We start from the raw sequence: 143,661 nt of genomic DNA, 5'->3' as shown, positions 1-143,661 counted from the left end.
AAGTTTCTGAATATAAACGATATGAATCATAGACAAAAATGCAATGCTTACTTGTTACAAATAAATGTTTTTCTTTATTTACATTATTTCTTTATCGCTACTAACATAGCGCTTCAACTCTTTCTCAGTGACCCCACCGAGTCCACAGAAGAACGTCTCAGCCTCGCGACCTTCCTCATATCCCGAGCTCGCAACAACGCGGTGCTCGCCAACTACTTGTACTGGTACCTGCTGATCGAATGCGAAGACAGACAGACCGGCGCCCAGGACCTAGCTATACGGTCTATGTACCTCACTGTTATGAGAAACTTCAGTCATCAACTTGCTACAGGTCAGTGTGAGTTTGAGATTATACGCCCCAAGTTAACACGGTTGAAAGATACAACAGGACAATGAAGACAAGTCAACTTATTTTAAGATTCAATAACTTCAGCTTTCTAGTGTATAAACACGAGCGTATCAGCGAGCATTCAAGGAAAACGACTAAAAATTTGCTTCGAGCTTTTTGCCGAGCATCAACCCGACATCAACGTGAATTATAAATTGTTTACGAACATTTAGTATGAGTAGAGCATAAAAACGGCGTAAGTAACGAAAAGTTGGCAAACAAGACAGCAATGTTTATCATGATGATGGTGATGATGATTGGTTAGAACTTCACTAACCCATTACTATTAAATTTCCAGGCACCACAGAGCACCAACGCACGCGCTCCTTCCTGGCCCGTCAGCAAGTTTTCATCGACAAACTAGTCAAACTAGTAAAAACCGTCACCAGAGAGAGCGGCAACCGCAACAAGAAAGCCGAGCGCCTCCAACAGCTCCTAGCCGACCCAGACGCCTTCAAATTCAACTTCGCCAACTTCGAACCTATGCCTTTCCCCCTGGACCCAAACGTGACGATAAAGGGTATCGTGGCTAAAAAAGCCAGCCTGTTTAAATCAGCTCTGATGCCGTCGAAGTTGACCTTCCTGACGACAGAGGGCGTTGAATACGAGGCGATATTCAAGCATGGCGACGACTTGCGTCAGGATCAGCTGATACTCCAAATGATAACTCTGATGGACAAGCTGCTGCGACGGGAGAATCTGGATTTGAAGCTGACGCCGTATAAGGTGCTCGCTACGAGCTCTAAACACGGCTTTTTGCAGGTATTTTTGTTTATTTGAATTCGGTAATTGTTGTGCCGCGATAACTATGACATCATACAGGGTTACTATAGCTGCAAAAATCAATCATTGAGGAAACTAGTTGATAATACGTAAAATACGTATACGTTGTAAAATTTTACGTCGAATTGTTGTTTAATTGTGTCAACTAGGTACCCTATTTTTCAAAAACTAGTGTTTTACTCTACAGCCGCAATTTAAAACTTTTTGACTACGAAACACGTTTTTCTTTAAACTTTAAATGCCTTCTAGTTCATCGAGTCAGTGACTGTAGCCGAAGCATTGGCCACCGAGGGTAGTATACAGAACTTCTTCCGGAAGCACAATCCTTGCGAGGGCGCCCCCTACGGGATCAAACCTGAAACTATGGACACCTACATCCGAAGTTGTGCGGGGTACTGCGTCATCACTTACTTGCTTGGTAAGTTATTATCAGTGGGCGGATGACGGATGCAATCTACGTCAAAATCATGTCGAACGATATACGTTATATGGATATGGCTACAAGTGGTTTAAAAAAGAGAACATAATTGAAAAATAGTTATAGTAAGTAATCTTATTTCTTTCTCTATATTACATATTTTCAGTGCATTCCTTGTATAGTTCACTATCCACTTATGTAGGGAAAATGACCTCTTTGCATCTACAGATGTAAGAGGTGCGTATTCTTAAAGTGATATATCACCATTATTAGGGACATTATCACCATTACTCAAATTTCTATAAATTTTTATACAAAAGTATTAATCGAAGTTTAAAAGTCTTATCCATCTTATGCTTTCGTTACCATATTGCATCCATTATCAGCCCTTTAGTCATCATATATTTTTTACACAGAAATAGGCCAGCGTTTGACCACAATCACGCCTGATGGTAAGCAATGATGTGCTTGCCCAATCCCTTACCCGTTCACCCTAGATTTGAAGACGGCCTTGTAGCGATCAGGGAACACAGGCGCAGGCAGGGCATTCCACTCCTTATAGTTCGGTTATTATAGGAAGAGCTCAGACAGTTTTAAAGGAATCCATTACTGCAAAACACTTTTTCACTTCTCATGCTGGTAAAGTTTGTGTTTATGCTGGATCTAGGCGCCATAAAATGGATTTTTATGCTCTAGTGCATAAAGTAAAATCTTCGTTTAAGACCAAGGTAATCAGGTGTCAACAGCCACACACAAAAAAGTTTAGTATATTTTTTTAATAACTTTTAATTTATATAAAACTAAAAATCCATCAAGTAAATCAAATAACTACTAAGTTAATACCTACAACTCAAACCTGAAAAATAAAATACCGAACCATTTTTTGCTATTTAATATCAGGTCTGTTCTTCTGTAGTATTGTATACTGTTTTAAGGGCAATCTAAATCTGCTGTCAGGGCTCTATATATAGTAACCGAATAATACCTGGCTTAAAAGGCCGTGGTGGCCTAGTGGTTTGACGCATGGCCTCTTAAACAGAGGATCGTGGGTTCAATCCCCGGCTCGCACCTCTGAGTATTTCGAATTTCATGTGAAAAATTACATTTTAAATTGAACACGAGCTCTACGGCGAACGCGCTTAAACTTTGCTTTCGTCCCCAGGCGTGGGCGACCGTCATTTGGACAACTTGCTCCTCACATCCTCCGGTGCACTGTTCCACATCGACTTCGGCTACATCCTGGGCCGCGACCCGAAGCCCCTGCCGCCCCCCATGAAGCTGAGCAAGGAAATGGTGGAAGCCATGGGGGGAGTCACGTCCGAACATTACCACGAGTTCAGGAAACAGTGCTACACGGCGTTCCTGCATCTGAGAAGGTAAGAGGCGTTACTGATAAATGTGATGCCGTCTCCGTCTATTCGAACGAAACAAACAGAGACGGCATCACATTTATCCGTCAAATAAATTTAATCAATGCATGGCGAAACAGGGGGTAAGAAGGTAACAAACCTTGACATAAGGGTTTGACTCAACGAATGTTTGTGCAGACACGCGAACCTGATGCTGAACCTGTTCTCGCTGATGGTGGACGCGTCCGTGCCCGACATCGCGCTGGAGCCCGACAAGGCCGTCAAGAAAGTTCAGGACAAACTGCGGTCAGTACTAACTAACATGTCCGCCCAACTTGTTCCATCGGGACAAGTCGTATGTCACTCTGAATACGGCGGCACCCGAAGTGTCAATCAACTATTCTGCCCTCATAAGGCAATTGGCAGTATCTCTTAGTAGTAGTAGTTTTAAGACATTTCGAGGAAACAGGGAAAATGTGTTAATTGATTTCGCGTCGCCTTAAGGAGGTTTTATTGTTCTTAGGGGTTTTTGATCATGTTGTAGACAAGATACGGCCAATTTGCTTAGTTCATCTGATAGAGAATGTTTCAAGCTACGTGATGGTATAAATAACTCAAAAATGTTTTTCTTTTTTTTTTGAGATACTGCCAATTGCCTTATCAAGGCAGTATTGACAAATGTTAAAATGAAAAATGTACGGCTGTACGATGGGTTTTGAAGCTAATTGAGAGATCGCGGTAAATACGAACTTTTCCGATAAAATACAATGAAAACCATTATGCATCTATGTATCTATTTGTATCTGTACAAAAATCTTGCACCTGCAAGTGATACAAACCCACCTATCACCACCACCACACCATACTGACGCATTTCGAACTCGATCAGAGCAGAGTTCACTCGTTTACCACGACCCGACACGGTGTTTGACACGTGTCAAACGAATGTCAAAGACTCCAAACAAATCACGAACACTCCATGCTGCCAGACTAACGAACCAAAGCAAACGTTTCAAATTTTAATATTCAAAATTGTCAATGTTAATCCTCCAGACCTCCACATACTGTACAGTCAAGTGCAAACTTTCATGAAGTCGTGTAAGTATACATATTTTTGTAACTTTGGCCGTATCGATATCTTTACACTTGACTGTACATAGCCACTTTATTTATCACAAACACAATCCCACCTGCAAGAAAAAAAACTACACTTTTTAACTGTCACTTAAAACTGCCTTAAAAATTTATTTATTTACTGTTAAGGCCTGATTCCATAAATTATAAATGTTCGTTCCAGCTTGGACCTTGGAGACGAAGAAGCCGTCCACTACCTACAGAACCTTCTTGACATGTCGGTGACAGCTGTCATGGCGGTACTAGTGGAGCAGTTCCACAAGTTCGCGCAGTATTGGCGCAAATAGGTTTATAATAAAAGGTGCTAAGGATAAAAGAGGATTTATTATCATTGAGTACAAATGGAAAATCAACAGTTCGAAATTATACGTCCAAGCAGAAAAATACAAATTTCAAAATCATCGAAAAATTTATGGAGCCACTTTCTCTTGAATTGAAATACAACAAGGAAAACTGTCCATCTTGAATATTGTCAAAAATATAATCTTATCTATTTACGTAGAGTAAAAATTAAGCACAATAATATTTTGACAAAAATCATTTTTGACCATATTAATTTCAATCCGAATTCAAAGCAGTCAATTCATGTGGATGATTTTCCATTTGTAGTGAATGAGAGTAAATCGAAAAGAGTTCGATAATTTATGACAACGGATCACAGTTTTCTAGGTTAGATGAGTGTTTGACGATAATGGATAACAATTTAGTAGGAAGTTGAAAAAGTTCCGGTGGCGTCGATTTCGTTCGTTGTGGTACAGCGTTTTAAAGGCCACTTTAGACTGCAAGATAAAACGTGCAAGTTGCAGTACATTGCGACGCAAGACTGACTGCTTCAACTTGTTCTCTTTACTACCTCGTAATGCCAAACAATTTGCACGATTTTTTTTTGCAAGTCTAAACCGGACTTAAAACTTTTATCGACCGAAGAAACTTAAGGCGGAGACACATTACCAACACGCGCTGCCACTTGACGTGCCCGTGGCGTGTCAGTACAAATCAATCCCATATATTTACTATTGCCAGGTGTAGATATAGTACACGCCACATGACGACACGCGTTCACACGCGAAAAATTCCAATTGATCCAGACCGGCATGTTGTCGAGAGACGGCCACCCGACGCTTGTACGCATCGTCAGTTCCTGGTACCTATTATAAGATAATATTCTGTTTTTTTATTTAGAAAATGTCTGACGAGCAATTAATTGAGTTGGTAAAACGGTACTTAGTGTTGTGTATGACATGAGTTTCAAACAATACCGGGACAATGGACAATACCATTAGAAATAACGCTTGGGAAGAAATTGCAGAGAAATTGCATACTACGGGTGAAGTATTCAATGTTATTATTTTGCTACTTATTACAGTTTATAACTAGGTATCACAAAGATGGGTTACCATATTGATTACTGCTTGTTTTAATACAGACAGGATATTAATTAGAATCTTAATAGGACGAAGCTTGTTGTAGAATCGCGTGGCGTGTCAATATATGTGCACGGTACGTACGCGTGTTGGTATGTGTTCCCGCCTTTAATTGCTTTAATTTAATGTTTAATATTCGATTCACGGCGCTTGGCACAAACGCCAAGACACCTGACTGACCATTTGAAATTAACTAATAGTGACCCTGAATCATTATTTTAAAAATCTTAAATTTCATAATTTCGTAAATCGGCAAGCACAGCGTAGACGTCCACCAACTTGGACGGATGACCTGGTTAAAGCTGCAGGTTCACGGTGGACGCAGGCCGCTTCCAACCGTAGCAACTGAGGACATCCTAAGGCTGATATGATGATGATGTGGTAAAACTTCGTAAAATAAAACGTCAAAATGGATCTCACGAAATCGAAGTGACTGTGACTAGACTTAGGATTTAGGATGTCGCAATTTGTGTGTAACTTAGCTTTATATTATAAGGAGTTCCATTTTGTACTGTGATAATAGTGTACTATGAAATAAAATACCTAATTTGATATAAAAAAAAACTGTTTTATTTTCCTGTATCAAATAATTTAAAGGGTTCTTACAATATGAGTATCAGTTTATTTACTTATATTAAATATTATTTTTTTGCCATAATACAAAGAGCTTTATGTGACAAGCTTTTCTAGAGTTTAGACATTTCAAAGAACTATACACATATTACGAATGCGCGCTGGACACTGTCATTTTATACAGGCTAACGGATTATTCTAGAATTCTAGATGACAATCTGAGAACATTTTAAAACCTTCAATTTTACCAAGGATTAAAAAACGGGCTATTAGTATAAAACATATACTTAACAACTTATAATATAATACTCAGTCCACCCCGCTTTATATTATTTCATGTCATATAACTTTCACCATGTATAAATAAACAAAACGCACAAACGGAAAAAAACAGTTTGATTTGATATAATGTACTGTGGACATAAAATCAATTTACATAACTGACTAGTTTTATAACATCTGCATTATATAAATTATTAATCATATGAAAGAAATCCTAAAACCATTCACCGGTTGCTTCTGCGGCACACTGGCACAATCGCTTCTTAGCTATAGTTTCAATTGCTAGCAGCCATAAGATCACTACCACTTGCTATACAATCACTAGCTATATAAATCTTGCTACCTGTCGTTTTTTGAACAACATCACAAGCTGCTATTTCCGCATAATTTACACCACCTATAACATAAACCAATACACTTTTAGGCTTAAGAGGGAACACACTGTTCAACTTAGTATCATTCTTCAGTAGCTTACTCAAATTCTTTGCATCTCTGCAGCCAAATTCAAAGTCGTTTTGGGGTTTTAAATTTGAAAGCTTTTCGTTGAATGTTTCCATCCCCACTTTAAAAGTATCTAGGATTTTCCCTCCCACTTTTAAATCTGGTAAAGCCGATAGTTTTGTTAGTATTTCAAGTAAGGAATCCGATGTTAAGACTGCAGAGCATATTACTGATATCAAAGGTACATAACCTCCATTAAAAACATAGCTTGGTGTTGATTTTCCTACATTTTCCGGTTGAGATGGCAACTGCTTTAACTTGTTAGCTGTAGTCTGAAAACTATTCTGCCATTTAGGCAACCGATCACTCAAATTTCCTAAATTTGAAATATTTAAAGACAACTTCAAACTTGAAGGCTGAATGAGAAATCCGGCAGTGATCAAATTGCTGAAGATGTACAGAAATTTGTAACCAAAAGCAAGCAAATATTTGTTTACTAATGTATTATATTCATCATAAGATAATCCTTGAGTTAAACTGAGCAAACACATCAGACGCAAGCTATTGTAAATATGTATGTCTGTGCCAAAATTTTCATCTACAAATGTGAAGTTTGACTTCTTGTTTTTGTTATTCAACATTTCCGTTTCTGCCAGTTTGAGATTTTCGAATTTGTTGCTCATTTCGGATATTATAGTTTCGCAAGCCAGAACATGGTTCACTAAACTTTGCTTGAAAAGAGTAACCTGCTGCAATTTTGTTGCCACAAAATGCTTCATTTCCTGTATCCCTAAAGCCTTTATGTCCTCATTTTTGAGCAGTTTCGCTTTAGAACTTAAAACACTTAAAACTTCAGAGAAATGCCTATGTTTTATTTCACCATATAAACTATCTATAGAACTATCTAAAGTCATAATAGTACTTTTCGTTTGTGCATTTTGTTCTTCAAAATCAAAATTCAGCTTTCCTTTCTTGATCTTTGTATCTTCAACATTTAATTCTAAGTGACCGCAACTAATGTTAAAGATCTCACTTAACAGGCCACTGTAAGTGGCAGGGGTAAGCAGACTGGATGCATAATCTTGACTTCTGTCAATCACAATCAATGCACCAATTTCAGTGGAACTTTGTTCTGTTAAAAAATCTCTATTATAAGTCTCATTATAAACCTCCAGTATATCCAGAACGCTAGCTGATAGTTTTCCAGCTGAGAAAATGGCTTTCGGCCTTCCAATGACATGGAATAAGCTCCATAAAGCCATGGGAATGCTTGACAACAAGGAATGATTTTGCTCAACAAAAAATTGCTTGAATAAGAACGGTAATTCTAAGCTCAGGAGCTGTTCGTCTAGAGCCATTAATTCCCAGGTAAATGGATGCAGCATAACAATACCATGGAGACCTCTGTTTTCCAGTAAAGCATCAAAGGAGCACACAACTTTCGGAAGTATTATTATATGAAAGCAGTTCTTGTCGGATAAAGTGGTATTCTGGCTGAGTACTGAAGATATCTGGTCCAGAACACACTTGTATTTTTGAACACAGGCTGGGATGAAGTAGACTCTGTTTGTATTAGCAGTGGGTCCCAGTTGGGGGTCCATTTTATAGATTTTGTCAATTCCATGTTGTCTGAAATAAAATCATAATTTTTTTCAATATCAACATATACGTCAAATCACGTTTTACTCAAATGACAGAAAACTACTGCGAAGTTCTATAAAAATATTTACAATAAAAATCACTCTCACCAATACGTTCTTACCTAAGCCAGCTTACTCCACAAATCCTCTCTAATGGCTTGATAAGTGAAGGGTCAATTATAAGATCCTTTTTATCACCACAAAGTGACAATATACGTTCTAATTTGCATTGTGAAATTACACATAAAGAAGTTAGTTTTAAAGCCAGTGGCTGTTCCATATTTAAGATTTTCAAAGCTTATTTTACGCTTATTTGTTGGAGCTGATAAAAAAGAAGGGTCTAGTAAACCTAATTATAAATTAACTCTTATCGTTATTAAAAAAAAAAATTAAAAACCTAGACAAAGTTAAAAACTCATACACAACACAACAAACAAACTACCCTATATAAAAATGTACTCTGTGAAACAAACTATAAACTAATTCCAACCCATCAAAACCATTTGGATGGCAATTTGGAAGTTGACATTTTAAATGCTACCAGGGTAAGAAAAGAAGACTTGACGTTTAATCATATCATGTCTGTGGTTTAAATTTGGCACTGGTAACGCAATTTTACGAATTATGTTCCATTGCACGTGATTACTTTTATGATGAAAATGATTGTTAAAGTTTTTAAATTATCAAGTGAATTAAACAATTTTATCTTGATGTGGCATTATATTGAAAATTAATCACTCAGTTTTCCACTAAAAAATTTAATCAATATTATACATGGTTCACAGCAATTTCCGGTCATGCGCGTTATCATTTTTTCGCAGTCGTAACGTAATTTCCTCCCCCTCCGCCCCTTCACCGCGGAGCTGTCTCTCGTCCGTCGTCGTATAGCGAAAATTTGGAAATGGCTTCAAGAATTATCAGGAAAATTGTAAGTTTATAGCTGGGTGTTCCACTTCTAACATTCTTTGCGTGTAGTGCATGCAATTCCCATGTAATCAGTCCAAAGAGACCGTACGCTTCTATTCTTGCATTCCAAAAATAGACTAAGTATAGTTATGTCGAAGAATTACATAAAAGTGCTTTTGAAGCCTTTTCGTGAGAGTAAAGTGCTAGGAAGTTTGCTGAAGTGGTTCGAGGGTGGCGCAGGGGAGAGTACCGGAGGAGCTGGGGTTGGGATTAGAGAGGTCGAGTTTGGTTTTCAGTGTTTTTTCTATTGTTATGTGGTTTGGAGGTTATATGACGGATTTTGGTGGTTTCCTGTAGGTCCCGGTGACAAAAGCTGGTACAGCGCAGTACAGCTCGGGCGTGCGGCGGGTCACGCTCATCCCGGGACATGGCATCGGTCCCGAGATCACTGTGGCAGTGCAAAAAATATTCGAGGCCGCAAAAGTACCCATTGAATGGGACGAAGTGGACGTCACAGCTGTTAGGGTAAGCCCCTACGTGTTATAAATATATGACATACACTTGCGAATTATGAATTAACATGCTGCTCAATACTTAGGAGTTAAGTGCATAATAAATTACAACTGTCAGTTCAGTTATCATTTTATTTAAACCCAGTAACTTTTTTTGTTCTCTAAAAAACAAAGGAAATAAAGCTCATCCTACTGCAATATAAACTGAAAGTGTATTAATTTTAGGGACCAGATGGAAAGTTTGGCATTCCTCAAAAGGCCATAGACTCTGTCAATGAGAACAAGATTGGCCTGAAGGGGCCTCTCATGACCCCGGTCGGTAAGGGTTACCGTTCGCTCAACTTGGCTCTACGTAAGGAGTTTGACCTGTATGCCAACGTGAGGCCTTGCAAGAGCTTAGAAGGGTGAGTACCTTTTTTTTTTTTTTTTTTTTTGCTATCTATGTTGGACAAAAGCTTCTTGATTTGGTCAAATAAATGTTAAGGGGCTACCTGACAGTCACCAGCAGCAATATCTGACACAACAAAGTGTGCATAAATATCTGATACTGATAAAGCTCTATTTCTATGCAGGTGACTGTACCTGATCAAATTCACTGTTTTCACATAACTTTAGAATTAAAATTAAATTGAAAACAGTAAAATTATGAAGCCTCATGGAAACTAAATGATTCATTACGTTCATAAAAAATAGTTTAAAACTTAACTTAATCCTAATAAATACATAAAGTTGGTCTAGTTCATTGACCCAATTTATTTATTTCTCCTATCTTATCATCATGCTCTTTAACCCTAAACTTGGCAGTGTATCTTATAAGATACATAATTTTAGATCATCTTTTTGTATTTTTTTTTAAGTTAATTTTGTTAGATCTACAAGAATCCAACGAGGATTGAATTCAGTACACTTGACTCACCTTGCCAAGTTTAGGGCTAAACTTTTCATTGACATTAGAATCTTATACATCTAAAGTTATAAAAAAATAATTTATAAAGTAGGTAATAAAAATAAAATATTCTACATAGAATTTATCATCAGAGGCCAGAATTTTTATGGCACTTTTTGTCCTGTCTTAGTGATTTCTTCACTTATCCCACTGTTTCATACTTCAAGTGTCAATTTATCTTTTCATAAGTGGGTACTTTAACGTAAGGTAAGGTAAGGTACTATGTAGTGCTAAAATAGCATTTAACTATTCATGTAACTTACTTATAGTACTTGAAATTCATTTTCCTTGTGACTTTTAATATTTGTCATGTAATTTGCTATTCTATCTGTGGTTATGTTAAAATTTTAGAAGATTCAGCAGAATAGGCTCATTAGCTTTGGTCAATTAGTTTTAAAAACTTGTATGGATCTTCAGTGACATTGTGAAATCAACCTTGGAATTGTAAACCAAAGATATTGGTTGCCATAAACAAAAATATTACAGTTGATCCTTAGAATAGAAGTAAATTCCAACAGGGGAGATAAACAATATGTACATCTTAATGGGATCCTGTCTTTTCACCAAAAATTACCCAACTCATTTCCCAACTGCTTCATATAAGTGAACAATTTTCATTCTGAAACTGAAAATTATTCAGGATATATTTCAGGACTATCCTGTAGGTAGAAACTAAATGTACCCATGCTCCTGTAGAGGCTAAAGTTAGGTTAGTTTTATAACAATGCTGTGGTACTTACAGTTTAAAAAAAAGTTGTTTGTCCATATGAAGCTGTTAGAAATTAATCATTTGGTTGACATTTATTTTATTACCTCTTAATAAGACATTTATTCATAATTCACTTACAGAGAAAATTCTAATTTAATAGTGCATAGACTTATATAGTATTGTTCTAATGACCATGCAATAATGTTTTAATAAGTCTGGGCGAATGGCACTGCGTGGGTAGCAGCCCACGCGCTGGGCGTGGCGCAGATAAAAATACTTCCGTACCCATGAAATGAAAATGCCCAGTTTATCGAAAGGTGAAAGAAGACATTTATTTACTAACACAGAAGTTACAGCAAAATTAACACAAATAAAATAAAAATAAAAATGTAAGAAACTGGCAATTGCAAGCTATTCGTGTGTCATTTTTGCTACCTACAATCCAACAAAATTAATTATGGAGAAAACTTTAATATGTTCAAGTAGAATTATCAATGCCTAGTATATTCTTGAAATTTATTGTGCAGAACGCTAGGGTGGCAACAATTAAAACAGATTCTGATTTTTATTTATATTTTAGTTCAATAAAATTATGTATGATTATTTATTTAATATAATATAAGTTGTTAATCTGATTTGTAATTGATAGTCCCTGAGCAAGCCGCGGAATGAGCGTATGTTCCTGCCATACTAGTAAAAACCGCATTCAAGTCCATCCTTAGGCTATTAGTGGTATTACCCTCTTTTTGCGCATTAGAGCATTTTTTAGGCATCAAGCATTTATTATAGGCACTTGTATAATCAAACTTATGATAATGTATGTATGTAAAATAAAACACAAAAATAATACAAAAATAAAACAAAAAACAAAGAGTACAAAGGCGAACTTATCCCTAAAAGGGATCTTAAAGTAAGGGGTCTTATAGTGACATAAAGGTGTATAGATATTTTTAACGTCTTGGTAACGTACCTACATATAATTTATGCCCTTGTCTGTATTAACAAATGTTAAACAACCGAAGAATGTTTTAAACTAAATACGTTTTTAAAAATGTGAATTAATATTTAGTTCAAATTCATAAATTCGTTCGGATTTATATTTTGATAGAAGATTTAATTTGTAAATAGCAATTTGCATATTTTTTTAAATGTAATTTTCTATAAATAGACATATCACTATGGTTTACATTTTGTTGAGTAGGTACCTAGACAAATTTTAATAGACTAATAATAAAGTACTAATAGGTATAAGTTTACCTTACACATCAGCAGGAAGTTGAAAAATTACAATGTTGGTTTAATCAGCGTTGAATGTAGGCACCCGTAAACACTGCAGTATACACGTGCTCGTGACGCCGCCATTATTAAATAAAATATTATAGTATGTACCTAGTTACTTAGTACCGAGCGTTTATAGCCACGTTAGGGAATCGAAACGGGGGCGAATAGAGCGGGCAGCGCGGCGCAGGCGCAGCACTCACTCGACCAGCAGGGCTACTCCGAAACTCGAAGTTCGTGTCGTGCGGTCCCTCTGACACTTATACTATTTAATACGAGAGCGAGAGGGACCGCACGACACGAACTTCGAGTTTCGAGTTTCGGAGTAGCCCTGCAGCAACCGGACTGCGCAGCGCGCGGCCTGGCACTGCGTAGTGGTAGTTTTATCGGGTGAAGTTTGGTTAGCGGCCGTGTAAGACGCTTCGCTGTGTGCGTGCTTCGATTCGGGCGCTTTAGTATGAAGTCGAATTACTGCCTATATTACTTGTATTGTGACGATACGCTAAGTGATCAATTGATTCTGATAATGCTATCAGAAAATTGTAGCATTTGATATGAATATTGTTATTCTGATAAAGTGATAACAAAATGAGACACATATTTTTAGCAGAGGTATGTCTGACTAGTTTAGCTTTATTTGTTTTAAATGTACATTTGGCATTTTTTGCATCAAGCATTTTTTTATGGCTTGTTTCAAACATCAAGAATTATACAAACTCGAAAACACGCGTTTTCTCAGAGATAAGACGAAGCTAGATCGATTGTACGCCTACGCCCCCATAAACCCTCCATTGCAAGTTTCTTCGAAGTCGTTAGATCATTCGGAGATCCCCTAATAAATGCCTACTAATAATCATAAATGCGAAAGTGTGTGTGTTTGTATGTTTGTCCGTCTTCCACGTCGAAACAGAGCGACGGATCGACGTGATTTTTGGCTTTATGTGTCAGAGAGTGACATAGGCTACTTTTTATCCCGAAAAAATGGACAGTTCCCGAGGGAACAGCGCGCGATAACCGAATTCTACGTGGGCGAAGCCGCGGGCATAACCTAGTAAAATAATAAATACTTCTCAATGTTTGTCAATTATGTTTATTTCTTTATTTCAGTACAAAAATAGATGTAGGTGCAATAATTGCTTTTTTTAAATGTATTAGACGTAATAGTATACACTGTGTCTTAAGGGCGGTAAATAAGGAATTACGAACGAGAGTCTAGACTCGGTGCTTTAATGAGCCGATGTTCGTAATTCTAGTACCGCCCGTGCGACATACAATGTTTTACATCACATTTACGAGTAAAATTTTATATTTGTAAAAGAAAAAATATAATTGTTCCAAATATTGCCAATACCTAAGGCTGCGCTCTTGGCAGCGCCGCCCTAACCCTGCTGTTTATTTCTGCGAGAGTGTGTCTGGTCTGTGGCACCGTAGCTCTTAAACGGGTGGAATGCGGGTTTTTTATTTGAAATCAGGATTTCTAGCGATGGTTCTTAGACATGTTTCATCAGAATCGGTTTAGCCGTTTTTGAGATATTGAACTTTGAAGTGACAAAGTCGGGGGTTTTCCAACTTTTTGTTGGTTAGGTTAATTTCGCGCATAAACGGTCACCACTACAGGTTGCAAGCTCGTGGCACTTTAGGCTGTTATTGTCACAAAGTCCTCCAGATTTCGGACTTATTTGTTGACGACACTGACAGTGTGATGTAGATATCCTATCACATACGTGACTTAGTCTAGACATTAGACAAGATCAGATAACTCTCAAGATAAACTGCAATTCGTCATATTGGCATTTTGATATCAGCGTCCAGTCCACGCCTCCAAAAATCTAGTTTTAGCCATAATACTTAGTCATAGTTTGTAAAATAAGTTACAAGTCGAATGTCCAAATTTATAAATGTCAAAAAAATCAACCACTGGGTGGAAAAACCTCTGTTGAGAGGAATCGTTTTATTTTTAAAACGAATTTTCCTGCTTTTTCTAGCTTCAAATACCTATTTTTATTAATTGTGAATGTCAACCATGTGTACATAATATGTGTATGTAATTGATTATATTATAATGTTACCCATATACTGAGTCAAAAGTGGTACTTTAGTGATATGCAGATAAATTGATAATAGTTCAGGATGTCAGAAATGCTTCAAGTACAATTTATAGATCATGAAAATATGTCACAACCAGTCCACAGATGAGATATCTATCATGTATTACTTTTTACTTATGCTTAAGCCAAAACTGTAACAAGGGTTTGAATACCTGTATAAAATAAATATAAAACAATTTGCGCCAGAGACTTTATTACAGAATATTGTTACCAAATAGTGTGATGCAAAACTGAATCAATGAAAAGATGTATGGAGCGACCACTGATTCACTTTTGCACCTATCATAATATTTATTTCTGTAATTACTACTAGAGTATCCTTATGGTTTAAGAGAGTGGCTCTTCAGTATAGACTCGTCAATTGTTTGCTTTATAAATATAGAATTTTTGATGTTCCCATTTAATTTTTAAAAATTGTAGCCTAAAACAAAATGGCTAGTTCATGAAGTGTTTATATTTTCTTATATTACTTTTTATATTCATTAGTTCATTTGACGAGTGGTAAGTGCTGGTGAGTGGTGGGATGGGTTTCAAGGGATATGAAGGTCATAAGGGAGTTTTATGTTTTTAATGTAATTAGTTGAGAGTACCCGCCACTGATAAAAATCAGCACTATTGCAATATTGTATTTTGTCACCTTATAGACAAAATACAATATTTTGATCACCAATTACATAATGAAAGACTATCTCTGTAATGTGTACTGACAGTAAATACTTAAACGTCAACATAATTCTTTACCCTTTTTATATAAATTGAAGATACAATCAAAGTAGTAGACATTGGTTCAGTTATTCACCTAACTGTATTAGCAATAGTACCTATCACGTAACTACTGGAGCTGTAACACGAGACTGATAAGGCGTTATGATGACACATTGTTCCGACCTTCTACTAGATTACTACTACCTAGTACTGGTTACGTCTAGCTCGTACGGGTAAAGCTAGTTCATTCACAATGGCGCATGCAAATTGAATATTTATTCTTGATTTATTCAAACGAGCGGTCCACATAAAGAAATGGCAGGTGTTTTCTAACGCGTTAAAGTCATTGCGATAATAATAAAAAATAAAAATTATTTATTTCTTACTCAAAGTATCCATATTGTGTTAGTAAGTCAAAATAATAATAATAAAAACTTAAGAATATATTAGTGACAGTAATCAGTGCCCTTAGTGTAAGTTTTCGGTTACGAAATACGTCTACGATCGCGTTCGCGTTAAAATCTCAATTTGTATGGAAACACAAACATCGCAAACGTTCCGCTGGAGGCGCTGTTCGTGTTTCCATATAAATTGAGATTTTTACGCGAACGCGATCGAGATGTATTTTGTAACCGAAAACTTACACTAAGGGTACAGAAAGAGAAAGTAGCAGGAACCTATTATTGACAGTCGCTTGTTTACGTTTTTGACGTGGTATAATTTGAATAGCAATCAATGTATAGTCAAGTGCAAAAATAAGTATCTATTAGAACCACTCAAAAATGTGTTACTACGGCCTTATTGCGTCGGATAAGAGTCAGTGGTACTTATTTTTGAAACGTTGTATAAGTTCATGATTTCACACTTGAAATGAAAATTCAACAACAGGTTAAAAAGTCGTGTTTTTTTTACAGAGATGTTCAGTTAATCTAATCACCCAAACATCTGCTGAAAGATCAATTTGTATATAGAAAGAAAGAGAGAAATAAAGAAAAACATTTATTCGTGACATTTTATATACTCAGCGGCAAATAATTTGACCCACTCTACATACAAAATACCTAGTACTGCATACATTAGAGGGCCAGATTTTTTGGCACTCAGGATATGAATATTAAACTTAATATAAATACCATTTCTATTGCAAGAAAACAACTTTTTTTTATCTACTTAATTGACTTTACGAAAGAGCCAGCCAGCCCTCTCATTCTGAGAGGAGCCTTGTACAGTCAAGTGCAAATATATCATACCAAGTATGCAGTATGGTCGTGTATACATCTTTTTGTAACTTTGGCCGTGTTGATATCTTTCCACTTGACTATACCTAGCAGACTGTATATGGATTAGGATGATGATAATGATGATGATGAACAACAATACCAAACTCAATACTTCTCTCTTCCAGCATCAAGACACTGTACGACAACGTGGACGTGGTGACAATCCGCGAGAACACAGAAGGCGAGTACTCCGGCATCGAGCATGAAATAGTGGACGGAGTGGTTCAGAGTATCAAGCTGATCACGGAGGAGGCTAGTAAGAGGGTCGCCGAGTTCGCTTTCGAGTTCGCCCGCGACAATAAGAGGAAGAAGGTCACAGCTGTCCACAAGGCCAATATTATGTGAGTATTCAACAGCAACAGTCTATTGGTGGCTTGGTTGTGAAGCTTGATGTAAACGTGTAGTGCATAATTATGATTTTTCATCGTAATTTATCGGATAGTTCGTATTTAGGCTCCGTTTCCACCAGAGATGTGCGAGGAACCATTGCGAGGAGTGTGTTTTCATAAACCAATAAAAACACTTCATTTACCTATCCTCGCTTAGCATAGCTCTGGTGGAAACAGGTGAGCGTAGCGAGGTTTTTGTATATAAAAACAAGAGAAGGATGTGCGCTAGGAATGTGTTGCTAAATACTCAGTAGTAGCGGCCAGAGGCGCGCGCGCTCCACTCCCGCCTCACCGCACCTTGCTCGCTTACTTGAAAAGAGCCCAACTACATATCCACGCACCGCTCAGTTCTTACATCTCTGGTGGAAACAGTCACAATGTTCCACATCCTCGCACCGCTTAGCTACCTCGCACATCTCTGGTGGAAACACGGCCTAACATTGGAGCTATGCCCCCAGGCGCATGTCGGACGGCCTGTTCCTGCGCTGCTGCCGCGACCTGGCCACCAAGTACCCGGACATCAAGTTCGAGGAGCGCTACCTCGACACCGTCTGCCTCAACATGGTCCAGGACCCCTCCAAGTTTGATGTGCTGGTGAGTCACTGTTGAATCATCAGACACTAGTGGGATTTTGGAACGCTCTGGTCGTTTTCAAAACATCCATTCCCAAAACATCGTTCCTGTCACTACCTTTTCCTAAATAACCCGTTTCCTGATATAAATTGCTTTGAAAAAAGATGCTCTTAATTTCGCACTAATTCTTTTTAAACAACAAATCTACAATTTTTTTATCCTCCTGGGGTTCAAAGTGATAATACTAGTACATAATAGAACTTATATCTTTTGAAAAAGGAATAAAGTGTCATTTTCTCTGTATCATTCAAATTTACAAAAAAAAAACAACTTTATCTATGAGACATTAAGTTTTAAATTTCGATGTCATATTTTGTTGTATGGTGGGCCGCATGAGGTTATAAACCCCATTTCTTACGCCACACTTGATACTATAATAAGTGTAGTGGTCAGGTGCCAAAATCGGGGGACATTATTGCACTGGATTAAAGTTTGTATCTCAGTTGATTGGGGTATATTTATGAAGGTGGTACATTGTAATACGAACACTTAAAACCTTATTTTTAAATTGCATAGAATTCTGACGATTGTCATAATTTGACGTGTCAGGGTTAATAAATTATTTTTTTCTACTAAACAAATTGACATAGGAAAAGCAATTTAATTAACTACAACGTTAATTAGTTAGTTAAATTAATTGCAGGTATAGTTAGCAGCAGAAGTAGTAGTAAGTAGTGCTCAAAATGATCTAAATACTCTCATTTTGATTTCAAATTGTTCATAATAATAACTTTAATAGATATGTGTTTATGTTAGTGTAAATTCTGAAATCTTGGAAAATTTATTGGACAAAATTATATTGAGTCCTCTTTCGTACTATTCAAATACCTACGCCGTTTAGGTAAATAAACATTGGAATTTCCCTCCCCTATAACCTTCTTCTTGATCTTTTTTAATGTGTATGTTGCATTTTACAGGTCATGCCCAACTTGTACGGTGACATCATGTCGGACATGTGCTCGGGTCTGGTCGGAGGCCTGGGCCTCACCCCGTCCGGTAACATCGGCAAGAACGGAGCACTGTTTGAGTCCGTAAGTATTATTTTCCTGATGAGATGCAAAGTGGATTACTTTGGTAACTATAGTACATTGTGTCTTAAGGGCGGTAAATAAGGAATTACGAACGAGAGTCTATTAGAAGCTCGAAGTCGAAGACAGGGCTTTAATGAGTCGATGTTCGTAATTCTAGTACCGCCCGTGCGACATACAATGTTTTTCATCACATTGCGAGTAAATTTTTATTTGTAAAAGAAAAAATATAATTATGAATATTGGCCATACCTTAGGCTGCGCTCTTGTCAGCGCCGCCCTCCCCTCCCCCTCCCTCAGCATGTGCCTGAGCCGCGTGTGCATGTGGTCCTGCTGCTGCCATGCGCAGCACCATCAGTACGGGCACGGACTCATTTACCGACCTTGGGCTTCATGACAAGCACATTAAGGTTTTATTATGGGGTTGCAATCAAGGTAGCCTTCATGTTTTGACACTGTTTACGAGCAAGTGTGATGAAAAATTTGAAATGAAATGAAGTACATGTAAAATGGTTTTCATAAGTTTCATAATGCTTCATTTGGAGGAGGCAGTGAGTGGTTCAATGTTTATGTTACTGCGATAGCATACATACAAATATGATTGGACACCAATGGAGTTTCTGCAGGGCTACTGCGAAAACTTTTGAAGTTCGTGTCATTCGGTCCCTCTGACACTTATACTATTTAATATGAGAGCCCTAAGAGTAGGCCCTATGTGCCTCTGTATCGTGAAATCCGTTTGACAACTTTTTTTTTATTCTACTGGGTGGAAAACGAGCATGTGGGTCTCCTGATGGTAAGAGATCACCACCGCCCATAAACATCTGCAACACCAGGGGTATTGCATCTGCAACCATCTGCGTTGCCAACCTAGAGGCCTAAGATGGGATACCTCAAATGCCAGTAATTGCACCGGCTGTCTTACTCTCCACGCCGAAACACAACAATGCAAGCACTGCTGCTTCACGCCAGGATTAGCGAGCAAGATGGTGGTAGCAATCCGGGCGGACCTTGCACAAGGTCCTACCACCTGCAAAACTGCACACTTTAACACTTGTATCACATTTGTGATTGTTTAAATAACACAAATACTGATCAAAACGAACCCAAACACGATATATCTGCTATAGTTTTATTAAGAGAGTACCTACTAGTGTTCTGGATATCCTGGCTGCAGCATCAGGCCGAGAATTCCATAATCTTGCATAGCTATATAGCATACATGGGTGTTTCAAATTTTAGGTCCCAAATATGTTTGAAAGTAAAGTAAATATCCATTATGCGTCTAAGATTCCTACCGCAGCGAACAAAAGATCTGATGATCTTGAAACGGCTGAACCGATTTTGATAAATCATGTCTAAGATCCATCGCTAGAAAACCAGCTTTCAAATAAAAAAAACCGCATTCAAATCGGTCCACCCGTTTAAGAGCTACGGTGCCACAGACAGACACACAGACACACATAGCGGTCAAACTTATAACACCCCTCTTTTTCGTCGGGGGTTAAAAATGAGCCAATCGCAAACAAGAATGTCATGAATGTCGAACGGACTTCTCAATACTGACGCCATTTAGCGATATTTAGAGGCTGTTTCACCATCCATTGATTAGCGTTAACCGACGGTTAAATGTGATGCCGTCTCTATCTATTCGAACAAAACAAATAGAGACGGCATCACATTTAACCGTCACTTAACACTAATCAATGGATGGTGAAACAGCCCCTTAAATTAAGACAAAAAAATTACTAATTAAAAAGAAACAAATAGTGAGATTATAAATATTTCAATTATATATTTGTACACTTATATATTTCTATAATATCCAAATTATTAATCAACACTAGAACAATTACATGAATAGGCTCCTTAAAGTATTTTTTGGTTGACTAGGTTTTGAATACGTAGTGTTTCAAGAGAATATGAGTAAATAAAACATACAATGGATATTTGAAAAGTAAGTCTTTTCGAGACTATATACGTGTTTACTAACCGGTGTGGATCATGTCCGTCCATATTAACAAATGTGTGAAATCAATTATGCATGACACGAAACTAGTATATGTATACTAAACACACCCCGTTATCTGTGTTGCAGAATCATTGAAAACGCTAGGGATGGCACTGCAATTATTTTTTTTAACATGTGCCTAGGTATATACAATTAGATGCACGCACATTTTTGTTATTTATATATTTTAAGTTTTAAAACAAAATAAAACCTCTTTTCAGCCCGTAATTAAAAGAGGTTTTATTCTTTTTTTAAACTCCGTAATAGGTGGTTGCGTAATTTATTTGTCAATATTAATTAATGTCGTATATGATTCGCTCGCTTAGTATTCAATTAAAATCATACATTTCTTTAATGATCACGCTGAATTTTCGCAGTTTAAAAGGGAGCTGATGGCGAAATTAGAAGAAAACGCTTAATAATATTTATTAAGACAACTAATGAAAGTATACAAATCTGTTATTCTACCTGTAAAAACATTCTTTCAAAAAACTTTTTATATACCAATGTCACATATCACATTGACAATAAAATAAATATTGAGCGACAACCCTATGACTTAGTTTCAATGGATCTGCAACACTGATAACGGGGTATGATACTAAACTTAGGACTGTCCAGTGATACTAAATAATATGTGTGAACGAGTACTGCCTTTTCGCAACGTAACGTTTGGCAACCTGATTCATTTCGCAAACTCTAAAACTGTAAATATTTCAGGATTTATTTCAGGGCCATCGTGTCGAACCCTTTAGGTTTGGTTAGGTTAGTTTTATAAAAATCCTGAAATATTTACAGTTTCAGAAATATTAAACAGTTGGGAAATGAAAAGTTGCGAAATGAAACAGGTTGCCAAACGTTATTCGCCGAAACATTAGTAAACCATTTGTGAATAATCATATCAAAGATTCGTCCATGCCAAGAAGAATGCGCCGCAAGAAACTTCTCAAAAAGTCATTTTTAGAGTTCCGTAGGCAACTAGGAACCCTTATAGTTTCGCCATGTCTGTCCGTCTGTCTTGTCTGTCAGTCTGTCTGTCCGCGGCTATGCTCAGAGACCGTTAGTACTAGAAAGCTGTAATTTGGCATGAATATACATATCAGTCACGCCGACAAAGTGGTAAAATAAAAATAAAATATAATAATTTTTTTGGGGTAGGTACCTCCGACAGACGTAAAGTGAGGGTGATTTTTTTTAGTCCCTTCGTTAAGAACCTAACTGAACATTTTAACTAAGCATATATACATTCAGTGGAATTTTAAAATGCTTCATCCATTTAAAAAATTGGAGATGTATAAAGTCTCCCTAAACTTTCAAGAATTGAATTGAAAGTCTCTCGATGTCAAAATAATAATATAATTTTGAAATATATATTCATTTAAACAAATTTACTTTGGCATATCTTCTTAATATATAAAAATGAATCCCTATTTCCCTTGGTCACGGCATCACGCGTGAACGGCTGGACCGATTTCGCTAATTCTTTTTTTGTTGTGTTTGCTTTTGTCAGGAGAAGGTTCTTAAAAAAGAAGTTTTAGAAAAAAAAAAAAAAACTACACAGGGGAAAAAGCCGCGGACACCAGCTAGTTTAATATAAGATACATGTTCCTATGTGCCATCAACAATCATGGAAACTATAATTCAACCTCACATCTACTGTCCGACAATACAGAGTAGAAAGAAAGATTTCACGTCAAAATTGAAGTTACGGTCCTTAATTTGTGATCCATTTTGAAAAAAAAAACCTTTCAATTGCCATACAAGATGATCACTGGATCTTGAGTGGATCCCAAATTAATGATTGTGTAGCGTGCACCACAGAAAATGATTCTTTCTCACTCTTTAATGTCACCACATCGTAACAAAATCCCTTGTGACGCATGCCACTAACCTTCCAGGTGCATGGAACAGCTCCAGCCATCGCTGGGCAGGACAAAGCGAACCCCACAGCCTTACTCCTCTCCGGGGTGATGATGCTCCGTCACATGGGCATTAAAGAGCAGGCGGAGAGGATCCAGGCCGCCTGCTTCAAGGTGCTCAAGGAAGGCCAAGTGTTGACGGAAGACCTGGGTGGTAAGAGCACCTGCACTGCATACACAAACGAGATTATAAAGAATTTAGATTAGATTCTAGTTTCTGGTCACTGTTGAGGTCTGTTGTGTTGTTATAAATAATCCTGTATCTGTATACAAGGTGTCTTCAAATTGTTATGTAAAATTTGATAGTTGAATATCGAATTCGAATGGTGAAGTTTCCTATGATCTGATTACAAGTCCAGATGGGGCATTTTGGGAAGCTTCGTCCATGGTTTTTAGCCGTAATTTACTAGTAGTTTAACTGATGTTCTCAGGCCTGCTCTCGGAAGGGAAGGGCTTGTTATTGTTCTTACGCGGGCCCAGCGATGAGTAGGAATCCACACACACCGCTGCTTTGTTGGTGTGTTCGGGTGTCTTTATTTGCTTTTGAATTAAAGGTTGCTCAGTGTTGAACTCATTGAGAAACATTCATCTATCCACCATTCAAAATTAAAACAGTGACCATACAGTGAATCATACTGTTCAAATAATAGTTAAAATATTTGATCAAATTGTTGACTAACAAACCAATGTTTTTCTTAGTTAAAATGACACAGTAGTAGCGAATTTACCTTATTTTTAATGACGCAAGGATGAGACAAAAGATCTCTATGACATTACTGCCAAAGACACTTAAAAACGCACTCAGAGACATAAATTTAGAGCAAGCATATCCAACAACGGCTAAATAAAAACAATAACCCTCTTTCGGGCAGTCGGGTAAAACTGTTATTTTCTGACTCGACTTAGACGGAATCATTGAGTCTCGATGGCGCAAATTATCAAAAGTTGAATTGCTCATTTTGTATTCTACTTCTTGTTATGTTGGCTAACACACGTGTATGGGTTAGAAATAACCAAATCACTATATGCCTACAATATTTGAAGAGTTTTCTCGGTTTCCCTCATCATTTATCAGATATGACTTTTTGACATTGGGACCACCTCGAGACTGTACTTTTTCGAAGAAAAAAAAACTAAAATCGATCATCAAGTGATGTAGAAATCGACGAACATGTATAAAAAAAATACATACATTGGAACATAGAACTCCACCTTTTTTGAAATCCGTTTTAAAACTGAATTGAATTAATTGCAAATTAAGATTAAGTTGTTCATTGAGGACAAAATTCTATGTGAAATTTGGAATTTGGTTGAGTTTTAGGGTTTGTTACTCTTGATTGATGTTTCTGGGTGTGGCAGTGAGATTTAAAGTAAGAGTCTAGGTGCAATGTCTTGAACATTGGTGCATTTATTGTATTTAAATGGGGATGATAACATTGTGGTAATTATTTAACCAATAAGAGAGATGAATAGTTTACTCAGTAGTTTAAATGATCCATTAAAAAGTATCCAAATATAATAGGGTTTGTACTAAAATGTGAAATAATTGTTTTTTTACAATCGTACAATCTTCGTACTTTATAGAGTGTAATATATTTTCGACTTCATAAACGGTCGGATAGATGTAGTGAAAAAAGTTTTTACACAGGCAGAGTAAAAATCAATCTTATATCAATGTCAAGACTGACATGGAAAACTTTTCTCACTTTAACTAAACAGTTCTAAATAATCCGAACAAAATTTGAGTTCGTATTTCATTGTTTACTTCCCCATTTCGACATGAATCCTAAATTGTAATAATGGCCTTAACATCGTTGTTGTTATAGTTCAAATTAAATAAACTAAGATAAATACTGTTGTATTTTAAATTCCGAATCGATCATCTCGAATGTATGTCAATTATTTTACTTATTCGTTCGCCATCTAAAAAAATCTATAGCCAAAATGTCGACCTTATTAAGTTAGACAGAGCGTACTATGTATTGCGCTCTTGCTCTAGCTCAGTCTGAGATTGATATTGTTAATTTGAAATGGCCATGTTATTTAAATTTTATAAATAGTCTTGCCTTACAAGACTACAGTTACTTAAAGTAACCGACTTCAAGGAAGTTGTAAGCGGTATAAAACATCGTAGTTCCAAACTTCCAACACAGAACACCTTGGTTGGTTGGTTGACCCTTTGCCAATCTTTACAACGATTTTGAGTGACAAAGGTTGAATATACGGCATAAAACAGTAGAAAACTTATGAAAATGATAAACATTTTGTATGTTATATTATTGCCATGTTCATGCATTTTGCGTTAAAAATATGACAGTAATAATAAGTGCTCTCACATTCAATTTCTGCCCTTTTGTGTCGTACAAGTCGCCAGCAACCAAGGTGCTCTTTGTCGGATCCCCGAAATACCACGTGGCAGGTGAATGTTTGTTTTGAAATTTGGCGTCTGTCAAATTGAATTTGACGTTAAAAAAGACATGATGATGATGACGACAATACTCGCTCTTTGGGCGTTGGATTGCGTTAGTTTAAGATTGACATTCCTTCGCTTTCAGTATTTTTAAGTTAGTTTATTGATGCATGGTCGTTAACATAAGTTTAGTGATATAAATGGCTGTTTTCTATTTAAGTCGCGCAAACTTAAATCTTCAAAGTAAATAAAGAGGATCTTTTACTGATTATAACGTAAAACGGCAGTGAGGAGTCGACCAGCAGCGGACATGTGAAAGATATTGGTTCAGTCACGCTTTTCCCGACCGATTCTAACCGTCAGTTAACACTAATCAATGGATGGTGAAACAGCCCGTAAGGGTTATTTCACTACCCATTGATTAATTTTATTTGACTGATATATAAATGTGATGCCGTCGGCGTCTATTCGAACAAAACAAACACAGTCAAATAAATTTAATCAATAGATTGTGAAACAGGGAGTAAATGTCAGATTGACTTTTAATAAGGCAATTTTTTTAGTCGACTACCTTTCCAGTGTTTTTTAATCTGTGCGTCGCGACCCCCCGGGTGCTCGCGGATGACCCTTAAGGGTTTCGCAGCCGCATTGTTATTGTGTATGATTATGAAATGTTTATATTATTAACGTAAGATTAATACAAATAACTGTAAGTGGTGGTAAGCAGGGGGTCGTCAAAAATTTTCTGACCCATGGGAGTCGCGTCCTGAAAAAGTTTGAAAAACACTGACCTATACAAATTAGAAAAACCGTTTCACCTCCACCTTCGGTACTGTCATAAATGCTAAATAAAGAAACTTGGTCAAGTGTCTTGCCGGCTGTGTCTATGGGTATGACATTTTTTACTATTAAAAAAAATGAAGATTAAAGTTTGTGGTGCAATTAGAAATTTGTATTGTGTTTTTAAAAACACGCCGATTTGTTCCTCACTAAGTATTAATTTAATGGATATGTTACCATTCATGTCATAGACAATCAGTATTTTATTTTATCAATGTGTATACTTTTTTTTCAACAGGGTTGCCAAGTATTTTTATAATGTATTTTTATTTTGCTTAAAATGTGATTCAGATAAAATCTGACAATAAAACGTACTTTTTAAGAATCTAACTCCAATAGATATTTGATGCTTTTGCAGGTAGTTAAAAATGTCAATCATTTGTGTATCGTTTTATTTATTAATTTATTAAGAATAGACGCCAAAATAAAAAAGACGATTGAATTGTTGTTTTATTCATGTGTGTATTCAACCGAGGGAGTACTTGTGCTTTAGGTACTTTATATATAATTGAGTCTTGGTTGCACCAAAAAAGAAAGAAAAAAAAAGCCGTGGTGGCCTAGCGGTTTGACCTATGGCCTCTCAAGCAGAGGTTCGTGGGTTCAAACCCCGGCTCGCACCTCTGAGTTTTTCGAAATTTATGTGCGGAATTACATTTGAAATTTACCACGAGCTTTGCGGTGAAGGAAAACATCGTGAGGAAACCTGTACAAACCTGCAAAGCAATTCAATGGTGCGTGTGAAGTTCCCAATCCGCACTGGGCCCGCGTGGGAACCATTTCCCAAGCCCTCTTGTTCTGAGAGGAGGCCTGTGCCCAGCAGTGGAACGTATATAGGATGGGATGGTTGCACCATGTAGGAAGCTAGAAAACGAATGTTTGTTGCAGACAGAATTAACATATAGCGGGAATCTTTGAAAGAACTCGAACGCGAAATACCTTCGAGTATTCAACTAGAATACCTACTCAAAGCGAAATACGAAAGCAAAGAAGCGCAGCGCTGTTGGCTTCCCGATTAAAGTAACCGGGACAAAGAACTAAGTAGGCATTTTATGAATAACTAGTGTTTACCCGCGTCTTCGCACGCGTAAACTATTCGATCCGGTACTTACATTGAAATTTTCGGATTTCACAAAATTCCCGTAGGAATTCCCAAAAATTAAATCGTGGTTTTCATTGACGTTGCATTAAAAACAACATGCCAAATTTCATGACAGCCCAGCGGTTCTTATTTTGAGATTTTATCCCTATCCTGTGGGAATATCGGGATAAAAGTAGCCTATGTGTTATTCCAGATGTCCAGCTATCTACATACCAAATTTCATCCAAATCCGTCCAGCCGTTTAAGCGTGAATACTTACGAAATTACAGATTATTAGGGAAGCTGATTGCACGCTTAATAAGGCTGTATCAACCTGTACCTCCAAAAAACAAACAAAAGACCTCACGTTATTTTTGTCCACACAGGTCCACGGCACCGCCCCAGATCTCGCCGGAAAGGATATGGCTAATCCTACCGCTCTGCTTCTGTCGTCCATAATGATGTTGAGGCATCTGCAACTCAACGACCACGCCGACCGGATCCAAAACGCTTGCTACGAGGTGTTACGCGAAGGCAAACACCTTACCGGTGATTTGGGAGGCACTGGCAAATGCAGTGAATACACCAACGCTATTATTTCTAAGCTGAAGTAATTACATGAAGAGTATTATCTCGAATTTTAATTCCACCAAATATTCGTTAAGTTTAAGGCGCGATATTTGAAAAAGGACGCCTGTGCACTTTTTAAATTCTGTTGACAGATAAGATAGTTTAATGTAGTGACAGATGATTTGACTTCCGGTTAGCACGCGCGTATTTTTGTTGAATAGCTGTGAATCGGAACGTCACTGCGAACGGCGGAAAAGTTTGCTAAAACATTATTGTTATTGCTTTTTAGAGTCTCCTACAGAATTTATTTATTTGTCAACAAAAAATAAATATACGATGTTATAAATTAAAGTATTATCAAGTAGAAATAATTTTCTACATGCATATCAGTTGATATTTAAGCAGAGTTCTGCTTCTAATTAACTTTCGATTATTGGAATACTCACTATATTTGCAATAGACCTACTTAGATTTGTAGTTTAGTACCTATTTTAAATAGATATTTATTTATTTATTTATTGGTATTTTCACTGCAAGTTATTCTTTCAGTACAGTGTCGACAAATCATTTAAACTTTGTTAATAAATTTGTTCCAAAAAAAATCTTGTTTCCATACTTATTTTTAGATAGTTTTGGATGAGATTTGCTTGACCTGTTAGCTAGCCAACAAAAGTCAAGCAGCTGATTGAATTATTGACTGATTGACATTATCAAGACACAGCTTATTTTTTTATATCAAATAGCTGGCAAACGAGCATGCGGCCCATGGACACCTACAGCATTAGACTCTGGCCAGCGAAAGCAGTCCACGCATTTTTTACGAAACTTTAATCGGGTATAATTTTTGAGATTGTCAAAATTGACATTCTAGCCATATGGACCATTGACATCTATGTAATGATATGGACGTTAGTACGTCCATGTTCTAGCCTGGCTTAGATAATTTTGATACTTCTGCTGTAAGAAATAAATAAATTATTTTTTCTTTAATTGTTCAACCTCCTACCATCCTCAAAATGGAAAATGTTATTTATAAGATTATGTTAGAATTAAAATGTTTGAAGATATATTCAATGCCAATCTGATCAAAATGGTCCAAAAATTGATGCATCTGGACTGTACGTAAATGGGCACTGACAAAAGTTCATAAAATTGACCAAGGGACTACTACTAAAGTGCATCAACAACTTTCACACATTACTATAATAAATGTTGATGCAGCTTGAAGTCTCGAGTATAATTTAATATCTGGAAAATTTAAATAAATATCTAAGTATCAACATCGTTTAACAGTGTACAGCAAGTGTTGTCAGCCTCATTTTGTTTTAATTTGCTGCGGTTTGTCTGGGACAGCTTTCGATGGCTGGCCAGTCTAACATTAGGACTGCGGGTGCGTTGCTACCCTAAAAGAGGAGCTAATGGAGAAAGGGGGCGGAGGGGAGTTGGGACTATGTACTCCATTTATTTTAACATTGGAAACTTAACGGTAAAATTTGCACATGTTTTTAAATGAAACAACGGAACTAGAATTACGGAATTATAAATACAGGAAGGTTTTAATGTTTGCAAGACTGCATTATAATCTAGTCTAATACTAAATGATCTGTGCGTAAAATGGAACGATGGCTTAAAAGATTGCGCCCATGTTGCTATGTTGCTTTAAAAATATTTTTAAAAGTACAATTCGGAACGTGGCCGGCTGTTACTGTCAAAACGACAGTTGTCAATGGCAACTTCGCTCATCGCATGAATGACATTGACATGCGATGCATGTTCGTTCACATTGTTTACATGTGCATAACCTATGTTAATACGTGAACTAGGTTTAAATAAAGTAGAAATAGTAAATAATTGGAACTATGGTGAAAAGGGTAAGTTCCTGAAAATATTATGACTATTTTTTATGTACGTTGTTTCATTTTGAACACCCCTAGAGGAAATACCACGTCATGGGCAAAATGAACGTACAAAATAAGATTTTAGTTTCTGAAAGGCTTTTTTTATATTTTTAGGGGGCAAAAGCCTCTAAGTCAGAAGAGGAAGATTCATCTCAGTTAATAAACGAGAATGAAATCAAGACTTCTGAGCCAGCGAAGAAGCGGCTCAAAGCTAAGAGTTTATACCGCCAACCCACTGTGAATGAGTTAAACAGGCTCCAAGAGACCGAAAACTTGTTCAACTCAAACTTATTCCGTCTACAAATCGAGGAAATACTCGAGGAAGTTAAGTTAAAAGAGAAACATGTAAAAAAAATCCAAACATGGCTTGAAGAGTTGAAAAAGCATCTTCAATCTATCCCTGAGGATGATGAAGAGTATAATTTGTCAGAAAAGACACTTATCAAAAAACTAAAGGTCAAATTACCTGTGAACAACCACTTAGACAGGACAAGATGTACTTTCCAATTCCATAAATTCAAAGACATAGAAATTGTTGGCTCGTACGCTTTAGGCTGTGCTATCAACTCAAAGTTGGTGATAGATGTACAAATAACAGTGCCAGCTGAAACATACACGAAAAACGACTCTTTAAACTACAGGTATCATAAGAAACGGGCTGCATATTTGGCTTATATTGCGAGTCATCTAAAAAAACTTGAAACAATTGAAGAACTAAAATACTCCTGGTTGAATGGTTGTCAAACAAAACCTGTGTTAGATGTAACACCAATTGGTAAACTCGGCAACCATTGTACAGTCCGCATCAACTTGATTTGTGACGCTGAAGCATATAAACTACACCGGTTTAGTCCTGGTCGTAACAATTTGAGGGAGGCATGGTTGCTAGCAAAGGAAAGTGAAAATAACTCTGATGTTGGCCCTCCAACGCCTTATTACAACAGCAGTGTGCTATCAGACCTTACAGCGGCTGTGAATCAGGATTTTTTAAAAGAAGCGCTTAGTAACAGTGAGAATTTGAAGCAGGCAGTGATCTTGCTGAAGATATGGCTTCGGCAGCGCAGGCTGCAAGTTTCAGGGTTTGTGATAGGGCTGCTGGTTGCATATTTGGTGCAGACAAAGAGGATCAACAATATCATGAGCAGTTACCAGATAATAAGGAATGTTTGGATATCATTGAGTAAGTTTTAATTGTAATTTGTTGTGTAGTATATCTATCTATTCATATGTATGTATGTTAACTCTTTTTTGTACAAAAGAATAGACACAAAATACAATTGACAAACTTTGGGATACTTGTACAAAGGCGGACTTATCCCTTTAAGGGATCTACCACTTATATTTGTTGTTATATTTGTTGTATGTGTGGATTGTATGTATAATGTATGTTTAAAATGTAATTATTATAGCTCTAATCTTGCTGTAAATCAACTACCTATGAGTTATCCAAGTTATCACTTTGTGTTAAGTCACAACCTTATTTCTGTCTCAGAAAAAAAACTGATTTTGTTTCAAAGTCAAAGTCAAAGTCAAAATATCTTTATTCAATTGAGGCTGAATGTAATAAAAAAAAACAACCACCGGTTCGGAAAAACCTCTGTTGAGAAGAATCCGGCAAGAAACTCAACGAGGTATATTTTTTTTGAAACAGATTTTTTTAGAACAGTTTAAATGTCAGAGGTTTTGAAGTCTACATCAGGCAACAATACTAATGTTAATAGTATCTAAAGAAAATTCTATTTATTCCAGAAACCTCCGAATGGAATAGCACTGGCATTTCCATTAACAAAGATAGTCCGGTGTCAGAGTACCATGCACACTTCCCAGTAGTATTCCTGGACCGGACTGGCTCGTTCAACATCTGCTATCAGATGACCTCCGGGACTTACGCTGCATTGAAGAGAGAGGCAGCATTGGCTGTGGACATGCTGGACGATGGAACTGTAAACGGGTTTATACCTCTTTTTATGACTCCAGTGACACCATTGATGCAGTACGACTATATTTTAAGGTAATGGATTTATAGTTATGTGTAGGTTATTAGAATATTCATACAACAATAGCAGACTATTTAAAAAACCAATTTAGAAAAGTTAAATAAAACCGCATTAAAATCTGTCTAATCGTTTGAGAGCTGTGACGCCAGAGACGAATAGACATTGACACATTGACTTCAAACCCTCCTTTTACGTCGGGTTATGGAGTTTTATTTGACGTTACATTAAATACAACCTAAGTATATAGCAAATCTCATCCAAATCCGTGCAGCGGTGCTAAATAAAACATGAAGGAATAAGAAACAAAAATTACGTAATTCATAGCTGAAACATATGCAAGTTGAAGTGGCAATGGGTGGGCCACATCGCTCAAAGAACAGATAACCTGATCGTTGGGAGAGAAAAGTCCTTGAGTGGCAACCACAAACCGGAAGACGAAGCGTTGGCAAGCCTCCCACCAGGTGGAATGACGACATCGTGAGACTTGCGTGAAACTGGTGGATGCTAGTGGCGAGTTGTCGTTCATCATGGCGTTCTAAGGGAGAGGCCTTCGTTCAGTAGTGGACGCCTTCTGGCTGATGATGATGAATACTTATTTTGATTCCAGATTCAAAAATTTCCCGAAACTAAAGCAAGTAGTCATAGACAAAGCGCCGATAGAGTCCAAACTAAACTATGGCATAGATGAGTTAGCCCTTGTCACTGGCAGCTTACACCAGGTACTGGCCAAAGGGCTGGGAGCCAGGGCCGATTTGATTTTGGAACTAGTTGATGCAGATTTCTCATGGCCTGTCGGGAAAAGTTATAAAAAAGTTAAGGATGGGTAAGTTTGAGACATGAAGTCTTTTAGATCAGAAGAGGGCAGATTATGTTGTTCAGATGTTAATATTAGTGATGCAAAGTTACATACCTAATGTAACCGTAAGAGCTGTGTGGTGTTGGGCGTTAAGGAAACGTGTAGCTCGGTTAAAGAGTAGTTTATTAATGAGAACTTAAGCCTAAGAGTACATGATATATAAAGGGATGGAGTGGAGGAGTGTGAGTGCACACTACACCTTCCCCCTTAGATAAAAAAAATACATACTGAACTTTAATTATGATATGTATTTTTTTTTTATATACTTCAAATGTAATTTTTTTTTTTACTACAATGCCAAAGTTAAAATATTCAAGAAAAATCAGAGTTCAAATAGGTACTTATTCAAGGAAAAAAAAAAAACAATTTTGAATATTGCAATCAAATTTGACACCATCAAGTTACGTTACCTACACAAAACAAATACCTAACCAAAAACCGGCTGTAAAAAAAAACCTAACGACACAATATATTGGGTTTACTGAGAAATTAATTAAAAAAAAGGAAATGAGGGTTAATTAAATATTTTTAAAATATAGTAAAGTAAACATTATCATATCATCAAGTAAAATAAAAAAGTTAAATAAGGGAATCTGCATGACTGCATTTATATATATTACGATAAAATTGCCAATTATCCACCATATTGTGCGGCAATATGTTTTCTTGTCCAATTTTTTCTTTCTATTCCAATTGCGCTTAACATTATCTGTGTCAGATTTCACTGTAATCCATTTATTTGTTAAATAATGAAGAACTGACAGACATTCTCAACTATACTAGAAAGAAAGAAGAAAAATAAATCGAAAAGAAATATAAATAATAAATAAATAAATATCATGGGACACTTGACCCAATTGACCTAGTCCCAAACTAAGCAAAGCTTGTACTATGGACACTAGGCAATGGATAAACATACTTATATAGATAAATACATACTTAAATACATATTAAACATCCAAGACCCGAGAACAAACATTCGTATTATTCATACAAATATCTGCCCCGGCCGGGATTCGAACCCGGGACCTTAAGCTTCGTAGTCAGGTTCTCTAACCACTCGGCCATCCGGTCGTCTAGAAGAATTTGTTATACCTACATAAATATTACTTTTTGCTATTCCAATTTGTTCTGAATTTAAATATATAAATCACATTCCAGTAAATCTTTTTTTAGGTACAAGGAATCGCTAGCGTTTGGGATTATTCTGAACCCAGAGCGTGCGTTGGATATCGTGGACAAAGGCCCCGCCGCCAATCTGCCCGAAGCTGAGGAGTTTAGGTGAGACTTTCCCTGTCTAGACACCTGCATTAATATCTGCCACAGCAGAGCCAGCAACAGCTCGATTATCTGACACGTCCTGCCGGCACTAGAAATAAGAGTTGTATAAAAATAAAATAAAGTTAAAAATTGAAGAGGGTAGTCATTACAAGAAACTTTTTTTTTTTGCATCGTTTTTTGATTTCTAGGCGTTGTTATTCGTTACTAGACGGAAAAGGTGACAGCCTTGCTAGGGGCTAGTTGATTCGTTATGACGAGTACTTTGGTATCCAGGGGCAAAAAATATAGTCAGCAAAAAAGCTTGTATTAAATTTTTAACAAAACTGTCTTTAAAATATTGTATGGAGGTACGGAACCCTTCATGTACGAGTCCGACTCGCATTTGACCAATTTTTGGAAACATTGTCACCAGGGCCTTCTGGGGCGACAAGTCGGAGCTCCGTCGTTTCCAGGACGGCTCCATAACGGAGACCTGCGTGTGGGAGGGAGACTCGCTCGCAGAGAGACGCACGATCGCCAGACAGATCGTTGACTACTTGATCCAGCTGAAATATGGTGAGTTAGGGGCACACCTCTCGGCTTTAAACGATAGAACCTAGCCAACCTAAAAAATAGTCAAATAGACATGGATAATTCACGTCTTAAATCGGGTTAAGTTCGACATGTTTCGGTCTAATTCGTAACTTTTCCTCCCGGAGCGCCTGCTGGTTCGCTTTTTTTTCTCCAAATGTTTTTGTCCCACTATGGTTTTTTACTGTAGCTTATTTTCAAAATCGCGTTTTTTTCCCAATTTTAATCGACACAGAAACATTGTCGAAGAATCTCCGCTGACGCGGAGCTCCTAGTTTTGTGTGGTTTTAGCTTAGCCCTTAGGGCCGATGCAAACTTAACTTAAAATGCGAAAAATGTGTCATTGCTGTTATAAATAAATTATTTTCTTTCTTTCTTTCAAAAAACACGATTGTGAAAATAAGCTTCAGCAGTAAAGGGATCATTCAACTAATTATTAGCACCGTAGGGGGGTGGGGGGTCTTTGCTTTGTTTATTTTTGATGATATTGAGGCCGGGGGGGGGGGGGTCTAGATGGTGCTTAAGTCAGCAATATTTACTTATTATGTCTTGTTTTGTTTTGTAAATGTAGGTTTTAACTAAATATGGCTACCCAACTTGCAACAAATTCACATAAATAACAATAGAGGGGAGGGGGTAGGGTTTTGCTGACTCGCTGACAAGGGGGAGGGAGGGGGGGCTTTAAAATGACTATAATTCTGCTTACGTAATACTTTAATGACCCCAAAGACGCACGTTGGGAAAAAATGCCCCAGTCGGTAATAATAAAAAAAAAATTAAAACTACCACTATTATTATAACTGACCATTTATTTCTAGACATACCACCCACCGACCTATTCCACGTGCTAGACCAACTCGCGTCTCTGACAACGCGCAAACGTTTCACGCGCGAGACGCGCTGCGAAAGCGAGGAGAGTGCGCTAGCCGCCCTGAGGGCGTGCGACGAGCTGCGGACCGATCTGAGAGGGCTCACGCAGCTGCCGCTAGATGTCAGCGCTGTCTACGGTAAGTGCGACACCATATGGACCTCTTATAAGATCTGCTACTGTAAAATGGACCCTGTTCATTTCACACAAGGTTTACTGGCCTAAGTACCAAACAAATAAAAATTAAAAATTACAAAACTACACAGGTACTAAAATTAAAACTGACAAGTCTATCTATACAGCGTGAGACGTAGTGCGAGAGCGAGAGTGCGCTTGCCGAGCTGAGGGCGTTACACGGCTGCCGCTTTATAATATACGGACCCTTTATGCTGCTGTAAAATGGACCCTAACTGTTATAAATCATAAACAAAATAAAAAAAACTGATATTATTTTTGATCAGAACCCTTATCCTTACCAAAATGTATTATAATTTATAAAAAGCATAAATCTTGCAAGTAAAAGTTTATTTAAAGACATATTTTTGTTCACCAGGTACATCGCCAGTATTCAGTTACAGCGAGCCGTTTCCACCGTTGCCTGCCGGCCCGCACAAGCCGTGGCGGCGCGGCGGCACCTGCCTCATTAAGGACATAGAAAAGGACGGCGTCGCAACCCTGCCTGAGTATACGCCCGTTTGCGAGACCGTTATTGAGTTAGGTGAGTGAATTTGGTGATATGGACCCATAGGATATGGATGGACTCTTCACAACCACACATGTTTGACAATGAGGTTATTTAATGTCCTGTACGGTTCTTCATATAATATGTATGTCTTCAAGCAAAATCCCTTGCGCTTCCGCTTAAATCAATGAATTTTACATAGATCTAACTGTAACCAAAATCATAGAAAATGCTAATGCGTTTAATATAAGGTTTAATTTTCAAAGCAACGAGTATGACTGTAGTTTAGCAAAACAAATTACGTAAAGAGCAGGTCTGGCGATTTGTGACACACCAACAAAATAATTGCAATTTTTATATGCCAATATGTATGAAAATGGAAGGTGTGTCCCTAACTGACTGCGTTCTCGTTCGTTGTCTTGCACGTGCATCGGGAGCAAATGGTGCTCCTATTATTATTTGAGTTGAACTAATGTAATATAGACCTTATATATTAATATAGACCACCAGTAATATGGACCTACTATAAAACAACTCATATAAAATACGCCGTTATAATGTATATTCCTGCAATATGGACTTCAATCTACTTATAAAATGGACCTGTTCAATTTTTTTTCTCAACAGGACACAGCGGCAAATGGCCTGGCGAGCTCGAAGCCTTCCGCTGTCTGAAGGCAGCTTTTCACCTCCAAATCGCCGACCGCCTAAACAAGCAGTTCAACTTGCCCACTCAAGCGTACGCCACGCATATAGACGTGCTCAAAAATGGCCTCGTGTTCCGTCTGGTCATCGCTCATCCTAAGGAAATCACGCTGTTAAGGAGAGAGGTAAGTTATAAGGTTAAAATGGACCGGAGCACTTAAGCCATTTTAGTTTTGGAATGCTATACTTTCTTTATCAATAATTTACAAATAATGGAATAGAATAATAGATGTTTAAAATAGATAGTCTAAAATTATAATGGTATCAGCAATGTTTGTGTTTTAATTTGCTTTGACACACTACAAGGTAAGTAAAAAAAAAAAAAAAAGTTATAGTAGTGTAAAGCGCGTTTTTAGTTGTTTTAACTATTTCTTTTTTCAGGTTGAGAACGGAGTAGTGAAGTTCAAAGAGAGTGAAGAAAGTATAAAGTTGCAGTGCGATACTGTGCTGATGCCGCGTTTGCGGGGAGCTTTGCATGGGTATGCATAATAGTCTATCTATAATTGACATTATTTACATTGCTTAAACAATACGAGGAACCTTGTTTCTGATTGACAATATCGTCGCTCGGCAGGCAAAAGTACTAAAGCGACACTTTGGGCTAAAATGAGTTATGCATATCACCAGAATCAGCGAATTTTTCTGCATCGAACTGTCTAGGTTTCAAAGCGATTGGAGCATAATTTAACTTTTTTTTGGCGCTTTAGTCTTTCAAAAAACGCTTAAATTTGGGAAGCAAATTACTTAATGCAGCATCACTTTCATTATTTTCATTTTAGTACTGTTACCTTTTTGCCATTTTTCGATTTACTGTCGTTCAGTCTTTTGCCATTTTTCTAGTTTGCAAATGTTGGACGTTTAGTATTTTGTGCAAAAAAAAAGAAAATACCTTTGTCACTTCAGTAATTATGCCCTCCCCGAGTTGAAGTTTTATACACCTTTAGTCGTTTGGTTGTATTGATAAGAATTAATTTATAAGAATTTAGCTATTTGTTCTTAAAAACTAAAACATACGTTTGGCATTTTAGCCATTTTAACATATAAAAAAGCATACATTCAAACAGGATTAGTAAAAAAACTTCACGAAATATTATAGATTTGGTGAAATTAGTCATTACTCTTGACCTTTATCGTGTATTAAAAAAGTGTTTAGTATTATATACGTAGTAAAATATCATTGCAATTCGATGTTTGGTATATAGAAACATCATATTTTCTTAAGATTTATAACTTTATTTATAAATTATAATGATTATTATTCCTTAAAACTTTAAGTTCTTTTTATGTTGCCAAAGGATAAAAGAAAATAGTATGTATGTATATAAACTCTTAATTGTACAAAATAAAAGAAACACAACACAATTGACAAACTTTGAGATACTTGTACAAAGGCGGACTTATCTCTTTAAGGGATCTCTCCCAGGCAACCCTCAATAGTAAATCTATTTCAAAATTTTGTAGTTATAATTTTATCGCTACGGTTCTGTTTGCATCGAATAAAGATGATGTTCGGCCCTAAGTATTTGAAATTTAGAGTTAGAAGTTTTAATTTATTTTTATTAATGTTACATAAATAGCTTAAGTTTAGTCCAGAAGGCCCCCTCGAGTTGTCCCTGGCGCAAAGGTAGCCATCAAACTGGCCGCATTACCACGTTTAATGGCGATAGACAATCTTTGCACCAGGGAACGAATCCGCGCGGGCGTGAGCGTGAGACCCCCTTTCCGTAATACGACGTCCCACTTCCCGAATGTAAACAATCGCCTCAAACGCAAGAGGAACAAAATAATAGTGCCGATTAATTCTGCCGTTTTTTGACCGCAAAATCCACCGCGGATTGCCGCGGACTATTCAGCTGAGGTGCGAGGCGGCGAAAGTACTAACGCACGTAACGTCCGACAGCAAACACTTCCCGTTCTGCCATGGCACTAAAGTTAAGCCATCTGGCCTTTTGCTGTCGGTTCGACAGAGGACCGGAGGCTCCAGAACGCAGAGGATGTTGGCGGATATTAAAGCCCTCTTCAGTATGTCAAAGAGAGCGTAGTAGCGCGGAAATTTTCCTGAACACCGACAAGAACTCAACGCGTGAAATGGCCAGGGTGCGTACCGGTGGCTAGGTATAACAACTTTAGATATATTATTGGTAGATATAACTTTCAGTGGGTATAATGAATTATTGGTATAATCTGGAATACGTAATACTATTATAATAATAATGTGTTATGCCAAAAAAGTAGGTTAGGTTAGAACTGCGACCCTATCAAGAAACGAAACTGCCTGAAAACTAGGTTAGGTTAGAATTGCAACTCCAACGATTTCATAAAGAAAACTAAATTATATCTACACATTATACTACTAAATACTTATAGCATTATATTGTGAAATTATGTGTTATTTGTTATACCGATCATCTCTTAAGCTCTGATGGCCATTTGCTTCCACCATGGAGCCGCAGATGCATTTATGAGGCACACAAACATCGCAGCCCAGGCGGAGAGCTACTGCCACCCACAATGGGTCGTTGTCCAGAAGTATTTCCAAATAAGGAGCAAGCAAAGCCCATAACCACGCTCCCGCTTTGATTTTTGATACCGACTTCAGCCTGGCTAAATCCACCCTAGTGGCACACCCACCCACAAGTGCCAGTGCGTCTCTAGCCCCCACGTCATCCCAAACTCGTTATATCAGCGGAGCCCGAGGCAGCGACGCTATTAGGTGTCGAGCCGTCCACCTCGCCAGTCACCATGCACAAACGGAATGGTAACCCGATGGGGGTTTCATGAGAATTTTTAATTTTAAGAGACAAGGCCACTATAATAACTCCATGTGCTGATGCGAGGAAGACTGGCAAGCCCACATTCTCCACACGCCGCAAACTGAGACCAAACTTGAACATGGGACTTGGTTGAATTTAGTAGTGACGGGCAGGCTTCCTCCAGGTCGCATTCTGTCCTTAAGACTATAGAGTCCAAAGTATATGAGGCCGGTGTGTGGGGGGCCGTTCGCCTGATGACTCGGTAGCACCTCCGGGTCTTGAGACGCTTGTGTTCGAAGCATCCTCCCGCGTCCCGCACGCTAAATTTCCCTCGGGAGCCGGATCGGTCCATTCAAGCCTTGCCGGTAAACTTGGAGGATGTGGTGCGAGCACTAAGGTCATTCCATAATGGGTCAGCCGTGGGCTTAGACGGAATTCGACCAGCTCATTTTCAGCTGGGTTTTGGAACACTGAGGTCACGATCCACAACACGCACTTTCGTCACGGAACCCGGAAATCCAGACTGTGTCGTCTTGAAGTAGGATCTCAAGAACGCGTCCAATACTGGCGAGAGGGATGTTCTGTTCGGCGAAGTGAAAAAATACATTCCCACCCTGTACCTTTTTTACACCAGGTCTATCATTCTCCTTCTAACCTTGTCTACGGCGATTCTCAAATTCTTTCGCAGGTGGGTGCGCAGTAGGGAGATCAGCTTGGACCGCTTACCTTCAGTCTTACTATTCATGAAGCACTGTCGTCTCGAAAATCACCTCTTAATATTTGGTATTTACTCGTAGATGATGGCACCTAAGGAGCCTAAGGTCGTAAAGCAGGACTTGGTTTTCCTTATCCCCCCCCCTTGAGAGGTATAGGACTGAAGGCGAATATGGGACAGATTTAACCCCGCCTGTTCTCCTTCTTTAACTTCTTTAAGGTCTTTCTTCCTGGTCTCAAAGGGCTTTTTACACTAGACCTTTACCCTCTTGGGTTCTTCTATTTTCCAAGAGGCCATTTCTAGTGCACTAGGACCAGGAAGCATCTATTTTGCTCGCCCAGGAACGTTTGAAGAGTATTAATACCCATCTCATCTTGACTCTGTTACGAATGTGTTTCGCAGTTCCAAAAATAACCTATTTTTTGAAAACCACTCCAATGGTTGTGTTCGGGTAAAACTTCTTCTTTTGACGTCACGTTGAGAGATACAAAGGAGACTGTATAGAACGTGTCCCTTGCGGATGAGCAATGGGTCCAAGCGTCCTTGCCCATATGTAACGGTGGTCTCGGTTTGCGGCGTACGGCGGATGTGGGCTTGCCAGCGTTCCTCGGATCGGCACATGGATTTGGTGGCCTTATCTCTTAAATTTTTAAATCTCATAAAGGTTACCATTACCATTTCGTATGTGGATGATGCACTGGCGAGCCGAATGAGACTGGCGTCACTGCACGGGGCTCCGCAGATACAATGAGTTTGGGATGACGAGGGGGCTAGGGACGCTCTAGCACGGCCTGTGGGTGTAACCACTGGGTGGGTTTGGCCAGGCTGAAGTCGGCATCAAAAGTCAAAGCGGGAACGTGGTTATAGGCATTGCCTGTTCCTTATTTGGGAACAGTTTTGGACAACGACTCATTGCGGGTGGCAGTAGCTCTCCGCCTGGGCTGCGATGTTTGTGTGCCTCATAACTGCAGCTGCGGCTCCATGGTGGAACCGAATGGCCATCAGGGTGTGTTATGACCAGTATAACAACTTTAGATATACTTTCACTAGAATAAAAGATATTTGGCATAAATACCAGTAATTCATTATACCCCACTGAACGTTATATCGAACATAGGTTATATCACATATATTATACCATCAATCAGGCCTACGCGTCTGTTCCAGACGAATTTTGGCGTGTTGCCTGTGCACAACGTCTTTGGTGGCTGACTAGACCGATGCGAGAGCGACATGTCCGTCCACATCTCTGACAAGCGAAGTCTGCGGATGTTGGTGCAGAACGGCCTTGGTGTCGTTTCTGTCTCTTTTCAATAAGTGCATTGAGCCAGGCAAGCCTTCATCGCAATACTTGCGGCCCTCCAACACACGTCTGCACCAATCAGTGCATTTTTCCGCAAGCTTTTCTCAGTCTAGGTGGTCAATTTTGAAGACGGCCATATCTCACTTAGCGCAGTCCTTAAATCTCAGCAAAGGTCTCACGACGTTTCATTTGGCATTATACCATATTACTGTTAGGGGCTGTTTCACCATCCATTGATTAGCGTTAACCGACGGTTAAATGTGATGCCGTCTCCGTCTATTGAGTCTATTCGAACAAAACAAATAGAGACGGCATCACACCTAACCACCAGTTAACAGTAATCAATGGATGGTGAAACAGCCCCTTAGTATATTAATAGTTTGGTACAACAAGTACAACAAGTCCATGATACCGGAATAGTTAGATCATGAGAATATAACAAATGTTGTTGTACCAATAGTGCATTATATTTCTTAATCGTTATATAGACCAATAATATATCTAAAGTTGCTATAGCAACCATGACGCATGAGTTTGTTATTCAGGTTTCTTACTTATTAGGTACTAATAAGTACTATAATGTTGAATGAATGATTTATTTGCATAACATAGAAAAAAAAAGTTCTGAAGTTTTAGTTGAAATGCTAATTAAAGTTATTACCTACAGAATAAATTAAGGTATTTTACGTATTATTTCATCCTTAAACCTAAGCGTATGCTGTGTATATACACCAAAAATAGTAGGACATGATAATGATCAAAATAGCTCAAAAAATAATAGTGAAAAAAACCTTAATTGCATTTTGTTAGAAATCAGATGGTGCCTTTGTGATTAATTACCTTATAATATTAACAAAAGTCTAGTGTTAGTAACAGTTAACGTTAAGTTATTGAAATTTTAGCATAGATGATTAATATTTATTATAATTAATTAATATTATTTATATAATTTCTGTTCAGTAGGTACTTTGGAATATTTTTTCCCTTGCAATTTGGTAAATCAGCATTATGAACAGTTTGATAAGAAATAAAATGTGTGTTGTTAGTAAAAACATGCTAAATTTATTGAGACGTAAAATCACATAAGTTAATTTGAAATATGACGTTTGAAGTCAATTTTTACGTTTAGTCTTTTTGCCTGATTGCATTTGCTCGATGACTAGGGGACAATTTACTAAAGCGACACTTATCTCCTAAACCAGTAGATTTTGCTATGAATTATTAAAACCTTATTATAGTCTATTAAATTATGTGTCATATATTCCTAGAAATTTTAAAATTGGTTGTCTGGTTAAAAAGTTATGATTTTTTTTTGTAAAAAAAAAACTTTAAATCGCTCTCCTGTAAAGTTGACGAAGTGTCGCTTTAGTACTTTTGCCTGCCGAGCGACGATATGTATTATTTCTAACTAAATTGAATACTTTATTGAATCGGCGTTACTTTGCGGAGGTCCATATTAATGAATTAAAACAATAACTTTGCTCACCCGCGACCTTGACCTAAACTTTAAGGTCGCGGGTGAGCAAAGTCATAGTTTTAGTTCATTTAAATGTTTATACCTTTAAACGAGCAACTCTTTTAAAAAAAATTAAATGAAAAATGAAAATGAAAAGATTTATTCGGGACACACGCATATAAATAATAGATACAGAACAAAAACATAATAATAATAAAGTGAAATAAAATAAAATGAGAATACAAAATACAAAAAAAATGACAATAATTAAAAAAAATACTTATATAAATATAAATTTATGTGTCCGAAATGGTCCCGCCTCAGCATAAAATGCGGACTCCTTTAGTGGAGCCAGCGCTGGTCTTCCGGCGAGACCATTTTAGACGGTCACCGTGTCGTGTCGTGCAACACAGCCCTACGCGTTACGCTGAACGCAGCCGTTGTGCCCGAGTCGGGCAGCGCCGTCTGGCGGCGAACAGCCGACTCAAATATACAACTAACCAAAGAGAATAATAACCACTATTACGTCAACCAATTATCCAATTATGCTTTTATATAAACATATATGTATATTTTTCGGGGATCTCGGAAACGGTTCCAATGTAGGAGTTTTTGGGGGTGAAAAATTGATCTAGCTTGGTCTTATCTCTAGGGAAACGCTTGTTATCGAGTTTTAATTGAGCGAAGCTCCGTTTTTGAGATATTGGACTTTGAAGTGGCAATGTCTGGGGGTTTACCAATTTTTTGTTGGTTAGGTTATAAAAAAACTCGTACCTCAGATTAGATAATTTTTCTTAGTGAACCTTATGAACATTGTGACAAGATTCAATTTTGTTGACATATTGATTTTAGATACGAGATTTTTTTCAAAGTAGGGACGATATGATTAGTTGCATTCGATTTTGTTTTCCAGCCTCCACCAACGGCACCCGTCGTTCGGGCCAGCTGTCTCGCTCTTCAAGCGCTGGCTCTCTTCGCACTTGCTCGGCCCCCACTTCCCCCCCTCCGCGGCGGAGCTGGTCGCGGCGCGCGTGTACACACACACACACCCGCACGGCGCACCCACACAGCCGCAGCTCGGGTTCCTGCGGACGCTCCGCGGCCTGAGCGACACGGATTGGGCCAGGGAGATGGTCGTGCTGGACTTTAATGGCGATATGAAACGTGAGTTTTTAACTGATTCCTTAAAAAAAAAATTGCTCAGATGTTGTACAATGAGGGCTACCGTTTTAGCGCTCACCAGTTGGCGCCACTGTAGACAAAGGTCCTGCCTGTGATGTATAGTGGTTAGTTTGTTATTACGGGCGTGGCAAACAAAATTTACATTTAAATCATATTTAATACTTTAAAACCGTACCATAAAAATATCGAGCATGCAACAGTGTTACGTAGTCCCGTTTAATTCGGAAAAAGGGAGGACAAAGGTTTTCCGAAAGACAAAACTGTCTCAAAACACAGACATCCCGGCCGGGGCAGATATTTGTGTGAATAACACGAATGTTTGTTCTCGGGTCTTGGATGTTTAATTTATATTTAAGTATGTATTTATCTATATAAGTATGTTTATCCGTTGCCTAGTAACCATAGTACAAGCTTTGCTTAGTTTGGGACTAGGTCAATTGGTGTCAAATGTCCCATGATATTTATTTATTTATTTATTTATTCATTGCCCCGTAACGCATATTTGCCATAATTAATTTCAGGTATTGCAAAATATTCACAAAATTTTTCTAATTATAAATAAACCCGCGTAGCTCACCCAAAAACTATGTTTTTTCATATTTCGGAGACCTCTCGTTACACTAGCGCCTCAAGCGGCAAATTCATACGCGATAGCTCTCATTACATGGTTATAGATTGTCAGTATTTGAAAGATACACCCGGCAAGGAAATTACAATAAACGTATATCTACACAGTGTTGTTCTTGATTTCTGTTAACTTCGACGAACGGCTAGTTCATTGGTAGAAACTACCTGGTAATTAAGTTATTGGCCAAATTGATATTTTTTTTTCTAAATAATATAACTTTTTGCTAAAGGTCAAACTGTAAAAATCGCAAACTTGACGGGTGGCATTCATGTGAGATATAAAAAGAGACATCACTTTTTAACCTTCTTATACTAAATATGTGTGAATTAAAAACACTTTAGTAAGACTTTAAACAAACGCCGTAAATTAAGACTTTGAACAGTTTTACTGCTCGTAAATTAATTAACTAAAAGACACTCTTTGCTCACCCGCGACCTTAACATCGGTGCGGAGGTCCATATCAATTCTGAGCAAAGAAATTCTTTTAGTTCATTAATATGGACCTCCGCAAAGTAACGCCTGATTCAATAAATTAATTGTCTTAATTCTTGATTATCTTATAAACATTTAAGACTATTTTCATCACACTTGCTCGTAAACAGTGTCGTAACATGCAGGCTACCTTGGTTGCAACCCCCCAAATAAAACCCTCGACCTTAATGTGCTTGTCATGAAGCGCGTGGTCGGTAAATGAGTCATTGCCCGTACTTATTTTCTTGTCATGAAGCCCAAGGTCGGTCAATGAGTATGATACTGCATGGCGTGCTGCAGCGCGGCGCGCGCAGGTCGGGCACATGCTGCGTGGGGTGGGGCGGGGCGGAGGCTGGCGCTGCCAAGAGCGTAGTCAGCGGTATCGGCAATTTTTGGAAAAATCTTAGTTTATCTTTTACAAATATACAATTTTACTCGCAAATGTGATGAAAAACATTGTATGTCGCACGGGCGGTACTAGAATTACGAACATCGACTCATTAAAGCCCTCAGTCTTCGACTTCGGGCTTCTAATAGACTCTCGTTCGTAATCCCTTGTTTATCGCCCTTAAGACACAATGTACTATTACTTAGTGACTTGGAGAAATTCCCTTCCTTTGACCTGTTGTATGTTCCCTTTAAATTAAGCACGGTGAAGAGTAATCAACTTCAAAACGTTCTTTTTAGGCGAAGAAATTCTCAAGCTGGAATCAAAGTTCGCTTCCCGAGAGGCCTCCGCTCCGTACATGCACATAGTGACGTCATACGACGGAGGTCTGCCGGGCGTGTGGACGGCGCCGCTGCTGCGGCAAACGGTGCTGCGGGCCCAGGCGCTGGCGAGAAACACCCTCAAGTATATGGAGGACAGTCTGGTCGAGGGGATGGTGGATAATGTGCTGGTGAGTTATTGTACAGTCATCTGCCACAACGGAGCGTGCAAAAATATCTGATAGAAATACAGAATAGTAGAGTTATATCGGATATTTTTTATTTTTTTATTTTTGCACGCTTTTTTGTGTGAAATATTGGTCCCGGTGACTTTACATACCGACGAAGCAACAGTGGGGTTATGGAATAGAAAAAAAAACCGGTCAAGTGCGAGTCGGACTCGTGCGTGAAGGGTTCCGTAAAAGTTTATCTTAAAATTCTTCTAATATTTTAGAGGGGGGGGGGGGGAGGCGGCTCGATTTTAATGAAAATTTGCACTTTAAAGTTGAATATTTTGCAAACAAATCACTGAATCGAAAAATCGTCTTAACAAAGCTTTAACAAACCTTTAATGGTGGCTGTAGAACCACCGAATGCTACTCGAAGTAAGTATCATATTCTGACAACGAAATTGATGTAACTATGCTCAGAAGTTATTTGTGGTCAAAAATTATCTTATTTTTTTTATATTTCTAAATCTGTCAGTAACCATTTTAAATTGCCTACATTTAGAATAGGGGGTAAACGAGCAAACGGGTCGCCTGATGGTAAGTTACCGTCGCCCATGGACATCTGCAGCACCAGAAGAGTCGCAAGTGCGTTAGTGCTTTGTGATGGAACTCTTCTAACACTGGATATTCATAGATATCCTCGATGTGGCTCTGACTCACATTTAGCTGAGTTTTTTTTCAATTTAAACCACCACCACCACCATTTTAACTGTTTTTAATAAATTATTATTGTATTAGTTATTTATTAGTTTGTGACAATAAAGATAATAAATGTTAAATTTGAACTATAAATAAATAAATACATACTTAAAAAGAATTTAAACCATAATTATAATTATTATTTTTTAATTTGTATGGACCTGGTCTGAAAATAAAATTATTATTATTATTATTATTATTATTATTATAACCTTTAAAATGATTGTTTTCATTCGACAGAGTGCTTTCGTCCCGTCCTACGCCGGCTACGACGTGTTAATCCATCTCCAGCCGTCCCTGAGCCCGTACCGCTGCGAGCGCGTGGACGTCCGCCCAGAGCGGCGCGCCGTGCCGCCCGCCGGGGACGTCATCCCCGTCGTCGGGTTCAATCCCGTCCAGAACTACTTGGACGAGCTACAGGTATCAGCCCTTATAGTCATCATCATCGTCATCATTATATTGTAAGATGATAATTAATAGGAACGCATCGGTGCGAAAGAGACAGAATGCGTGAGTTTAATTGATGTAAGACACAGAGGTATGCACAGTGAGCTTGAGCGATGAATGAAAGGGAAGATTAGTTTATTATAGGAGTAACGTAGTGTGTAGGAAAGAGACGGATGATATTGAAAATAAAGCATTATGGCGGATCCCGTGTTTGATTCCTTACAATATATTGTCTATTGTCTTGATTTTGTTCCCAAATTCGCCAACCAGTTACATACGAAAAAGGTTAGAAATACATTTCATGTGTGTTGAATTTTCAAACTTATTCCTTGTTAAGTAGGTTTAAAATGGCCTAAGAAGAAAATTGCGTATTCAACACTTCTCTATTTCATAATCTGAGTGTCGGGCGGTTGTAAAGTTCGTAAAAAACGTTATGCTCGCCATTATTGTGTCAGTGTATTTTATAGTCTATTGTGTAAAGAAATAGAGTCGATAATCTATTTTAACTATCCAAGGCGTTTATAATCTGCTTTTACTACGACCTTACCTTAATGTGGTTAAAAATTAGTTAATTTGAAGTGGATTGCCTCACTTCAAAATGTTCCAACCAATAATGCTTAAAGTTATGAGTTAAAAACGTGATTTTCACTCATAAGATTCCGATTCCACCAAAGATGTGCAAGGATATGTTAGCATGGCAGGATCGCGTTTTTCATGAGCCAATAGAAACGCCGTGGTGGCCTAGTGGTTTGACCTATCGCCTCTCAAGCAGAGGGTCGTGGGTTCAAACCCCGGCTCGCACCTCTGAGTTTTTCCAAATTCATGTGCGGAATTACATTTGAAATTTACCACGAGCTTTGCGGTGAAGGGAAACGTCGTGAGGAAACCTGCACAAACCTGCGAAGCAATTCAATGGTGCGTGTGAAGTTTTCAATCCGCACTGGGCCCGCGTGGGAACTAGGGCCCAAGCCCTCTGGTTCTGAGAGGCCTGTGCCCAGCAGTGGGACGAATATAGGCTGGGATGGATGGATGGATAAAAACGCTGCATTTACCTCGCCTCGTACCGCTCAGCGGGTTCTACTAGAGATGTGCTGTGCGTGGATAGGGCAAATAAATCGTTGCTATTGGTTGATGTCATTTCTCGCAACACATTCTCGCAGATCTTTGGTGGAACTGCAGCCTAACTGTTACCACAGTCATGACTTATCTGTACCGCTAATAATAATTACATCGACGCTCGTGGCTTTTAGCGCCTTTTATAAATTTTGAAAAAAAAAACTAGCCAACATCCAGCACAAATACACACTTTACAAGTATGACAAGAGAAAACTAAACTTTTAAACATGAAACTACCGTGAGACTCAATAACGGATAACTCACGTCTTAAACCGAGTTTAGCTCGACATGTTTCGGGCTATTTCGTAGCCCTTCCTCTTAGGAACACGCACACTACGCGCCACCGCTCAGCTTGTCGAGCTAAACTCGGTTTAAGACGTGAGTTATCCGTTATAATATCATTTAATAGAAAACTAAACTGTTTATTTCAGAGTGCCTTCAGCGAGTTTGCCCTGTTCTTCCACGACACGTACGGCGGGGAAGTGATCGCCGTGCTCTGGAAACCTGATATAAGCTCCGACAAAGAATTTCAGGTAATACTGTCACTTTATACTGTCATTACATTTGAAATTTTCCACGAGCTTTGCGGTAAAGGAAAACATCGTGAGGAAACCTGCACAAATCTGCGAAGCCATTCAATGGTGTGTGTGAAGTTCCCAATCCGCACTGGCCCGCGTGGGAACTATGGTCCAAGCCCTCATGTTCTGAGAGGAGGCCTGTGCCCAGCAGTGGGACTTATATAGGCTGGGATGATGATGATGATGTTGATGACTGTCACTTTAACAGAAAGTCAGCACAGAAAGGACAGAGCGTCATTTTTGCAGGTGGTAGGACCTTGTGCAAGGTCCGCCCGCATTGCTACCACCATCTTGCTCGCTAATCCAGCCATGAAGCAGCAGTTCTTGCACTGTTGTGTTTCGGCGTGGAGAGTAAGACAGCCGGTGAAATTACTGGCACTTGAGGTATCCCATCTTAGGCCTCTAGGTTGGCAACGCATCTGCAATACCCCTGGTGTTGCAGATGTTTATGGGCGGTGGTGATCTCTTACCATCAGGAGACCCACTTGCTCGTTTTCGTAATAAAAAAAACTAACTTTGTACAGCAATGGGCTGTGGCATCGTTTATCTGCCAACTCTAGAGAGAAAATTCAAGAGTTTTTTTTTATTTCAAATTTAATCTTTATTGTGTTTGACAAACCGAGATGTGAAAGATTATTTTAATTATCTGAAAAACGTCGAAGATGCTTTAAATTGTCGATTAGACAGAGAGATGCATCATAGGCTGTGACATCGTTATGTTATGGCGATACTGTTTAATATGAGAGTGAGAGGAATGGTACGATACGAACTTCCCTCCCTCTCCCTCTCCCTCTCCCTCTCCCTCTGCAACCACTTACTTGTTTTTCTTGATTCGTACGTTCGGGCAGGCTAAGGTGCAACCGGTTACATATTTTATATGGTTTTTATACAGAATGAAAACTTTCCGAACTTACGATAGCTACGTCTATGTAACATGTGTGTTCGTGCAGCTCCTCCGCCTCCACACTGTAAGAACACAGATAAATCACACAAACCTACGTTATACCATCACCACATAACAGTGACGCGTTTCAAACTCAACCAGAGGTCATCTTGAACACGACCGTTTACCATGCTGCCAGATGTAGGCCTGATTCAATAAATTACTTAATCTCCTCAGGTGTCAAACGCGAGCGCGCTTCGCCCCCTCCCGGGCGGCCAGTACAGAGTGGACACGGCGGCCATTGTGGAGGACTTCAAGCTGATGGGGGAGGGGCTCGTTGCTCGCGTCACTGTTAACACCTGAGTCATAATAAATATACTGATTAAATTAATAATTTAGTTTCCTTTTGTCCCGAACAATCTAGGCAGATAACGATTTGAGATACAAAAATAATATAACCTAAATGGTATTAAATCTATCTAATCGAATACTTTTAAACGAGTAATTATATCGGGATCTCGGAAACGGCTCCAACGATTTCAATGAAATTTGGTATGTGGGGGTTTTCGGGGATGACAACTCGATCTAGCTTGGTCTTATCTCTGGGAAAACACTTCTTATTGGGTGTTAGCTATATATGTATATTGTTACTATAAAATAAGCTGATTCTATGACTTATACCTAGCTGTTGGTTCTCCGAAAATAAATAAAAAAAATACAATTATACATAATGTTTTTTTTTTTGTCGTGGGTTCAAACCCCGGCTCGCACCTCTGAGTTTTTCGAAATTCATGTGCGGAATTACATTTGAAATTAACCGCGAGCTTTACGGTGAAGGAAAACATCGTGAGGAAACCTAGACAAACCTGCGAAGCAATTCAATGGTGACTGTGAAGTTCCCAATCCGCACTGGGCCCGCGTGGGAACTATGGCCCAAGCCCTCTTGTTCTGAAAGGAGGCCTGAGCCCAGCAGTGGGACGTATGTATATAGGCTGGGATGGGTTTTTAATTGGTGATCAGGAATAACAAAAAGCGATAAAGACGGCCATACTGAATAACTTTTCCCATGAGACCAATACGAAAATCGGGGAAAAAATGCCTGGTTTCATCCATTGAGGCTGGTGAGGTCCTGAGGTATTGTATGAAATAGCTGATTTTTTCCCCTGATTTCCGTATTGGTCCCATAGGAAAAGTTGTTCAATATGACCGTCTTTATCGCTTTTTGTTATTCCTGATCACCGCAGCGGCACAAAATGAGAGAGAGAGAAACATTTATTTACACATATTCGATACACAAAAATACATTAAATGGAGAGAACAAAAAAAAAATAATAACATCGAATAGTATAAAGTGGACCCCACTCAGCATACTTACTGTAAATTTGGCCAACCCTTCATACAAAATTACCGATTTACATTTGAGGGCCAGATTTTTTGCCGTTCAGTATATTTTGTTTGCGATCTTTCCCCTTTCCTACTGAAGTATTTTTGATCTTGAATGATCTGACAAAAGATAAGTACGGGTTAGCCATACTGAGATCAATCGTGTTTATCTTTTGAGAGGGCGATAGTATATCAGATGTTGATGCGATATTATTCTGGCTCACGAGACAGTCGGTTTGAAGTTACGGCGATGGCGGCTCTTAGGATACTTCTCGGTAAGTCATCTTATTTTACTAGTTTCTTTGGGTCAAATATTGCAACTCGAAAGTGACACACCTCTAACGGATTTACTTAGTATAGATATAGATGTCTGCGGCCGATCGTAAAATCCCCCAGATCATGAAATTCCTAGGCATAGCGTGAAATGGCGCCATTTCATCATATGCCTTAAAGTTGGCCAGGCATATCACGATGTGTCTGAAAAACAATACGGCAGATCGATTAGAGCAACGCATTCGTTTATATTCCTAGCTCTGTACCGGGCACATCGTGAAATGCCGAAAAAAAGAAAAATTTTGGTACGATGAGTGAAGCGAGGAGTTGTTAGTATGAATTGTGACCACAACGCACTAGCGAGCCAAGCGAGCGAAGCGAGCGTGCCGTGGTAGCGGCCCGCGAAGTGCCAGGACCTATATGGTGGCGTTTCATGATATGCCTAGGAATTTCATGATCTGCCTAAACTGTCCAAATCATGAATTGGCGGCGTTTCATGTTATGCCTAGGAATTTCGTGATCAGGCGAATTTTACGATCGGCCGCAGACATAGATAATGTAGTTTGGAATACACGGCAAGTATACTTCCGCTGAACGACTTGCCCCCGACTCCTACCGCATACAATTCGTTGTTCGCTATTCCGCGGGAACTACCTATGCAATTTTCCAGGCTAACCCTATACATAGATACCTAGTCCAGGTCCCGGGTAAGGACATGGGGTAGTTTTTATACCGGAAAATTATATATTAGGTATAGTTCCCGCGGGTTAGAAATAACCGAATACTAGCTACTTGGAAGGAGTCGCGAGTAACGGCTAGATTATATATATTAGTGGAATAACGGCAAAAAAGTGGAAAATATCTACTCGTATTTTAGGGCTGTCTCATCGAACATTTGAAAATACCAATTGGACTTATTATGATGCTATACCTATACCCTTTAAAGCTGTGTTTGCAACCATGACCTAAGATTAAATTCACCGAGTAGGTACGACAAGTACCTGCATCTAGTTTGACAGGATGTTTGTTTCACAAGGGTTTAATCTCTGTTATCGCAGCACTATCTGACACGCCATCGCACATCTTGTGATCTATTTTGCAATCTTTGGTACAGTCGCCATCATAACCAGTGGCGTAGCTAGGTAACCAAGGGCCCTGGGGCAAATAAAAAAATGGGGCCCACTGCTATCAAAACTGGTAAGGTTTTTGAAGTAAAATCATTATATATACAAATACTTTAAAAATGCTAAGCAACTTTATCATCAGCTATAAAGCAAAATTTCGAGGGCCCCCTGAGCTTGAGGGCCCCGGGGCACTGCCCCGCCTAGCCCCTTGGTAGCTACGCCACTGATCATAACATCGCAGTTGAGTTAGTGCTCGAAAATGTTTGAACACTACGTACTTACAACTGGATAGGCGTAGTTTCCTGTAAAATACGTATGACCCAGAGCGAGGGTTGCAGCATTTTATTTTTGTTTACTTTCTTTATAGTGTGTACAGTCACCAGCACCAATATCTGACACAACAAGCGTGCGTAATAAACATCTGATACGACTTTATTTCTAGGGCCGGAAGGACGTGTCAGATATTTTTGTACTTCTGCTGTGGTAGATATTATGCTGGTGACTGTACTTATATCGCCTATAATGTCCCATGAGAATGAGAGGGCTTGAGCCGTAGCTCGCACGCGGGCCTAGTGGGGATTGGGAACTTTACACACACAGCATTGAAATCTTCGCCGGTTTGTGCAGGTTTCATCACGATGTTTTCCTTCACCGCAAAGCTCGTGGTAAATTTCGATGTTATTTCGCACATAAATATAATATTTGTTTTCTGTATCGCTTACTATGTCTGGTGTACAATAAAGAGTCTTTGTATTGTATTGTATTGTATTGTATTGTAAATTCGGAAAATATCAGAGGTGCGCCTAGCTCGATCGAACCCACGAAAGAAAGAAATAAAAGATTATTCGTGACATTATAAAACGTAGAAAAAGAAAACCGGTCAAGAGCGCGTCGTACACGCGCAAGATAGGGTTCCGTTCCGTACCCATTACGAAAAAATCAAGTAAGTAAGTAATATTTTTCTAAGTATTTCGTATGGTGTACGGAATCTTCCAAGTTTAGGTAAATTTTATACCTTAGGCTGCTATTTACTCACACTGCTATTTACGCACCTTGTAAAGATATATTTACTACCATTAGTCATACTTGTTAAGGCCATTTTTTGGCCGGATGCTGCACTTCGTGAAGAAAGCAAGCCGCTTTGCACAGTGATAGTACAGACTAAACTGAGTGATTTGACTCGCAGCAGCGGAAGTTTCACCCCTTAGGAACAGAGATGGCGCCACTTCTTTAAAAAATATTTCAAAAAATTCTACAAGCTAAAGTAATAAACCGATTTCTATGTTTAATATCTCAAATGAGAGCCTATTATATACGTTACTTATAAAAAAATACAAAAAAAATATTTACAAAAAACGTTTGTCAAAAAACGCCATCTTAAGTTTTTTTTTCTTACCTGATTTGTAGTTTTTACTTGATTGCTTAAAAAAACTGTATGCAACATGAATGGTTTAATGCATGTACATATTACTAAGTACATAACAAGTATTTAAAAAAAATCCGACACGGATACCTATCATATTTAACGAAATATGACAGTTTAAATGTAAGCACAAATTTCTTTAAAAAATATTTCAAAAAATTCTACGAGCTAAAGTAATAGACCGATTTCAATGTTTAATATCTCAAATTAAAGCTCATAACATTCATTATTTACAAAAAAATATAAAAAAATATTTACTGAAAACTTTTGGCAAAAAACACCATCTTAAGTTTTTATTTCTTACCTGATTGGTAGTTTTTATTTGATTGCTTAAAAAAACTGTATGCAACATGAATGGTTTAATGCATATACATGTTACTGAGTACATAATAAGCATTTAAAAAAAAATTGACACCGATACCTATCATATTTCACGAAATATGAAAGTTTAAATGTGAGCACAAATTTCTTTAAAAAAAAACAATAAATTCTACAAGCTAAACTAATAAACCGATTTAAATGTTTAATATCCCAAATCAAAGCTCATAAAATTCATTACGTAGAAAAAATATTAAAAAAATATTTACTGAAAAATTTTGGCAAAAAACGCCATCTTAAGTTTTTATTTCTTACCTGATTGGTAGTTTTTACTTGATTGCTTAAAAACATTGTATGTTGTATGCAACATGAATGGTTTAATGCATACTTATATAATTTCTGAGTAAATAACAAGTATTATAAAAAAAAACCTACACCGATACCCTTCATACTTCACGAAATATTTAAGTTTAATTGTGCACGCTTTTCTTACAAATAAATTTCAACGAAATCTTCAAGTGAAACTAGTACTCTGATTATAATGTTTGATGTTAAATGAAAAGAAGAACGAAATTACCTAATTTATTAAAAAAAAAACATTTTTTCCTGGTGTTACGAAAAAACATAATTACTTTAAAATTAGTAATTATTAAGACAATAAATAAAAACTATACCGTTTCCGGCATAGTTGGTTCTGAGATGTAATATATATTGCTTAGTAGTTGGCGAATTTATTTAAAAATTAGCTTTTTATGTGATAGGTAGGGCTACAGCTTATACATATGTCACATTTGAAATAAAAGACTATGAACATCAATGTTCATCAAATATTTAAGTTAAAACCTATAAGTCCTCTTCGGGTTCATCGGCAGATGTAGAACTGAAAAGGAAAAGTCGTTTTGAAGTACTTGTGCTATTCCAATACTACTAAATCACAGATCTTTTAGACACGGACTGTGTTGCTGTAATTACTGTTGAATTATTTTGTGCCTAGTTGATTACCATTAGATCTAAAATTTTGTGCCTACCTGTGGAAATCAGTGGTTAGCATACTAAATAACCCTGCATTGAATATTATATTAACTTACTTTTGATTTGTACAGCCACCTTTGCAGGATTAACACTGGGCAGTGCATGGTAAGCTGACCCGACGACACCCACAACGCATAGTATCGCAGCCAGATTTGCAGCCACAATGGTCCAAGAGGCTTAATTGCGACCAAATCGCTGTAACTGCCGACAATTCTGGAGTCCTTCTCTTTTGCCTTAGTCCATCCCCAAGAAGATGGACATGGTATGGACATGCTCTCTATAAACATACACTGCGTGAAGCTTACCAAGCGGGCCAAATATGGAGAAACGCGCTGAAACCAGAAGTTTCCGTACCATGTCCATCTTCTTGGGGATGGACTAAGGCAAAAGAGAGCTGGCAAAAGAAAGTAAGCCTCTTGGACCATTAAGTATTGTGGCTGCAAATCTGGCTGCGATACCATGCGTTGTGGGTGTCGTCGGGTCAGCTTACCATGCACTGCCCAGTGTTAATCCTGCAAAGGTGGCTGTACAAATCAAAAGTAAGTTAATATAATATTCAATGCAGGGTTATTTAGTATGCTAACCACTGATTTCCACAGGTAGGCACAAAATTTTAGATCTAATGGTAATCAACTAGGCACAAAATAATTCAACAGTAATTACAGCAACACAGTCCGTGTCTAAAAGATCTGTGATTTAGTAGTATTGGAATAGCACAAGTACTTCAAAACGACTTTTCCTTTTCAGTTCTACATCTGCCGATGAACCCGAAGAGGACTTATAGGTTTTAACTTAAATATTTGATGAACATTGATGTTCATAGTCTTTTATTTCAAATGTGACATATCTATAAGCTGTAGCCCTACCTATCACACAAAAAGCTAATTTTTAAATAAACTCGCCAACTACTAAGCAATATATATTACATCTCAGAATCAACTATGCCGGAAACGGTATAGTTTTTATTTATTGTCTTAATAATTACTAATTTTAATGTAATTATATTTTTTCGTAACACCAGGAAAAACTTTCTTTTTAATAAATTAGGTAATTTCGTTCTTCTTTTCATTTAACATTAAACATTATAATCAGAGTACTAGTTTCACTTGAAGATTTCGTTGAAATTTATTTGTAAGAAAAGCGTGCACAAATTAAACTTAAATATTTCGTGAAGTATGAAGGGTATCGGTGTAGGTTTTTTTTTATAATACTTGTTATTTACTCAGAAATTATATAAGTATGCATTAAACCATTCATGTTGCATACAACATACAATGTTTTTAAGCAATCAAGTAAAAACTACCAATCAGGTAAGAAATAAAAACTTAAGATGGCGTTTTTTTGCCAAAATTTTCAGTAAATATTTTTTAATATTTTTTTCTACGTAATGAATTTTATGAGCTTTGATTTGGGATATTAAACATTTAAATCGGTTTATTAGTTTAGCTTGTAGAATTTATTGATTTTTTTTAAAGAAATTTTTGCTCACATTTAAACTTTCATATTTCGTGAAATATGATAGGTATCGGTGTCAATTTTTTTTAAATACTTATTATGTACTCAGTAACATGTATATGCATTAAACCATTCATGTTGCATACAGTTTTTTTAAGCAATCAAATAAAAACTACCAATCAGGTAAGAAATAAAAACTTAAGATGGTGTTTTTTGCCAAAAGTTTTCAGTAAATATTTTTTTATATTTTTTTGTAAATAATGAATGTTATGAGCTTTAATTTGAGATATTAAACATTGAAGACGGTCTATTACTTTAGCTTGTAGAATTTTTTGAAATATTTTTTAAAGAAATTTGTGCTCACATTTAAACTGTCATATTTCGTTAAATATGATAGGTATCGGTGTCGGATTTTTTTAAAATACTTTTTATGTACTCAGTAATATGTACATGCATTAAACCATTCATGTTGCATACAGTTTTTTTAAGCAATCAAGTAAAAACTACAAATCAGGTAAGAAAAAAAAACTTAAGATGGCGTTTTTTGACAAAAGTTTTTTGTAAAAAATTTTTTTGTATTTTTTTATAAGTAACGTATATAATAGGCTCTCATTTGAGATATTAAACATAGAAATCGGTTTATTACTTTAGCTTGTAGAATTTTTTGAAATATTTTTTAAAGAAGTGGCGCCATCTCTGTTCCTAAGGGGTGAAACTTCCGCTGCTGCGAGTCAAATCACTCAGTTTAGTGTGTACTATCACTGTGCAAAGCGGCTTGCTTTCTTCACGAAGTGCAGCATTTTGTCTCTAACAAGTATGACTACATCCTGAATCTTTTAAAATTTTGTCCACCCATTGTTTAGATTTTAGAGGGGGGGGGACACGATTTTCATAAAAAATTGAACTTTAAAGTTGAATATTTCGCAAACAGATCACTGAATCGTAAAATTGTCTTAGCAACCCCCCAATGGTTTTAAAAGACCAACGATACCCCACAATACAGGGGTAGTCAAGAAAAAAAAATCACCCCCACTGTACGTCTATGGGAGGTACCCTGAAAAATCGGCGTGACTGATATATACATATTCATGCCAAATTACAGCTTTCTAGTACTAACAGTCTCTGAGCTTAGCTGCGGACAAAGAGACAGACAAACAGACGGACAGATTTGGCGAAAATATGAGGGTTCCTAGTTGACTACGGAACCCTAAAAACTTAGTTATGACAAACAATACATTATTATAAATATTACATTAAGACTGTTAACAATAATGCGAGCCCATATGGACCCGGTCAGTATTATAACGGGCCACCACGGCTGCATATTGTACGTGGTTGATGTGGTGCGCATGCGCAGGGCTGGCGGCGCTGGGCGCGCGCGCGCACGGCCTGGCCGTGTCCGTGCGGCAGGAGGACGTCACGCTGGCGCTCGAGCCGCAGCTCACCGGGGGGTTCCACGTGGCCCTCCTACAAGGTAAGACCCATCATACTTACATACATAAATAATAATAAATAAATAATAAATATCACGGGACAATTCACACCAATTGACCTAGTCCCAAAGTAAGCTTAGCAAAGCTTGTGTTATGGGTACTAAGCAACGGATAAATATAATTATATAGATAGATACATACTTAAATACATAGTAAACACCCAAGACCCGAGAACAAACATTCGTATTTTCATACAAATATCTGCCCCGACACGGGAATCGAACCCGGGACCTCAAGCTTCGTAGTCAGGTTCTCTAACCACTAGGCCATCTGGTCGTCTACGTACGTCGACATACCTACATATAATCACGCCTCTTTCCCAAGGGGGTAGGCCGAGACTACATCCTTCCACTTGCTACGAACCTGGTATACAACTCTCGCTTCCTCTACATTCATCAATCTTTTCATATTGCACGTCGGTTTAGAGTAGTCCTGACCCGACCTTTCTCCCATCCCCATCATACATGCTTAATTAAGTGCATCAATCAATTTGCGCACCCACGACCTTGCGATAGCTACGTCTATGCATCTAATGAATGCAGCTCCTCCGCCTCCACACTGTTAGAACGCACACATACCTAACTGTCATCATCACCACACTACTAACGCATACTCGAACCAGAGGTTATCCTGAGAGCAACACAACAGTTCAACATGGTACCTACCATAACCATATGCTAGACACAACATTTGCAGGTGGAAAGGACCTTGTGCAAGGTCCGCCCGGATTGCTACCACCACCTTGGTCGCTAATCCTGCCGTGAAGCAGCAGTGCTTGCACTGTTGTGTTTCGGCGTGGAGAGTAAGACAGCCGGTGAAATTACTGGCGCTTGAGGTATCCCATCTTAGGCCTCTAGGTTGGCAACGTATCTGCAATACCCATGGTTATGCAGATGTTTATGGGCGGTGGTGATCTCTAACCATCAGGAGACCCCCTAGCTCGTTTGCCATTTAGTCGAATAAAAAAAATAATTAAAAAAACAACAATGATGAATAGGGCTCAGGGTTCAGGGCCTAGTGGCCAGATTGACTAGAAAATTGGTATACTAAACATGCAAGCAGCTATTGACTTTTTTAGGACTTCACATGTTTCACCGCAATCACAATATCTTAATCCTCAGAGGAGCAGGAGTTCTTCAGCGCGCACATCGGCCGTACGCTCGTGTCCACGTCCGTCACCTCCGAAGAAGTGGAAGGCGGTTTAAACCTCCAGGTGCCAGGCGCTTCGCTGAGCATCCGAACTGTCTACGACGAGAATGCGGAAGCTAGAGGCATCAAGATCGTGTGGGACGCCAGCGAACAAGCTCGACTTGAAGACTGCATCGATTTTGGTAAGACCACAGTAATTCCTTTGGCAGTACAAAAAAAGGAGAATTATTAGTATCAAAAGAAAGGAACTAAAGGAGCTACTGCGAGTAATCCGATCACAGAGGTATTCCCTATTTTCAGTTGCACTCTTGATGAATCTTTCTCCATTTTCTCCCGTTTGACGCTGACTTCTTGACCTTTTTAGCCAGGGTCTGGAAGTCTTGAGGCAATAAAGGCGTTAAGCCCCTGAGGGAAATATAAGTCTTAACAGAAATACTGATACACTGATTTTTTTTCAAGGTAAAATCCTAATTCGTCTAAATAACTACATCAAAATTGTTATTCAGTCAGACGCCAGAACATTAAAAATCCCAAAACTGTATTATAGAGCGAATAGGCTGTTACTGAACGAAATCTAGTGAACATCTTTGACCTCTTTTGCACTTATTTACCACCATGTAATATAAATATCAATTACTGGTTCCTTTAAATAAAATAACCTTTTTCCAGGTACCAAACACTGGTACGCCGGTCCCATGCAGCTTTACCAGACCTTCCCTATCGAGACAGCCCAGCAAGATTACGCTCCCTACGTTTCCAAAGAACAAGACAACGGAGCCATCGTCGAGCGCTACTGGCTCAATTCCGCCGGAGAATACATCTACGTCAACCCCCAAGTACCCCTCTTCGTTGACTATAACAACATAGTCAACAACCACATCTGCTTTGGAGCTCAAATAGCTGCTCCTTACTCCAGTAGAAGGAACCACACAGAACTGTCTTACGACATCTGGTTTTTGTCAGACGTGAAGGCAGCCCATAAACATGCTTTAGCAAATTATTTGGGGAAGCCATCTGGCGTGCCTGACTTTAGAATGATAGAACACCCCATCTGGTCTACTTGGGCTCAGTACGCCAGAGATATCGATGAGAATAACCTTCAAGAATTTGCTCATGAAATTCAAGAGTACGGGTTTGAGAATTCGCAGTTGGAAATCGATGACTTGTGGGAGACTTGCTACGGATCGTTGACTGTGGATGAGAATAAATTCCCTAATTTTACCAGTTGGGTGCAGGAGATTAAGGCGCTTGGATACAGGGTCACGATTTGGGTGCACCCTTTCATAAATAACAACTGTGAGCCTTATTATTCTGAGGCTTTGGAGAACGGGTGAGTAGAATGGGCTAATGTCCTAGAAATCCATCAGTTAGAATATCATCAGCATTTATTAGCTGTGTGTGTAATCCATTCGCTTCAACTCTCATGGCACTATCTATACCAGGGTAGAACCTTTTCATAATCAATTTCGCTATGATTGCTTCACAGATGTAATGGGCTGTTAACATGACAAGTAATACCAAGGTTGTACCATGGTACGTGATTCAGTTTCCTCATACATACCGTAGAAAATGTGTTCAAAATTTTTATGATTGGTTTTTGGAGTATTTTTGTATTTTTATTTCAACCCCAAATTTGTTACTTTTACGGGTATCCCGTGAAACCATATCGAAAATACAAACTTAGGAATCTAGACACGAATTTTTCCTAAGCATACATATCTCAGGTTGCTTATTTCTACTATGCTACTTAAGCAGCAGCACTAGCGACATCTATGAAATTCGTGTCAGATTCCTGTCCAGCAGTGGTGTAGGGGTTATAGCACGCAGCACGGATTACTGAGGACCTGGCTTCGATTCCCCGTGCTGGTCTCTTTTTCTGGTTTTTCTGTGCATCCATGTCTCTGTTTGTATTTTCGATTCAAAATTTATGTTCCTGCTTATAGTTACCTGGTGTTAACGGAGAGTGGCAGCCCCGATACCTGGTGGTGGAACAACAACGGCACGATGGCCGGTTACGTGGACTTCACGAACCCCGCCGCCGCCGAGTGGTGGTACCAGCGCGTGCGGAGCGTCCTCGACACCTACGACATCGACAGCTTGAAGTTTGACGCTGGCGAGAGTAGCTTCTCGCCACAGGTGGGTGCCGACCTTAAGCACTTTAACCAACTCCAAATGTATGTATGTAAACGATTAATAGTAAGAAGCTTTGAAGTAGAAAAGTGCTCGTGTAGTGTATGAACCGGAAGACGAAGGTTTGGTAAGCTCCGCACTAGACGCACTGACGGCATCGTTAGAATTGTGAGCGACCGGTGGATGCAAGTGGCGAGTTGTGGTTCATTGTGGCGTTCTAACGGTCTTTCAGTCTCAGGCCTCAGCAGTGGATGTCTTCGAGCTGATGATGATGTCAGAAACAAACTCAATTAACAAGAGTTACAAAACAATACGATAACAGCAGTGTTCTCAAATATTTAAGGAGAATGTGCAAGCAGTGGCGTAGCTAGGTAACCAAAGGCCCTGGGGCAAAAAACAAACTAGGGCCTTAAATTCCATATTCGTCGTACTCAACGTACTCCAGATTTGTAGTTAGTAAGTCAGGATCCGAAGAGCCCCTGAGCTAGGCTCCGGAACACTGTCTCGTCTAGCTCTCCGGTAGCTACGGCACTGGGTGCAAGCAACATCGTTATGCAGATTGTTTAATGGAGATCGGTAACAATTTCAGAGCCTGTAAAGTGTGGACTGTGCAATGTAAAATATTGAGACTGTGTTTTGGAAGAGGTACTTACCTATTTAGGAGGACATAGACAAAGACAAGTAGTGTTTTGAGCTTTCGCGATTTCCAATGATAATCAATGAGGGCTATCGCGTATGAATTCGCCGCTAGAGGCGCTAGTGTAGCGTGAGGTCTCCGAAAAGTCAAATCTCATAGTTTTTGGGTGAGCTACGCGGGTTTATTAATAATTAGAATAATTTTGTGAATATTTTGCATTACTTGAAATTAATTATGGCAATTATGCGTTACGGGGCAATTAATGTCTGTGTTTGGAGATAGTTTTGTCTTTATGAAACTTTTACCCTTCCTTTTTTTCCGAACAAAACGGGACTACGCAACACTGTGGTTGCTCGATATTTTTATGGTACGGTTTTAAGGTGTATAACAGACTTTGAAAGCCACACTTAAAACCTCACGCAACAGTGGCGCCATCTAGAAAGGCAAAAAACGGTAGCCCTCATTTGATTGGTGTTGTCGTTGTCAATCAGATCCCGGTGCAGTCCGGCGACATCGAGCTGCACCCGCACCACATCGTGCAAGCCTACGTGCGCACGTGCGCGAGGTTCGGGGACATGGTCGAAGTGCGCGCCGGCTTTCAGTAAGTGACAAACGTACCTACCAGTCGCGTAGCGTCAGATATTTTCGTGGTAAAGCCGAAACAAAGATGGCATATATCTATTAAAAAAAAAATATCATGGGACACTTGACACCAATTGACTTAGTCCCAAACTAAGCAAAGCTTGTACTATGGAAACTAGGCAACGGATAAACATGCTTATATAGATAAATACATACTTAAATACATATTAAACATCTAAGACCCGAGAACAAACATTCGTATTATTCATACAAATATCTGCCCCGGCCGGGATTCTACCCAGGACCTTAAGCTTCGTAGTCAGGTTCTCTAACCACTCGGCCATCCGGTCTTCAAAAAATCTTTCATAAATCATATGTCCTGTAGTCCCATTTTGTAAATATTGGGCAAGCCGATGGGATTCTATGGACGCTTGCCACTGGTACCTACCTCCACATTTTAGTCATTGTTCTACGTGCATGTAGGTAAGGGCTTTCTAGGCAAAATATGCAGTCAGCAAAATGACTTACACTTGTATTAGAAATTTTGAATTACCGTGAGACTCACCCATATTAGTGAAATAAATCAACAACTCACGTCTTAAGCCGGTTTTAGACTAGCAAGAAAAATCGTGCAAGTCGCAATACATAGCGAGTCCGTAAAGCCAACGAGTTTGAAGTGGTCAATCGAGCCCGATTTCTCTAGTCTAAACACGGCTTTAAATCGAGTTTAGCTCGACGTGTTTCGGGCTATTTCGGAGCCCTTCGTTGTATAAAGACGTAAGTTATCCGGATTTATTTCGTTTACATTAAAAATGCTTTTTTTACAAAACTTCTTTTTCCAGGACTCAGGATCTCCCAATCTTCGTCCGCATGGTAGACCGGGACTCCATCTGGGGGCTCAACAATGGTCTCTCGACCATCATCACGACCACCTTCCAGATGAACCTGAACGGTTACACCCTGGTCCTGCCTGACATGATCGGGGGCAACGGATTCAATCTCGACCATGACGCTGCTGCGCTGCCGACCAAGGAACTGTTCATTCGCTGGGCGCAGGCCACTACTTTCCTGCCGGCTATGCAGTTTTCTTTCGTGCCTTGGCAGTTTGATAACGAGGTAAAAAAATTGCTTTTATTATGTTAACGGTGTGGTTTTGTGCCCGCACTGTGTGAGACCCAGACCCCCTCACAGAAGAGAGAAGTCTAAGAAGATTGGCTACGTAAGCCACTTGCGAGAGCTTGAGCGACACCGACGGAGTTGAGGCTTGCCATGGCTGAAATCGGCCGGTTCAGCAGGGCTACGAAACTCGAAACTCGAAGTTCGTATCGTACCGTCCCTCTCGCTCTCGTATTAAACAGTATAAGTGTCAGAGGGACCGCACGACACGAACTTCGAGTTTCGAGTTTCGTAGTAGCCCTGCTGATCAAAAAATAATAATTAAAAGCTTTTATTTAACTTGCAATGTTTAGGGGCTGTTTCACCACACATTGATTAATTTTAACTGACGGATAAATGTGATACCGTCTCTGTTTGTTTTGTTTGAATAGTCGGAGACGGCATTTACATTTATCCGTCAGTTAAAATTAATCAATGTGTGGTGAAACAGCCCCTAAATCGTACCTGTCCAACCAAACCTGTCAAGTGAATTATCACCCCCACCTACTTAATAGAAAAATAGTCAAAATTCTAATTTACTTGTTCACTTCCACGCTTAATTATAACCTTATTACTAAATTAATTCTTTACACGCTTTAAGTCGCTTAAATTTAAGTTAGAATGTAATAAACTACTTGATACGTATTACGTGTGAACCAGCATTGAGAGAGCGTTTTCTTAAATTTTCATCTCCATTCCATCCCAGCCTATATACGTCCCACTGCTGGGCACAGGCCTCCTCTCAGAACAAGAGGGCTTAGGCCATAGTTCCCACGCGGGCCCAGTGCGGATTGGGAACTTCACACGCACCATTGAATTGCTTTGCAGGTTTATGCAGGTTTCCTCACGATGTTTCCCTTCACCGCAAAGCTCGTGGTAAATATCAAAATGTAATTACGCACATGAATTTCACCTACCTATTTTAAATTCCATACATACTTTAACTTGCAGACAGCAGAGATCAGCCTGCGTTACACGCAGCTGCACGCAGCGTATGCGCAGCGTATCCACGACGCGATGGTGCTGTCCACGCAAGATGGCCGCCCCGTCAACGGCCCGCTGTGGTGGATCGCGCCCAGCGACCCCGAGGCATTGGTGATTTGGGACCGTGAGTGCAACCTGCTCAGCGTCAGAGATTATTACGAGATTCTAGCAAACATAAAGCATACCAGGGGCGGACACTTAAGCGGCAATGAGGGCTATCGTTTTTTGTTTCACTAGATGGCGCACTGTTGCGTGAGGTTTTTAAGTATGGTTTTCAAAGTCTGTTAATTAATGCGGGCGTGTAAACAAAGTTTAGATCAAAATCATATTTAATACACCTTAAAACCGTACCATAAAAATATCGAGCATGCCACAGTGTTGCGTAGTCCCCGTTTTGTTCGGAAAAAAGAGAGGACAAAGGTTACCGAAAGACAAAACTGTCTCAAAACACAGACATTCATTGCCCCGGAACGCATATTTGCCATAATTAATTTCAGATATTGCAAAATATTCACAAGGACTTAGGACTGCGGGTGCGTTGCCGGACTAAAGGGGAGGGGGGAAGGCGGAGGGGAGTTGGGCCTCCGGATCTCCCACTCACCGTACGAAACACAGTAGCAAAACTACTATTTCACGCCGGTATTCTGTGGGAGTGTCTAACCCGGTCGAGCCGGCCCATTGGTACTGCAGCCAGCAAGTGGTTACAGTGAGGCTCTACCACATATAAGTACCTTTTTTTAAACGCCAACTTTCAGAATACCTCCTCGGCGAGGACATAATAGTGGCCCCAGTGTTGGAGGAGGGCGCGACGTCCCGCGACATATACCTGCCGGCGGGCGAGTGGCTGGCGCGCGGCGATACCAACGACTCGTACACCGGGCCCACGTGGCTGCGGAACTATCCCGCGCCGCTGGACGAGCTGCCTTATTTCATACGCAGGTATTTTGCGGAATCCCAAAGTCAAAGTCAAAGACAAAATATCTTTATTCAATTTAGGCTATAACAAGCACTTATGAATGTCAAAAAAAATCTACCACCGGTTCGGAAAAACCTCTGCTGAGAAGAATCCGGCAAGAAACTCAACGAGGTATCTATATATTAATATATATTTTTTTAAACAGGTTTACAATATTATTAAATGATATATTATATACATCACAAGTATTTAACACAACTTTATTTTTAACACAGACCCATTAATATTATAAATGTGAAGGTTTGTAAGTCTGTTTGTTTGTTTGTTATCTCATCACGTCTAAACCATTGAACGGATTAAGATAACATTTGGTATACAAGATTGGTTGTTTGGAATCTTTTTGTATATTTTTATTTTAATTCCAAATTTTTACTTTTACGGTCATCCCGTAAAACCTAAATTGAAAATACAAACTGAAATATAGATGCACAGAAAAACCAGAAAAATAAGACCGGCACTGGGAATCGAACCCAGGTCCTCGGTATTCCGTACCGCGTGCTATACCGCTACACCACTGCTGCTGGCCGCGGTACGGAATACCGAGGACCTGGGTTCGGTTCCCAGTGCTGGTCTTATGTTTCTGGTTTTTCTGTGCATCTATATTTCAGTTTGTATTTTCAATTTGGTATACAGATAGTTTGAGTCCCGGGGAAGGACATAGGATAGTTTTTATCCCGGAAAATTGGATAGTTCCCGCGATAAACGTATTTTACGCCGACGGAGTCGCGGGCAACAGCTAGTACCCTTTATAAAAGCGAAAGTTTGTAGGTCGTTTGTTTGTTTGTTACCTCATCACGTCAAAACTATTGAACCGATTTTGATGAAATTCGGTTTACAGATATTTTGACTCTCAGGGATGGACAACTTTATTACTTTTTATCCCGGAATATTGCATAGTTCCCGCGGGATAGCGATAAACAAATTATACGCGAACGGAATCGTGGGCAATAGCTAGTATGCGTATAAATTTTTAACTTAATCGGTTGAGTAGTTTAAAAGAAAAGTTTATTTTTTAAAAAATAAGTAGAGCACTTAACTTACCACAAAAAAAAGTATTTAATTTTCATGATTTCATTCCACCACTTCGTCCGGATGATTGGATTGAGTTTCTAAGCTAAGCGCAGATGGACAGACGAACATAGTGAAACTATAAAAGTTTGCTTGTAAAATTACGGATCCTAAAAAAACCACCCCCATATTACCCCTGTCACTATTATACCGTTTTTGTCAAACTTAAACCTAAAATTGCTAAAAGTGGCTCCGAAGCGGTAACGTCCCTCGTGCTCTGCCTACCCCATTTGGGAATACAGGCGTGATGTTTATGGGTGAATGTATTTTTTACTCTGGCAACATTTTCAGGAGTGAACCGGACGCGGCGAGCACTCCGTATATCGCTGCCACCCTGGTGGCGCTGGCGGCGTTTCTGGCTGCTATTGTCATTTAAGATGAAGAGTTACCTTATGTTTTAAGATCGAGTAATACTGCTAGAACATTAAGAGCCTGTTTCACCACTCATGAATAAATTTTATTTGACAGATAAATGTGATGCCGTCTCAGTCTATTCGGACAAAACAAACAGAGACGGCATCACAGATATCTGTTACATAAAATTAATCAATGAATGGTGAAACAGGGGCTCGTAAAGCCCAGTGTAGACTTGCAAGAAAAATTGCGCAAGTTGTATTGTTGTTACATTGCGTGGTCGTGAAGGGAACGAGTTTGTAATGGTCAACCGATTGCAGCAATGTAATGCTACTTGCACGATTTTTCTTGCAGGTGTAAAGTTTGTTTTACAGTCCGTTGTTCCAAAATCTATGGAGTCGATATTTGGTAAGAAATATTTATGAAGACACAGTAAGTCAATAGTGTGGCTACAGCTTAAGTTAGGTAAGTATAATGATTTACCTATTGCATTGCCTTTTCGTTCGAATAGTGCATAAGTACTTAATTATTTATGAAGATAATTAAATTATTTAAAAGATATTAATATAAAAGTACGGATACCTAATTGATGCCCTTTTTTATGCATCGTAAGACAGAAATCACTAGATGGTCGACTTCAAAAAATCTTAATAAATAGTGACTCCATGGATTCCAGAACCACGACATGCAACCAAATGACCTTGTTCTGTCAATTACATGTTAATTATAAATTAATCGTGTTTTATTTATTTAGTTAATTATTTTTTGGATTAAAAAAACTCTTGAATACTTACAGAGCAAAAAAATCATAATATTTATACCTACTTATTCCTATAATTACTCTTTTATACATAGACCGGGTCCCATACTTATAATTTTAACGACAATGCATTGTAACGTGTTCAGCAAAAACTATGACATGCGGTATACGCACCAATCGCACCGACACGTTACTGGGTGGCCATTACGAAATTTGAAAATCGAAGTTCTTATCTTGCTGTCCCGCTAACACTAATATTAGGTATATAATACGTGAGTGAGAGGAACGGTACGATACGAACTTCGATTTTTGAGTTTCGTAGTAGCCCCTCTGCTCTTACGCTCTTCTCTATTTGGATGATTGAAAAAAAAATGGTTAGAGTGACATCTGAATTTTGGAGCTATGAAAATTCTACAATATGCATTAAAAGCAAACAAAGTGATAGACAGAAATCTTACGTCAACGTTGTTAACTGCACCATTTCATCACAACAACCAATTATCTACAAAAAAATAGTAGGTAAGTAAATAAATAAACTTTCAAGTTTTAACAAGCATTGATCATAAAACATTAGAAAAGTCGAAACCTCGTACATTGTCATTTCTACGTTCAATATCTCAAAAACGGCTATACCGATTTGAATGAAGCCTTGTTTCAAACCATTACAAGGAAAGTCGCTTTCAAGTAGGTATAACCTAACCTAGTCAACAAAAAGTTGGAAAACCCCCGACTTTGTCACTTCAAAATTCAATATCTCAAAAACAGCTGAACCGATTTTGATGAAACATGTCTAAGAACCATCGCTAGAAAACCTGTTTTCAAATGAAAAAAACCGCATTCAAATCTGTCCACTCGTTTAAGAGCTACGGTGCCACATACAGACAGACACAGCGGTCAAACTTATAGCTCCCCTCTTTTTGCGTCGGGGGTTGAAAACCGCATCGAAATCGTTTTTCCATTTGTGAGCTACGATGACGCACACTACCCCTCTCTTTGTGTCGAGGTTTAAAAACGTAGTACGGCTGTGTGGTTGGCGTGCACCCGTCTAATGACTTCATGCTGGACAACCGAGGACAAGTATTTCCGCCGGGATGATGGATAGGGCATTTATATCTTCAGTCTGAATACGATTAAAGGCATTAATGATTTCCTGGCTGGTCTTGTTTTTTTGACAGTTTACTTAAATAAACCTTACTTTACTAAGTAGGTAAGTAAGTAATTTAATAATCTAATTATAGATTTTTAGAAATATTTAAATAATAGATGCACGTTAAATTGTTACTTTACTGATATTAAAATGAAAATTAACTCTATAATATTTTACGTTTATTTTATTTTTTAAATACTTACCCTAATTACCAACCCCATGGTGTTGCAGATGTTTATGGACGGTGGTGATCTCTTACCATCAGGAAACCCACTTGCTCGTTTGCCATCCAGTCGAATAAAAAAAAATGTACTTATTAAAAAAAATTCGTATGTTTTGCTAACTCAGTAATTTTATTTCTATTCTTGATTTGTCACTTGCGCTTCGCCGTTTTAGGGTTCCGTAGCCAAAATGGCCAAAACGGAACCCTTATAGTTTCGCTATGTCTGCCTGTCTGTCTGTCCGTCCGCGGCTTTGCTCAGGGACTATCAATGCTAGAAAGCTGTAATCTTGCACGAATGTACTTACCTTCACGTAAATAAAAATAGATTAAATTAAATTATTCTCTTATATTATTATTATTATTAATTAATGATTATTTTAATAAAAATATGTACGTTACATTTAAACTGGGCACAGTAAAAAAGGGATAAAAACATTTATTAGCCCGCTTTGAACTATAGTGTATTCGATTTTACTCTCGATTCTGAACACCTTTCAGATTTTCAATTATTTAATTAACACCTTTTATAACATCATTATTATCATTAAGATTTGATTTAGAACCATTCAGCCACCTGCTGCGATGTTCCCTTGAAGATACAGCCAACGTATAATTAAAACGGAATTACAAATGTCCAGCGGAGAATAGTTATCATGCGCGTGAGTGCTATTCCAAACGTTCGCCAGTTTTTGCGGGTATTGTTGTTGTAGCGCCGACTAAGTGGCGCTGACGTCGACTTAAGAGCCGTTTAGACAAGTTATAATCTATTTGCCAACATCTGACAAAGAAATATAAAGATCAGGGGTCCCGCTAATTATTTTCATCGATAAAAACAGTAATTTCAAAGAATTGACAAGATTTAATTTTTTTAACACCTGTAAATTGCTACAGGAATCGAAAGAGTTTAGCCTCCTGAACATGGGAAAATATTTATTATAATTTATTTCTCCATATTTAAAAAAATTAAAAAATATATCTGAATTGGGCAACACTACCACAGATTCGCGTTAAAATCTAAATTTTTATGGAAACACGAACATCGCAAACGTTCCGCTAGAGGCGCTATCGAGACGTATTTTGTAATCGAAACCTTACACTAAGGGCACAGAGTAGCGTGAAGAGGCAACATACGAAAAGTTACTTTCGTATTAGTAGTAAGGATTTAAACTAATGAAGACTGAATATATCAACTTCCTGCAGTGTGTAAGGTCCTTAATAGATCTGCAGCAATTAAATTGGTGTCATAATGATGCCGTTAATATAACGTTAATAGTGGTATAAAGCCCGCGACCCCGGCCCTGGCGGCAGTGTTGTGTGGAGCGCCCTTCAGGATGGCCGTCACGCTGTGTGGTAAGTTAGGTCATAACCACATTGGTTAAGTGCTAGGAGTATCTTTTATCTTTTTTACAAATACTGTGCCCTTAGCGTAAGTTTTCGGTTACAAAATACGTCTCGATCGCGTTCGCGTTAAAATCTCAATTTGTATGGAAACACGAACAGCGCCTCCAGCGGAACGTTTGCGATGTCCGTGTTTCCATACAAATTGAGATTTTACGCGAACGCGGTCGAGACGTATTTTGTAACCGAAAAATTACACTAAGGGTACTGAGATGCCAGAGTCATTTTTTATTTTATCTCTCATGATTGAATGAGCAGTTCTGAGTTGAGCATTACGATGTAAATTATAGGTAATTACATTTTTTAACATACCCATATAGGAATGATCAATCCAAAAATGGGTCAGTAGGGAGAAGTCAAAAACTGTAAGAGATATACCTACCGTGTGAGCCCTTTAACAACAGCAAATAATAATTAAAACATAGATACGTACTCGTCCAACTGAACGACATTAGTTGAGTGACTTTTAAAAGATTGGAGTCTTTAGATTTTCCCTTTCCGTTTTCCGTTTCGCGCGGTTGCAGTATTTGGGAATGAAGCTGAAAAATATTAGGTACTAAGTGCCTTTGATCAAATCTTATTCGAAAATAAAGCCCGAGCAAAGCAGGGGCAGCTAGTAGCTTATATTTCACTGTTTATTTTTTAAGTTACTAGCTTTTGCCCGGGACTTCGTCCGCGTAAAATTCGGTTATCGCGCGCTGTTCCCTCGGGAGCTGGGCATTTTCGGGGATAAAAAGTAGCCTATGTCAATCTTTGGCCCATAAACTATCTCTACGGTAAATTCACGTCAATTCGTCCCTCCGCGTTTCGACGTGAAAAACGGGCAAACATACAAACACACCATCCTCACCTTCTTGATGATTGGCAGTCTAGTACCGTGCGTTTTAAGCGAAACTTCTTTCCTCGCACGACGAAGATCTGGAATCAGCTTACAGCGGCAACATTACCGGAGCGTTACAACTTAGGGATCTTTAAAAAACGAGCCTATCAATTCCTTAAAGGGTCGGCAACGCACCTGTGATTCCCCTCGTGTTGCGGGTGTCCATGGGCGACGGTGATCGCTCTCCATCAGGTGACCCGTCTGCTCGTTTGCCCCCTGTTTTTATAAAAAAAAACACATTTATAATATTAGTCTGGTGTAAGTTAATTGTATTAGTTTTGTAGTAAAACAGTTCCAACGGAAGACCAGGCAGCGTCGACAGCAATACCGACATCAATCTGAGCTAGGACAATTTCGTGACAATTTGTCTCTGTTTCCGACTTTCTCATCCCCCTTATACATATTACGTATACGAAAGTTTGTACTTAAGTCTGTTTGTTTGTTTGTTTGCTACCTCTTCACGTCTGAACCCAAAAGCGCTGAACCGATTGAGATGACATTCGATATACAGATTGAGTCCCGGGGAAGGATATAGGATTAGTTTTTATTCCGGAAGATAGCATAGTTCCCACGTTTTAGCGATAAACCAATTCAAAGCGGACGGAGTCGCGGGCAATAGCTAGTAAAAAAAAAACTTAAATGTCATGAATAAAAATATTTTTATTTTATTCTTTTACTGAAGCGAAGCCGCGAATTTAACCTTGAATTTTTAACATTTCCAGAGGCCCCACGACGTATCGATTTCATTGATAGTAAACAGATTGTTTTTCATTCCATTATTTATCTACTCGGAATTCCTGTTCCATTGTATTCATAATTACACCAATCTCAGTTAATTACCAGCTGTATCTAATTTAAGTCTTTACAAAACACCAATTATTATAATACATGGTTGCAGCAGTATTGATTGGTTCTGCAGAAATCTTGGAACAAACAGTTCATGTCCGGGAGACCTTGAAAGAAGGTACTAGAAAGTAATATTTTTAGGGTTCCGTGGTTTTAAAATGTTATTGTTCCGGCATATCCGTCTGCATCTTAGTTTAGAGACTGCTAGTGCTAGAAACCTGTAATTTAGCACGGGTAGGTATGTGTAGATATAGTGCTGACTAAGTCTTAAAATGTTAAGCTTTAACCTCATCAGAATCAGACCCACGCCAAACTTCTTTTGAAATAGATTAGATTAATAAAAACACGTTGATCTTTCGTACTTATACCGCCATTTTTACAAACCCTAAACATTCAGCTGTCAAATAGTTTTTTTAGGGTTGCGAGCACTAAAATACAAAAATGGCGGCAAATTGAAATCTTGCGCCCTTTTTGGGACACCCGATACATAGAACTTATTCTTATTTTATGTCCAATAATAACAAATATTTAAATGATTTATTGAATCAGGCGTTAATTTGCGGAGAGGTCCATATATCCGCGCCCGAAAAGCCAAACTTGTAAGCCAAAAAGTAAGGTTTCGGTAACTACTTAATGAAATAAAACCACACACTGCCAAGTGGTGGACACCAAGGATTCTCAAATAACATACATATTACATATTTTTACGTTCTTTATACAAAATATTTTCCTAGTCCTGGCGGCACTAGCAGTATGCACGCTGGCTGTTGACATCACCGTGCTGAACACTCCTGACCTGCAGGCCAAGCTCGAAGACAACCCTTACGGAGGACTCAACCTGTTGCTGAAGAGAAGTAAGCTTTGGAATAGATGTGTCGAGTAGTATAGTACTTAATCATATTCATACTAATGAACAAGTTTAACCTTTCTTACGAATGGAATCACACCAAATGTAAAAAAACTGCTTTCTAGCCTCCTTTGTTTCAAATAATATTAATAACGAAGATTTTGATAAAAATACAAAAATATAGCCTAAAATTTTGGAGTGATCCCCGGATCAGGGTCCCAACAAGGCATATGCAAGGAATAGGTTATTCAGATCTACGACTATCTAAGTATTTAAGTATTCCTTTTTACAGAAACCCAAAGTCATGCAAACCAGATAATAACAGTTTGGGCTTCATTATTCTCATCCCAGCTTCCCATTTCCCACCCACAGAGGGTCTCTCCGAAGTCATCTCGGTCATTGGCCGCCGCACCGGTACTATCAAAGACGTCGTCCAAGACGGCGACGTAGTCATCCAGTTCGCGAACGACACGACCGTTCGCATTGCTGTGGAGGCTGTGGCCGGAGCCAGGACTGGACAGATCATCACCATCACCTGGGAAGCTCCTAAGGGGATACGGCTGGAGGACTGTATTAACTTAGGTAATGCTTTTGTTATTTATTCACCCGTTTTTATTATGTTCCACATGTTCCACTTATGGGTCTCATCGCCTCTTTATAGGCTCGTAATAAATATTGAGAAGTATCTCTTTTTTAGTTTTTCTTGCCCATATCACCTACGGTTATTTATTTGTTTAATATTTTAGTATCTGCTTGCTACCAGCTTACCTTAAATTTCCAGAATCAGTTTCATTTCTTATACGTTTTTTAAACAATAAAATACAGCAATACACACCTTATGATTTTTCGAACTATTCACTTTTAGGTTCACGTCACTGGTACGGTGGTCCTCAACAGAAGCGACAGTACTGGCCAATCGAGCGGCTCACTCTTGTCGACTACGCGTATGTCACAAAAGAGGCCGACAACTGCGGCGTCGCAGAACCCTACTGGCTCAACTCCGAAGGAATCTTCTACTACTTCGACAAAAAAGTCCCACTGTTTATCGACCAAAATGACCTTGAAAAGAACGCAGCATGTTTCATAGCGCAAGTTAAGCCCCCTTACTCCAGCAAGAGAGATAGAAACGAACTGATATATGCTGTTGGTATCTTCGATGATGTTAGAAAGGCACACGAATACGCCGTTGAAAAGTATCTAGGGAAACCGTCCGGGGTACCAGATGCCCTGATGATGAAGTACCCCATTTGGTCGACTTGGGCTAGATACAAGAATCATGTTAATCACGATGTGGTGCTTAAGTTTGCTGATGAAATCAACAGTAATGGCTTTCCTAATAGTCAGTTGGAGATTGATGATCTCTGGGAGGTCTGCTATGGATCTCAGACTGTTGATGTGGATAGGTTTCCTAATATGAAGAATACTGTGAACATGTTGAAAGGAAAGGGGTTTAGAGTGACTATTTGGACGCATCCATTCATCAATAAAGGATGTGAACCGTGGTACACAGAAGCGCTTAAAAAGGGGTAAGTCCCATTGCATAATCATCAATACACATACAATATAGATATTAAAAATGAAAACGTTTGTACGTCGATAGGTTTCAAAGTATAAATAAACCAAATATTTATTAATAATTGTCCGTAAATAGATGTTTGTGCTTCCAAGTTAGTAACAGAAAGGTAAAATGGGGTTAGCAGAATCAATTCGTTTCGTGTGTACAGCTATGTGGACACTAGCACAACAGATAATAAAAATAAAGGAAAAGACTGCAAGAACAGTCTTTATCCCGCAAATTCATGGTGGTACAGAACGTTCATTTCCGAGTAGGTACGAATATTAGCTGTTTTTTCTCTTGAGTTAGGTATGCTCTGACTCGAAGTTCATACTCATACTTAGAGCCTAACACACCTGCTTACGTCGTATATTCCTTTCCAGCTACCTAGTATCCTCAGAGTACGGCTCAGTGGAGACGAGTTGGTGGAACGACAACGGCACAACCACCGCCTATGTGGACTTCACCAAGCCCGAGGCTCGCAGCTGGTACGTCGGTCGACTCGAGAACATCCAGAAAGCTTACGGGTTCGACAGCTACAAGTTCGATGGAGGTGAATCAAGCTGGGCACCCCAGGTATTATAAGTGTAAATAACTAGCTACGCTGCTACAATAAGTAGGAAAGTACCGAGAGTTCAAATGTTACATTTTTGACCTAAAATGCTTGAACACAGTAAATATTTGATAAGGAAATGTTCCGTGTTTCTTTCACCCGTTTTGAAGTGTGTGCTTGTGTGACATGTACCTCTTTTATTATTTTTGTCTTTAAAGTCGTAAGGCTAGTCTTGAGTCCCAACTAAAACTCAATGGGAACATCTGAAGGATGCTGAGAATTTTTCTAGATCCCTGTCCTCAAGGGCGACATCCGTGACCAGCCAGGAGTGATTACTGCGGACTACCTGCGTGCTGCTGCGCAGTTTGGACCCATTACAGAAGTTAGATCTGGATACAGGTATTCCATTGTCCATAGCAATTTAACCTACGTCAGTCGTCCAATGCTATATTTATTTATGAAAAATGGTTTTCTAAATCCCGTAGTTTCTCAAATGAGAATGTCTTATTGTCGTGTTGCCTGTTCTACAATAGTCTATGAGGATCATAAATTATCATAATGATGATCACATTGATCACTGTGCTTGCAAATTGTTGCATTGACATACTATCAAGGGCATTAAATTCGTGGACTCGATTCGAAAACTCACTTTCAACATATATTGGAAGTAGTAGAATTTTTCTAATATGGAGCATTCCATTCCACGATGTCCATTTGAGAATCTTCCTAGCTGAAAATCTTAAGACTGTTTATTTTTTTTACAGAACACAAGACCTCCCTATCTTCGTGCGTATGATAGACAAGGACACCTACTGGACTTTCGAGAACGGACTCCCAACCTTGATCACGACGCTTCTGCAGATGAACATGAATGGATATCCCCTCGTGCTGCCTGATATGATTGGAGGGAATGGGTGGGTAATGTCCATGAGCATCGAACTATTTCCAGACTTTTGTAGAAGAAAATAAACAAGAAAGGTCAAAGTAGTTTAAAGAACCTACCTTATGATTTTTTATCCGCGGTTCTGCGACAGATTTGACCTTTAATTCCTTCATAACACGAGTAAAGATGTAAATTATGCATCATAACTAGTTGATCTTTATCTTAATATTCTTAGTTATATCGTAGTTGACAAACAAGTACCTACACATAATAATATATACACATATTTTTTCATACATTTCTCAGCTACAATGAGGAGCCAACTAAGGAGCTGTTCATCCGATGGCTGCAGGCGAACACTTTTATGCCCAGCATGCAGTTCTCCTACGTGCCATGGGATTTCGATAACGAAGTTGGTTCTCAAGTTTTTGAAAATAACCAGTTAACATTTAGACATTTAGAAAAGTTTGACTGCTTTTTTGTAGAACTCATTTAGCACGTGCAAAACGTTGAGGACATCTACATTGACGATGTTATCGCTTAATTCTGACGGTTCTGACAGAATATCAGCGCTGCAGGCGTTTAACGCCTCAGCATAATGCTGAGTCAGCGGCCGTTTCACTTTTGCGAGGACACACAAAATCATATATTTTAATTTTTGTATTTCTTTTTTTTTTTTTTTTGTTTTATTTGTGTTTGCTGTTGTTGTTTTTTAGTTTGGTTGTATTTGTGTGTCTTTGTGAATGTGAATAAATGTCTTCTATTTCTATTTCTATTTCTATTTCTAATTCTTTTGGTTTAAGTAATTTTTATTCGTTATGTTGGCCTTCAATCATAAACATTTCCAGATCAATGGTTATAGTAGTTGCTTTGATGACATGTTAAGTGCCAATAGCGGCATTTTTCAAATTTTGCCTATTGCAAGTTATAAATACAACGACGAACCTTACTAAGGTCTGCATTTTGCATCAACTTGCCACTGACTATTGGTATAATAGAAAGACTGCATGTACCTATGTAGGATTTTCGACATAGCCAAGCAAATTAGCTCGTTGAAGTGGGCAGACCACATAGCACGGAGAACAGATGACCGTTGGGGCCGAAAAGCTCTCAAATGGAGACCGCAGATCGGCAAGCGCAACGTAGGACCTCCACCAACGAGATGGACAGCGGACCTAGTTAAAGCCGCAGATTCACGGCTGATGCATGCCGCTTCCGCCCGAAACAAATGGAGGTCGTTGGGGGAGGCCTATGTGGACGTCCGGCGGATGTCGACGATGATGTAATTATTAATGATCTTTGCAGACGATCGAATTAAGCAAGAAGTTCGTGCAGCTGCATGCGAAGTACTCTGACCAGATAATGACGGCCTGTCAGCGGTCAGTAAGGGATGGTTCGCCTGTCAATCCACCGGTCTGGTGGATAGCGCCCAACGATACCGCAGCACATGACATTTGGGACGGTAAGTCATAGAACATTGGACGAGTGACGATGATGTTTAAATATTTCTTTGCATTGCGATGATTGATTCACGGTGATTTTGAACCCGCGATCAGGAGCTGAAAAATATTAATCCCCAGCCAAAATGGAATTTAATAGACGAGGTCTCAAGAAATTAAATCTCTGTTTAACTTAAAAAAAAACACGTTATTAACCTAGAAAAATTGGTTGCTGATCACCGAATCAAAAGTATCGTGTACAATACATTAATAGAACAACATATTTAGGATTTAATTTCCACCATGGGAATAATAACAGCCATGGGTGGGATTGCATAAAACTTATTAGCCTTGATTGGGATCAGGAATTGAATTTCTAAATATCGTACCAGTATACATTTACACCTTTACACCTGTGTAACACCTCATATTATTACCTTTACCCTCGTGTGGCCCAATAAAATATTTGTATGATGGACCTCAGGAGGTTAAGTATACATTTTAAACTTATTTTTCTGCAGAATATCTTCTCGGCGAAACTATCCTAGTAGCTCCTGTGGTGGAGCGAGGATCTCGAGAGAGGGACATCTATCTCCCAGCAGGAGGGTGGCTGGAGCAAGGCGACCCCTCCCGCCGGTTGGAGGGGGGTGACTGGATACGGAATTATCCCGCGCCGCTAGATACCCTACCGTTCTTTGTTAGAGTGTAAAATTTCTTGTAAGACCGAACTTCACCCGTCTATTTACCAAATGGAAACTGAGGCCTTGACTATTAACACACTTGTAGTCACAATTGTTTTTACCACTACTTTCTGTCACACGTCACACGGTATAAAATGAGGGTAGAAAGAGGTAGTGGATGCGATCGCGAATGTTAGCGCGAACAATACTGCCTTTGTTTTGTAACTAAGAGTCGGACGGATAACATTATTGTTTGCAATAATATGGACATGGCTCCAAAATAATTAAATGTTTAATTAATTAATTAATTTCTAGAAAATTTACACTTGAATTTCTGGCAAAATGTTAATAAAAGCAGCAGTTGTCGTCAGTAGAATAGGAATAGACTAGTTACCCTAGCAAATATAGTAAGAATATAGTTTTTTTTTTAATAAATACAGTAAATACGTTACATTATAGGAAGTCTGTGTTATTAGAAATCAAAATTAAGTCTCCAATAAGAAATTAATTAATTGATTCGCCATTAATTTTGGAGTCTTGTCTAAATTATTACAAACAGTGACGTTAATCCATCCGATTCCAGTTTCAATTATCAAAGATATTGCAAATAACTGTATCAAAAGATACGTATGCATTAGGCGGCACATGGCGTATTTTTCAGGCGCGTTTTGTAATCGTGCGTATACGGCGCCGAAAATTTACAAAAAAATACAAAAAAGTGATAAACAGCGTGTCGACTACGCCTAAAAATACGTCGCGTGAACATAAGGCTTTACAATAGATTTTCTATTGCACTATAATTTCGCTATCTTTAGGATAAACCGGGCCCAGAAAGTGATTGTAAATAAGGCGGATTCGTTTTTGTTGTAATTAAGCAGAAAACGCTTTGTATTATAATGTATAATATATTAAATTATAACTATAAAAAACATGTTTATTATTTTTTATAAAAAAAAAAAATGCTTCATAATATTTATATCCACTGTAATGTCATTTTACATCAGACGCTTAATGAATACTATTATCAATTATGTAAGGTTTCAAAATAAATGTCATAAAATCAATAAAAACAACATAGGTAATACAGAACTTCTTAACTTAAATCAATAAATACAAATTGGCCGCACACCAAAATGAATAATCCTTCGTTTTGCGTTAAATGACTTCCGAGTCGTGAAGTAGTTTTGTATTTCAAATAAGGATCCTGTGTGTGTATATCCAATTATAATTAAATAATTTCTGAGTGCGGCAGGTAATTGATTAACGGGTCGTTAATCATTAAAAACTAGCATAACAACCGCTACAGCTACCAGGATGTCAGCAACATGAGGCGTGCTCGCGGCGTCAGGCTCGTTGGTTCCCTTCCGAACGAAGTACGGCAACTCATCTAAGGGTGCTGGATAGTCTAAAAGCCAAATTGGTCCTGTATAGGCTTCCGTTGAAAGCCCTTTGGCTAGCCATTCGCCTTCTGGCAGATAAATGTCACGGGTAGTCGCATTTTCTACTAAAACTGGTGCCACTATTATGTCCTCGCCAAGGAGGTACTCTGGAAACAAATGTAAAATGTATTAAGACAATTTGGAGATTTTATGCCATGGGGTGGAAAACGAGCAAGGAACCACCATGGCGTATTAACATCAGCATCAATGAATTGAGTACCTCCAACAATGGATGATAACGGAAGCGTTGCCGGCCTAGAGGGCTAAAATAGTAGGTAAGTATATATGGGGTTACTCTCGAATTTCCCTTTTCGCCAAAGGACCATTTCAGCTAGATGACATAACAGTAAAATACACAGTCAGCAAAGAGTCAATTCAGCTGAATGACATGAAAGTAGAATACTCAGTCAACAAACTGTCAATTTAGCAGGACGTCACAGAATTGAAATGAGCAAGTAGCCAAACGTTTGGAAATATTAAATAGTCCGTGTGATTAGAGAATACCTAATTAACCGAAAGTCTAATTAGTTGATTGACATGAACACAGAAGGAGTTATTAGCCATACGTCTGGAAATTAAAATAGTCTTTATAATTAGAATACTTAATTCCTCGAAAGCAAAATTAGTTGACTGTCATGACCACAGAACGAGTTAGTAGCAAAACGTCTGGAAATGCAATGAATCACACTACTGGTATACCTACCAGTCCTATGTCTCCTATGATAATATGTAAGAGCTACTATGTTGAAGTGGCCAGGATTTAAACAATAGATAATAATCGACTGTGTGGAAAGGAGTTTGAATCATTAAGAATCATATCAACACTTGCCATTTTAAGATCCAGACGTTTTGCTAACGGGCTATTTGGCGTTCATGTTTATATACTATTTAAGACATTTTGAGATACAAACGTTTCGTTACCGGGCCATTTAGCGTTTATGTCTATTAAGTAATAAAGACATTCTAAGATAATGATGTTTCGCTACTAGAATATTTTAAATTGTAACATTCTAAGATCCAGACGTTTTGCTAAAGATACATTTAGCGTTCATGTCTATATAGCAACAAAGACATTACACAATCCAGACGTTTGAGCTATATTGTCATTTGGCGAAAAGGGAAAATCGAGAGTAACCCGGCTATATGTCTATAAACTGTTTACAAACGCTGAGGTATATCCTGTGTGCCCTGTGTGTTTATTAGTTACTATATAAAAACTAGTTTACAATGTATTATTTATTATCCTTACTCATGAGGGAGTCCTACTCGTATGTCCAACAGTGGACGTCCTGCGGCTGATATGATGGTGATGATGAGCCAGTGAGTATGTAAAGTGTAAAAAGGTATATATTGTATACTAGGTGGAGCTACTCACGGTCCCAAATAGTCAGCGCTACAGTGTCAGTAGGGGCAATCCACCACAGCGGGCCATTGACAGGCCGACCGTCCACTGTCGACGCGTTCATAGCTGCGTATATCACATCCGCATACTCAGCATGCAACTGAGTGTACTTGAGACTGATTTCAGCTGTCTGGGAATAAAAATTGGGATTAATTAAAAAATCAAAAAACCCGACTGCCTTAAAAACTAAAAGGAAGAAAATAAGTGTTGTGGTCTAGAACTCTGTCAAGAAGCTCATTAAAGGTTGAACAGTCGGGACCCATTACCAAGATGAAGACTGTTGAACCTTAAATGAGCTTCTTTTTTTTATTTTATACTTTTTTGATATTTCTGTGAAAACAGTAGATAAAAAGTATTATAACCCGTATATATTTAGAATGGACTGATTATTAGCTTTCATTTGAATCCCATATTGTTACAATACAAAATATTTTTTTTATTCCTTCGCCATATTTTTTTTTGTAATATTATACACCCTATGTCACTCCGACAGTTATGACGAATCCAATGATACCTCATATGTTACAATCCGTCCAGCCGTTTAGGCTGCAGCGAGGACCAAAGAAATGGACAATGGACATACATACCCACATACATACATACATACATACGCTCGAAAAACATAACCCTCCTTCGGGCAGTCGGGTAATAAAAATGCAGTCTAGCTAGCTACTATTAAATCATCCAGAGGTTAATGGGACAAATAGTGTCGAATAAAATTATGAAGGAGTAATGTTACTCGTATAGGTAAAAATCAGGCACTGGGAGTTTTGAGAAGATATGATTTGATATCACTATAGTGCAGTACAAACATAAACAATGAAGAAAATTACACAATATTAGCTTAAATTTGAAATAGACAAAAAGATCCTACAACCTACTTCATATTTAACTCTCAAATTTTTTAGACTTTTTGCTTAAATGTATAAGTTCTAATTTTTGCATGCTGGGCCTTAGGAGGATAAAAACGAATGTAAATATATCTTATACTTAATGTAAATATATCATCTTCTTTGGTCCCATAATGGGCACCATTTGGTGTAACTATAATTTGTCTTCTTTGGCCCCATAATGGGCGCCACTTGGTGTAACTATTTTCTATCTTCTTACCTCGTTGTCGAAACGCCACGGCAAGAAAGAAAACTGCATGGCTGGCAAGAACGTATTTGCCTGCACCCATCGAATGAACAGCTCCTTTGTAGGCGGAGCAGAATTCGCGTTGTTTAGATTTTTCCCGTTCCCACCGATCATGTCAGGCAAGACCAAGGTGTAACCGTTCAAGTTCATTTGGAAGGTTGTTGTGATGATGGTGGAGAGCCCGTTGGTGAGACCCCAGGCGGAGTCACGGTCCACCATGCGGACGAAAATTGGGAGGTCTTGAGTTCTGAAGAAGAAATAAAGAAAAAACAAATAGATGCAGAATAAAGTCCATTTAGACAGAAAAAAAGGACACTCATCACCACCTCCCTTAGGTTATATAACCGAAACATTCTGTAATGGAAAAGAAAGTTAAACTGTAAAACGATCTCCGTTGAAAAGGTAATTTTTCTTCTAAATTCTAAACGACCTCAAGTCACGTACCTACTTAATATTTTTACAAGGTTTTATGTAAATCTTGCTACTTAGTTCATTTTGACCCACTTCCATTATGTAAGTTGGACGACATTGCAAGTACAGTCAATAAAAAACCAATAAGTAAAAAAGCTTGTGTTAAAAATTAAATAAATAAAAAATAATAACAAAATAAATAAATTAATTAAATAATAAAATAAATAAATTTTGCATGCTGCAGGCGGAACATGCATTCAAGTAATTTGCACTATTAACATTAAAATTTGTACCAACTGTGTATGTTTTAGCAAAATAAATAAATGAAATGAATGAATTACATTTTTAACAGGAACTTATTTAAGATATCCATAATACTGAACATACCTGAACCCTGTGCGTACTTCAATCATGTTACCGAATCGCGCGCAGGTCCGTACGTATGCCTGCGTGATGTGGTGAGGATGTAAGTCTGCGTCACCTGTCTGCACTGGGATCTGTGAGGGGAAAATGTCATTGTATTAAATAAGACAATATTATGATACAGATAGCTGTATATGGCATGGCACAGTAATGTAGTTTTGCAGGTGGTAGGACCTTGTGCAAGGTCCGCCCGGATTGCTACCACCATCTTGCTCGCTAATCCTGCCGTGAAGCAGCAGTGCTTGCACTGTTGTGTTTCGGCGTGGAGAGTAAGACAGCCGGTGAAATTACTGGCACTTGAGGTATCCCATCTTAGGCCTCTAGGTTGGCAACGCATCTGTAATCCCTCTGGTGTTGCGAGTGTATATGGGCAGTGGTGATCTCTTACCATCAGGAGACCCACTTGCTCGTTTGCCATCCAGCAGTTATTTGACAACTCCTGCTCAGCGCCCGATCGAATATATCCGATCCAATGTGATTGATTCATCACAAATCCGGGCCGCTTGATGCAACAGGTAGGCCGGAGCAAAGACTACAATTAGGATTCGAAGTTAGTATAGGTACTTAACTTCTCGGAGTCGATAACATTTAAAAGTAGCCGCTAAGGGATTTGGATCTGACTCTTTTGAATCTTCAAATTTGGATGGATTTACCCATCTCCAGTCTACTTTGAGAGCGGCTAATGTCCTTTGGTGGACGTCTTTCAGTTGACGATGATGATGATGAAGTTACATAATCAAGCAGTAAGATGCGCCGTACAGTCACCAGCACCAATATCTGTCACAACAAGCGTGCATAAAAATCTGATACGACTCTATCTCTAGGGCCGGAAGGACGTGTCAGATAATTTTGCACGCTCCGCTGTGGCAGATATTAATGCTGGTGACTGTACCTGTGGTGAGAAGCTGCTCTCGCCAGCATCAAACTTGAGGCTGTCAATGTCATAAGTATCGACGATTTTCTTAACGCGCTGGTACCACCACTCGGCTGCAGCGGGGTTGGTGAAGTCCACATAGCTCGCAACCGTGCCGTTGTCGTTCCACCACGAGGTGTCAGGGCTGCCGTCTTCGTTGAGGACCAGATAGCTGAAGAAAAACAGGGACGCTGTGATCATCCTAGCCTATACGTCCCACTACTGGGCACAGGCCTGTCAGAATGAGAGGCAGGCGCAGTGCGAATTGGGAACTTCATACACTCCATTGAATTGCTTCAAAGGTTGGTGCATGTTTTCCTAAGCCGTAAGATCTCGTGGTAAATTTCAAACGTAATTTCGCACTTGAATTTCAAAAAACTCAGAGGTGCGCGTTGGGGTTTGAACCCACGATCCGCTGCAGAAGAGGCAATAGGTCAAACGACTACCTAGGCCACCTCGGCTCGGTTTTGTAAATATATTGCATTCCAGTTACTTTCGATTTTGACGTACGAGCTTTTTAGGGTTCCGGAGCCAAAATGGCAAAAACGGAACCCTTATAGTTTCGCCATGTCTGTCTGTCTGTCTGTCCGTCCGCGGCTTTGCTCAGGGACTTTCAATGCTAGAAAGCTGTAATTTTGCACGAATATATATGTAAACTATGCAGACAAAATGGTACAATAAAAAATAAAAAAAAAATTTTTTTAGAGTACCTCCCATAGACGTAAAGTGGGGGGTGATTTTTGTTTTCTTATCCAACCTTGTAGTGTGAGGTATCGTTAGTTAGGTCTTTAAAAACCATTAGGGGGTTGCTGTGACGATTTTTCGATTCAGTGATCTGTTTGCAAAATATTCAACTTTTACAGTGCAAATTTTCGTTAAAATCGGGCGTCCCCCCCCCCTCTAAAATCTAACCTGGCTGGTAGAAAAATTTGAAAAAATTCAGGACAGTAGTAAGTATATCAAACTTACAAGGAAAACTATAACGGTTAAGTTTTCTTGAGAATTATTAGTAGTTTAAGAGTAAATAGCAGCCTAAGGTATAAAATATACATAAACTTGGAATATTCCGTACAAAATACGAAATCCTTAGAAAAATATTACTTAATTTTTTCGAAATGGCTACGGAACCCTATTTCGGGCGTGTCCGACACGCTCATGGCCGGTTTTTTTAAAAAGTATCATGTAAGGTCGATCGAGAAATGGTCATTGTTATCTTTATACCACTGGAAACAGAGGTCACAACATTGTTTCATCTATTGATCGTTAGTTTGTCGCACACTAGGACTTTTCAGCGTGACATTGTACTCACCTGTTGTTTAGAGCTTCGGAATACCACGGTTCACAGTTCTGATTAATGAAAGGATGCATCCAGATCGTTGCTCGGTAGCCCAGCGCCTTAATATCCTGCACCAGCTTCGTGAAGTTAGAAAACTTATCCTCATTCACCTTCAAAGATCCATAGCAGACTTCCCACATATCATCTATTTCCAATTGCGAATTTGCAAAGCCGTACGCTTTGATTTCACTGGCATACTCTATTAGATTAGTTTCGTTTATATCTCTGAAAAATTGTGCCCAAGTGGACCAGATAGGATACTTAACCATGGTGTAGTCTGGAACACCAGAAGGCTTTCCTAAATAGTTAGCTAGGGCGTGTAGATGGGCTGCTTTTACATCAGACAGAACCCAGAAGTCATATGATAGTTCTGTATGGTTCCTTCTAGTGGAATAAGGAGCTGCGATTTCAGCTTTAAAGCAAATCTGGTTGCTAGAGACGTTGCCATAGTCCACGAAGAGGGGAACTTGAGGGTTGACGTAGATGTATTCGCCGGCGGAGTTGAGCCAGTAGCGCTCGATTACTGCGCCGTTGTCGCTCTCTTTGGTTACATAGCCCATGTCCAATACTGTGGCGTTCTCGATGGGGAATATTTGGCTCATCTGCATAGGTCCGCCGTACCAATGTTTGGAACCTAAAAAGGGGATTTTGTGTTAATTATTTATAGAAATAAAATTATAATACAATAGTAGATTAGCAAACAAGGATTGTTAGTGATCAATTACACCTAAGATATTTAGGCGCACGAGCGAGCAAAGCGAGCAAGGGTGCTTATAGTTCGCGGGTGTAATTGATCATTTACACTCGAGTTGAACACTACTTTACATCACAAATGCGAAGAAATAGAGAATAACCGTTATAAATGTATACCTACGCAATTTGTAACAGAGCGGCATAAAATTTATCGCGCCAAACCGTCTTTTTTTTTTAATGGCCTCTTTGGCTTTGGCACATTCAGCCAGCACTGGCCAGCAGCATTATGCCAGCATGAAGGTTTGGAGGTAAGTATTACCCATTACAATCTTCTTGCTTACCAGTTCGTGAATACAAAAGAGCACTTAAAGGAGTACTTTCAGAGCTTAAGTGATGAAAAATCATTTTAAATAAATCAAACAACTCCCTACTCGTACATAAGGCAAACACGTCGTCAAGAGACGTCACTGGCATCCACCCAAAAACACAGGCCGCATTTACCCATATGGCAATGGTAATCCCGAGCTTTTGAGCGAGATAAACGCCAACTCTAGAGTCCGTTGAAAACGACCCCAATAGAATTTCAATACAATCGCTAATACTATTAACTTGTAATTTTTTATGCAATTAGGCCCTGCAGGGCTACTACGAAACTCGAAACTCGAAGTTCGTATCGTACCGTCCCTCTCGCTCTCGTATTAAATAGTATAAGTGTCAGAGGGACGAGTTTCGTAGTAACCCTGCTGGTGGCGTAGTGAACGGTTGTGTTGGTCTGAATTTCAAGCTCTGGTTGAGTTCGAAATCCAGTAGTGTAGTGCGGTGATGGTTGGGTTTGTGTGATGTGTGTTACAAGTTGGAGGTGGAGAATCTGCATGAAATAAGTACCTTTGTTGACGACGTACTACTGCTAGTCGTAGCTATCGCATGGTTCATTGATCTCCGCAAAGTAACACCTGATTTAATAAAGTACTTACCAAAATCATAGCAGTCCTGAAAAGTGGAGTTAGTTTCACCGTCCCAGGATATCCTGAGTCCTCTGGCACCAGCCGCCTCATCAACCAGGGTCTGTACGCTCAGCTCAATACTCTCTATGTACAGTTTCACACCCCCTTCTATATCTTCAGATGACGTCACCGTTGTTATCAGGGAGCGACCGATAGTAGACGCGATCAGTTCACTGTTGCCTGTGGAAGAGAATGATAAGCTGCATGATTAGTGGGAGAGTGGGAGTAGAAATGTTGCCAGTGTTATAAGTGTTACCCCCGTTTCACCATCCATTGATTAAATTTAACTGACGGGTTGTGATGCCGTCTCTGTTTGTTTTGTTCGAATAATGTGCAGGTGGTAGGACCTTGTGCAAGGTCCGCCCGGATTGCTACCACCATCTTGCTCGCTAATCCTGCCGTGAAGCAGCAGTGCTTGCACTGTTCTGTTTCGGCGTGGAGAGTAAGACAGCCGGTGAAGTTACTGGCACTTGAGGTATCCCATCTTAGACCTCTAGGTTGACTTTCTTGGGAATGATAGTGGAGTGGTTTCCCTTTGCCTTCTGCACCAGACATTTTAGGAGCTATTTCAATCCCATGGCCGCAACAGCCTCCTCCAGCCGGCGGACCACCAGGTATATGGTACCGCCATTGCTCGGTCACCAGAGCAACAGCCCCTAAGTCTTATAAATAGGTAAGAGTTGCTCAGCGAGCTATCGAGAGGAGAGGGCTATGCTCGAGATTTTTCTACGGGATCGAATCGAGTCAGAAACGAGGAACTACATAGGATAACGAGGGTCACCGACATAACTTAGGGAATTAGCTCGTTGAGTGGCAGGCCATATAGCACGAAGAACAGGTGGTCGTTGGGGCCGAAGTTCTACAATGGAGACCGCGGATCGGCAAGCGCAGTGTAAGGCGTCCACCAACGAGACGGACGGACGACCTGGATAAAACCGTAGGTTCACGGTTCTTCCAACCGAAGCAACTGGAGGTCTATCGGGAGGTCTTCAGTTAGTCTTTAACTGTTATTTAATCTAGTTTTTTGTTTGTATAACTGATTTTAAAGAGCATTGGTTTTTTACTGTAATACTGTAAACTTGTAATGATAAATGAAAAAAATGCTATAATTATACTTGTTAAAAGATATAAGATTTAAACAACAACACACAACACAAAAACACAACAATTTAAATTTAATACCTGGGCGACTGAGCTTTGCTCGGGCTAAAAATCGATAACAAGCGTCTTCCCAGAGAGGCCAAGCTAAATCGATTTGTCATCCCCGAAAACCCCCACATACCAAATTTCATCGAAATCGTTGTTGCCGTTTCCGAGATCCCGAGAAGAATTTGCTCGTTTAACCCTTTGACTGCCACGGTCGGTAAAACACGACAGCTGCAAAAAGTGCCATAGTGGCCATGTCGGCATTTCGTGGCGCAAATGGAGCGGTTTTCAGAAAAAAAAATTGTCGGCTGTGGCGGTTAAAAGGTTAATGGTATTAGAAAGAGAAACAATTTAGAATGTAAGGATATTGCAGTACCCTGACAGGGTATCATGTACCTACTGTACTGGCATGTTTACTATCTACAGTAATTGTACTAATGAACATGATCGCAATAAATGATTATGAATACGATTCATGATGTGTGCTTACCCTGTAGAAGCTGTATCTGGATCCCGCCGCCGTCGAGCGTCTGCAGCGTCAGCGTCATGTTCTGGTGCTGCACCGTCGCGTTGAATGCGCACGCGCACGCACACAACGCGCTCACTGCCGCGGGAAAAGAACTCGTCTTACTAAGGTTTGACTTATTTGCCTCTCAAGCCTTCCTACTCATTAAATCGTAACTTTAAATAATAAGTAATCAAGTATGTAAATTTGGCAGTTTTTTTGAAATGTATTTAACTGCCAATTTTTTTCTAAGATACAGGCTACTTATGTACCTATCCTAGTTTACGCATTCTATTCTAGTTAATGATTAGATAGTCTTGGTGTAGAAGGCGGTTTTTTTTTTTTTTTATTCAACTGGATGGCAAACGAGCAAGTGGGTCTCCTGATGATAAAAGATCACCACCACCCATAGACACCTGCAACACCGGGGGATTGCAGATGCGTTGCCAACCTCCCTCAAGTGCCAGTAATTTCACCGGCTGTCTTACTCTCCACGCCGAAACACAACAGTGCAAGCACTGCTGTTTCACGGCAGGATTAGCGAGCAAGATGGTGGTAGCAATCCGGGCGGACCTTGCACAAGGTCCTACCACCTGCAAACCACCTGGTTATTAAAGTTGAGCCAATAGTATAGTATGTATCTACTTACCTAGATATAATACGTAACCTAGATTAAATAAAATGCCTATTAATAATTATAATTATGTAGGTACCTACTTCAATTGTTTAAATAAATGAATTGAATTGAAGTAGATGATCGTGGGTTCGAGCCCGCGGACTCACACCTCTGAGTATTTCGGACTTTATGTGCGAAATTACATTCGACATTTACCACGGGCTTCGCGGTAAAGGAAAATATCGTGAGGAAGCCTGGACACACTGGCGAAGCAATTCAATGGTGTGTGTGAAGTTTCCAATCCGCACTGGGCCCGCGTGGGAACTACGCTCCAAGCCCTCTTATTCTGAGAGGAGGCCTGTGCCCAGCAGTGAGTCGTATATACGAGTAGGAGATAAATGGTAGATGGTAGGAACATGTTTTGTACAAAATTGGTTTAATATTACCAAAGCTCTCGAGAGACATCCTAACTATCTTTATAAGTAAAGCAGGGTTTCCACCAGAGATGTGCGAGGATGTGTTGGAGGAATGTGTTTGTCACGAACCAATAGAAACGCTCATTAGCCTAGCCTCGCTCCGCTCAGCTGTTTCCACTAGAGATGTGCTGTGCGAGGATAGGTAAATGAAGCGTTTCACATCCTCGCACATTATTGGTGGAAACGCTGCTTTAGTTAAGATTATTCTATGGCGTAGGTAGGTGTAAAATTTAGTGATTATTATTATCATGGACAGGGATATTTGGAAATAATTCCGATCGGCAATGGCGATCCCTTATACCTACTTCAAAAAGCGAGCCTTGTGACGTAATTAATTAAAGAAAATTGTAAATTCTTGTCGCTGAAAAATATGAACTATTTTTATTGAGACTTAACTTACCCAGTAATAACCTTAGGGCCGCCATCGCCTTCCGATCCTGGGTGCCAACTGGCTGCACCAGCTCGTGTTATCACTCCAGTGCACTCCACGATAACGGCGATTGCACTTAGCAGGGATTGTACCTTTGCTGATTACGTGCCCATGCAGAAGTACTTACGAGTTGAAGGATTGTACTCGTACAAGGCTTCATTAAATAGAAAAAATCATGGGACAATGAGGGCTATCGTTTTTTGTCTCACTAGATGGCGCACTGTTGCGTGAGGTTTTTAAGTATGGCTTTCAAAGTCTGTTATTACGGGCGTGAAAACAAAGTTTAGATTAAAATCATATTTAATACACCTTAAAACCGTACCATAAAAATATCGAGCAACCACAGTGTTGCATAGTCCCCGTTTTGTTCGGAAAAAAGGGAGGACAAAAGTTTCCGAAAGACAAAACTGTCTCAAAACACAGACATTCATTGCCCCGGAACGCATATTTGCCCTAATTAATTTCAGATATTGCAAAATATTCACAAAATTATTCTAATTATAAATAAACCCGCGTAGCTCACCCAAAAACTATGAGATTTGACATTTCGGAGACCTCACGCTACATTAGCGCCTCTAGCGGCGAATTCATACGCGATAGCCCTCATTGATACTAATTGACCTAGTTCCAAACTAAGCAAAGCTACAGTCGAGTTCATAAACTTTTGAGTAAAATTTTTATCAAAAATATCTGAACACGACTCTATTGTTAACGACGTAGAAGCGTGAATTTTTGATCAAATTTTTGCTCACAAGTTTATGAACTCGATTGTACTAGGCAACGGATACACGTACTTTTATAGATAAACTAGCTTTTGCCCTCGACTTCGTCCGCGTGGGATGCGGTTATCGCGCGCTATTCCCTCGGGAACTGTGCATTTTTCCGGGATAAAAAGTAGCCTATGTCACTCTCTGGCCCATAAACTGCCAAAAATCATGTCGAAACATACAAGCACACAAACACACACTTTTGCATTTATAATATTACTATGGATACAAATACTTAAATATATTTATCAAAGTTCAAGACCCGAGAACAAACATTCATACAAATATCTGCCCCGACCGGGAATCGAACCCAAGGGAGCTCAAGCCTCATATCATGCTCAGGTTCTCTAACCACGAACTCGCTAATCCAATTTCAGTAGGTCGGATTGACTTGAAATTTCGTACCTATACATCGTTGGGTGAGTGCAAGAGTGGCACAAGTCAAATTATTGTATTGTAATACTTAATTACTTAGTAGTTATTTTAACTAAGTCTGTTTAATCCCGCCAAACTTCGTTACTTCTGCATAAGTACGAGTATAAGTACTCTTATATGTCAGCCGAATTAGTCGGAGCTTTAAATCAGCCGTTCAGCTACCTTTGGCATGGTGTGTATAGACAGCAAGGGCAGACGTGAAATTGTGCACACTGCACACGCCACGGGTACTAATGCAGAAAATGGTTTGAAACGGTGTACCTAATGGGTAGAGACATTTATAATGCTAGTTTATTTTTGACTTAGAAAAATCACCACTAAAAGATTCGTTCAGAGATAAATCAGTAACGCTCCAGTCTTGTAAATAGTAAATATTGCTAAGGCATAAGAAGAGTAGGTAGGTACAAATAAATTAAACGCTCAAAAACAAAACAAAATATTATAATCAACAAAAATAACAAAACCAAAACCTTTAACCTTTCCAACGCCAGTTAAACTACAAGTTTGAATCTAAAGTGAAATGCATGTAGGTCGCTTTTGATACGCGCTGAACATCTGTTAGTGTTGAAAAGGTTAAAGTGGACATAAAAGGTAGTTCGCGCTGGTATCCTGAGGTTCGTTTGACAATTTTGACGTTTGTGTCCCGCTTTACATTGGATAAATAACTAAATCAGTGACACACAAACAAGACAGTAAAGTCAAATGAGACTCGATACTAACCCCATCTAGCGATGTTTCACTTGACAATAAACCCTAATTGACAATTAATCCTCCAAAGTAAAGTACGGCAGGACATCCAAAGGCGCCGGATAGGCCTCCAGGGACACCGGGCCTTCGTAGATGGAGCCCGACGCGTCGCGCCAGGTGCCCCGCGGCAGGTAGATGTCTCTGGACACGGCGCCCTCCTCCAGGACTGGAGCCACCAGGATTTTCTGGCCGAGGAGGTATTCTGAAAGAAGATGCGAAGTTCCAGTATAGGAAATCTACTTGTTACAAAAAAGCAGCCGATTTTAACCTTTTTAGGGGCCTCTTAGTGAAATGGTTAAATAATCTGTAGTAACTATATTTATAAATTCGTCATGAGTTATCCTACTAACATTATAAATGCGAAAGTTTCATCATATCACGATTAAACCGCTGAGCCGATTTAGATGAAATACGGCACACAGATAGTTTGAGTCCTGGGGAAGAACATAGGATAGTTTTTATCCCGGAAAATTGCATAGTTCCCGCGGGATAGCGATAAACAAATTCTATGCGGACGGAGTTGCGGGCAACAGTTAGTTATATAATGACATTGATATATTTAAAAAAATAAAGGTTTCTTTAACGAGAACCGCTTGCAATAAGTGTAGGTAGTGTTGTAGAGAAAAATAAAGAATAAAGCTATATAGGACTGGCTGTATATAGGTACAACAAAAAAGAGTAATCCTCAGAATAATGAGTAATCAAAAATTTGACGTGGGGTCTCAGGAGGATTTATGGAAGATCCTGCCTACATACCTACCCTTGTCACTATTACCTACGCACTACCTGTCAATATTGTACTGTTTTTGTCAAACTTTAAACCTAAAATTGCTAAAAGTGGCTCAGAAGCGGTAACGTTTCGTGTGCTCTGCCTACCCCATTTGGGAATACTTAGGTACAGGCGTGACTTTTGTGTGTACAAGAGACACAGTCCCAACATGTTTTTAGCTCGCCTTCAAATAATTTTAACGAGAAATATTGTTTATCATATGGATAAACTCATGGAGCGTGTAATTATTGCGAAACAATTGACATCCGCGTTATCTTATTGGTTAAAGAAGGCATTACTCACGACACTTGAGATGCATCGGTTTATTCCGAAGATAATTATGAATCAGTAATCAAATGGGTTAATTTTCCTGTAAGTAAGTCGGTCACGTCGTAATGTTGTTATTAATTGTTCGATTCAGATGTTACCTACTTGTCTTGAGCAGGTCCATGTCAATGAACTTGGAGAGGCTCAGAATTATGCAATAAGGCTTGGAGAGAGTCAGTGCCACACTGGGGTAGATCATAGAGGTGAGACGTATTTACTGGAATAGGTTTTGGAATAGGTTTTAGCTTGGACGCGTGAGTACGCGTTCCCGCCCGCGATTCTTTTAGCGTACGAGTATTTAGGAGTACGGCGGCTGACAACGTTCCGCCAACTTGAAAACGAGCATGATGCGTGCGCTCACTGCGCTCGCGCTTGGAACTATTAACAAAACGTCCGGAAACTTCGGGTCTTCGGGATCGCCCGACTAGTCTAGTTTGATGACATTTCGGTAGTTCGATATTCGTAAAACCACTAAAACTAGTACGGTGTATACACAATCACGGAAGCGCATTTACGGGAATCATTTTGTTTACGCAATGAGTCAATACTCGTAGATACTCGTGGACCTAGTCTTTGGATCTAGTCTTTTTCTTTTGTCCGGTTTCTTCGAATGCTATGTTTCCATAATGGTTGGGATGACGTGAATATCTTTGGTAACGGTTGTTCGTTCTTCCTCGTCCGCGTCCGCGACCTCGGCTATGCCAGACATTCTTGTAGCAGTCTCTTGATAGGTGTCCTGGTTTTTTGCAGGTATAACATGTAACGAATGCTGTATCCTGACTGTTGTTGGTTGGCATTTCTTGCACTTTTAACTCTTCGTCCAGTAGTCTAGCTCTAACGAAATCTAGTTTTAACGTACTTTCTTGGAACCCCGTATTGCATTCGATGGCAGTTATTACATGGTCGTACTTCTCTTGTAGGCCTGTTAGTAGATAAGCGATTTTGTCTCGTTCTGTTAAGGAGTCTCCAGCACACTCCAATTCACTGGTTATACTGTCAAAATTTTCAAAATAGTTTTCTAATTTTTGGTCTGGTGATTGTTTTAGGTTTATTAACTTTCGCCTTAAAAGTATGGTAGATATAACGCTCTTCCTCTGGAATATTTCTTTTAATATGTCTAACATATTCCTTGCGGTGTCGCATTTTGTAATTATATTTAAATATTTGTCTGGGAGACATTGAACAATAATATTTTTGGCTTTTGCATTGGCTTTCTTAATCTCTTCCTTATTTAATTTACTTACATTTTCGTCTTCTTGAATAATACCCCATAATCCTTTTTCTTCTAGAACGCATTTTACACGGTAAAGCCAATTATTAAAGTTTTCAGCTTTTAGTTGCGGAAAATTCGACGAAGCCATTTTCTTTTTATTTTCTTGACGTTTTTATTTTTCAGTTGACACTTTTCGACGACTTTTGTTTTACATCTTCATTTTTCTTATTTCAATTTGTCTACATATTATTTACATTTTGTACTTTTACACATTTATTCACTACATTTATCTTTATATTTATGTTATATCTTCTTTATTGATAGCCAATAACCTGATAGAGTTTAAATAAAATATAACACGTAATAGTAGACGATGTTTATTGTGCGGAAGCACATCTTGAAGTAGATCACAATGGATATGTCAATCATGACAATATTATTTTTCTTTACTAGACATAAACAACAAAACCTTAACACTCGCAAGACTCAGTCCGCGTTTTGCCTAGTACGTCTCACCTCTAGTAGATCAAGAGAAGCGGGCGCTTTAGGCGCCAGATGACAAGGGGCGCCATTTTCCAATATCCGGTGCCAAATAAAATTTTGAGGGCATAGCCAAGGAGAGAGTAGACAATCTCGCTCTACCTTGATTAAGGGCTAGAGCCAGCGCTGGAGAGAGTTATGCTCGGTGTTTTTTGCGATGGAATCTGGGATGCGGAAATTTGCCGAAGAACTAAAAACACAGACATAGCTCGAAAAATATGCAGGTTAACAGATAACCGTTAGGGGAAATGGGTCCGAGTGGAGAACACGAACCGGAAGACGAAGCGTTGGACTGATGACATCCCCAACTCCCGCACAGGTTGCCGATTACTAGAACCCTGGACAGACATATACCGCAGCGACTCTCCTCGCGTAAGCCGCTCTGGTCAGATCCCGTCATCCGCCAACCTCTCAATATCCGGTCTGCCTGGTCAGCCGACTGGCAGTCCCAGGAATGCTCAGCGGGTGACCTTGTGGAGAACCCGTTTGCCCGGCTACCTGGCTTCAAAGCCAGTCGTAAGAACTGGACGACGTTGAACCGCATCCGCTCGGGTGTCGCCCGCTGCAACTACTGCCTGCACAAGTGGGGCCTTAAAGACTCGCCAGCGTGTGACTGCGGCGCTCCGCAACAAACAGCCTACCACATCGTGGAGGAGTGCCCCAACCGACGTTTTGCTGGCGGCTTCAGGGGGCTTAACAGATGCTCTGGGGAGGCTATAGACTGGCTAAATAATTTAGATTTAGTTTTATAAGAAACGCAGGACTTGTATCTTTGAAAGGCCGTACGATAATAATAATAATCATACAAGTGGCGAGTTGTCGTTAATTATGACGTTAATTATGACCTTTAAGGACCTTTTGACCTTTATTATGATCCCCTTTAAGGGATAAGTTCGCCTTTGTACGTACATCTTATTATCCTGTGTTCTGTTATTTTCATATGTTTTTATGTACAATAAAGAGTTTTACAATACAATACAATACAATACAATACAATACAATAAAATACAATATCTTTATTCAACAGTGGACGTTTCGTGGCTGATGATGATGACAACAACAACTTCAATACTGCCTCCCTCTTCTTCCACGTAAAACAATACATATGTCACACAGGTGCAACTATCACAAATAACACACAAAATACGAACGATTTTATATAAGAGCGTCCCTTCCCTAAAAGCTAAACTGTTCGTTTGAAAATTTTGAGAACAATCATGATGAGGCTAAATATATCAAATTAATAAGGTAAACTATTACGGCTAAGTTAATAAACTCAATAGAGTTTTTTCAGTGTGGCCTACTTACCATCCCAAGTGGCCAGCGCGACTTCATCGGTGGGGTCGATCCACCAGATGGGGGCGTTTACGGGGGTTCCGTCCCGCACGGACGCCTCCATCGCCGCCACGATCTCGTCAGCGTAGTCTGCGTGCAGCTGGGTGTACTTGCGGCAGATCTCTACGGCCTGGACAAATAAAAATCATCATCATTATCATCATCGTCATCATCCCAGCCTATATACGTCCCATTAAATTGAATCTTGACATAATATTCCGCAAACGAACTCACTGGATCGAAAAACTGACTTCACAACCCCTTAGTGATTTTAAAAGACATATACAACGATACCCCATACTATACGGGGTTAAACGAGGAAAAAAAACCCTAGTCTCTTTTTACAGCTATGGGAGGTACCCTAGAAGTTTTTTTCTACATTTTATTTTATCACTTTGTCGGAATAATTGCTACCTACCATGCACGCAAAATTAGAACTGTCTAGCACTAACAGTTTCTAAGCTAAGCCACGGATGGACAGACAGACAGACATGGTGAAACTAAGGTTTTGTTTTTGCCATTGGCTATAGAACCCTAAAAATCTTTGTGCAAGTTCTTAAACGAAAGGTTAGATAACAAAGGGCATAACTGACGATAAAATCAGTCATGTCTATTGTATTGGGACTATTGGGGACCAAGTGCAGAGTTACCATCATCAAACGGCGGAGGACTCAACGTTTTACTAGAAAAAAGCGCTTATACGAAAAAAAATTGTCGAAGGAAGCCATACTAAAAAAGTTTGTCCTTCTCCCCGAACCCGGATAACTTCCGTAATCCCTTAAATTTTCAGCAAGAGATAAGTGTCGGAAATTTCACACTTATCTCTTGCTCTCGTTGCCACGGAAGCATGAGCAGCAAGATTTCAAGGCCTCATTCCTGAAGTGTTACTTAGAATCATATAGTATATGTAGAGAGTATTGTTTGTTTCGTTGCGGGTATCTCAAGAGGGTGAAAGATAAGCTTAGATAACTGTTTCATCAATAACTAGGTGTGGCTTGCTCGATACTTTGACTTGTTCTATTGAAATATCGTTATAAGCTTACTTAATATCGTGACCGGCTCTGTTGTCAAACCTGATGGTTCTCTGCCTTTTCCTAACTCACGTTTCTCAAATGTTTCATTTGCCAAACGGTTTTATTTTTCAACTCAGGATTTTCTCTGAAACTATATTTTTTTCGGAACTTTCATAAAACAAACCTAATCTAACCTACTGTGTTCTATAAAAGCATAAGAAAATACACTGAAAAAAATTTTTGGTTACGGAGAAAATTGAGAGTTGCCAGATGAAACATTTGGCAAACAATAATTCTGCGAAAAGGTAGAACCCGAATGAAACATTTTACCCTAATAACTTAGCAGGCAATAGCGATGCAGTTGCATAAAAAATATTTGTAATGTGCATGAGTGTAAGCATGCGTAGCAGACGAACTATAAAGTAATTGGCTCGTAGCTGTCACAAACAACTCCTAATTTTTGGAGGATGTACCTACCTTTTAATGAGTGACTCAAGACACCCAAGAGTTGATTAACTCGACTAGTCCATGAATAGTCAATTACCTCGTCATCATGATCCCAAGGCACGAAGGAGTACTGGAGCGCCGGCATGAACACGTTAGCCTGGAGCCACCTCACGAACAGCTCCTTGCTCGGTTTGTCGTTGTATCTGTGGGGAATAACACAATCATCATCTCCAACCTTCATACTTGTCTCAGACAGAATTACACGTAGACTTAGGATAACCTAAGACTCCTTGGGAACTTCACACATAATCATTGTATTCGCAATGCATACGAAAGAGTCAGAGGAATGAGTCTGGGTTTGAACCAGAAATCTTCTGTATGGAAGGATATTACCACTAATTTGTGCAAGATATAGCCGTGTTAGTTAGTACCTATAGGCAATACTATATCGTCAGCCAAATAGTAAAATGTATTTGTTTCTGGACTTAAAATGAAAGATTTTTTCGAGTTCTTCGGTGGCAGAAGTAACGCGGGCTGCGCTAGTCTAGATCTTAATCCATCGTAGCAGTTCATCTCTTATTATTATACTACGTGGCGCTGTTTGCTAAGGTTCTCAGCATTGTGGGGAGGCCTAGTTCAACACCGGATATCTCCCAGCTGATGATGCTATTTGCTACATACCCATTTCCTCCAATCATGTCCGGCAACACTAAGGTATAACCCTGGAGATTCATCTGGAGGAGAGTGGTAACCAGCGTGGCTAGACCGTTGTTGAAGCCCCAGTACGTGTCCTTGTCAACCATACGGATGAAGACTGGGAGGTCTTGGGTCCTGGATAAATGTAGTATTGATTAAACGAAGATTTATTTGAGAAAATTGTGTATTATAGACTGTGACTAAGGAGTGGTCAAAACGCTGTTTCTCCAAGATTTTCAAGGATTACATGATAAGATCAAGTATATTCTCTAGTCCATAGAAGACAACCTTAAGCACTGTACTGGTTAGGAACCAAATTAACTATAGATACTGAGACTATCAGTTGTAATCATTAGCAAAAGGAATAGGTAGGGGAGTATTTACCTCATTCCTGAGCGGACTTCAATGCTGGGACCGAACTTGGCAACAGTGCGGACGTAAGTCTGCACGATGTGGCCGGGGTGCAGGTCGATGTCGCCGTTTTGCACGGGGATCTAAAAGATGATCAATATTTAACCAGCCCTCTTAGTTACTGAGTAAAAGTTTAAGCAGAAACGCTAGCATAATAAAAAATGATTCATAGAATGATACTGCGTTGGTAATATCACTGGTTTTTACCTGAGGAGACCAGCTGGATTCTCCGGCATCAAACTTAATAGTGTCGATATCGTAAGTATCCAAAATGTTCTGAATTCTGCTCGAGTACCAATCAGCAGCCTCGGGGTTCGTGAAGTCGATGTAACCAGGCAAAGAACCGTTGTTGTTCCACCAGGTTGAATCAGGGCTGCCCTCTTCATTCAACACCAAGTAACCCTTTTCTAAAGCTTCGGAGTACCAAGGGTTGCAGTCCTTGTTAATGAAAGGATGCACCCAAATAGCGACTCTAAAACCTAAGCCCTTGATGTCTTGAACAAGCTGCTTCAAGTCAGGCAGCTTCCTCTCATCAACAGTCAGTGATCCGTAGCAAATTTCCCAGAGGTCATCGATTTCAAATTGAGCGTTGGGGAAGCCGCTATCTTTGATCTCATTCGCGAACGTCCAGAGGCTTTCCTGGTCGATTTCTCTGGAATAGCGAGCCCAAGTTGACCAGATGGGGTACTGGATCATGCGGTACTCGGGGATTCCTGATGGCTTGCCCAAGTAAGTGTCGACTGCGTGTTGATGGGCGACTTTAGCGTTATCAAACAGCCAGATATCGTATTTCAGTACGTTGTGGGTACGTCTGGTGGAGTAAGGGTCAGTAACTTCAGCAACAAAACAGATGTGGTTGTCCAGGATGTTGTGGTGATCGACGAAGAGGGGAGCTTCTGGGTGGACATAGATGTAGACTCCTTCAGAGTTGAGCCAGTAGCGTTCGGATACGGCGGCGTTGTCGTCTTCCTTGGAGATCATGGAATATTTCTGGAGTCGTCCGTTCTGAATTGGCCAGTACTGTTCCTTCTGTTCTGGGCCGCCGAACCATTGCTTGGATCCTGTCGAAAGAGAAGAATTAGCGAGATTCTTCATATTCTCCTTTGGATATTGTCACTCAGTGAAACCCAGCATGTTTTAACTTACCAAAATCGAAGCAGTCTTCAAAGATCCTATCGCTAGGCCCGTCCCAGTGGACAGTGATTCTGTAGCCGCCGCTAGCCTCGTCGAAGGTCGAGGTCAGATCGAAGGTCACCTCATCATCATCAGACACCCTGCGACCGATGAGGCCGAGGACTTCCGGGCCGGTTTCTGAAATAATGGCCATGTTGTAGTTAGGAAGATAGCTGTTGTTGCGTTCTAGAGTATACGATTGGCTGATGACCGGTTTAATAATGTTTTGGCGAATAACGTTTGGCAACCTGTTTCATTTCACAACTTTTCATCTCCCAACTGTTCAATATTTCTGAAAATAAATATTTCAGAAAAGTTGCGAAATGAAACAGGTTGCCAAACGTTACGTTGCGAAAAGGCAGTACCCGCTTGATGACCTGATGTGGGGTCGGGTATGGACGAAACTGGATGAAAAAACCAGTGGGCAGCAGAGAATAAAATGGTCGGTTTCGGAACGGGTAGTGCATGTATCTTTTTCTCAGGTGTTGCTTGGTATATCCTATCTTTTCATGAATTGTTATCTACATAGAAAAATCGAGATAATATTGCGCACGTGACGGATACTTTCAGCGAAAAATGGTTTGTAGTTGACGCCTCCCTTATTTACCTGCCGAAGAAGAGTTTATATTTCTCGAGCGTATGTATGTATATCCTTTGGTACCTCCTTATACCTACTGAGGATTTTTGAGCCGGCAATGATTTTTAATAGACCCCCAGCTTGAACTTTAACTTACTAAAAGAGACTTCTTCTGGTCTACTAGACTTGTTTTATCTTCTTATATAGTTTTTATTAAAATACTTTTTTAATACAGTGAGATTTTTCATTATTTCCGAAAACTACGTTGTTTCCGCAGGATAGCAATAAACGAAGGTAGTACGAATTAAGTTTCTACACTATTTTAGTGGTGGAGAAATGAAATAGAACTCTCATTCAAAGACGTTGTAGTTATAAACAGGTACTTGTTGTTGAATACTTCCTTGGTGTTGTTGGTTACATCTTACCTTTGACTACAGTCAGGAGTACCCCGCCGTCCGGGTGGTCTTCGACCAGAAGGTCCCGGGTGTTCTGCGCACGCGGCGCCGCGCCCAGCACCGCCGCCACTCCTGCGCAGAAACAAAATATAACTAAAATAAAGTCAAATCAACATCGAATTGGCTTTTTAATAATTTATTTTCTTAAGTCAGTACGACGTAATAAATCACTTTTTCCTTTTTTTAAACATGCCATAAACAAGTATAGAGATTACTACATTCGTCCCTTCCCATCCCGAACACGTTACATCTCCTCAATGAGTCGACGAGGGGGTCGCACTGTCCGGTGGCTTTGTCGTCGTGTAGCCGGGGTGATCATAACAGCACGTGGTGCCCCCTGGGTGTTCTCTTGTGGTGATGCTACTGGACTTGGGTGTTGGCTGCATGGAGAAGAGGTTTCAGGTGGTGGAGAAACTTCCGCACTTGAGGGAATGCTTAGTGGCGTTGGTGTTTGAGTAGGAGTCGGATTGGGTGTTCGAAAAGGTGGTGACGACAGTGTTCCTGGAGGACTATCTGTCAATGATGCTTGATGTGAGTTTTCTAGTGGTGGGTTCGCAGGTAGTGATTCCGATGGCAATCTAGGACGGATATGATCAGCGTGCCGGCGAATATTACCACCTCTTGGAGTTGAAATGATGTAAGCATAACGATGTTTCCGTTCGGTTACGACTCCTGGTTGCCAGGTTTTCTGCAATCGTGTTCTATGATAAATTGCGTCACCGGGCGTATACTCTGAATTTTTATTTGTGGTTTCATTTATAGTGGCCTGTACGTGTTGGTACTGCCAAGTTCTTCGTTTGTTTGGTCGTATGTTCGATAACAAACAATTTAACTGTCGTCCAAACATGATTTCAGCTGGTGATTTGCCAGTAGTGGTATGTGGTGTGATTCGGTAAGTGAAAAGAAATTCTTGTAGACGCTGTTGCTGGGAGCCTGATGAGGATGAGTATCTGGTTTTGAATGTGCGTACGAGTCTCTCCGCTAAGCCATTAGTTCTTGGGTGATAAGGTGATGACCTGATATGTAATATTCCTTGACGTTGACAGTACATTTTGAATTCTGTTGACGTGAATTGTGGTCCGTTGTCAGATACGATCATTAGTGGTAGACCAAATGTGCAAAATATGTCGTCCAAGACGGAGCACAAGTTTAAAGTGGTAATGCTTCTCATTGGTCTCACTTCAATCCACTTGGACAACGCGTCACTTAAAACCAGCCAATAGGTGCCTTCGTAAGGACCTGCGAAGTCGATGTGTATCCTTTCCCACACTTGATCTGGAATTGACCACGAGTAAATGGGAAGTTCTGGATTGTGTGGTCTATGTTGTTGACATCTAGTACATCTCTTGACGTAATTGTCTATGTCTTCGTCAATCGATGGCCACCAAACATAGAAACGAGCAAGTGCTTTCATTGCTGATATGCCTGGGTGACCTCTATGAAGGTAAGTCAAAACTTTTTGCTGTAGGTTTGTTGGTATAATCATTCTTCCTTGCCACATAATGATTTTATTTTCTACAGAGAGTTCGTTGCGTTTTCTGAAGAAATGTTTTATGTCGTTAGTATATTCAAGTTCTCTCCATCCAGTTTTTATGTACTTTAAAACGTCCATTAGTGTCTTATCTTGAGCAGTTTTCTCTCTCAAGATGTCCTCAGAAAGATGTAAATCAGCCATCCTAGTTCCTAAAAGGTGTGACTCAATTCTGTGTACTACTCGTTCTGTTTTCGATGGCCGAGTCTCACAGTTGGGCAGTCTTGATAAGCAATCAGCTAGTACATTATTTTCTCCCTTTTGATAACATATTTCGTAATTGTAACTGCCTATTATTAGTGCGCTCGTCACGCTGCCATCTGTTGGTGTCATAGTAGCCGTCGCCTGTGTCGGTGTTTGGGCGAGAGCTATTTTTAATATTTGTAACATTTGCTCCTGTTGTGCCTGTTGAGCGCTCAGGAATTTCGCGAATTGTTCGGCGTCCATCTCGTCGCCAATAAAATAAAGTCAAATCAACATCGAATTGGCTTTTTAATAATTTATTTTCTTAAGTCAGTACGACGTAATAAATCACTTTTTCCTTTTTTTTAAACATGCCATAAACAAGTATAGAGATTACTACAATAACTAAAGTAAGAAAGGTTTAGACGAAGCCAGTGGCGCTGGCACCAGTCCTCAGACTAGCCAGCGCTGGTCTTGCCGGTACTGTTTAGATGAGACCAACTGGATTTATTTCATTCCTGGATTATACTTGCGGAGATTAGATTTTTAGAAAATATTGACGACTTATTTTTTCTTTTAGGCACGTCCAACACGCTCTTGGCCGGTTTCTTTTGTTTGATGTACTTAAATATAACAGAGAGCGTGTTGGACGCGCCCAAAAGAACAATAATTTCTTTTTCTTTTTGCTAGGCTAGGGTTCCGTAGCCGTTACGAAACATCAAGTAATATTTTCAAAGGATTTTAATTGTATTTTGTACCTTACAGAATTTTAAGCACACTGATTGCCTTGTACAGCAAATCTTAGGTTTCTGACAGAATATCAGCACTGCAGGTCACTGCAGTATATGCTGAGTCAGCGCCAATTCTAGACATCGTCGCATGGAATTTTCGCAGAAGGTATATTTTGTAAGATAGTAAGATAGGCTGCTATAGTCTTAAACTACTAAGAATTCTCAAGCAAACTTGTCACGCGAAACTTTAACTGATTTAGTGATTTGTTTGCGAAATATTCAACTTTAAAGTGCAAATTTTCATGAAAATCGAGCGTCCCCCCCCTCTAAAATCTAAACCGGTGGGTGGAAAAATTTGAAAAAATTCAGGATGGTAGTAAGTGTATAAAACTTTCAAGGAACACTATAACGGCTAAGTTGGCTTGAGAATTATTAGTAGTTTAAGAGTTAATAGCAGCCTAAGGTATAAAATATACTTACCTAAACTTGGAAGATTCCGTATAAAATATTACTTAATTTTATCCGGCCGGTTTTTGTATGATTGACAAAAGAAAAAACACGCCTCCAATTTTTGTAAATATCTGACTGACTAAATAAAATCATGTTTTTTTTTTACCCAGGCAGCTACCCAATTACTTTAATAAAGTATCCTACCTGCTAATAGTAGAAACAGCTTCATCCTCCGACCTTTGCTACCTGTCTGCAGGGGCTCCGGCTTATGCAAGTCTATCAGGGCTTATCGCATCTCACAATCTCTAGATAGTGGTAATGCATGTCAGATTCAGTCTCGGGTTTAACAGTTTGGGTGGGGTGCAAACGGGGTACAGGTTGCGCTGTAATATTTTTTATCTACACCCATATAGTAAATCATCAATTATGCGTTCAAAAACCATAGGTAAGCATTACGACATTGGATTCTATTATGACCACGGCTGTATCGTAATGGTCATTACGATACAGAAATATGTATCGTACATTTCATACATTTGGAGATTTCATACATCATTACAGCAGCAGCTCGCAGCTCGTGAGGCAGACATACCTACCTATATAGTTAGAGTTAATGCAGGTCATTCTCAATGGTTCATGAACATATATGATAGAGGATTTAATACATGGATATAGATAAAATATTGTAAGCAACTGTACGTAATTACGCCTTTAAACACTCATGTGCATGTGACCCCCCACACTCGTGTTTTAAGGACCACTATACGATACAGTTGCATAAAATACTAGTACCTGGGTACAGCGTCGGCTTTATCCCTTGATCAAGGTAGAGCGCGATTGTTTACAACACCGCCTGCGCACATCTCAAAAGGCCATCATTATTTTATTTTGCACTGGAAACCTGAAAGAGAGCCTCTTGCCATCTGGCATCTAGAGCGACCTCATCTCTGACTGTACACCCCAGGGCCGGCGCTGCTTGGGTGACCCGAGCTTTTCTAGTCGTAAGTCGCAACCATAAAATTCTCGATCCCAAATATCTGTAAGAACACACATAAGTACACGTCACAAAAACCATACTACGCTGACGCGTTTCGAACTAATCCAGAGTCCATCACCGGAGCAACGCAACTGTTCACCACTTTGCTTTACTTTGCGAGTGAGCAAAGTAATGTTTATGGTTAATTAAAATGGACCTCCGCACAGTCCACGCCTGATTCAAAATTTATAACCTATTTATGTGCTGTTTCAGACTTCCAGCTACTACGTACTTACCTTTAAATCCATACTAAATTACAAATGCGAAAGTGTGTTTGTGTGTTAGTCCGTAACGGAGCGACGGATCGACGTGACTTTTGGCATAGAGATAGTTTATGGGCCCGAGAGTGACATAGGCTACTTTTTATCCCGGAAAAATGCACAGTTCCCGAGGGAACAGCGCGCGATAACCGAATACCACGCGGGCGGAGCCGCGGGCAAAAGCTAGTCTATATATATAAAACAAAGTCGCGTTAGTTAGGTACACCATTTATAACTCAAATACGGCTAAACCAATTTTTATGATTTTTGTGTTTTTGGATTTGTCTTCGTCAGGTATAGGATAATAAGTTTTAATAACATTGGAAAATTTGCGAAAAAATAAAATAAAGGAAAAAACATTTTCCCATACAAAATATTCATGGTTTTTTTTTAAATATCATGCATGAGACGCTTGACACCAATTGACCTAGTCCCAAACTAAGCAAAGCTTGTACTATGGATACTAGGCAACGGATAAACATACTTATATAGATAAATACATACTTAAATACATATTAAACATCCAAGACCCGAGAACAAACATTCGTATTATTTATACAAATATCTGCCCTGACGGTATAGTATCCCCTCAAATTAAAGAACATATTTGATCCGCTAGATGGCGCTGTTGTTGGTATGTTATCATAATTTTAATGTAGTGTTTTATCGGGCAGGACAACGTCTGCCAGGTCCGCTAGTCCTTCCTACTAATATTATAAATGTGAAAGTTTGTGAGTGAGTGAGTATGTTTGTTACTTCTTCACGCTGAAACGGCTGGACGGATTTGGATGAAATTTGGCAAAAAGTTAGTTTATAACCTGGATTAAAACATAGAATGCTTTTTATCCCGATATTCCCACGGGATAGGGATAAAATCTCTAAATAACAACCGCTGGGCTTATAGGGTCATAAAATTTGGTTTGTAGGTAGCTGGACGACTGAAATAACACATAAGCTACCTTTAATCTCGATATTCCCAGGGGATAGGGATAAAATCTCGAAATAACAACTGCGGGGTTTATGGTCATGAAATTTGACCATGATTGTTTTTAATGTAACGTCAATGAAAACAACGACTCGAAAAACAGAAACCGAAAAACAGAAGAAACGAAATCCTAAAAACAGAATAAAATAAATATTTAAGGGGACTCCCGTATGGGAGCTAAACAAACAAACAACAAACTTTATTGGGTCAAACACATTCACTTCAAAAATAAATAATAAAATTAAAATAAAATAAATATTTTATTTATAGCCGTGGTGGCCTAGTGGTTTGACCTATCGCCTCTCAATCAGAGGGTCGTGGGTTCAAACCCCGGCTCGCACCTCTGAGTTTTCGAAATTCATGTGCGGAATTACATTTGAAATTTACCACGAGCTTTGCGGTGAAGGAAAACATCGTGAGGAAACCTGCACAAACCTGCGAAGCAATTCAATGGTGCGTGTGAAGTTCCCAATCCGCACTGGGCCCGCGTGGGAACTATAGCCCAAGCCCTCTTGTTCTGAGAGGAGGCCTGTGCCCAGCATTGGGACGTATATAGGCTGGGATGATGATGATGATGATGATGAAAATAAATATTTTAGGGGGCTCCCATACAACAAACGTGTTTTTTTGCTAATGTCTAATTTTGTACACATAGATAATGGTACGGAACCCTTCGTGCGCGAGTCCAACTCGCACTTGACCAGTTTTTTACCGATGCTTTACCGTGATCAAAATTCTTTTCGGGTCCGACCCACCTTCACCTTTGACTGACTTTCCCAGCCTTCATACTGAACTATTTTAAAATAATCAGTGTGACGGTGGATCATACATATGAGTAGGTACAGTGTTAACGTTGGGTAACCAGCTAACGGTTTACCTTTCACGCTGTTGGTCCCACTGCTAGGTTCCACTTATTTAAATAAATATTATATTTTAATACAAAAATAGGTAGGTAGGTTAGATAGATAGATAGATAGATAGATAAAAAACTTTATTCACAAACATGCCATGACAATTCTACATAAACAAACGATTCAGATTGTTACATATTTAAATTAAGTTGTCACGGCACAGCCGCGAAAAGGCGCCGACTCAGCATGTGCTGCGACATTGCTGTCACAGCGCTGATATTCTGCCGGAACCAGTAGGAGTTGACGCACTCAGTCACATACAATTTTTACTCAAAGTTACTATAATGTATAATTTAAGGTTCAAATAACAAACGAACATAATAGACATTCTTTGAATATAGGTACCTAATACAAGCAAAAACAAAGACAAAGATTTTCGCAGCCTGGTTGTCAAATAGAACCGACGATACCTACCGGGTAGTACTAAGCATTGACCTGAAGCTTCTGGCAATCCAATAAATATGTTTTAAACCTTTGCTTAAACATCTGCCTTGAACGAACTCCTGGAATAGGAGGAGGGATGTTATTCCAACACAGGTTAGGTTACTTAGTTAGGTAATTTCAGTTGCCCGAAGGGCAAAATACCCAGAAAGAGGGCTGTAGGCTTTGGCGCGGAGAACCGACGGGTACGTCACGATACGATATTTATCTGAAGAGGTTGTAATGTAACACTTGTGTTTATCTCAAGAGGTTCCCAACCTTCACACTAATGTGTCAGGTTTCCCATCCTTACTACTAGTGTGAAGGTTGGTAATATAATTCACCTTCTTTTATATTAGTGTTAAGCCTGGGAAAGTAATTTCCCTATCTTAACACTGGTGTCAAGGCTCAGTGTGAAGGTGGGCGGGACGGGATTCTTTTGACTTTTCATTCCGTTGTGTTAATAAACGTGGGATGATGACGCTGGCTCAATCGAAAGGCATAAGGTGCTTTGGGGTAATTCTGTAAACGGGGTTATTCCATTTATTTAAAATTTCTCCTAAACGTGTTGATGTTTAACCACTGGCAGCACTTAAATGGACGCCCTATTTACCGCTCCTCGCGTCTCTCCAGATGATGCGAGGCGCTGACATCGGTTGGACGTGCAATATATATTTTTTTAAGTCGAGTGCATTTTCGTGCCAAAAAATTAAATACGAAATAACCCCAACACCGCTATCTCTAAAACCTGATAAGTTACAAGATTGAACTATTAATGTTATGACAAATAATCGTTTTTTGCGAATGACTGTGTCAGTCTAAAAGACCTAGCTATAGTTTAAATTTTTTTCCCGAATTACCCCTTTAGGGGTTATTCCAGTGAAGTGATTCCCGAAATAACCCCAGCTTACTTTAGTATGGTAATTGTCTGAGGTATTCAAACTTTCAACTTTTCAAGATTTAGATTTTTTTATTTGTGGTGTAAGGGAGCCAACCTCCATCTATGGACCCCAAGCCAACCTTACCTGCCCGTGGTGCACCCTGCCGTCTATCAGACTGCGCTCTGGCAGCTGGCTGATTGCGGCATAGCGCAGCCAAAATCGGCACAGTTAAGTCCCCGGGCCCCGGATGGGCTGCAGCATCGGCGGTGCAATAAACTGTGCCCTACGATCGCCAACTCGCATGCCCAGTGTGGGGATTATGGGCAAACCCCTACCAGAATGAAGCGCACGGCAAAGAGATGGCCCCCAGTTCCCGGTCGCCCCGCTATTCATTGTCATAGTAGCGCTCATGGTAACGGCGGGGCAGAGGATGCTAAGAATCCCGGGCGATCCAAGGCTTCCTAAGTAAACTGACCCTGGCTACGTAGAACGGACGGACTTTTAGGACTCTTCTAGCGCAGTTGGAAGTGGAGCTGGAGAACATAAGGTGGCATATTCTACTTGTGAGATCCTATAATTGGCTTTATTGATACTATAAAATAAGTTTACTCTGTAAATTAAAGCTGTTGGTTCTCCGAAAATAAATAAATAAATAAATATTCAGGAGTTAAGTGAAGTACATAGAGAGGAAGAGGGCACCATCATCTTAGACTCGGGCCACCTTCTGTACTTCCGCGAGGATGATCAAACATCACATGGTGGCGTAGGGTTCCTTGTTAATAGGTCCCTTTCTAACAACATTAAAGAGATCTCCAGTGTGTCGAACAGGGTAGCGTACCTGATACTTCGGCTATCAAAACGATGTAGCATGAAGTTTATTTAGTTGCTTGCATACTTGCTTCTTTGAAATGATTATGGTTCACGCGAGCGAAGCATGCTCACTTGCAAGCTTGCTTAAATGTTTGCTTGCATGCTTGCTTCATTGAAATGTTTATGGTTCACGCGAGCGTAGCCGCGGGTAAAAGCTAGTTCAAAATATAAAAGTGACATGGCATTTCTAATTGTTTTATATACTTACTAGTATATTCCCGCGGCTTCGCTTCTCTCCCCCTATTCTGCTATTCGGGGCGAAGACAAACTCTACAATCCACACATCAAGATCATAATAATCTGTCCAGCTGTTCTCGAGTTATAAATGGTGTAACTAATCCAGCTTTGTTCTATAATGTATGTAGATTTAATATTCCTTTGCGGCAAATTTTGAGAACCACATTGCGTTTGTGGGGTTATTTCGGAATACAGAGATTGAAAAAATCTGTAACTATGGATATTACTAACGAAATAAAAAATAAAAATGAATGGGGTAATTTCAGCCTAAAAAGAAATATGAACCTTGAGCCAAATTATAATAAACTCCACTTTTCAATAACACGCAGAATAACCCCGCTATATTCCGAAATAGCCCCTGTGCAAAAAAAATAAGTAACTAGTTTTTGAATACCAATATTTCCATAAATCGATCATATTTTAGAAACTTTCTTATATAGTATATAAGATCGATTAGTGGAAACGACAGAAATATCCTAAGACTTTAAATATAATGTACCAACTCGGAGTAATTAACGAAATTACAAACGTCATGTCAACTCATCAAAAATCCACGTGGAATTACCCCAAAGCACCTTAGCCAAAAAAAAAAAAAAAAAAAACGTGGGATGCTTGACATTTAACAGCGTTTAACGAGGGGTTGCAAACTGCGCGAGCCAATTTTTAAAAAAACAAAACGAGGGGTTAAATGAAACGCTCGAATATTCGCCCTGCTGGACACAGCTAGATCTCACACGAGGGGCTTTCTGAGAGAAGACCTGTGCCTTGCAGTGAGACGTAAATACTCCAAAAATAAAAATAAATAACAATTGTTACAGGCCGTGGCGTCTTTAGCCCATGTAGCGCCCGTGTGCAATTATTACTTTAGCGCCATCTAGGAAGCGCGCGGCCAAAATGCAATAGGTACAAAGTGCCGCTGCGCCCGTGTGCAACGCACACCCTGCACTATAGTACACTATAGGTAAAGACGCCTCTGGTTACAGCCTTTATTAAAGAGGTGTAACTTGTGAATAGCCCTATTTTGGGCTCTGTTGGTATACTCTCAACGAATTTTTGGAAAAGTACAGCCGATAACGATATCGTATCTTTCCATCTTCAAGTATTTTGTTTGTTGTTTACAAGTACCTTAAGTAAGTCAGAAAAATGTCAAGTCGAGTACTGATCTAGTGTAGTATCGAGATACTTAAAAGGAACATTTTATCTTATTTGACTCCTTCTAAGAATGAGTACTTAAATAATTTAATTTTAGGAGAAAAGGGGGCGGAAAGTCCTCGAGTGGCGATCACGAACTGGAAGATGAAGCGTTAGCAAGCGTAGGTGGACTGACGATATTGTGAGAGTTGCGGGCAAATTAGGTAAATTACAATCTGGCTAGTATAAAATCAGCTGAATATTTTTTTTGAAGAAGCAGGAGAAATAAAGAAAACGAAGCGTTTTCTGTGTTATGATTTAGGTATGTGCACGGCATGGCAACTTGATACTTATTATCGACTATCTCGCTAAGCCAAGCTGACAAGCCAGAAAATCAATACTTATAACTCAGAAATACTGATGTCGTTGTCACGAAGCTCATTTCTAAGCAAAAGCATTCATTCAAAATTAACATAATTTTATTATTTGTATCGTCTCATAGTTTTATTATTTGTTTAACTCGTTCGATTATTTGTTATTTCCTGTTAGAATACTTTTGTTTAGTTAGCTTAATTCATGCTTTATTTTAGTCTAGCAACGTTTTAAACCTGTCACGCATCTGTCACAATTGATTGACGGTAAAAAAAACAACCGAATTTTACGCACGATGGCAGATCCCAGGATTCGACAAATTAAAATAAAAACAGGCGTCGTGAAGCGGATTGCCAAGGAGAAGGTGGTTTATCAGAAGGAGGCCGAACAACAAAGGAAAAGGATACAGAAGATAAAAGACGAGGGCCAGGACGAACATAACATTAGAAAGCAGGAGGAGGTTCTGCAGGAGTCTCTTATGATGGTCCCTGACTGCGAGAGACGGTATGTGTGAAAAAGAAAACAATTTCCGGTCAAAACAATGCCTTTTTAATTTTCTTTGGGTAGATGGTTTTTAAGGTTATTCTTTAGCGTCTTTGTTTTCTTGGAACAAAGTAGCGGGTCGGATTAGTCATCCTTTTTGTACAGTGCACTGAACAGTGAACTTAGACAATCTAATATATAAGTACCAAAATTTTGTGTCACGGCGTTTCCTTCGAAATGGCTCGACCGATTTTCATAATTTTCTTTGTTCATTGGTAGGTATGAGAATAGCTCGTAAAGTATATTCCACTCTCCTACCCCCTACCTCCACTTTTTATATGATAGAACAACTAAAAGGCTTTAGTTTATACATAACATGTAAACTTTATGAGGAGATGCTTTAAACTGACATTCAATTTCATTTCAGACTGGCAAAAGCATTTGCTGATCTCAAGAATACCCTAGAAACTGAGCAAGACCTTAAAGAGCACGAGGACTACCTGACAGCACAACAAGTCCTCAAAGACGCCGAGTGCCAGCTCGAGACGGCCTCCTAAACATTCACAACTAATTTATAAAATTACTTTTACGCATTTGTAACAATCATGGCTTATTATAATCAAAATTTTTATAACCGGGATTTTACATTCCAAAATATTCCACCACCGCCCGTACCCCCAAAGTTCCTTGTTCCACCACCAATCACTGACCAAGACTTTGTGAAACAGTTTGAGAGAAATGAAGCAAAAGTTGTTAAAAAAATGCCCTCTATCACACAAATTAAATACAAAATGCGGGGTTTAGTGCTAACTTTAAATGATTTAAAAGAAAAGGAGAAAAAGCTCAGTGAAGGAATTGAAACATTAGACGATGATCAGTGGGATTCTGTAATGAAAAATATGGAAGAAAATCGATCAAAGATAGATGAGACTTTGTTGCTGTTGAATGATTCATGCTTAGAAAGCATGAGGCGCGCCTTGGCCAAGAGGACTGCAAAACGGTTGAGATTAAAACGTGTGAAGGCTGAGAGAAAGAGAGAGTGGGAAGAGATGATTAAAGTGAGAAAGGAGAACTCTCGGAGGATAGACGAGAAACTGCAGAAGATTAAGGATGATATTTATAAAGTAAAAATGGTAAATATAATTGATTTAAGCATAATTTTACTGGCAACATCATGTATTATGATTTATTGTTATCTAGGAAATTGAATAAATCACTTGATCATAATATAACACCCACCAAAAATTCAATGAACATTATATGATACATAAAATCTGAAAAAAAAAATTACCATGTCTAATGAACATTCTGTGTAACTGATATAGAGATAAACTGCTTTAGGCACAACCTGCAGTACAACCATATCTCAGTAAGCCATCATTGTTTTCATCAATGAAGCCACTGGGACGTTTATTCTGATGTTTCTACTGCAGATAAAAGCAATCCTGTATATTATAGGAAGAAGAAGCAAAGCTGCACGCTGACGCTGTGCTCCGCGAGGTTCACCGCCGCAAGCACGACGCCAGGAAGTGCGTCACCAAGCTGGAAGCCCTGCTGCGGCTGCGGCGCGCGCGCGAGAACACGGCACGGGGCTGCGGACAGGCTGTGCCACAGGCGGACGGGGACGAGTTCAACAGCAATGTTGGTGAGTGGACGTGGCTTGAATCAGGTTATATTGCGGTGCCAGAGATACTACAATACATGTTCAACAGCATTTTTGGTGAGTGGAAACAACCGTATAATGACTGACAAGCTTTAAGATATTGGTTACATGTACAACACAACACAACAGATAAAATGTGAATGCGGCTTAATAAACTGAAAAAAATAAAACTGTGTCAGGTCAGAACTAAAACAGTTCTGAAAACACATTTGGTAGTAAAATTTTATAGCAATCTGACCTCAATTGTTAGAAGATTATTTATTTTACATTACAGCAAAACTAATATCTCTCTGGAACACAAAACTCTCGAGCTACTTGGAAGAAGAGCAGGAGCTTCGAAGCAAACTGAAGGAGTCTCAGCCTGTGGCCAGCCAGACCGAGGATATTGTACAGACGCTGCAGCAGTGGAGGCAGTTCCTCTTTGGAGACGAACCCCAGGTTGATTTCAAAGGAGATGTCGGACGTTTTCTGGCTGTCAGGTATAGTCGTATTTTGTTTCTTTAGACCATTTTTAGGGTGCTGTACCCGAAGGGCGATAATTTTTTTTATGTTGCTACGCTGTCCGTCTGACTATCTGTAACAGGGCTAGGTATTTTAAAGAATCGTAATCCAAAATCGGACGGTAGCATCTTTGTTCGCAATGTTGCGGACATATTTCCAAAATTAATTATTTATTTCTTTAAACATTCAATAATTTATACATTCTTTCAAAATAATTACGCAAGTAAAATGTTAATAAGAGTATATAGCAGTTGTTGTAGAAATTGTTTTTAGTTGGTACCTAGAACCCTAGGATCAATTTCGTTATGATTTATTTGAGAAATGATCCACCTTGGAACGTAATTCGGTTTCCTCAACTGTCCTGTACCACTACCATGAGTTAACAGTGACCGTACTCGATAGCGACGGCGTAAATTATTTGTATGGAGAATTGTACAGCGCCTCTACAAATAATTTACGCCGTCGCTATCTAGTACGGTCCCTGTAAACTCATGGTAGTGGTACTGCTAACAAAACAAATAAATTTATTGAAGAGTCGAGGCGTTAATTGGGAACAAACATATTATTGGGAGGCTACTACGAAATGCAAAACGAGTTTTGTATCTAACTATTACTCATGTTTAAGCAAATAAAATATTTTTATCATTTTATCATTTATCATGTATCGTACTGTCCCTCTCACGCGTATTAAATAATATAAGCGTCAGCGGCACGGCAAGATACGAAGTTCGAAGACACTTCTTCAATGAGGGCTATCGCGAATGAATTCGCCGCTAGAGGCGCTAGTGTAGCGTGAGGTCTCCGAAATGTCAAATCTCATAGTTTTTGGGTGAGCTACGCGGGTTAATTTATAATAAGTTTTTTTTTTGTGAATATTTTGCATGACCTGAAATTAATTATGGCAATTATGCAATATGCGTTACGGGGCAATGAATGTCTGTGTTTTGAGACAGTTTTGTCTTTCGGAAACTTTTGTTCTCCCTTTTTTTCCGAACAAAACGGGACTAAACAACACTGTGGTTGCTGGATATTTTTATGGTACGGTTTAAGGTGTTTTAAATATGATTTAATCTAAACTTTGTTTTAACGCCCGTAATAACAGACTGAAAGCCACCTTAAAACCTCACGCAACAGTGCGCCATCTAGCGAGACAAAAAACGATAGCCCTCATTATAATAATATATGTTGTATTGTTTCAGGGCTCAATGGGACCAGTACATCAGCAACGAAGGGTCGTCACTACCCACCGGTTGGGCTGTACCATGACGTGGACATTTTGTACCCAACAATGGTTAACTTTTCTACATTTTGCACCTATACTTACCTATTTTTGAACCTGAAGTATTTCTACTCAGAATAATTCTTTATAATTATTTGCGATATTTTGGCTTTAGGTTTATCATTATCAATAAATATATTTTTAACATTTTGTAAGAGCCCTTTTTTATTTAAATAGTGTTGGAACCTCTCTACTGTGTAAGTACAGTCGAGTTCATAAACTTTGATCAAAAATGTCTGAACACGATTCTATTGGCGTAGAAGCGTGTTCAGATACTTTTGATCAAATTTTTGCTCACAAGCTTATGAACTCGAATGTACAGTTGAAGTAGTAAAGGAACTGAATTGCGTACCAGAGTTAAACCTTTTAACATTCAATTTAAAATAAATTTCTTTGACAAATATTGTATGATGGAAGAAATATTTGGTTAGCCTATTTAGTAAACCTGACTAAAGAACTTGACGACTCGGGTTCGATCCCCGTTCGGAGGAGATGTATGAATTATATCAATGTTTGCGCTCGATTGTTGGACGTTTAGTATGTATTTATCTAATATATTTAATGAGGGTTTCACCGAGGCGAAATATCGCTAGATGGCGTTAGCATCGTGAGGTGCGTTTGACGTTTGCATGCGATTGGCTCATTTAGTTATGTCAACAATCACGAACAAACGTCAAACGGACCTGAATACTAGAGCCATCTAGCGTTATTTCGCCTCCGTAAAAAACCCTCATTCGTTTAATTTTCCGAAATATAAAGCATATTGTGTTATACTTAATCCAGACTATAAAATGTCGTTCAGATAATTTTTGGCCGCGGCACTTTGTACCTATTCCATTTTGACCGCGCGCTTCCTAGATGGCGCTAAAGTAATAATTGCACACGGGCGCTACATGGGCTAAAGGCACTTGTCCCACCGCCGACGATGAGCGAGAAGCGAGTAGAGCGAGTAACTAGAAACGAGTGGGCGAGCAGCGAGAAGCGAGTGTAGTTTTGTCGCTCGGCTGTGAGCGAGTGTTCGCGTGCGACGGGCGATTACTCGCTCCACTCGACTCGCTCGTGCGGGGCGGCCGCCAAGCTGACATCGCTGAGCGAGTATCTATAGCTCAGAGAGTTTTATAGCTCTTGTCGCTGCGAGCCAGCGATCAACTATTAATATATGTGTTTCTTTTACTCACACAGGATCTTATATCTTTTGTTCGCTTCTTGAGCGAGAAAATAGTCGATAGCCAATCGTTTCCTCGCTGGCGGTGAGACAAATGCCAAAGACGCCACTGGGAGTAGCCAGTTACCATGTTTTCTAGGTATGTTATAAATAATAATACAATTTGGGCATAAGTAATCAAAATCTTTTATTTCATTTCCAATGTATGGATATTGAGTACGAAATACATGTAAAAGACAAACCGACTGCGACCCAGAGGTAATATGGTATTCGCATACAACATGAAACTACTTATATGTATATTACATGCTAGAACATACGAATTATGAGACATCAGAATCGATCTGACATCATCTTGCAGGGTTAGCGGGGCGATATGTGAATTTTCACTAAAGTTACAATCCAAAATTACGACAAAACATCGCAGTTATAAAAAATAAATTGCTTCGAGAACACTGAATAATTTTAATAATAATTTTGTATTTCGAGTATTTATTGGTGAAGCGATAATGAGAAACTTGGTTCCATTCCCAGCTTCAGCTATACTTTTCTGGTTTTCAATGCGTTGTAGTGTTAGTATAGTTTTTAAAGTATCAAATTATCACAATAACGCCATTTTTTTTAAATAATGTTAGAAATAACATGGGTAATAAAATAATTGAACCAACTGAACAGTTATTTAAATAAATGGAACTTTTTGAACATGAAACTACCGCCGCGCTAACGTCACGCGAGCAGAGCGGTGGCGCGTAGTGTGCGTGTTGCGGCAGCCGCCGAGTCGCGTTCTCCTGAGAAGAAGGGCTACGAAATAGCCCGAAACATGTCGAGCTAAACTCGGTTCAAGACGTGAGTTATCCGTTACAATATCATTTAAAATGGAACTTTCGCAGTGAATGTAGTGACGTTGTATTGCCTGAAAGGAAAATGATTGTAATACTTAGGCCGGGGCCGCACTTACGACAGCGACGCGAATTAGCAGTGTCCGCATTAAAATGTTCTGCGATGGAGCAGGAAGCAGATGGTGGGGTTAGAAAAACCATGATAAAAAAAAACTTTTTCATGTTATCATTTTTTTTGTGTTTTGTAAAATGGACGTGGCCTTGTTTAAGCAGTCGCTTGGGGCAATAGCTTGTTCAGGTGCTGAGAGTGAACTTTACCTTTAGCTTTGGTATTGTTCTCATCTAAATTTAAAAGGCTGAAAAAGTACCTTTTATTCAGGTATTAATAATGATAATGACTTCTCAGATGTAAAAACCCATTAAGTCATACATGTAAATTAGAAACCTGTTTTTTTAAGTTCTCATCTAAATTTAAAAGGCTGAAAAAGTACATTTTATTCAAGTATTAATAATAATAATGACTTCTCAGATGTAAAAAACCGTTAAGTCATACATATAAATTAGAAACCTGTTTTTTTAAGTTGATTTCTGTGGAACGAAAAATATAACACATTTAAATTAAATCATCGCTTTTTATAAAAAAAAAACTGATTTCAATTAAGATTTAATAGTGCCAATCTGGTTAACGGTACGACTGCAATAATGATGTAAAAGGATAGATTGATACCGACACCGGACCGTTTAAAAATGCGAATAAAATTACCAGATTATTAGGTTAGAACGATTTTTCGTATTTATAAACAAATAATTGCCCTCAATTAAATACTTTCACATCATGCCGCATTTAAAGCTAAAATTAAACTACATGTTTATATTGCCTAATTATTTACTAAACTATAGTAATCATTAATAATGTACAAGTTGGTTCAAGGTAGGTAACCTAAGAAATAGTTGGGTATTTATTATTAAAAACCTTCAAATAGTGACTTTTGCAGTCTTCAGTATAAAATACACTTTGTATTTGTACCACAAACACTCGACAGAAACATAACTTCATACGTACAACAGTGTACAGATGAAATGACGACTTTATTGACTAAACCAGAAAGTGCATTTTAAAATAAATACTCGTTCGCAGATAATGCTTTTTAAAACTGAATGAATGAGGCTGCTTGCCTACGACACATTAATTTTTTTGAAAAATATTATCTGCCAACAAAGTGTTATTTAAAATTAACTCTCTACTGTAAATAATAAAGTCGTTATATCAATGACCTATTTAAGCTAATATTTCCGTTCATTTTAAACTCAGGATTATGCACTTGAGGACATAATAGAATACAATGGCTTTGTTCGAATGGTGGGCTGTTAAAGAGATCGGGGCACATGGGGCACATCAAAAAATTCATAATATTATTATACTGAATAACGAATTGCCATCGTATTTCATAGGAAGAGTTCGTATTTATTACAAGTTATCTTTTCACATCTTTTAACTTGCAATGTATATATCTATATATGTATGTATGTGCGGGTTTAATCTTGCAAGTTGAATCTGACCCACTCCCAGTGGTCAGATTGACTTGAAATTTGGCATACTTATGTTAATCTGGTGACAATACAATAATCTGGCAGTGACATCCTGGTGGTCCGGCCAGGATCATCTCTGCAGGATGGAACTCCTCAACGGTAAATTGCATCGACTTGAAATTTGGTATGGAAATGTAGACTATGCAAGTACAGTCAGCAAAAAAAGCTTGTATTACAATGAAATTTATATTATACTTATATTACATTTGTCGATTGTACTAAAGTCAAAGTCAAAGGATTATTAATTTGTTCAAAAAGTAGGTAACATGGTCAACAGGTGTTATGCCAACATTTGAAAGTTCTCCACTTTAAAATTATCATTAAAAAAAAAACATGAATTTAGTGTTCCATACCTGAACGGCACTGTCTGTCTATCACAGGTATATTTCTGAAGAAGATAGCTGAAACTCTGAGCAGTTGTATGATGTTTCCTCTCTGTAGTAAGTGGTAAGACTACAGGGTATTTTTATAATAGTATCAAAATCTCGCTTCCCATAAAACTATATTATGATGGGGCGTGACCCCATTATACAGAGCATTCAGCCGCAATGAGTTTAGTTTTTTTTTTAAATATGCCTAGGATAATTCAGTCAGTGTCTAGTGTCGTCAGTAAAAAATCTAGAAAATTAAATATGAATAGTAAAGAACGACGACAGGCGAATGTGTCCGCCCACCTTTCACTGCCGGAGGTCGAATATTCGAACGATTACCGCTCGGCTAAATGCCATTACCATTCCACGTTTTTTAGCACAACGGAAGGACAAGTCGCAAGAATTTTGATCATACTAGATTTAGCATCGGTATTGTCTTAAGTTTTCATAAAAAAATATCCATTAGCATCATATTTTTTAGTAATATTTGTCGAAATGGTAAAGAGGAAAAAATGCAGCTAGAACACTGAATATACAACCACGAAGCTGGCACCATACGGTCTCAGTTTAACGTACAGTCAAGTGCAAAAATAAGTATCTTTTCTGCGTGCCTTATTGCGTCGGAATAAGTGTGGTTACTTAATTTTGAAACTTTGAATAAGTTCATATTTTTACACTTGACTGTATAACGATTGGCTGGAAAAAACCTCTATAGAGTTAGTTGTTGCAAGTTAAACCGAGTCCATACGGAGTCCAGAGCGTAAGGCGGGCATTAGACTAATGAGTTAGTTAGTGAGAGCACTAGCCAGATGCCAAAGCAACCATTCGTTTGAAATCAAAAACCTTAGCAAAAAATGTTTATGACTTACAGCAAAAATAAATTAGCATTTATTTTTTAAATGTAGATTTGGTTTCAGTCAGGGGCAGCGAACTTTTGAGATTTTATTTGCTAGCATACTATGATTGATTTTTTGGAATCTTTTTTTATTTTTTATTTAAATTCCAAATTTGTTACTTTTACGGGTATCCCGGGTAGCAATCATAATTTGATTGCTTAGCGACATCTCTTGTCTGGGTGAGCGGTTAGTTCCGAAAGAATGTGACGTCTGTCGACGCAACATAGATGTCGCTAGTGCTGCTGCTTAAGTAGCATAGTAGAAATAAGCAACCTGAGATATGTATGCATAGGAAAAATTCGTGTCTAGATTCCTGTCCAGCAGTGGTGTAGGGGTTATAGCACGCAGCACGGAATGCTGAGGACCTGGGTTCGATTTCCAGTGCTGGTCTCTTTCTCTGGTTTTTCTGTGCATCCATGTCTCAGTTTGTATTTACGATTTGCTAGCATACCTTGGGCTCGGTAATAAATAAGGCTGAGACAAAAGGATGAGGCTGGTGACTATTGACTATTGTAAACTTGTAAAATGCGTTTATTTTCCGATTTACCAATTAATTTTATTTGTATAGTGTCTACAAATTGTTTCAGAATATTACGGCAGAATACGCCATACGGTAGCCTTACGGTACGGTATATTCGCAGGTTTTAGGCTGCGTTTCCATTCCACCAGACATGTGTGAGTATGTGTTGCGTGGGAGGAATGCTTCGTTACGAACCAATAGACCTATGAATGCAATGAACTATACTCCGTTTAATTTAAGGTTAGAATTAACGGTCAAATTGTAACACACGTTTCTCGGTATTTAAGTTTGACCGCTATATGTGTCTGTCTGTGGCACCGTAGCTCTTAAACGGGTGAACCGATTTGAATGCGGTTTTGTCGGGGGTTTTCCAACTTTTTGTTGGTTAGGTTAGTCAGTAACAAGTTTACAAAAGTCACTAGCCGGTACTTATTGCTTCGTTAGCAATATCACAATTAGTTGAACTGGCCTATCTAGTAAATTAACAGCGCTATAATGCCAACACAAACTTATACTCCAACTATAGTCAGTACGCTTAAAGACGTCAATTAACTTTAATGGTTACTTATCCAGTTCTATTAACCCTTTAAACACCTTAAGGTGTCGTGTACAGTCATGACTACTAAGGTCAGGGCTAAGGTGTACTTCGATCATGAATAAAATCAATTTCTATCTATTTGCATAACGGTGCGTGATTCGGTTCGGTATGTTTCGTGTGCTCTGCCTACCCCATTTGGGAATACAGGCGTGATGTTTGTGTGTGTGTGCGTGATTCGTCATTTTCTATAGCGAGTGCTTGGTGAGTGACTGATCAGTTCAATCAAATATGAACAGAAGATCAATGTAATAGTAAACGTATGGAACGCTTTGAGGCTTTAGAGACCCTGCGTTAGAGTTACATTATCCGTCGTTTGGCCGTAGCTTTACTGACGTTTGCTTCGATATTCAACTTTTAAACACAGGTTATTCCTGTACATTTTGGAATGAGTGAAAACTTTTATATGTAGAATACTGGCCAAAAACTGATTGCTCAAATAATAATTGACGTCTCTAAATTGGATTTAACTCACAGACACAATACAAATACACACAGACTTTCTGCTGCCTTAAAATTGATTGACACAATGCGAATAAGAAACATTCTTAAGGCAATAGAATATTTGTTACCAAACTATTACAGACTACCACATCACGCGTTCATATTTCGAAATCACTATCATATCATTACGAATATGCCGGCGTAATCTACTTAACACTACCTCATCACCAATCCATACATACGTCATAGGACGCTCAACACAACCCATATCAAATTGCGCAACAGATACATCGTAGATGTAACGTGAACTACCTTATCATAAATACACACTGTCCATCACATCATTATTTTATCTATCCCATCACAAGACAGGAGTCCGAACTACAACGCGTGATGTTCCCGTAGCGCGAACTCTCCACTACCCACATTTCCACAGCATATCAGTGCAGTTTATCCAATTCATACTTTTTGACACTCTAGTCTTTAAAGTATGCAGTTACCAGAGATTTCAAACAAAATGGCCAACATCCGTTTCCATCATCAGCTTTAGACTGTATTTAGCACTGTCTTTCATATAACGGCGCTTAGGGCCCCCAACGAAATAATGAGTCTTTGATATGAATGACATTCACTATAATCGTTGGTGCCTAACGACTGGAGTGTCATAAGATGGCTGTTTACAACAGTATATTTCTTCTAAACCGGATACAACACTTTAGACGGTGGTTGTGGAAATGCGAAGTCATCATTGATATTGCTGTCTATGCAATCCTTCTATATCGGTCTCTACTGGCCACTCAGCGCGCAGAGATCTTGATAAATTTAATTATTAAATGAGGAGACTCATTGAATTGGTGATTGAATAGTCCCAATGGAAGACCAGCGCCAGCCGTACAGACTAAGTTGGGGCGATTTTGTGACAATATTTCCTTATTCTTCGGTTTCTGTTGTAACTTTTCTCACAAATAAATGTTTTACTTCTAACTGCTTCACTATTACTTTTGCATATAACGCGTCCAAAGAACACGAGAATACGCTTTGCACAAGCGACACAGCATCAGCGCTTATTTAGAACGGATTCGCACCTTCCACAATCACTTATGTTAACATGTCTATCACACACCGATGTCCGCACTACGTTATCACAATCACTGTCACGATGACATCACTGCCAGATGCCGGCGTAGTTGCCGATGAGGGGCGCCGGCAGAGGGCCGCCGGCGGTGAAGATGCGGGTACCGCTCTCGTCGTAGCAGTGCGTGTAGATTGCTGGTACGTATTTCACTTGGTTGAAGCCGTCTGCCTCTTCGTCTGGGAACTGGAATAGGAAGTATATTACAATCCATACTAATATTATAAATGCGAAAGTGTGTGTTTGTGTGTATGTTTGTCCGTCTTTCACGTCGAACCGGAGCGACGGATCGACGTGATTTTTGGCATAGAGATAGTTTATGGGCCAGGGAGTGACATAGGCTACTTTTTATCCCGGAAAAATGCACATTTCCCGAGGGAACAGCGCGCGATAACAGAATTCCACGCGGGCGAAGCCGCGGGCAAAAGTTAGTTATTTATTTACACGAGTTCGCACTGACTTGTTTGCATAAATATACTGATCGGCAAAGAACCTGGTCCTCAAATGTATGCATAAATAGGTAATTTTGTATGTAGAGTGGGCCAAATTTTGTGCGCTCAGTATATTTGCGCAAAAGGGACGCACTTTATCATTCCCAGCGCGAGCGACGGAGATGCCAATAACGCCAAGTGCCAGCCAGTGTGCCAGTGTTGTCTTTATTATCTATCTATCTATCTAATACCTTTAAACGAGCAATTCTTGTATATATAATAATATATATGTATCTCGGAAACGGCTCCAACGATTTCGATGAAATGTGATATACACATAGGGATTTTCGGGGATGAAAAATCGATCTAGCTTGGTCTTATTTCACCCAGATATTTATTATTATGAGAGAGGCAAGCGAGCATGCTGGTCATCAAATGGGAAATGATCACCACCGCTCATGAGTAGCAACAACTCATGGATAGTCACTGGTCTGTTGCCGGCCTTAAAAAAAGTAAAAGTATCATAGTAGGAAGGAATGTAGGAACACCTCTACAACACTACAATTGACCAGCGAAGTTACTACCAATCATTCAAATCATCTGCTTATTTCTAATGAAAGTCATGAGTGGAGTAATGTTAGATAACTTTGTGATGAGATCATCATCATCATCATCATCAGCCCGAAGACGTCCACTGCTGGACAAAGGCCTCCCCCTTAGAACGCCACAATGAACGACAACTCGCCACTTGCATCCACCGGTTTCCTGCTACTCTCACGATGTCGTCAGTGGACCTGGTAGGAGGCCTGCCAACGCTTCGTCTTCCGGTTCGTGATCGCCACTCGAGGACTTTTCTCCCCCAACGGTTATCTGTTCTTCGAGCGATGTGGCCTGCCCATTGCCACTTCATTGTGTTGAGATATTGTTGTCCGAAAAAGTACTTCAGTAACAGTTTATTGTTTTATTAGCAGCAGAGACACAACACAATGGCGTACATAGAAAGTAAAGTAAAGTTGACAGATATGTCAGTGCCACAGACAGTTTATATCGAGAGCGTCGAGACCACAGAGTGCGCATTAATAATTAATAATTTATTTATTTATCAGACAACATAGATCCATTCATTTGTTAGTACATACACACTTAAAAACTAAGTTAGACATGTTTAAAATTAAATTGAAAATAAAAATTTATATCAATGTCAAATATATAAAACCTTAAAATTACAATTACAGGTCAGACTTGACGTCAAAAGAAATACATTTCCAAAATTTGTCACCAGGCATTTTTGACAACATGTGTTTGGTCCAATGGTGCAATATCGGACAAGATACATCTCCGATTGCACATAGAAGGCTGTTATGCTGCCCCTCACTATCCATGGCTGATGATATTCGTTTGCGTATCACGGCTCCAAAACTACAGTACGCGCCTCCGCAACATGATGCACTGCAGAACGGGGCAGCCGCAACAGCATCCTGAAGTGTTGTTATATTGAACTTTAGAGCATTGAATGACTTTTGTGCGAAGCGAACCACAAGCTGCAGGTGTAGAAAGTCTGGCAGTAGGCTTAAAAAGAGTTACTTTGATCATTTGTACACCGAGCAACCTGCGGGCCAGCATATTGCACCTGACAGTCAACGCTCTGCCTCTCGATCCATGTCCATGTCATCAGTAAGTGCATCGGTGACCCAGTGACCAGATACTAAACTTTTGACCTGTTTGAGTGGAGCGCCGTTAAGTACGATAGATGGAACAGTCTCATACGTTTTCACGCCTGCCTTGAAAAGCAACAACTCACTCTTCTTTGTATTGTATCTAAGTCCATGGCCCACGCATACCGCTCACAGATTCTGATTAGCTTCCTTAGACCACTAATCGAGGGACTCAGCAACACATATCATCCGCATAGCTGATATTATTGATGACATGGCCACCGACTGAACATCCAACCGCTGCACTGCTGAGCTCCTCAATAAGGCCATTTATGTAATTGAATAACTTGGGAGAAGTCAACCTCCCTGTCTCACGCCGTTATTCAGTGTACACAGCAGAGAAGCTACTCCCCCATCTCACAATGTTCGTCTGGTTCCCATACAATACTTTAAAAGCAGAGATTTTCTGCTGGCAAAGTGGTCTAAACGTATTTTCCTCCATAGTAGTCATAGATACCATATCGAAATTTAATACTTAACACTATGCACTTACCACGTAGCCTCTGGAAGCTCTGAGAGTGACAGTCTTCGATGAGTGTATTTGGCTTTCTAGTACTTCGCTGCTCGCATGTCGTAGAACATAAGCAGACCTGGGGAATTAAACTTTCAGTACAAAATGTAGTCTAGGGGCCTGTTTCATTTTATTTGACAGATAAATGTGATACCGTCTCCGTCTATTCGGACAAAACAAACAGAGATGGCGTCACAGATTCGTCACATAAAATTAATCAATGAATTGTGAAACGGAGTTAATCTACAAATATTTCAGTAAATGCTAGTCTCTTCTAAGTAGCTACACTCTTGGGTCGTGGTTGTCGTATGAGGATCAGTAGCGAACCTACATAAAGAGGAAATGGTAAATGCAACGAAAAATTTGCTTCTCTGTATGTCTCTGTGTATCTGTCTCTGTATCTCTGTGTATCTGCATATGTCTGTCTGCAATTCTGCATCTGTTTTTGTCTGTCTACGTCTGTTTCTGTATCGCTGTGTATCTGTCTCTGTTTGTATGCGTCTGTTTCTGTATCGCTGTGTATCTGTCTCTGTCTGTCTGCGTCTGTTTCTGCTGTGTATATGTCTGTCCCCCCCCCCCGTGCCCCCCCGTTACCTAGGCCGGTGCCGATGGTGAGCATGTCCCCGCGGAAGCTGGCGGAGCGTATCCCGCAGCCGTTGTACCTGGAGGTGATCTTCCTGACGGACTGCAGCGTGCGGCAGTCCAGCAGCAGCGTGTACGACTTGCAGCCGATCGCGTACACGCCGCTCTCCTGCAAACAATACAAACTTCAAAGCTGGAAACCGCTGTTTAATAGTATTTTATGCAACTGTATCGTAATAGGGGTCCTTAAAACACGACTGTGGGTTTATGAGTTCATAATATTAATAGGGTCATTAAATTTTCAACATTCATTAAATTTTCTGGAACAATCGAGAAAAACTATCAAAAATGCAACGTTGCCAGCTCAGCAGGTATAAACGCTCTTAATGATGGACGGTGATGATACCTGTGTGGCCAGACACACGAGGTCCTGGCAGGACGGCAGCTTGCGGCTGAGCGTCTGTTTGAACGTCTCGGCGTTGAACACGTGGATGTACCCGTTGAGGGTCAAAGCGGCGATCTCGCGCCAACGCGGGTTGAACGTCAGCGCGCGGACTTTCTGGCCTAAGTACGAAAAACACGTTATATTAATAGTACATTTGGTATTTTTCTAAATCGATTTAGGCAGTTATTACAAAACTATCAATGAGGGCTATCGCGTATGAATTCGCCGCTAGAGGCGCTAGTGTAGCGTGAGGTCTCCGAAATGTCAAATCTCATAGTTTTTGGGTGAGCTACGCGGGTTTATTTATAATTAGAATAATTTTGTGAATATTTTGCAATATCTGAAATTAATTATGGCAAATATGCGTTCCGGGGCAATGAATGTCTGTGTTTTGAGACAGTTTTGTCTTTCGGAAACCTTTGTCCTCCCTTTTTTCAGAACAAAACGGGGACTATGGAACGCTGTGGCATGCTCGATATTTTTATGGTACGGTTTTAAGGTGTATTAAATATGATTTTAATCTAAACTTTGTTTTCACGCCCGTAATAACAGACTTTGAAAGCCATACTTAAAAACCTCACGCAACAGTGCGCCATCTAGTGAGACAAAAAACGATAGCCCTCATTGAGTCAATTAACCAGCCCTTTACCACTCCTAGCCCAAATGAGGCCATAACGCTCGCGGCATTTCCACGTTGCATAGCTACGAGCAGCTTATGCACCAGAAATGAATCGGAGCGGTGGTCCTCCCTTTTTTTGTCTGAGCCGATGGCCCAAGTCGCGCACAAAACGCTTCGCATTCGTTCTTATCCGCTGTCCAGCAGCCAGCAACGAAAATATACCCTCAACCCAGAGGGACATACTTCTCCCGTTTGGAATCTCACGACTGCGTGACCAGGACTGTCATCACAGCATATGTGATGATATTAACCCGAGTAGCACCCCCGCACAGCACGGAGAGTGGCGTAGTCATTACAGCGCTAGCTTGGAGTCTCACGGACCCCGTCACTAAGATCTGTGGTCCCAGCACATTTGATGAAGTAGATAAACTAGTGATCCGAAAGGCACTGGCGCATAGTGAGGTGAGCGATGTAATCGCCACAGCACTAGTTTGGATTATCGCGACCCCGTCACTAGGAACTGACGTCCCAGTATATGTGATAATGAAGGTAGTGATGTCAGAATACTGATCAGAGCGGCACTCCCGCACAGCAAAACAGTGATGTAGTCATCACAGCGCTAGCTCGGAGTCTTGCAACACGACGGGGTCTAGTGACGACTAGAATCTGTCGGCCCAGTACAGGTGATAGTGATGAGTGATGAGGTAGTAATATGAAGATACTGACCCAAGCGGCACTCTCTGACGGCGAGAGGCGCGATGTAGTCGCCACAGCACTAGCTTGGAGTCGTACCACCTTGTCACTAGGACCTGTCGTCCCAGCACAAGCGATAGTGACGAGGTAGAAATATGATAAAACAGACCTGAACGGCACTCTCTGGCGCGGTGTAGTCGCTATACCGCTAGCTTGGAACCAGTCGCCCCAGCACAGTGATAAGGTAGACTAGTGATGTGACGTCACTGACCAGAGCGGCACTCCCTGACGGCGAGGGGCGTGATGTAGTCGTGTGCGGGCGCGGGGTCCGGGGGCGCGGGCGGCGCGCGCCACAGCGCCAGCTTGGAGTCCCGCGACCCCGTCACCAGGAACTCGTCATCCAGCCAGCACATGTCCAAGATCTGTGTAATAGAGACCTGTATAATAAATGGGACAGGGAAGCACCAATATTCGCAAACTCTTCGCAAGTCATACCGTAATTATTGTCCGAATCATCGTCTGTCATAATTTCATTCCCACTGAAACCTTAAATTTTTCTGAAATTTTTAAATGGGTCCTATAGAAAACTATAGGTTAGGTTAGGTTTGTTTTATAACAATTCTGAACAATTATTGGATTCAGAGAAAAAATAGTTATGACAAACGATCTTTCTGACAAACAATAGATTCGTACTTTCCATAAGTATGCGAGCCGATATGGACACATAACAATAGTAAGTATAACAATAATGGTGTTAAGTCCAAAGTCAAAATATCGTAACTCAATGAGGGTTAAGGTTTGTAGTATGTTATGTTCCCTTGTACATATAACGCAAGATTAGCTTAGTTTGGAACTAGGTAAATTGGTGTCAAGTGTCTCGAATTTATTTTTCTTGAAAAGAGAAATATCGCTAGAGGTCCTTTTGACGCCAGTCTTGCTTGCGGTTGGCTGATTTAGAACCTTATATGATTAGGATACAAAGGACCTCACGTTGCTAGCGACATCTAGAATATCACAGAAACCAAAGCTGGGGTCAAAGAAGCACTTACGAAAGAAACTCGTTGAGAGGAAACCAGCACAGCCCTAAACTTTTAGAAATTAGCAACTTAAAAGAAGACTCACCTCAATTTAGCTGAGAAAAAATTACTGACAGAGAGACAAGACCAGACGTTATCCTGTCTCTTTTACTGTTATGGCACGGACCCCTAATCAAGCTCTTTCTCTCTTTATCACGGGTGAGCAATGTAATTGTTAACAGTTCTTTCTCTTTCCTGACTGATACTTACCCAGTCTTTGTGAGCCTCACCAACACACACAGGGTCCAATGTGGGCAAACTGTAGATGGCCAGTTCACACGAATTCTGAGCTCCGGTTGCCAATAGAGTTCTGTAAACGATAAATACCACTCTTATGACGACCGAATGGCTAAGTAGTTAAAGAGGTAATCCATTGTTTTACCAAAAATTGTTTCATCGATTATCGTTTCCCATAACACTATTCGCAGAATTTTGTTATCACTTAAGAATCATTTATCGAACTTCGTTTCATCGCTCATACAATTGCTAGAATTACCTTTTACATAAGAATCAACTCACCGAATTTTACTTCTTCATTTTATTTGTTATATCGACATAGTCGTTCATCGAATCGCTTTTACTATAATTTTGGTTCATCGTAAGTTTCAGTTCCTAAAATTCTTATACACAGAAATTCGTACGAGATAATACGTTTCTATGACAATACATTTCATCGAAACACTCTTAACTAATTTAATATTAGATGGAGCAATTATGATGCGTGCCAAATGCAAAAAACATTTGATTTCAGCGAGCGAGCGAAGCGAGCGAGCACGACGGTTCGGAGCAGAAGCGACTCAGATAGGTTAGGTTCAGAAGGCTACACTTCGCTTCGCTCCCACCTTAGCGCCTTATATGGTTGGGCGCGTCATTTCAGATTAGACAAGCTCCCTACGCTCGTAAAGCATAACCCTCGTTCGGGCAGTCGGGTATGTGCGGTTACCTTGAGGGGTTGATCTGCAACGCGTGAATGCCGGTCTGGTGGTCGGCACCGGCCCACGGCGCGCGCGGCCGCAGCGTCGGGATGTCGTCCAGCGAACGCGTGCGCACGTCGTACACTTTTAACTGCCGACCAAATAACATCTTTTAACTGGCAACACACGAACAATATGGCCTTTTAACTGGCAGCACACAAACAATATGAGTTTTTAACTGGCAACACTTGAATAATATGACCTTTCAACTGGGAACACACAAACAATATGACATTTTAACTGCCAGTACGCGAACAATAATACCTTGCTCATAACTATTACAACAACCAAGACTGAGGCTCTGTTTAAACCAGAGATGCGCGAGGAAGCGAGGAATGTGTTTGTCACGAACCAATAGAAACGCTCATTAACCTCGCCTCGCTCCGCTCAGCTGTTTCCACTAGACATGTAAATGAAGCGTTTCTATTGGTTCATGAAAACATTGTGTCTTAAGGGCGGTAAGATCAAACTCATTTAGCGACCACGGGTTCATGTTCATGACAAGCACATTAATTAAGGTCGAAAGGTAGCCTGCATGTTACGACACTGTTTACGAGCAAGTGTGATGAAAAATACGGTTCTCTATCGTTTGCCCGAATATCATATGCCCGAATGTATCGTTTTCTAGAATTTTCATTTGCCATAAAGTAATTTATTTCTGAAAAAGTAATTTCTTCAGAGTTGATATTAAACTAACCTCACCTAACCTACTGCAATCTATATGATGACATTAAAAAAAATCCTGAAAACAGCATGGTTCTATATATTTTATGACAAACGTTGGTATGGCAAGTGAAATTCGGGCAAGTAAAGGTAAACGGAAAAATACATTCCTTGTAACACATCCTCGCACATCTCTAATGGAAACATAGCCTTATCACTAAGGTTGGAAAAAAAACCATGTTTTTTATATTAGATTGCACAATCATTACCCTAGTTTATCTGTATCTTTTAAGCACCGTGTAGGAAAGAACACAGTAATTCGTTTTTGTTTGGAATAGGTACCAACCGTTCAGGGCACCCAAGATACAGGCACTGCCTAATTTGGGGCCCGCTGACACTGAATAAATTTATGTTACTGTTACTGCATGAAAAAAAACTTCCATTTTTATTTCAAAAAAACTTGTTTTATTTAATTGCTCCTCCTAACTACGTCAAATTAATTAGTGATAAGGGTCATTACTATAAACTAAACATATAACTGATTTATTAAGACATAATTGACAACTGACTGAAAAGTCATTTTTATATTTCGTCACTACTTTGAAAAAATCTCGTATCTAAAATCAATATGTCAACAAAATTGAACCTTGACATAATGTCTACTCAGAAAAATTATCTACTTTGAGATACGAGTTTTTTTTTAAGTAGTGACGATTTGTGTAAAGCATATTAAATTAGGTAACACACAGATATTTTTATTTAGTCCTTCCATCCATTCGTGCCAGCTCCTGTAAAACCTGTCCAACCTAAACATACCTTGTTGCACTTAGTGCCGAAGACGACCTGCCTGTCCGACAGCCACTGCGAGCAGAACACTTTGTTCATGTTGCCCAGGTTCAGAGGAGTTTCCCGGAACAGGTCGCGCGTGAGCATGTGCCGGGTCGCGTACAGAGGGTCCACGCTCCTCGGCTGAAGCAAATAATAAGTTTTTGTTAAAGTTTCATTTCTCAAAAAGTTGTCCTTTTTTAAATTTTTCAGTTAACCACTTATTTAAAAAAAATCCTGACGATATTTCACCACAAAAAATAAGTAGGTAATATTGTTTTTAAATATATACAAAACCTTATGGTAAAAGTGATAAAAAGTCAGATAATCTTCCAACATCCAATAGAAAGTTTTGATGTAGTTACAAAATTATGATTTTTTCCTCACAAGATTTCGTGATGTTTTGCTGACGTCAAGAAATTTTGGATGTTTTATGTAGTTGTTTTATGATCTCGCCCTTAGGGTTAATAATAATTTCTTGACAAAACTAATTTCTTGACAATTTCATGACGGGACCACTTTTTGAGAAATACTCAAACTTTTTTTGCTGACTGCAGTTTGTGTTGACTGTACTTGCGTTGTCAAAATACCACGCACAGGACATCACGCTAACACACACGAGTAATATTTACCTCGACGTTTGTTGGAGCCTACTCGTGACCACGGCCACTGTAATGTTGCCGAAACGTCGAGGTACATATTACTCGTGATAAGTCCTGTGCGTGGTATTTTGACTATGAGTGAAAATCACGAAAGTTTAAAACGACATTGTACTTGCGTTATCATGGAACTTATGTATACCAAATTTCAAGTCAATCCGATCATAGGAAGTGGGTCAAAATTAACTTGCAAGATTTCACCCACCAGCAAACAGGGCAAGTTTTAACCCTTAATAAGGTAGAGGCGATTTAGCGACCACTTGCATTGAGTTGGAAACTGAACCTTATTACTTTCATAATACGTCACAATTTCCATTATCATTATTGAAAATACGACTAGCTTTAAAAATATTCTTTGTTAGGTAGGTATTCGATAGCTGCTTTTGATTGTGGTAGTATGCTCCAATAAATGGGGCCTTATTAAGGATTAAATAAAAGCTCATAAAAATCATGAATATTATGATATAATTGACGCGAAACATCGCTAGATGGCGTTAGTATCGAGGGGTAGTGAAGTATTAGCTCATTTAGTTATTTAAATCAAATCCCCACCTTGTATGTAATGTAATATCTATGTTGTCTCTAATTGTTCTCTCTTCTCCTCTTTATGTTTTTACTGTGTTTTTGTTGTAATGTAGTGTTTTTTTATGTCAATAAATGTTGTGACTTTGAGTTAATCAGGTCAGATTTTGGTGCATCAGCCAAGGGCATCTAACTTATGCACCAGATAAGATACTGGCTGATAAATTAACAAACAAAACAACTAAATTAGTCCTTCATATGTGCAATGTGCACTTTGTTATTTCTTTAAGGGGATACCCGAGGTTTTCATCGATTTTTGACAAGCTTTGAATTGTATCTTCTACTTTTGCACTACAATAGAATTATAAGTCAAACGGCTATCGGTTCTCCAATCTTTTATCTCCATTATTGTCTACCGGATTTTGAAAAAAAAAATGAATACTTCATTTTGTATGATTTTTTTAAACATTGTCTGAAAAAACACTTATTTCGTATTTCTATTGACGTGAAAGATCTATATATATGAAATCTACATATTTGGGTTCGTCTTTGACGTGTCTAAGAACTGGTTGAGGGTTTTCATTTGAAACTAATTAACACAAAAGTTATGGCCAGAAAACCAGTTTTTTGGCCTAAAATTGTTCAACTTTGATGCCAAATATCTCAAAGACAATGAACTTTGAAGTAAATATGGGATACTATATTGCTTAAAGCCGTTGTTGTTAATATAATAAGTTACAAAACTCATTAGAAAACTAAGGAATTCAGATCAGAGGTCATTGGGGCATGGGATCCCCTTAATGTAACAAATTCTTAAAATAAAAGGAATCAAATATTTTTCTCTAATTTAAAAATACAAATTAAAATTTCAACACTTTAATTATAACCAAAATTAAGGCTGGTCAAACCTAGGCCTGCTAAGGCGTTGATCGGCCAGCCTTTCTTCTTTGTGTATAATTTTAGTAGTTAGTTACCTCTGAAAGTAGTTGCTTGGCGCCAACTAAGACTTCAAAATTTGCCCATTTACTGGCCAGCCTTGACTTGACCTACATTACTGGTATCACCCATAAAAGGTTAAGAATCTCTGGTTTAATAGAATAATCTTGAAATTTGTGTAAGAGGGCCTCAAGAAGGGGCTTAAAATAATATGCACCAATCTATTCTAGTTCTCTTATTATTCTAAAACCTAAAGAAACTAAAAATATAGTTCTAACAGTCAAGAAATTGTAATAATAACACCATGCTCACCTCTGGCGCCATAATTTCCCTAGAGCGGATATAATCCACAAAGTTGTACGAGGTTGTGAGTATCCGATGCTGCTGGAACGGAGTCTCCTCTTCACTATCACTGTCTGAGTAACATACAAAGTCTTCTGGCTTGTCCGGTCTGCTTACTCTGAAATGAAAGGAGTTTTTGAACACTACAGAATGAACTACTAGCAGAATGGAAGTGACTTTACTGCAAGAAAAGGACAGAAAGACACAAGACAGTGCAAATTACTAAAAATCATTATGGTTCCATTTATTTATTCTGACGTACGAAAACCTACAAACATGTAAATCGCAAAAACAATTAGCAGAAGCTTAATGACTTGAGCCTTGGTCAAATGTAACAAAGAACTGTTTAAAAAGAAAAAAAATGCGTTCAACTTAAGCTTGCATAAAATTTTGGGAGAAAAAAGTAAGTTGTCTAATTAATTTCAAGAGCGCATGAACGTATAGTAATTTATTTACCTCAGCATTCCAGCTTTTGCCTTCCGTTCCTTTAATCTTTTTGGGATATAGCACGAGGGATATCTCCCCTCGATAGCTCTTCTCACCGTCTGCGCCATTATTGATAAATAAACGTGGTCTAAGAACGATTGCTACGAAATTCACTTCCTCAACTTTCGTTTTGTTCTGTTGTACACAGATCCATAAATCGACATTGTCCAAAGCAGCAATGGAGGCCGAACATTTCTTTCACTTTTTACGATGAAACCAGTAAATTATTGCACATTTTAGTAAACACTCGATATTTTGTAGTTAACAAGGAGTATAGAAAAGTTATAATATTGCACATTAACTATTTTACGACATTAAAATAATACGCTGACGGAAAACTGGCTGGCTAGTTGTCAGTCTTTTTTTTTCGCTGGTTTAGTTTAGTGTTGCCATAAGTAGAAACATTAATTCTAATGCATTTTGCAGTGTAGGAGATTGCTTTGTTTGAAATGTGAAGATACGAGCACGAGCACGTTATAATTATTCTTATTATTTTACATTTATTATTTAAACAATCTCTTTTAAGAAATTACAAATACCTATTTTTATTTCACTGTATTGTAGCTGACACCACAGAGATGGCGTCAATGCGTCAATAGTCTTAGGTTTAATTTGGGTTAAATGAACTGTTAATAATAGCAGGGTAATTTAATTAAAAATCACGTAATGTCCAACTAAAGATGCTACCTATACTACCTATACTGATTTATTAGCCATACGCGTTTATGATGACACTATTGACAAAATAATAAAGTTGATAAAAGCTCTTCAGATGTTGGAATAATGCTGCAAATAAGAAGGGCTACTACGAAACTCGAAACTCGAAGTTCGTATCGTACCGTCCCTCTCGCTCTCGTATTAAATAGTATAAGTGTCAGAGGGACCGCACGACACTAACTTCGAGTTTCGAGTTTCGTAGCATCCCTGAAGGTCACGTAATTTCCGCAACCGCTGCACTAAATGAGGGTCGCAACTGGTCGCAACGTAGGTACACGTAAACGCAGATGGCGCCACTAATCACACATAATAATTCGTAGATATTATAATAACATAATATATTTATATTTAAATATTAGTGAGATTCCGCACATGAATTTGGAAAAACTCAGAGGTGCGAGCCGGGGTTTGAACCCACGACCCTCTGTTTGAGAGGCGATAGGTCAAACCACTAGGCCACCACGGCTCTCACAACAGAGGGTCGTGGGTTCAAACCCCGGCTCGCACCTCTGAGTTTTTCCAAATTCATGTGCGGAATTACATTTGAAATTTACCACGAGCTATGCGGTGAAGGAAAACATCGTGAGGAAACCTGCACAAACCTGCGAAGCAATTCAATGGTGCGTGTGAAGTTCCCAATCCGCACTGGGCCCGCGTGGGAACTATGGCCCAAGCCCTCTTGTTCTGAGAGGAGGCCTGTGCCCAGCAGTGGGACGTATATAGGCTAGGATGATGATGATGATGATGATTAGTGAGATTAAATTGATATAAAGTGCCTGCCTGTAAAATTTTGAATACCTACCTACTAACGTATTTAATGTTCAAATAAGGGCGTTTAAGACACACGCATATTAATTTAATTAAAATTTCTCATCGTCATATCTGTGTGTTCGCGTAAAGTGCAAAACAAAGCAGCATTACGTATTATTATGAAAATATGCATTTACATAATCCGACTGGAGACGCGCAATCTCACGCTTCTGCGTGATTCTACGGGACTCTTAAAGTAGTGTTGCCACATAATATTTACTATCTAATCTATATATTATAGACTAGCTTTTGCCCGCGTCCCCGTCCGCGTAAAATTCGTTTATTGCTATCCCGTGGGAACTATTCAATTTTACGGGATAAAAACTATGCCATGTCCCCGGGACTTAAATTATCTGCATACCGAATTTCGTCTAAATCGATTTAGCGGCTTAGACGTGATAAGGTAACAAACAGACTTACAAACTTTCGCATTTGTGGGATAGGGGATGGGATACCAAAACTATCGTTTTTAACCCTCTGTGCAAACAGATGGGTGTTATATAAGTTTGTTTGTGGCATTAGGTCTCTAACGCACGCGCACGCGTGTAAGCGAGTTTTTTTTGCTGTTTGTTAGAAAGGGGGTTCTGAAATAGGGTTCCGTAGCCATGACGAAAAAATTAAGTATATTCTTCTAAGAATTTCGTATATTATACGGAATCTTCCATAGTTTAGGTATATTTTATACCATAGGCTGCTATTTACTCTTAAACTACTAATAATTCTCAAGCAAACTTAGCCGTTATAGTTTTCCTTCAAAGTTTGATATACTGGTTTAGATTTTAGAGGAGGGGGGGGGGGACGCTCGATTTTAATGAATATTTGCACTTTAAAGTTGAATATTTCGCAAACAAATCGCTGAATCGAAAAATCGTCTTAGCAAACCCCTAATGGTTTTAAAAGACCAAGGATACCCCACACTTTGGGTTGGATGAGAAAAAAAAACACCCCCACTTTACGTCTATGGGAGGTACCCTAAAAAAATTTTTTTATTACTTTTTTATTGTACCTTTTTGTCGGCATAGTTTACATATACATATCGTCGTATCCTACGATAAGAGCCACTATCACCATAGGGGCTTTTAGTTTTTATTGTAAAATTGAATTCTACACGTCAAGATACATGTTTATAACTTTAAATAATAATTTTAATATTTTTTTATTAAATAGTAAAAAAATATTAAAAAAAAGCCACAATTACGTATGTCTCACTTCTAACGCGGAGTAAAGCCAGAAGTACGCTGCTGTCCTTATTCGCTGTGCAAAAAGGAACGACGCGGGCGCGAGGAGGGGGCGCAAGCGCCGTTTCTGCGGTACTCGGCGGACAGCGTCGGAAGAGTGGCGTGCATTCGTAATGGTTATTTAATTTGTAAGATCGTATATTTTTTTGTTAATTGACAATGAAAACCATTAAACAAATCGTCGAGGACTTAGATTAGTGAAAATAGTTACAAAGGATGGCGCTGAACGAGAGAACAAAACACCAAGTTAATTTAGCGAAACTTATTTATAAAGTTTTTGCATTGTTCAGATCCTATTTATTACTTATTTTAGGTTTACTTTTGTATTTTTTTTTTTAGTTTACTTATTTATATATTTACATAGTTTATTGTAGAAATTCGTACAATTTAATGAAGTGGTTAATATTACCTAGAATAAAGCCCGAACGGCTACTGCGGTCTTCTATCGCGTAATAGCTCAATTTTATTTGTATAGCAAATGTGTGGCCACAATTTCGATAGTGTCCTTTTTCTATGTACGAATTATGTTTTGTTGAATTATTGCTTAAATATTTGCTTTTTAAAGATATATTTGGGTGGTTTATTAACATTGCGGCTTCATGGAATGAACATAATTGCTTTTTGATAACAATAATTATTTTGAACGTGTGATTTTGCATGTCTGATTTTTGGGTTCTTATGGCACTTGAGGCCTTTTTCGCTGTATATTTTGGCATTATTATATCTATTTACCTTCTAATTTCTTGTCAGTCAGTCAATAGGCTAGAATATTATTCTCTTATGATTTCTTATAAAATTCGGGATGGTTTCTGTGACTGTTTTATTATTAACAATGTTTTGCCTGACAGCGGGCTTGATGTTGAAACAAACCAAATTAATTGCAGATTTTTGTCAGAGCTACAACACATAAATAGAAAACAAATTGATGAAGACCGAATTTTAAAATAAAACTCAGATGCATTAAAAAGCAGTAGCCATCATTTTACAAGATAAAACGAAAAAAAATATTGGTGATATAATTTTGGAAACTTTCCCGGAGCCACACCGAAGTTTTTGTCAACTTGAAAACGTTTAACTTTCTGCTACTGCTGAATTATTTTCGCCTGATGACATCACCGAAGAAAAAACTGGCGAAAATGTAGAATGTGCAATGATTAAGAGACAATTTTGGAGTCTAGCTCAATTCCGTGTCAGAATGAAAATATTATCCTTGTAGAAAAACAAAAAGAAACCAATGAAGTTCTAGATGATATAGTTATGCAGATAGAAGAAATTACTAGTAAATCAACTCGACAATCGACAACTCCAAAATCGTCTTTATCATTGCGCATCCTACATTTTCTACATTTTTATTTTCGACGGTGACATTAGGCAAAAATATTTCAGTAGGTAAGGTAGATGGTAGTAGCGAGAAGTTGAAGGTTTTCAAGTTGAAAAAAAACTTCGGTTTAACTCCGGGAAAGTTTCCAAAATTATATCACCAACATTTTATTTTTTTCGTTTAATTTGTACGATGATGGCTACTGCTTTTTAATGCATCTGAGTTTTATAAAAAATTCGGTATTTATCAATTTGTCTTCTATTTATGTGTTGTATTTCTGACAAAACTTGGTTTGCTTAAACATCAAGCCCGCTAATGTTATGGGTAACAGTCTTTAAATAATAAGAAATAGTGAAACGTTGTCTTTAAAAAAATGTAGTTAATCTTTATTTTCTTAACTTACGCTGTCCAATATTTGTCAATTAATATACTTAATTACGATTTTCGCGAAGACTAGAAAACAATAACGACTTAAAAAAAAGGTGAAAAGAGGGACAAGGAGTGCAGTTGCAAATATTAAAAGAGTAAGCACAGACCCTATAAAAGTGAAAAGAAAAGAAAAGTTAATCAAAAAACTAAATAAAAAAACCCTGAAGAATTTAATGACTTTTTTATATCATTACCTCATGAGAAAGGTGTTGCTATTGCGGGTGATACAGACGATGAGAAAGAATAAGGAAAGACCTCCAATGAGTACTGAAGACTGAGTAAATAATAATGTGCAATTTTATTTTTATATTAAGAGCGTTGAGAATATTTTGAGTTTCAGAAGTTATTTTTTTTTTTTAAGTTTAAGAATAAGAATAAGAAGAATAAGAATATTTATTTGCGAAACTGTAGTACAGTTGGAGACGCGTATTTGAGTGCGTACATTTTACTTAAACAAGCATGCAAATTTTACTTATAAACTATTGATTTCTACCATATTAAATAACATTAAAATACTATATTATGTCAAACTCAGAAGTATATTACTTATTTTATTATTGCTGAAGTAAGATGAAATTTAAAGTTATTCGTTTATGAAAAATTAAGAAGTTTTTAGTTTCCCTTCTTTCCTTAAATGGGACTTGTTTTATTTTAGAGAATTACTGTACGTTTTATGATTTAAAAAATCTTAGAAAATAAAAAAAATGTATATTTGTTATTTGCCACATCTTTCTGTATTACAAGAAAAATACTAAAATTAAAAAATGTTGAAACGCAAATATTTTAACAACTACTATTTGGTCCTAATGGTAGTTGTGGCCTCGAATTTTTCGACGATAAAAGGCACAACGTAGCTTATGGCCCTTTAAAACTCATTTAGTCCGACGAAAAAGGATTTAAAGGACAAAATCGATCTATAATGTATCATTAAGAACATAAATTTTTGTTTTAACAGTACCCTAGAACCCTAATACACATTATTTAATTGCATAATTATCAGTTCGCTACTTATCTTTTGAAAGAAACACAAAAATGCTTCTCCTGAAAAGTGAGCATTTTGTAATTGTGGCTCTTTTCGTAGGATACGACGATATATATTCGTGCAAAATTACAGCCAGACAGCAGACATGGTGAAACTATAAGGGTTCCGTTTTTGCCATTTTGGCTTCGGAACCCTAAAAACGATACAGCCGTTACAGAATGTAAATTTAATAATCCAACCAATTTAGAGTAGTTCAATACCCCTTGACATTGTCATTTCAGTTCAAAAACGGCTGAACACCAGGTAATAAGTACTTACAAGATCTATTAAATAATGTTTTCTCATCGTATTTTTCGGATAACTTCGTATATATCTTTCTTTCTCAATTAAATTCAGTAAACTTCAGTAAGCCAGTTGAGACAGCAAGATAAATAGGTACAGTCACCAGCACCAGTATCTGACACAACAAGCGTGCATAAATATCTGATACGTCTCTATTTCTAGGGCCGGAAGGACGTGTCAAATATTTTTGCACGCTCCGCTGTGGCAGATATTAATGCTGGTGACTGTACCTATGAACTTTGCGAGAAAGTACCCATCCCATCTTAGGCCTCTAGGTTGGTAACGCACCTGCAATCCCCCTGGTCTTGCTGGTGTCTATGGGCGGTGGTGACCTCTTACCATCAGGAGACCCACTTGCTCGTTGCCATAAAGTCGAATAAAAAAAAATACGATGGGAAAACAATATTCACTACAACTTGTACGTAGACTTTTGAACCGACTTCAAATAAGCAGGTTCTCGTATCGCCGAAATCTTTTTTCTTCAGTAGATATGCCTGGAAAACCGACGCTGTAAGAATATGCGTCGTAAAATTTAAATATGCCGCAGTTACTGGTCGCTTACCTCTGAAGAATCGTGTTAATAATATGTTAATGCTGCAGAGAAGTGCTACCCTTAAAAGCAAGTAGTAAGTCTTGTGCAAGGTCCGCCCGGATAGCTACCACCATCTTGCTCGTTAATCCTGCCGTGACGCAGCGTGCTTGCACTGTTGTGCTTCGGCGTGGAGAGTAAGACAGCCGGTGAAATTACTGGCACTTGAGGTATCACATCTTAGGCCTCTAGGTTGGCAACGCATCTGCAATACCCCTGGCGTTGCAGATGTTTATGGGCGGTGGTGATCTCTTACCATCAGGAGACCCACTTGCTTGTTTACCATCCAGTAGAATAAAAAAATGGTGAAACACGGTTCATAAATAGTTACGCAAGTACCAAAACGTTTTGAGTATTCCGTCGACCCTAAAAACCCGCACAAACTTTCGAAGCTAATCAATGGTGCGTGTGAAGTTCTCAGTGCGCACTGGGCCCGCGTGGGAACTACGGCCCTAGCCTTCACATTCTGAGAGGAGCCCTGTGCCTAGCCAGAGGAAAGTATCCAATGCTGGGATGATGTGATTGATGAGCTGATGAGTTAACCTAGTCAAAACATTTTGATACTTGCGAAGCTTAAGGTCTAGACTACGAAGCTTGAGGTCCCGGGTTCGATTCCCGGCCGGGGCAGATATTTGTATGAATAATACGAATGTTTGTTCTCGGGTCTTGGATGCTTATTATGTATTTTTAAGTATGTATTTATCTACACACTAAGTATGTCGGTGAAGGAAAAAATCGTCAGGAAACCTGCACAAACCTGCGAAGCAATTCAATGGTGCGTGTGAAGTTCCCAATCCGCACTGGGCCCGCGTGGGAACTATGGCCCAAGCCCTCTTGTTCTGAGAGGAGGCCTGTGCCCAGCAGTGGGACGTATATAGGCTGGGATGATGATGATGATGATGATAAGTATGTTTATCCGTTGCCTAGTACACATAGTACAAGCTTTTCTTTGGTGTCAAGTGTCCCATGATATTTATTTTATTTACTTACCTTTTCGAGCGTAATTTGAACAAGGTTTTGTTTTTCATTTTTGCTACTTACCTAATAAAAATTTCATTTACATAAAACAAACATAATGTAACAAAATGTGGCCAAAACTGAAACTGCAAAAATTGCGCTATTGTAAGGTCAGTGGCTCTGGCTACATTTACATTTTGCTATGTTAGCATATACTTAGTTGCAAAATGTTACGACATACCGACCTACCAGTACCAGCTTAACTCTGTTGAAATTAAGTAGGTAAGGTACCTACCTACTACACATCTGACACCTGAGGAGAGACTGTGGCCGCTTTTGTGAATGTTTAATTTGTTTTTATTTTGAATTTAACGTACATAATTTTGTAGTTATTTTCTTTTCTTTTGAATATTTCTGTTTTCCTTTTTACCGCATGTAATATAACTGTTTGCCGATATCTTCTTAAAAAATTGTGTTCTCTTAACTAGGTTAGCTGGAAGAGATCCCTTTTAAGGGATAAGCTCGCCTTTGCTCTCCTTTCTTTCTGTGTACTTGTATTTATTTTTGTTTTAGTTTTATGTGCAATAAAGATTTTAAACATATACCTACATACATACACATCTTATCATTTTGGCCGTAGAGTCATTGTGTCCACAATGGCTCATCCACTTGTGCTGATGACAGTTCTCAGAATATATTACTACAGGTGTCTCTAACAATGGGGCTTTAAACGCAAGGTTCGATTCTACTCCCAAAACTGAGCTTTTTTTGTTTTGTAATATCTTCTCTCTCTCTTTCTCTAATATTTTCAAATAACTTGAATTTAGGTAATTTATTGATTCGCAACGTTTAATCGTTAAATCAGTATTCAGCGTTATTGCTGTATCATGGTTCGTCACCAGCACCAATATCTGACACAACAAGCGTGCATAAATATCTGCTAGATATACGACTCTATTTCTAGGGCCGGAAGGACGTGTCAGATAATTTTGCACGCTCCACTGTGGCAGATATTAATGCTGGTGACTGTACGAGGGCAGAATTTCCTTATTACGCGGGCCTTCAAATAATTTGACATTTGACATCTCTTTAAGATAAAAATGAATTTAGCATTGCAAAAAAAAATTAACACTGGACATGTTTTTAAAAAGTTGCAGAAAAAAAGTACTCAAGTTAAGCAGCGTTTCCACCAATAATGTACGAGGATGTGTTGCGAGGGATGTGTTTTTCACTAACCAATAGAATCGCTTCATTTACAAATCCTCGCAACGCACATCTCTGGTGGAAACAGCTGTGCGGAGCGAGGCGAGGTAAACGAAGCGTTTCTATTGGTTAATGAAAAACATATTCAAACACATCCTAGCACATCTCTGGTGGAAACGCTGCTTTATGCGAGTGATATAGAACCTTGCATTTAAACCCCATGATCTGAGACACCTGTATACACAATCTAATTAACTAATAGTAATTGGTGCCCTAGTTCTGCGTTCAATGTAAGTTTAAAATTAATAGAGAACTTTGACGCAAGTTCGTAAACAATTAACGTAAAATAGAACCCTCAGATAGAACCACTTGGAAACAAGTGGCAACACTGTTGTAGTGCAATATCAAGTTAATAATAAAACGTGATTTTTACTCTTAGTCAAAATACCACGCACAGAGCGCTAACACACACGATGATGATGATGATGTGGGATGGGGTGACAAATAAAAATGACCAAGTGCGGGTAGTTCGGGATACGAGTGCCGGTACTATTTGAAAGAAAGAAGAAAGAAAGAAAGAAAATACATTTATTTAACGCCATAAAAACAAACATAGACCAGATACAAAACAAACATGACGCTAAACAAGTCTTCGCACAGCATAATGCCACGGCAAGCCGTGGCGCTGATTAAAAAAAAAAACTTATTAAATTCTACCTACCTACCTAGTCTACTTCGTGACCGCGGCCACTGTA

General features: G+C 39.1%; 11 protein-coding genes across 17 annotated transcripts in view; 7 read left to right on the top strand and 4 right to left on the bottom strand.

Moving 5' to 3' along the window:
* LOC141439900 (phosphatidylinositol 3-kinase catalytic subunit type 3-like) overlaps positions 1-6,043 on the top strand; it is a 19,529-nt gene extending 13,486 nt beyond the window's left edge. For all 4 annotated transcript variants that reach the window (XM_074104347.1, XM_074104349.1, XM_074104348.1 and 1 more), the window contains 6 exons: positions 129-331; positions 687-1,150; positions 1,421-1,589; positions 2,752-2,965; positions 3,137-3,244; positions 4,236-6,043. In XM_074104347.1, coding sequence (XP_073960448.1) covers positions 129-331; positions 687-1,150; positions 1,421-1,589; positions 2,752-2,965; positions 3,137-3,244; positions 4,236-4,359 — 1,282 coding nt within the window. In that variant the 3' untranslated portion in view covers positions 4,360-6,043. The remainder of the gene's footprint in view (positions 1-128; positions 332-686; positions 1,151-1,420; positions 1,590-2,751; positions 2,966-3,136; positions 3,245-4,235) is intronic.
* An 8-nt stretch (positions 6,044-6,051) lies between these two features.
* Positions 6,052-8,955, bottom strand: Vps33B (vacuolar protein sorting 33B). 2 transcript variants are annotated; one of them, XM_074104344.1, is made up of 2 exons: positions 8,555-8,955; positions 6,052-8,421 (listed from the first exon to the last, which is right to left on the bottom strand). In XM_074104344.1, exons 1-2 carry the CDS (start codon positions 8,710-8,712, stop codon positions 6,627-6,629), a joined length of 1,953 nt encoding a protein of 650 aa, XP_073960445.1. In that variant the 5' UTR covers positions 8,713-8,955; the 3' UTR covers positions 6,052-6,626. The 2 variants fall into 2 exon arrangements, with proteins under 2 accessions (XP_073960445.1, XP_073960446.1); XM_074104345.1 differs by having other exon boundaries at positions 8,541-8,623.
* Positions 8,956-9,251: 296 nt separating this feature from the next.
* On the top strand, positions 9,252-28,349 carry Idh3a (isocitrate dehydrogenase [NAD] subunit alpha, mitochondrial). Of its 3 annotated transcripts, none has more exons than XM_074104504.1 (7): positions 9,252-9,360; positions 9,696-9,863; positions 10,076-10,254; positions 17,002-17,217; positions 17,724-17,859; positions 18,816-18,929; positions 27,571-28,349. In XM_074104504.1, the coding sequence occupies exons 1-7, from the start codon at positions 9,334-9,336 to the stop codon at positions 27,796-27,798; spliced, it is 1,068 nt and encodes a 355-aa protein (XP_073960605.1). In that variant the 5' UTR covers positions 9,252-9,333; the 3' UTR covers positions 27,799-28,349. The 3 variants fall into 3 exon arrangements, with proteins under 3 accessions (XP_073960605.1, XP_073960604.1, XP_073960603.1); XM_074104503.1 differs by lacking the exons at positions 9,252-9,360; positions 27,571-28,349 and adding exons at positions 9,382-9,616; positions 22,836-26,548; XM_074104502.1 differs by lacking the exon at positions 9,252-9,360 and adding an exon at positions 9,389-9,616.
* A 1,134-nt stretch (positions 28,350-29,483) lies between these two features.
* Mat89Ba (nucleolar protein 6 Mat89Ba) lies at positions 29,484-50,205 on the top strand. Its single transcript, XM_074103844.1, has 15 exons — positions 29,484-29,625; positions 29,767-30,832; positions 31,402-31,663; positions 32,257-32,472; positions 33,682-33,786; positions 34,199-34,341; positions 35,175-35,363; positions 35,778-35,942; positions 36,534-36,736; positions 36,993-37,090; positions 43,752-44,002; positions 45,807-46,018; positions 46,997-47,176; positions 48,751-48,852; positions 50,018-50,205. The coding sequence occupies exons 1-15, from the start codon at positions 29,614-29,616 to the stop codon at positions 50,141-50,143; spliced, it is 3,330 nt and encodes a 1,109-aa protein (XP_073959945.1). The 5' UTR covers positions 29,484-29,613; the 3' UTR covers positions 50,144-50,205.
* Positions 50,206-51,360: 1,155 nt separating this feature from the next.
* On the top strand, positions 51,361-68,051 carry LOC141439631 (myogenesis-regulating glycosidase-like). Its single transcript, XM_074103945.1, has 10 exons — positions 51,361-51,438; positions 58,146-58,262; positions 59,403-59,612; positions 60,100-60,760; positions 61,374-61,566; positions 62,689-62,798; positions 63,622-63,895; positions 64,886-65,042; positions 65,674-65,857; positions 67,254-68,051. The coding sequence occupies exons 1-10, from the start codon at positions 51,366-51,368 to the stop codon at positions 67,336-67,338; spliced, it is 2,064 nt and encodes a 687-aa protein (XP_073960046.1). The 5' UTR covers positions 51,361-51,365; the 3' UTR covers positions 67,339-68,051.
* Positions 68,052-70,712: 2,661 nt separating this feature from the next.
* Positions 70,713-79,411, top strand: LOC141440078 (myogenesis-regulating glycosidase-like). Its single transcript, XM_074104561.1, has 10 exons — positions 70,713-70,796; positions 73,305-73,424; positions 73,790-73,999; positions 74,283-74,943; positions 75,356-75,548; positions 75,815-75,924; positions 76,290-76,439; positions 76,715-76,820; positions 77,714-77,870; positions 78,369-79,411. Exons 1-10 carry the CDS (start codon positions 70,778-70,780, stop codon positions 78,554-78,556), a joined length of 1,914 nt encoding a protein of 637 aa, XP_073960662.1. The 5' UTR covers positions 70,713-70,777; the 3' UTR covers positions 78,557-79,411.
* LOC141440077 (myogenesis-regulating glycosidase-like) lies at positions 79,178-90,553 on the bottom strand. Its single transcript, XM_074104560.1, has 9 exons — positions 90,429-90,553; positions 88,922-89,035; positions 87,256-87,465; positions 85,562-86,222; positions 84,232-84,424; positions 83,304-83,413; positions 82,479-82,752; positions 81,342-81,498; positions 79,178-80,073 (listed from the first exon to the last, which is right to left on the bottom strand). Exons 1-9 carry the CDS (start codon positions 90,451-90,453, stop codon positions 79,799-79,801), a joined length of 2,019 nt encoding a protein of 672 aa, XP_073960661.1. The 5' UTR covers positions 90,454-90,553; the 3' UTR covers positions 79,178-79,798.
* Positions 90,554-92,085: 1,532 nt separating this feature from the next.
* Positions 92,086-104,570, bottom strand: LOC141439801 (myogenesis-regulating glycosidase-like). The gene is made up of 9 exons (XM_074104176.1): positions 104,463-104,570; positions 101,334-101,435; positions 100,305-100,469; positions 99,366-100,219; positions 99,132-99,241; positions 98,733-98,882; positions 98,149-98,254; positions 96,565-96,721; positions 92,086-92,609 (listed from the first exon to the last, which is right to left on the bottom strand). Exons 1-9 carry the CDS (start codon positions 104,485-104,487, stop codon positions 92,425-92,427), a joined length of 1,854 nt encoding a protein of 617 aa, XP_073960277.1. The 5' UTR covers positions 104,488-104,570; the 3' UTR covers positions 92,086-92,424.
* A 6,541-nt stretch (positions 104,571-111,111) lies between these two features.
* Positions 111,112-112,478, top strand: Tbca (Tubulin binding cofactor A). Its single transcript, XM_074104175.1, has 3 exons — positions 111,112-111,213; positions 111,580-111,865; positions 112,272-112,478. Exons 2-3 carry the CDS (start codon positions 111,657-111,659, stop codon positions 112,399-112,401), a joined length of 339 nt encoding a protein of 112 aa, XP_073960276.1. The 5' UTR covers positions 111,112-111,213; positions 111,580-111,656; the 3' UTR covers positions 112,402-112,478.
* Positions 112,450-118,679, top strand: LOC141439798 (uncharacterized). Its single transcript, XM_074104174.1, has 4 exons — positions 112,450-112,977; positions 113,303-113,489; positions 113,782-113,986; positions 115,208-118,679. The coding sequence occupies exons 1-4, from the start codon at positions 112,450-112,452 to the stop codon at positions 115,272-115,274; spliced, it is 987 nt and encodes a 328-aa protein (XP_073960275.1). The 3' UTR covers positions 115,275-118,679.
* Positions 117,547-134,680, bottom strand: DCAF12 (DDB1 and CUL4 associated factor 12-like protein). The gene is given in 11 exon segments (XM_074104173.1): positions 117,547-123,025; positions 125,479-125,537; positions 125,540-125,575; positions 126,091-126,247; positions 126,485-126,642; positions 128,107-128,257; positions 129,122-129,221; positions 129,855-129,976; positions 131,365-131,517; positions 133,803-133,950; positions 134,289-134,680. Coding segments are annotated over 11 exon segments (1,335 nt in total). The 5' UTR covers positions 134,387-134,680; the 3' UTR covers positions 117,547-122,872.
* Positions 134,681-143,661: the final 8,981 nt, after the last annotated feature.

The sequence above is a fragment of the Choristoneura fumiferana genome, chromosome 21, assembly GCF_025370935.1.
Source record: "Choristoneura fumiferana chromosome 21, NRCan_CFum_1, whole genome shotgun sequence".
NCBI lineage: Eukaryota > Metazoa > Arthropoda > Insecta > Lepidoptera > Tortricidae > Choristoneura > Choristoneura fumiferana.
Note: the sequence above shows the minus strand (reverse complement) of the source record. Positions and strands in the feature narration are given on the sequence as shown.

Excerpts from the sequence above, each read along its gene's own strand:
- Idh3a (XM_074104502.1), top strand. The coding sequence starts at position 9,488 with ATGTCGAAGAATTACATAAAAGTGCTTTTGAAGCCTTTTCGTGAGAGT. Across the intron at positions 10,255-17,001 it reads CCTTGCAAGAGCTTAGAAGG|CATCAAGACACTGTACGACA; the intron begins GTGAGTACCTTT and ends TCTCTCTTCCAG. Across the intron at positions 17,218-17,723 it reads GTCCACAAGGCCAATATTAT|GCGCATGTCGGACGGCCTGT; the intron begins GTGAGTATTCAA and ends CTATGCCCCCAG.
- LOC141439801 (XM_074104176.1), bottom strand. The coding sequence starts at position 104,487 with ATGAAGCTGTTTCTACTATTAGCAG. Across the intron at positions 100,470-101,333 it reads ACTCCTGACTGTAGTCAAAG|AAACCGGCCCGGAAGTCCTC; the intron begins GTAAGATGTAAC and ends CCATTATTTCAG. Across the intron at positions 100,220-100,304 it reads TGAAGACTGCTTCGATTTTG|GATCCAAGCAATGGTTCGGC; the intron begins GTAAGTTAAAAC and ends CTCTTTCGACAG.
- LOC141439631 (XM_074103945.1), top strand. The coding sequence starts at position 51,366 with ATGCGATATTATTCTGGCTCACGAGACAGTCGGTTTGAAGTTACGGCG. Across the intron at positions 62,799-63,621 it reads GAAGTGCGCGCCGGCTTTCA|GACTCAGGATCTCCCAATCT; the intron begins GTAAGTGACAAA and ends TTCTTTTTCCAG. Across the intron at positions 65,043-65,673 it reads GGCATTGGTGATTTGGGACC|AATACCTCCTCGGCGAGGAC; the intron begins GTGAGTGCAACC and ends GCCAACTTTCAG.
- Mat89Ba (XM_074103844.1), top strand. Across the intron at positions 34,342-35,174 it reads CTTGATCCAGCTGAAATATG|ACATACCACCCACCGACCTA; the intron begins GTGAGTTAGGGG and ends ATTTATTTCTAG. Across the intron at positions 48,853-50,017 it reads GCTCCGACAAAGAATTTCAG|GTGTCAAACGCGAGCGCGCT; the intron begins GTAATACTGTCA and ends TAATCTCCTCAG.
- LOC141440078 (XM_074104561.1), top strand. Across the intron at positions 74,000-74,282 it reads GGAGGACTGTATTAACTTAG|GTTCACGTCACTGGTACGGT; the intron begins GTAATGCTTTTG and ends ATTCACTTTTAG. Across the intron at positions 75,549-75,814 it reads AATCAAGCTGGGCACCCCAG|ATCCCTGTCCTCAAGGGCGA; the intron begins GTATTATAAGTG and ends GAATTTTTCTAG.
- Vps33B (XM_074104344.1), bottom strand. The coding sequence starts at position 8,712 with ATGGAACAGCCACTGGCTTTAAAACTAACTTCTTTATGTGTAATTTCA. Across the intron at positions 8,422-8,554 it reads TGTGGAGTAAGCTGGCTTAG|ACAACATGGAATTGACAAAA; the intron begins GTAAGAACGTAT and ends ATTTTATTTCAG.
- LOC141440077 (XM_074104560.1), bottom strand. The coding sequence starts at position 90,453 with ATGGCGGCCCTAAGGTTATTACTGG. Across the intron at positions 89,036-90,428 it reads GGCCCTAAGGTTATTACTGG|TGAGCGCGTTGTGTGCGTGC; the intron begins GTAAGTTAAGTC and ends TTCCCGCGGCAG. Across the intron at positions 86,223-87,255 it reads TCAGGACTGCTATGATTTTG|GTTCCAAACATTGGTACGGC; the intron begins GTAAGTACTTTA and ends TCCCCTTTTTAG.
- Tbca (XM_074104175.1), top strand. The coding sequence starts at position 111,657 with ATGGCAGATCCCAGGATTCGACAAATTAAAATAAAAACAGGCGTCGTG. Across the intron at positions 111,866-112,271 it reads GTCCCTGACTGCGAGAGACG|ACTGGCAAAAGCATTTGCTG; the intron begins GTATGTGTGAAA and ends ATTTCATTTCAG.
- LOC141439798 (XM_074104174.1), top strand. The coding sequence starts at position 112,450 with ATGGCTTATTATAATCAAAATTTTTATAACCGGGATTTTACATTCCAA. Across the intron at positions 112,978-113,302 it reads ATATTTATAAAGTAAAAATG|GAAGAAGAAGCAAAGCTGCA; the intron begins GTAAATATAATT and ends TGTATATTATAG. Across the intron at positions 113,987-115,207 it reads GGACGTTTTCTGGCTGTCAG|GGCTCAATGGGACCAGTACA; the intron begins GTATAGTCGTAT and ends GTATTGTTTCAG.